Genomic DNA, 144,179 nt, shown 5'->3' on the forward strand with positions numbered 1-144,179 from the left:
ATAGTCAGAAAGTGGCAGTTTACACTAAAAGTTTCAGTATGTGGTAGGATATTTCAAATACTATAAATTCTCATTTTAAACGAAATGCATTGTGTAGATTAGTAAGAAATGCAGTTGTTTTAGTTTACTCAATGTGGTTTTCTTTCAGAACAGTATTTAGTACTGCACCACTCAATTGCCATATTTATTTTTAATGGTTGATTAAGTTAAAATTTATTAAATCTACACTGTATAGTACTCGGGCAATTCGAGTTCCTTTTCATAGATCTTTTATCTCTACTCATTTCATACTATATTAACAAACACACTAAATTTACTAATGAACTAAATTTATTAATGAATAAAATAAGCTTCCTCTGTGATGCTTGTTATCTTCTTGCATTTTTTTTTTAATGAATTTTCTGATCATGTAAAATCTGAGGGACCTAAAAGTCCTTGTAAGGGTGAATTGTTTTAGCACAACTTTAACAAGTTCACCATTAAACTCCCATTTATTGTAGTTGATCATCATTTCAATAGCAAATGCCTTCCCCACTGGTAAAAAGGGGCATTCACCATGATACCTCTACACCAAAAAGCTCTGTCAAATGTTAGAGTTACCAGGTCATCATGTTTTCACATGTGGTGTCCTTCAGCACCAGAGTACAGACAGCTTCTGAAAAATAGTTGCCATGAACCAAGAGCATATCAAAAACTATCATGTGGCTGAGCAGGCCAAAGCATATCTACAGCAAGGACCTTCTCCTGCAGCCTCCATCAAAGCCATGCTAACACTTTCCAGACTGGTGAAGCAAAGCAACTCCCCACATCCAGAAACTACCATCAGCATGTGCATGAAGAATTTAAACATAGGTCAGTGTTGAATTCTGGCCCATGAGAAACACAGTTACCTCTGCTCTAGCCTCTGCCCCTCAGTTATAACCTCACAGATAATTTTCCAGCAGTTTTCAATGGATAGTTGCAAGATGGTAGTGGTCCCTACTGAGCTTCAGTGTTCATCTCCCCCTCCCTGCACTCAGAAGATACAGTGACCCTGAGCAAGACACCTAAATAGCTACAAGGCCCTGGATTAATTAGAAACTAGGTCTTTTAATGTAACTCCTTGCCCCACTCCAGGCCCAGCAGACCTCGTTGGCTCCCTGCCAAATAGTTCAAGCACCTATTAGCCAAGGAAAAGGTAAAGAGCTTGGGAAGTAACGTGTTGGATTTCAGCCCAACAGTTTCAAATCTCCTAACCCACAAGAGCAGCTTATCTATGTTTGGAGGTCAAAGACCTCAGTAAAACCCTTTTAACAGGTGCTCGCTGGCACAAAATCAAACGTCTGGCTCTTCAGATTAGAGTGATTCTCTGGTTTCTTACAAGTGGGGCAAAAAGGGCCATACAAGAGGACAGTGACACATTTCGGCCTGACCTGAGTCTGTTTATGTTATTTTTTTTTGGCAAAACACATCACCACGAGTGCTTCCTTAGCTCACAGGAGGTGGAACTGAATGTTTAAAGTATATAACTTGGCTATCCTATGCTGTCTTCCAAAATTTAAAATCAAGACCCCCAGAAATTTCTTATTTACAGCCCATATCTATCATTAGGAAAAAATTCTGCCCCAGACTCACCACAAAGCAAAGCTCATGAGCTACATCAGATGTTTTTTGGTGACAAGGCTGAAAGAATATGGTTGGCATGGTTGTATCAGATGTGAGGTACAATGGGAGTCCAGGGAGCAATGATCACCGCTTGTGTCCCAACCAGGGGCTAGGTGCAAGGGGAAAGACTGAAACCTTGAACCAAGAAGTTTCCCCTGGTGCCTCTTCAGAGGCAGCCCAAAAATGGACCTGCTGCCTGACAGAGGTTGCCAGCAAAAACATGTGTCTATCTCTCCATTCAATAGGATATTTGAGATTAAAAAGGCAGTGTTTTTAAGTGTCTGGTTTGCAGCATGACCAAACCTGAGCTATTTCTGCTGTTGTTTAAGAAAAGAAGAGACAACAGTGCAAGCTTTTCCATATTCTCTTGCTCCCATGTTAGATCTGGGCTGAGATACATACAAAGCAATGTATTTATGCCCCAGATTCTACTGGCAATACTGCCAACAAAAGCTAAATTACAAGGATTTTCCTGTAGCCAGGTTGCTAGTTGGACAAGTTTTGGAATGAAGGAAATATATTACACATATCCTCCAAGTCCCCTCCTAAGCAGTGTCAGGCTGTAATTTTAGCTTACTCTTGTTACTGATCATGTATAATTGCTGTTGAGCCATCCTTTTGCCATCATGAAAGTTACATTATCTAAGCTGTTGCATTACTTTCACTAACTTACTTAATCCAAAGACTTTAGTGTTTCTTGACTGAAAAGGCAGAACAGCAACAAAAGATCATAAGCACATATACCAACTCATTTATCAAATCCAAACCTTCCCACTTGACAAAATTAAGTTTCACTTGTAACCTAAAACGCATGAATTCCGGAAAAGAAATTGCAGCACAGCTTGATTCTCTGTCATGATTTCAGAAGCAGTTGGCATTGGCTTGAGCAGCATAGTTTCATGTGTACTAATAACATTTAACAAAGGACTTTTTCATCTTAGCTGACTGAAGAAGTAGGACCATCTGTAGCGTATAATTAAGCTGTTGAGTTTCCGTTGTTTTGAATTTGACCTACCTTTTTCCTCTTTACTCAGCTATGGCTGAAGCTAATCTCTCTTCATCAAAATCCTTCTGTTTTGAATCAATGTGCCTCCATCTATGCAAATCTGAGAGAAGTGCTCACAACTCCAGCCCTATCCCTGCTACCTCCAGTGGAACATCTCCACCACCTTCACCTCTGTTATTTGAAGTCAACTTCACGCAAACTTTTCACCCAAAAAAACTTAGATCAGCCTCACTTCTTCCAAATTTAGCAGCAAAACATTACCATCAGCATTTAATGGGCAATAACCTTTCAAAGTGACACCTTAAAAAAAAAAAAAAAAAAAAAAAGAGAGGGAGAGAGAGAGAAACGCTTGATTAAAAGGTTGTCCTGGCATGGGGTTAAAATTTTCCACATCAGCAGCTTCCTGCATTCTTTTCCACTGATTTTCTTCAGATCAGCCTTTCTTTCCTCTTACAAAGAAAAGACATCTTGGTACTTCTTTTAGTTCTGATTCATAACAACTGAAGATTTCAAAAACATACTGTGGCAAATAATATTCTGCTGATCTTATGGAAGGAAAAAGACCAGCTAGACCAAATCTCATTCGTTCATTGCTGCAGGCAAGTCCTTGCTTCTCCCTGATGTTCTCTTCAGGACAGGGGAAGCAGCTTTGCCTCACTGGTGAGATTGCTTAAGAGTTTTGATTGAAAAAAGGCCTCTCCTCAGTGTTTGTGCTGTGACTTTTATGCTGCAAGACACAAAACAACTGCTAAATCCAGCATCTGTTCAATTCAGCTTGTGTGGACAGGGAGACATTTTCCTGTCCTGGAACTGGTATTTGCAATGCCACTTAAAAGCATGGCCAAACCCTCAGCTTTTGTTAGCAAAACACTCCACAAATACAGAGCAAATCCATGGAGGAGACTCCGTGGTCACTCGTATCTTAAGCAAGTTTTCCTAATGAAAATAAGCAGCTTGTTGATTTAAAGGAACAACGTGAAAACTCCTCTGCAGTAACACAGTGCATTTTACCTTCTGGACAACTGCACAAAATTAACAAATCACTTGCTTAATACCAGATTTCTATACCTAGATGTCTGTGAGTTCCCATTTCCCATAAGCATAGGAAAATAGTGAGACAGTCAAATTTCACTGTCCCATCAGCAGAACTCAGCAGTCAACAAGAGGGCAGCACAGAGAGGTGTACTGCAACCAGTAGCATATCTAATCATTTGCATATCTAATCACTTCCTCACATTGACTTTTTTTTTTTTTTTTAATTTTAATGTTCCATTATTTCCACAGAGATTGCAGATCCAAAGAGTTGGAGAGGAATAGACCAAAGCCAAATAACTTCTTACAAGCTTCAGAGGATGCTGCAGTCCCAAAACGGGTTCAGGAAACACAAGAGCTGAGGAAGGTTTCTGCTGCATGGTGCTTGTGCCTGGGATTAGGCACTGAGGTACAACCTTTGGAAAGGACATTGCTCAAACAGCTTAAACCAACACTGTTCCCAGAGGCAGAAAGGATCCACACTGCTCAAGACATACCAAACCAAGCACACAAGATTAAAAAGTAACAGTGCCCTGAATTCATTTTCAATGAGTGCCATCACCAAATTGATTCATACCTTCCCTGGAAATTTGCATTCATCCCTCAACTCCTTCTGTAGAAATAGTAATAATAGTAATAATAAACAAACAAAAACCTTCAAAATGAAACTCAGGAATCAACTCAGCTCTGCACCACAGCTAGGCATGCCCTATAACCTGGGGGGCAGGAGAGAGAAGCAGCGCTGTCTCTTCTGTGTTCAGATAGCAGTACCCCAGAGCATATTAAAAGCAATTATTTCCATCTGCCCCACAGCCTAGAAACCTGAAAATTGTTCTGCTGGAAAAAATCTAATACATCAGTGAGTAAACAGAAGCAGCCTACTGCTTTCTTACATGAATGATCACAATATTCTGGAGATGCCACATGTGCACTTCTGCACATTCGCCTACGCCTGGTAGGGTGGATGTTGGTTACTGGGCTCCAGACTGGCTGTGTGTCAAGAAGAAGGTGGAACGGTACAGGAAGACATAAAATGCTGATCCACTGCAGAAATTACTTTTTCTTTTTGGTCTTCATTCAAAAAGTATTAGACTAGTCATTTTTTCCTCTTCTTTTGAGAACAAACGCCTAGCACCAGTTAAGTACTTGCAGGAAGATAACCACTTAGAGATGGTGAAGTTCTCCATGAAAAGAGCCCCCATATGTAATAAAAATAATTTCAGTATACATGTGAAGGACTTGACCAAGTTGCAAACCTCAATTTTAGTTCTGCAGATGCCACAGTTCAGTCCATAAAACCCCCAGCTATTTAGCTGGTTGTTGACAGACTGATCATTGGTCACTGTGGATGAGAGCAGAGGTGTGAGCTCCGTGAGTGCACCTCTGCCTCCCCCTCCAACACCTCTGACCTTTAAGCCATCCTCCTTTCCACTAAGAGCACAGCACGGGGTGGGAAGAAGGGAAAGGGAAACCAGCTGCCAGAATCATTTCTGTAGCTGTTTAAGCTCTATTTGTTAAAACAAGGACTAGTCCAATTGCTTAGTGATCACTTTATGCAAAACGCTCCAGAAAAAACAAAGCTTTGTTATCTGAAGGCACAACTTAAAATTTGAACCCTGTGACAACATTCTTCTCAACCATGAGTACTGGATGATGTAGACCAGTTTCTCTGTCTTCCATGGCTTGGTGAATAGCAATGACATGGAAGCCCAGTGCCCGTCTCTCTACATGCAGGCATAGACTCTGGGTGCACCCAGAGTGCCAGTCACGCAAGCTAGGTGGTGTGACCAGCTAACCCTCAGCCGGTGAGACAGCCCCATGCACAGAGGATGACCTCAGATCGAGGTATCTAGCAAAGGATGAGTTGCTGGTTTAGCAGGACAAGCAGAATTTTAAATAAAAGATGACATCATGCGCTTATTTTTTAAACAAAAGAATCTCTATGAGTAGCAAATGCATGAAGAGGAGCTCTCATCTTTGCTGGAAAAGAGATCCTAACTGATGAAAAATCTGCAGTTACTGAGCTTGTCACAGTGTTCACCATACATTTCTCAACTAATGAGCAGTGGATTGGCCAGAAGCAGGCAGGCTAGGCAACCACTCTCCCATTGTTAAAATAATTGGGATGTCTCAAGATTTCCAATTAAGATAACAAAGTAACTATTGTGGTCTGATCTTGTTGAAATATTTTGGGTATTATCTGTTTCTGACGGTCCAAGGAATTCTGTTATTTGGTTCAACAAGAGGCAAAAACAGTAGGTCTGCATGATGAATCCTCGCATAGTCACCCTCTCTGAGTGAGATCACGGAGAAGCTCTGTCTCAGACTGCTCATCCTCCCCTTCTGATTTATTTGGAACTGTATTTGCCAGACACAATGTTTTCCAGAAGGGGAAGTACGGTCCAGAATCTAGAAGAGTAGGAATGCCACCTCCCCCTTACTCTGTGTACCCACCTTATCGAAACAGTCAAGAAACTCCGAGGCTGCTGCATTGCATTTGTTCAAATTAAACAAGCCAAGAGATTTTTTTTTAAATTTTATTTATGAGATGTGAAAAACTTGCCTTCAACTCTCCAAACCATAGTGCTAAATACCAAAGACACTGTGAAAGGGGCGCCTCTATTATTCAAGAAATATTTGTGTGCTTTTGGTAGATTAATTGCATTTAGCATTTTGGTTAAACACACAAACAAGCACAGCTTTTTGTTGTTGCTTCAAATGAGGCCAGAAAAAGAACAAAAGGCATTCAACTGAACCAATTTAGGTTTATAAACATATTAATTTTAAGAGCGCTATGTGTACACTTACAATGAATTTAAAGCAGTCAACCTTTGCAGTATGATGCCCAGTTTCCCTGTATCCAAATAATCCATAAATCCAGATGCAAGTTGTCACAGACGCTTCTTTGGAGAGCTCGCGAAGTTAAAAGTCCATGTTTCCTATTAATTAATAATTGTTTTCAGCTGTTTTGGCAAGCGATTAAAACAAAGCGTCTGCCTTTAATGTTACAATATAAAAGTTTTCTTCTTTAGAGGCCTAAGCGCCAAGTGGGAATTACCTCATTTGCAGAAAGGTGTCAAACTTGATTGCTTGGAACATTTGTGAGCAAATAAGATGAACTGATAATGTACCTGCCATTGCAAGGATTTCCGCACAGCGCCCATTAAAATTACCCACTGAGCACTTTCAGAGGAACATCAGCTGAGGTGATTAAAATGATACTTTTAATGCTAATGGTGGACCATGCTATGGAAGTGTTGTCCCATAAATAAACTGCCCAGGCTGTGCATCCTTTAGCAGACTATGCCATCTTGTGAATTTAGTATCGCATGCCCTTTGCGCTACAGGATTTTTTGATTTCTGCATTAAGCCTGATGAAGTGGGCTGAACCTCCCTTGGCTTCCAGCCCGTCTTTAAAGACCAATTTATGAATTTAATTTCACGTGCCCAAGAAAATATTAGTAATAAGAGCGAAATTTCACACATGTACCACTAGATCTGCCAGGCTTCTCTGGGACAATACGGTCTCAAAAGTTGGGCTGGGGACAAAACAGTCTCCTTTTAACCTCACCATCTTTTATCAATCTTCCAGAAGACAAAACAAAACAAAGCACCTTTTGTTATAAGTATCGGTCCATCTTTAGAAGAGGCAGCAAATGCTTCAAGCTTTGAGAAGGACCTTCTGCTGTAAGTAGTGTTTCAGCATCATCTTTTATTCCCAGACTTTTACCAGTTTATTTCCCCAATAAAACTGGTATCACAGTTCTCCTGGAAGCTGAATTTCCACATCCCTGCAGAGGAAGGACAGCAGATTTCACGGCACAAGCTGACAAATTCTGCTTGCAAAACGGAAGGTACTCACATCACAGACCTTACAGCTGCTTATCTTAGTATCCTCCCAAACACTGGGCAACTTGTTGAGAAATCTGCCTCTTCTGCAGCATCAAGAAGGTTGTGAAAGTGACTGAAAGTGCAGGACTTGATCTCTTCTCTTTTTGATACACTATGGGAGTTACAGCTAGCTCCTGCTAGCACAGGTGTTGAGAACTTTTAAGATGTTCTTTTGTTGAGGTAGGATTTATTTATTTATTTTGACTAAATAGCACACAATATATCTTTCCCTGCAAGGTAATTAATTCAGATAAAGCTGCAGGCTGTGCTGAGCAAGCACCAACACAGCCACGCTCAGGAAGCTAAATGGCTGGGAGCGTGTTAGTGACAGGACTTCAGAGGAAGCAGAACCAGGCTTAGGTCAGCTCCTAGTCTGGGGAAGGAGATCTTTCCACTGGTGCAACACCATTTCTACATGACCTGAATAGCAGAGGGATACTTCAGCACTCCTGGCAAACAGTGAACACCAAAACACCGAGCAAAAGGACAAAACCTGTCACACCGTCTTGTTTCTGTGACCATATTCGCCATTGCAAAGTAAACTCAAATCATTCTCATGAAATATCCAGCCACACCATTTACAATGAATTGTGGCTTGCTGAATGTTGAAATTAAATAAAAATCCCAGCCACCGACTTGCTTCACGTAATTAGCACCAGTGCTAGTCAAGGAAAAGATCCCTGTCCTAAGGTTACTTCAAATCACACCGAGAAGCCTGCTTTGTGTAAATAACTCAGAAGAAATCCTGAAGGCAAAGGCAAAGGCTCAAAGTCATTACTGCAGGGCTACAGAGCACCCAGCAAACCCTCCCTGGCTGGTGCCGGGGGAAGCACCCTGCCCTGGCAGAGCCGCGAGCGACCTGTTAGCCCCGGGAGGGCAGGAGGTAAAAGTGACCCATCTGGGGGCAGCTCTGCAGGGCCGACACCCTTGTTTATTATGTGGCAACCGTGGCGCACGCCCATCCGTCCAGGTGTTAAGGATCTACTCCTCTGATGATGGTACCCACATCCATTCCGGCCTCACAACATGATGGGATCAAAGCTGAACACCCGAATCTGTTACAGTGCATTCTAATCAAGTATTATAATAAAGATTAGGAGCTTGTTTTTGTCCTGCACAGACGATACCTTGCAGCAAAGATGTACCTGCTGATGTTGCAAACTCGATGCCTTTGATTATTTCAGCATCTTCCAGTGATGAATAAACACCTTTTAAAAAATGAACGTATTTTTTTCTTGCACTCTCAAGCCTCCTGATACCATCAAATGGTGTTCTGGAATAGCAGCCGCGTGTGGTTTTGAAGCACTGTTAATTGCCTGCAGTGACACAAGCGGGACCGACTTGGGCGCAGGCAGGGGGTGGGGAGCTGAGCAATGCTTTTGTTGGCCTCTTCCATACGCCCCCACATCAGCTCGATGAGGTTTTCTTTTCTGAACGTTTACAGAGGGCTGATTACACAAAGACAGCAAAACAAGAGTGAATGGAGGCAGGCAAAAAACTCTGTGGATACTTCCATTTACTTTAGAGACAGTTTTTAAAGCAAATTGGATTTATACCTTGCATTATCTCACTGGAAGCTCATGTGGTTACCCTGACCAAGCCTCTGTTAGAGGCGCGGCTCAAAAACTTGACAGACCTACATTTCAGAAAACCCTGAAAGATAGCTCAAGAATTAATCTCTATGCCCAGTAGCTACAGTTCACCTGCTTCGTTGCTCAAAGCAACAACAAAAAAGGACTGCATTATGAAAAATGTGGCATCTCATTTGTTGAGGGGGCAAGAATGCAAGTAGTAGGCTTTAGGGAACCAAAATATTTTCCCCCACACCCACTTGCAAAAGATGCTGAACCCAGTGTGATTTATAGAGGCCAGAGGGATGAGTCCTGCTGTGCCTCCCAGGGGAAGCGAGTCACAGCAGAGTCCTTGGGGGCATCCAAGCTTCAGTAAGGGATGAAACGAAGACCGAGCAGTTCCTCTTATTGGCATGTCAAGAAACACAGACACTATATTTCAAGGAAATTTTAAGCTGACCCATTATGTTCTCGCCTGTCTTACCATTGAAATAATTGAATGCATGACCAGAAGTGGGGCATTGCTAATTTCACTAAGAACTGACACTACGATTTCTTAGTGAAGGACAGCAGAGCAATAAATTAAGCTGATTCTTTAATTGCCATTATGGCTCTTCTTCCACAGTGATTTCCTCAACAGCTGTCAAATGTGAATTTATACGCATTAAAACAAGACTGGCCTGTTTCCATAAGGGACCAGATCCCCCAGATTGGCAGAGAAACTGCCTGGGTGGTTCAGCAAAAACACGCCTCAGCAGAAAGGTAAAAGTCCTTGTGTGTTTTCCTGTTTAGAGGTGTCAAAATGTAGAGAACAGAAGTGCTAACGATTAAAAGCAGCGTGTCCTCTTTCTGCTGCTTACATAGCCGGATTATGAATATGACATCTTTCTCTACAACTAATCCCAATATAATGGAACCTCACTGACTGGCAAATTAAACAAAAAATGGCTTGTGACCCGAACCGGTTCTGATAATTTATTACACACATTGAAAATTCGTTCTGCTACTATGTGTGAAATATTCATAAAAGTGTGAAGTGAAGCTTCAGAAGCACGAAAATGGGTGCTTTCGTGGCACCGAGCTCCACCAATGACTCCACCATCCATCCCCTGAACCAAGAAGCACCACCAATGTGCTGGGGAACACTGAGCCAATGTCTTAGGGAGCAATGACCAGAAGCATTCATGTGAACCTAGGTCTACCCTTTGGGCACCATCTCCCCCTGCCTGGCAGCTGAACGCGGCCCAGGTCTAGGGCCTGCAGCAGAGGAAGCAGTTCTGAAGGACTTTTGGTAAACGAAGGCCTTCTTAAGCAACAGGCCAAAAGAAAGAGGTCAAACACCTCCTCAGCTGCATTGCTCAGCCCTGGGAGCAAGGCGTGAAAGACGATGACACTGCAGGTGCCAGACACCGTGCTTCACACATGAGAGCCAGAAGGCCGCGCTCATGGAAAGGAAGGGGCATGGTGGAAGCTGTAAGGTTATGAGTGAGCGAGAACTCTTGGGCGAGACGAAGAATCCAGCCCTGTCATTTCTCTCCCCACCGATGATTTTTCTCTCGAGCCCCACCTTCACTGTTTTTTAATTCTTGTTTCCCTCTCCCCTCCTCCGCAGGTTTCTTTCGCTGTTTTCCTGCGGGGCTACTCAGTTTGTGGTAACCACCAGCAGAAACCAAGTCATGCCTCAGGTGTAGGAGAAGCCGTGAAAGAATGGTCACAGAGTGCTCCAGAGATCGGGGTTTTAGTCACGCTTGCTTTTACAGTTATCGATAACAAACACCGAAGGGAGAAAAGAAAACCTGAGAGCAAGGGGTAAGCTCGAGCTAACCTCTATTCAGCTGAGGTCATGGATTAACTGGAAAAGAAAAAAATAAAAAAAAAAAAAATAAAAAAGAAAGAAAAAAGAAAAAAAGAAAAAAGAGAACCTGCAAATTAAGAAAACAGTGCTTGCAAGCAAGAGACAAAACCCGTATAATAAAATTGTCACAGTGGAAAAGATGAACAACCTGCATATAACTTCCTGGGTCACAGCGGCACTTGAGGGCTCAAAGGGCCACTCCCACCGTCTGATCTCGGCCTCTCATTTGCCTTGTACAGGCACGGATAAGCTGCAAAACGAAGGAACACCAGCTTATTTCGCTAATTTTGAAGTGTGGAAAAAATCCAGTGAGGGTGTGTGCACACATGACTGATGGAAATCAAACCTCTGAAGTGCAGATTATTTTAATTAAAGCTAGAAGAGCATGTAAAATGCAAGTTTCAGCCAGGCAGTTTCCATTCTGATCTTTAATGCTGTAGTGATGAAAATACGTTTGAGTGCCTCTATTTAGCTCCCACACTGAAAGAATTACAAATTGTCCTTTTTTTTTAAAAAAAAAAAAAAAAACACAAAAAAAAACCTACTGACCCTAAGCAACAAAACCCCAATTATACACAAAAAGAACATAATGCAAAATAGTACTTGGCTTCTATATATTGTTTTTCACTTGCAAAACCCTCAAGATATCCCCTAAAGACTTCAAAAAAAAAAAGTGACCAGCAGCTTCATTACTGGGAATCCAGCCCACATCCCTGCTCTCACCCCGGTCTCCTATTCACTGAGCCACACCAGACCCAAAATATCCTACGGCACGCATGCACTAAGCCACCAGCAGCTTTGCATTAGGTACACGAGCACTTTCTCTGCCTGCCTTGTGCTTGCAAGGCACCCACGGAAGGCTTCATTCACATCAAAACGGGTGCAAAAATCCTGCAGCAGGTTTTGCGTTTTCATAACGAATTGCAAAGCAAACAAGAATGCTATTTCTCTCTTAAAATCACCTCATGTGTATGACAAGGGCAACTAAACAGGGTGTATGGGGGTGGACAGAGAGGTTTAGCAAACAATACTATTGATTTTTATTTTTTTTCCCTCAGCACAGCTCCGTTTTCTTTGAAGATCGAACTTCTAGTAGCGGTTACGACGCACATGTGAACTTGCAAAACACAGCCCTACAAGCGATCCTCCAAATTCTGGGAGGTACAAAATACATCACGTAGCAGTTTTACCCTTTCCACCTTACAATACTCAAAATTACTATGAAGACTAAGAATATAACGTGTGTTAGTAACTAGATCACACGTTTGTTCCCACGACGTATTCATTTTATTATATCTGTTGACCTATATTAGTGAAATGATGCAAGGATTAAGGCTTTAAACATCTTTGATGGAAAGTGCTATTTTAAAATCTGACGCATTTTGGCAGTTTCAAGTGCAGTAAAGTAGAGCTCCGCCAACCTCCAGCTTTATCACGACTACCTCTCTTCTACCTCAGCATTTTCATCCAGTATTATTAAAACTATGTGGAAAAACTTCATAGAACTGCTGTCTTATACCCATAAACACCTAAACTACACAAAACTTATCTCCATTTATCTGTCTACATACCTGTATTTGAAAAAAAGTTTTGTATTCTCATGTGTTCTTCAATCTACCATTTAGAGAAGCTGTTGTTTCGTTTCACAGTTAAATTCATTACTCAAATCTTGGAGACATGAACAGTGAGGGAAAGAAAGAAAACATCTCACTTTAAACTCCTCTTCCACAAGCAAATTTGATGGTATGACTTAGAAGTACAGAGATCCGAAATCTGCTTCTGAACACTTGAAACTTCACATCTTTTTTACCTCTCTAAAGAGATATTAGTCAGGGTTAGCATGACATTTTGAAATGTCACCCTCCCTGCCTCAAAACCAGAAATTTTAGCACACAACAGATGCCTACCTGCTTTAACGCAGAAATGCATTCTGTATGTGACACCATGTTCTAAAAGCCTCTGTGCAGGAATCTCTTTCCCATCCAAATAAGCAGGGACTGCTAAAACAGATCTGAATAACGTTATTTTCTCAGTAACCACCTTACAAAGTAATTTTGGTTTTGCTTGAAGACTCTGCACCTGGTCTGTTTGCAACACCAGAACAACAGCGCTCTCAGGAGCCCTCCCAACCACCCTCTCTAGCACCAACTGATTGCATCAATATTAGTATTGGGCTGATGTCGATGTTCAGACTGGTTGCATAATTGCATGGAGTACCCCATGAGTAAATGCATTCTCTAAGCTACTGCTGAATTTGCAGGCAAACAACTAGATAGCTTCAAGAATTTAAAATCATTATCGCATATAACATTCAATCTGGAAAGCACCCACGAAAGGGATTCATCTGTTCTTTTCTTATCAAGCCCCTTGATTTGCCAAACTACCACTGGCAAGCTGTGATATTTGCTTAAAACACTCCCTAAAGTGCAGGGTGGCTTTTTAGCCCTACAAGTCTTCAAGGAGGGTGCTAATACACTCGTGCAGCTGACGTGCGTTTTCTAAAACGTAGAAATCAAAAAAAGAAAATGCTAGCACAAGTTACCATCACTGCCACAGACATGGATTTTCACTCGGATGTCACTCACCATGAAAGGAAATGAAAAAATGCCATAATTGTGCAACATATAAACAATACTGGAAGCGATGATCAAGAGTCTTCATCAGCTGATAGATATCTGGCTGTCACGACACAGAACTGAAAGGATTTTCTCAGTCACCGAGTCTCTTGCCATTTTCGTAATTAACCTCACATTGGCTTGTTCCGCCGCTCCTAAAACCCATGGTGGTGAAGTAACTGGAAGTAGCTCAGTAGTTTTCCTTTCCAGAGGTTTGTTAATGGGTGATTCCTAGTGCACGTTCCTTTGTCTTATCTGTCCTTGAGACTTTTTTCTTCACATTCCTGCAAGATTCCCTAATTACACCACTATGTATTCCCAGCAGTATTTGCATTTCTGCCACTAAAGCAACACTGTCCCTGTTCCAGTCTGAATTTCTCCTTGTTGCACACGGGAGCTCAGAACTGCACACAATATCCCACTAGAGAACTCCTGCAGACAAATAATTTTCCCCCCTTTTCTGATTTTTTTGTGCTTAATGTGAAGCCAGAATTACATGCACAGCATAACACACCATTGCATGATTACCTAGGTCTTTCTACTCCTTTTCCAGCAGAAATCCTTTATTTGTCCCTAAGCACAGTCTGAGTATTCAATTCTGCACCTTTCCTAATTCTTCATTTTTCACAGTTACCCATCCTTCAAACACCAAGTACGATTTCTTCCCAGTAGGGACAAGGTCCTCGGATTTTTCTTTTTTTTTTTCCACCTGTACAAATTTATTTTCTGTGCTTTCCCCCCCCCCCCCCAATGAATTCAAGAAAAATGACTTAAAAGTAAAATAACCAATTTCTAGCTTTTAATAAAAAGGCATGGCTTTGTGTGCTGATTGACAGCGTGCTGAGTGACAGTCGGTGGTATCAAAGATCAAAGAGCACTGGAAAATTCACTCTTTCTTCATCGAATATTCAAAAACCAAAGTAGCCATTGCCAAACATGAAATACAGTGAAAACTCTGCCTTTTGCTCTAAAATTGTGCTTTAACCGGCTCACTGGATGTGCTTAAATTCTCAAGGTAGAAGAATGTATGTGTGTGTGTGTGTGTATGTGTGTACCTGGCACTTTTTATTAGCATTGAAATAAGTTTAGTGAGCAGTATTTTAGTTTCTGAACAATTTAGACCAGATCTATTTTTGTTTTGTTTTTGAAGTTGCAGCATTTCAAAGTGAAGTATTTAATTAAGCCACAATGCCCCTCCTGTTGCTATTGTTATTCACCCACTAAGCAGCAGAAAGTATAGAAATGTGATTAGAATCAGGTAGCAAAGACTCCAGTTCATTTTTGTGATGTAGTCCTTTTGTTTAGACGCATCACCTAACCAGCTCTTTAAGCAGCTTTTGCTTCTTAAGTATTAATTAAATGCTTTGTCACCCCATGACAAGAATCTTTATTTAGCTGGAAATAAGGACAGACTCAAACTTTGTTCTATTTTTTTTTTTAATAAAGTTTAAATAATTTAATAGGAACGAGTATGTTTTAAAGCCAGGCTATTTGTTTGTTTCACGCTAGGCCTTTAAAGTTGGATTTACTAGCAAATAAGGGCCATGAGAAGAGCACTCTCTACTTAAACTGCTGGTGTAACGTGCATTAAAATAGCCAGCGACTTACCTTCAAATGAAGGAAACAACCTTTACACTTTTTAATGTACTGCCTCTTATAACAACGTCAGCCTGATTAATGGAAAAATTAATTCTACAAAAGACTTTTTTTTCCCTCAATATGAAGACTACAAAATATTTGCTTTACCCACTGGCAGGACTTTGAAATTCTCCAGAATATTTAGATGTGTCTGCCTACGAAAGTTTATAAATGCCAATCCAGCACTGTACCAGAACTTCCAAACAGAACTGGAAATCAGAATAATTCAACCAAATCACCCCCCATACGAATATTGTATTACAATTCTGCATAAACACAGATCAGCATGTTTCATTTCTTTTAAAAGATTCTTCATGACCTGCAGAATACAGCTTATGCTTATTTCCCTATTACCTTTTTTTTCCTTCCTTTTCCTTAATGCCATTTCCTCATTTACATTTAAAACACTATCTGATCTGTTCTATTGACATTTTTCTGCCCTTTGGGCTTTTCCAGCCTCGGTTCTATCCTCACTCAGAGAGATCCCTCCCCCATGCCTCTAAAAGAGTTTTTGTTTGTTTGATTGATTTCCATTTTGTTGTTTTTCAGCTGCAGGTAAGCATCCTCCCATAAAGGGAGGACAGAAAGAAAGCAGAATGAGAGTAACAGCGGCAGTTATCGTGACATTTGCAAGCTAAAATTTTAAGTAGGAACTTCAACAGCTACTCTTTTTGATAGAAAAATGTCATGCTTTCTTCATATTTGATAATATTTGACATACTTGATAACATGGCTACTATAAACACAGCCTCGTGCCACAAACAACCAGAAACTGTAGAGAAAGCAACACTGCACAGTTTGATGAATTCAACATAACACAAAAAATGGTAGGGTCCTAGTAGCAGCTGTAATGGTAAGAAACGTTTAGAAAACAAAGCAACCCAGTAACCTAAAAATACATCTGCTAAAATAAGTAAAAATCTGTGCAATGAGATTCTAACCTTTCAAATTTCAGATTGATTGCCCAGGGACCACAGTAGAAAACTAAACTCAGATGCAGGGAAGTATTAGCTTGGAAAAGCCTCAGCTTTCCAAAACTCAAAATTATTAAAAAGCAATACATCTGTTCATCATTCTATGATTTAACTGTTTTCTGCTCTATGGGAATAAACAGCAGGATACAATAGTTTGCAACATCCGTTTACTTTTTTTTTTTTTTTTTAAACTTTTTAAACTAATGTAAGAAAATATTCTCACAGAAAAAAAAATAGATGAAAACAAAGAAATGCCATGACAAATCCTGAGACAAATTATCCCACATCATTGCTAGTCTATGAAAACTGGTTGGAATAATAAACATACTGGAGTATTCAGTGACAGCATACAAATCAAAAGTATTTGTAAATTATTAAGTTGTGCATGTTTTTAAATGACAAAACATGCCATGGGTTTACTTTTAAAATCTCTCACTGCTTGTTATCAAAGTTAAAAGATCATTTGCATACGAATACACATACTGTAAACATGAAATTCTCATTAAGGAAAGATGGGTTTACAGTAATTTGATCTTTTACAAAAAGCTATTGGTAACTAAATCTCTCAGTGTCTAACTTTCTAGAAAATTAAACCAATGTTTCCACTCTCAAAGTTGAAACACTACCGCTTTAGGAAATAGCCCTGTTTATTTGTTAATCAGAAATACAATCGAGTGGCATATTTCCATTTGCTCGTCGGCTGACAGTTTCAGCTTCATTATATTTTACAAGAAAACAGCAGACTTGCAGAGGTCCTGTAAATTCTTTCATATCGCAACTGAAGTTTAATTACAGCGGTGAAGAAAAGCAGCGGTGATGCAAAATAAGATCAGCCCAATTGCCCTTATCTGATGATAGGATCTCTCTTCCTGTTTGGCTTGCAGCAGTGAGGACTTCTTGTTTTGTTTCTTTTTCTTTTCTTTTCTGGTCAGGCTGCCTCTCTCAAGACTGACTGAAGCAAGAAGTTAACGTGTCCTTATAATTCCAGCTCGAGAATGATCCTCATACCAATATAGCCAAGGTTCAATCGGTAGGTCGGGGAATGATACTAATGTGAAGAAAATTATCTGGATAGCTCATATGTTCGCTTAGCCACTGTATTGGTGTTTCCAGCATCGGCTCAATTCCATGAATCATGATTTGGGTCTTCTTCTCTCCATCTAATTCAAAGAAAAAGAGAAACCACTAGTATACCACTCAAAATGCACAGAAATATTAAACATTTACCTATACTTAATTTACAGTAGATTGAGTTGGTGTTACAGAGTTCAACCTTAAACAGGACAAAAAGCAGGAAATATTGGTATGGAGAAAGCTGAGATTTGTATGATCTAAAACAGAAACTTTACATTTAAATAATTCCAAGAAAAAGTTGGGTAAAAATGAAACTTAACGAAAGCACCTCTCTTCTTCACTAGTTGCAAGTTTTTTCCTATGGCGATTGCAGCTGGGTGTCAACACAGTTCAGGCATACCCATCTCTCCCAGACAGAAGCCATACAAATTTTATGCAGACCATACTTGAGATATTAGGCTTCTTAAAACTTACCAGGGAAGTTGTATTTTTAATATTGTACATGCTTTCTGATGAAAAAGCCGGACTACATGTACTATGTCATATACATAACATATGTAATATTGCTGAAGAAATTTTGTTTACTAGGAATAATTTACTAAAGTCTCTAGCAATAGTACAGAGAGTTACTCAGAAGACTGAGTTGGCACCAGCTTTTTCTCACTTAGTTTCATCTCTCGGAAAAGCTATGTTGGTAAATGATTCCCAGTATGACAAGAATATATTCTAAGAATATTTCAATTCTTTTTATTTATATTTGTCCCGGAGGATGCAAGTACTTTGATCCTTTGGTTCAAATGATGGGAACCAGCTAAAGCAGCTGACACAACTGTCACAAAATGTGAACTAAAAAAAAAAATAAATTAAAATTTATTTCAGAGTCATGATATGAGAAGAGCATTTAGAATATGCTCCAAATAATGGCTGGGGGGGGAGAAAAGAAAAGCAGTGACCTTTTTCTGTTTTTATACCATACTCTGGCATTCTCACATGGACCTACCACAGTCAGTGCTCAGAAATATCACTGCCTTCTCTAACTGGCATTTTATCCCCTTGCCATCTACAGGACAGAACAAAGCACTGTGCTGCCCAAGAGTTGCATGGAAAAGCAGAACCTACAAAGTAGAAGTACCATTACTGGCTCTGTCATTCAGCTCCCCCAGTTATAGAGCAATTCCTATTTGGTAACAGAGGTAAAATCTTATTTGTGTTTGGTAGCCAAAATGATTTGACAGCTGCCTGAAAAAGTATTTGTATTTTAGCTGGCTACCGATGCCAGCACAGCCTACATTATTCTAGGAACAACCATCCCTGAATATACTGTTGGCTTTATACCAGTAATAACTTCTACTGCAGAAGCTGACAGTTGTGTGCCTAAAATACAGCATTATACATTAGTTACAGGCTACCTACATATAGTACCATATTCTGTACAAATTCTTGATTAAACATAGAAAGCTTGATTCTCTAGATGGCACAGTTATATATGTTATCATGCTAAATTAAGCATAAACAATTGCTGGCTTCTGGTTTTATTGTGGACGGGACAGAAATCACAGCACATCATGTAAAATAAACATCTGGCATTTCCAACCAAACCAGGTATTTATTGGGCTGAAAAAACTACCAATCAGGAGTTTAAATGCCAAAAGGAAAGATCTCAGTAAGCAAGTTTTTATGCTGAGAAGCTGGCAACATCCAAATAATATCAATATGAAGTAATTGCCAAAAATATATATTTAACACTTTCAAAATAAAATCAAATTTTGGTTTTCTATAAGTTGGCCACAGAGTTGATAACAGGTATTTGCATTTCATAACATCAGTTAATTGCCAGAAAGAACTAATTTGCATACAGAGATGGCAGAAAAAACGGTATTAGTTTCCAGATTTCTTTTACAGCGACTTTGCCATTGTAAAATGGGGGAAAAACCTGCTGAGCTCTGGAGAAAACTTTAACAAGAGTTAAATTATAATCACAGGGCATAGAATTTTGTGTTACATGCCAATATAAGGGATGCATTACTGCAAAATTTGATCATACACCTTATATTAAAACAATTTAAATGTTACTCTGCATATTCTTAAAAACAATTATATTTTCCACTTCCTCCAGATCTGAATCCTGTCCTTAAATACAACTTGTAGTTATTCATACAACTCTTTCATCTGTAAATTTAGTAAGAATGCTCTTATTAATGGGCTGAATGATGGAAACATTAAGAGTATGGTCAAGACAGTCCTCAGTTTTCTTCCTTTTCAACAGTGAATCATTTGCAATCACTCTGCACATAGACATTATCTGGTCAATTTAGTACCTCTAAAGTTTCACCAAAAAATGGCTTCTTTACTACTTTCAAAGATGCACTATGATCTAATGCCAGGCTTTTTACAAATTAAAAGAAGATTAAGAGAAAACAAAAGATTAATTTGAAACTATTCTGCTCATGAAAAATGCATATTGGCTATTACACATCCTTGTTAACTACTCCACGTGTATGAACAGTTTAACCTTAGTCTAGATTGTGTTAGCCACTTATACATACCTGACTGTTTTCAGCAAAAACTTGCACCACAATGGATTAAAAACTTTATAATTTGACTATCGTTTTCTTGCTACTGTACAAAAAGCTTATGAACTCTTTCCTTGACTACTTTTACTATGCAACAGAATATTTTTGGATCCTTGTGCATATGTGCGCTAACTTGATGCCTCTTGCTTTAAAATGAAATGCAGATCATCTGGGTGCCCCCGTACACCTTTCCCTACCTAGCTGTCCCTTTCTCATACAAATCTTTTATTCTGTTCCTCAGCAAACTGAGAAAGTCTGAGGTCAATGAAGAATTTATGGTGTAATTAGAGTCTACATCTCTGCATTAGCGTTGTTTGTGCCTTAGTATTATCTCTGAGAAAGCATCACTTAATTCTTTTTTTCCCCTTGAGGCTTGGCTAAAGAGATCTTATCTACCAATTCTGTATTCATTGTAGCCTTCTTCCACAAAATCTATTGTTTCTACTTCAGCATCTCCCCTCCTCGGACCATAAACTCTCACTTAAGTTGCATTTACCAAGCTTTCTTCAACTTCCACGTTGTGAATAACTTCCCCATTTTGAATCACAACCAGAGAGCTTCTTCCATTGATGGCTCCTCCACCTTACATGTATGTAACAAAAAAAAAATAAATGCTAATGGCAAATACATTTTAAAAATTGCTGAAAAATACTAATTTTCTCAATGGCTGCCTGCCTAATTAGCACTGACCATTACTGGTCTGATCTGGGTTCTGGTAGACTTGTTAGCTTCTCATGAAAGCTTCATCCACCTGGTTTGTATCTGCAACAGATCTGCATCATATTTTTATTTCCATTACTGTTTGTAGGCTTTTAGGAGTTGCAGATCGCTTTGTATGCATCTTGACATACAAAGGATTGTCCTCTGCTTCCCTACCCCATGTACCAGTTGCTAAACACAAAATATATTTAAATGAGTGGCATAAGATTTAAACAACTTAATTACATAGAAGATTAACACCATGCCATCAGACCAGGCCTATAAAAATTAGAGCTAATAGCTTCGCTCATCTGTATTGCATGGGATTCAGACCTGGTAGGATCATAACTGTCAGTACTCATTTCACAATATGCTGTAATGTAATAGAAGAAAAAACAGAATATTCTTAAAAGAAGTGAATTAAAATCTTCTAGTCATCCCACTGACTTTTCTCTTTTTATGTCAAGATAGAACTGGGTTACGTGTTAGGTATCAAATGACCTACAGATGGTTTCTTTTATCTTGTTGCAAATTAAGGAAGAAGATGAAGTGAAAATATCAGAAAAATGAAAGCACAGCAATAAATATTTCATAGAAAATTTTACAGTGTATGTACACAGTAACTATTTACTTTTAGATCAGAATGTTTTTTAGATTACTGAACTGATGTACATGGGATAAATGTTTTAGCATTTATAGAAAAGCTTCAAGACAAATTAAGTCGCATTCTACCAGAGTGACTGTCAAAGGAGTAAGTGATTTTCCTTGGCTTTCCCTGTGAAAATTCATGAATTCAAAAGCCACTACGAGCCCCTGAAAGTCACCAGTGGCCAATGATAAGCAGAGATTGTAAGGCTTGTTGGTAAAACTTCGCCATGTTCCATCTGCAGAAGGCACACAGGCACCTAACTGTGGTTGCCTGTTGTGTACCAACATGTGCTTGGGACATTTCAGATCACTTAATTTAGATGCCCTAACTCAAGTGTTGCAACACAAAGTAGGTACCTGACCAAGGCTAATAAAGCATGCCATGTCAGAAGTTTTCCAACTCTGTACAGAACACAGAGAAATTGGCAGCTGAGATACAATGGAGAGAAATAGATGTCTGCCTAAGCACTCCTGATCAGGAAACCACCCAGATCCAGCCAAAGAAAGCACTGGTACAGGACTCTTGCAGATAGGCATCTGCTGGAAGGAAACAGGAGATGGTGGCTGTTGCATTTCAAAAGAGTCCTTGAGAGAGAGGCTCGAAGCGCTCCTCCATCCTGAGGAAGCTTTAAGTCCCCTCTCCCTTCTTTAAGGAGAAAGCCCTACTGCAATATTTGCTCTCGCTGATCCTGAGCTTCCTCTAAAAACCTTTTGGGTTCAATAACGATGGGGAGAGGGAAGGAGACGAAGAATAGAAAATATGCAATCTTCAGAGAAGGTAGGAAGATGTGTAATGTCACGGTAACAAACAGAGGGTAAGGTTTTCTATTTCCTTTAACCACATAAATTATCACTTGCGAACTAAAACACTCAAAATTAGAACAAGAGAATTAGCTTATTCAGCATCAGTTCAGATTGTCATACGTACCCCTGATGCAATCTAAATACACTTTTTCTACTGAATCGTCTTTCTAGTTAGAAAGGAAGAAATAAAGACGATGGAGGGAAGGAAAAAAGATTGCTTCCAAGATTCAAGTGCCCAGGAACAGAACGGTGAGAAGGAACTATTTCTGCAAAGGTGCGCATTTCAGCCTTTTTTCCACCCATATTAACACCATAACACCTATCAACGCTGCAGCTAGAAACTCCCTTTCACCTACCCCAAATCCCTTAAAATTCCACTTAAAATTCCTTAATGGCATGAAACGCTTCTGTTCGGACTTGTGGCCTCTTAGCAAGCACCTGTCAGGGCAATTTATCTGGCTTAAATTCTTTCACTGATAGACATTACAAAATACTCTGGATTCAGCAAGAATTTCCCTGGAGTGCTTCAGTTAGAACCCTCTGTGTGCAAGGACCTCTGCATAGCATGTCCCAGAACCTGCCTGCAGTCATCAAAATGGACAATGCAGAACCCCCACCTTCTTATTCAGGCCTGCACCATTTTCTAAATTGGCTTTAGAAGCCCAAAAAGAGAAAACAGTACCCTGTACTAAAAACTAGAAATTCAAGTAACGTGCTTCTTGCATGATACTTGGCCACAGGAATACATTGGACAGGACTATACTGAAAAGTATAGGGATTAAGAATAAACAAAGAAAATGTCACGTAGTAGCAGCCCTAGAAATAACGTAACAGAATTAGTTCCCAGCATTTTCTGCTGTGAAATGGGCATAAACATTTGCTTGTTTATCTTCAAAACACATCATAGGTTCTGGATTACATGATACTAAAGGTATTCCCACTGATGGGTTATACCACACAGTAGAAAAACTCATCTTGTGTTTGTGTTACAAGAAGCAGAGTTCTCCTTTTGTGGCTGTGCTATGGCACTTTCCTTTTCACCTCTCCTGCTCCTCAGATCACCAAGCAGCAGCACAGACCTTTAGGTGCAGGTACTTTGGGCAGCCAGAACACTCCTTGACCATGTGTGCTCGAAGCTGGTGCCTCAGACATCTCAGAATCTGAAGAGACAGACTGACATCTTCATGGGGAAAGACTTTAATCTCTTTAGCATCTCTTAGGAAAATATTTACAGACAGAGAACCTTCAGTAGTCTTTTTCACACACAGCGGCAACTACTAAATCCATCACTGACAGATAATATTGACTATTTTTAAAACCTAAAGCCGAAACTGAAGGTAAGTCCCTGGCAGGCAAAGGTGAAAATTTCCTTCTGACCACTAGATGTTTGGTTTAGCACAAAGGACTGCACATTAAACTGTGCACAATGATTTCCAAAAGACCACACTGTTCTGCAAGCAAATAAATCCAAAGCTTCTGTGTTTTAATCTGCAATCCCAGGTGGTAAGAAAGAAAAAGAGGGTGGTTGGAGTCATCCCTCCCCTCTCTATGGGGGGCAGGATGGTTACTTTAGGATATGCAGAGAAGAGGCAGCCCCAGACAAGCCTTGTGGTCTGAAGACCTGAAGTACTCCAGTGGCTTGTGCACCAGAAGTAGAATATAAATAAACAAGCATTTGTTAATTGTGCTTTACTTTGTGTGCTTTAAAGAGGTGCTACCTACTTAAAAAACAAAACAACAACAAAAAAAAAAACACACCCAAAACTGCAATACTGGCAGCAAGGTTTCAATTTGATACAGGGACCTTTCAACTATTAGCACTGAAACTAATGAACAGCATTTAGCTCCTCAACAATAACCTGTTCAAAACTGAAAATAATTCCAACAGCTGAAATTTGAAGTGCCAATGATTAGATACCATTTACAGGAAAGCAATTGCTTTCATTGCACATGCTACAAAAATCACATATGCTCATTAAAATATCTGTAAACTTAAAAAATAACCTGAGTATTTATTAACATTTTCACATTACTTTTAATTACAGTTACTTTAGCCAGATATTGTATCTTTTTTTCCTTTATAGCAGACTATTTCTTTGCTCAGCCAGCAAACCTAGATATGGAATGAAGTCAACCCGTCTATAAATCAACTATTCATGCTTTGCTTTTCCTAAGTACCTTTTAAAAATAAATTAGTAGTTAAAACCTTATTTCAACTTTGTCCAATTATAAACTCAAATCATTTTGGAACACTTCTGCAATCCATTTCTAACAAGTGCATTTGTAAGAGCAACCGAAGTACAGAAATATGGTGAGATGTTCAGACTGCACAGCAGCAATGACCTCAAAATAAACGTCTCAAATACAGAAACTTATGTTTTAAACAAATCTTACCTTCTCAACTAACAGATACTCAATACCTATGCAATTTTATGGGGTGAAGACAAAAAAAAAAAGTTGAGGTTGGTCTCAGGGCCAAACAATCATTGCTCTTTTGAATGAGCTCAGCACAAGTACTTCAGGCAGGGAACACTAAAGGTTTCTTCAGTGATATGAAATATTTAAGCAGCGATAACTTTAAGGTCTAAAGTCACTATACACATTCTGTTGAGCAGGAGTTTTTACTTTTAAAATTGTTTAACTAGGAATACGTTTTTTTTAATCAATAAAATCTTTTCATCAATTTTCAGGAGCTTCACTCTAGTCTATTTCAACCATCACATCAAAGGCTCTTCTTACTTCCCTGTGAATGACTTTAATGCAGAAAGGACCCTGCTATTCACACTAGTAGGTACCATTGCCATAAGCGACTCACTCCCACAGCAATCTTAACATACTTTCTACTTTGCCTTAATCGTGCATAAGCTAACAAAACCCTTATTCCCTTCCCCTCTCCTAATTTTGGGGGGTAATTATCAGTTTAAACAGAAATACAGATGATATGTTGGGTCACAACTGCCAAGATATGCTTTTCAGTATACTCTGACCAAGAATGAGAAAACGCAAAAAAATCTGAGAAGCCACCTCTAAAATAGCCTAGCCACAACAAAAGGTTCCTTCTGACCTCAAAAATGTAGAGGCTGATGTGTGACACGATGGCACAGCACTTGTCATTCCTGCTAACAAATCCTGCCAGCACTGGGGAAAGCCACTGATGCCGATTCAGGTGAAGAACTCACACACAAAACACACGTTCAACACATTGGTCAGAACAAGTCTTCTTCCTCAAAATTACTACGTATCAGGAATAAACGTTTTTCCAAACACAAGAAGCATTTTGAAGAATTTCAGTTCCTGGATGTAATCCAACTGCCCAGTACAAGTATAGATTAACAGCCGGGTAGATCTTGTTAACCGGCAGCAATCTCTCTCTCATTTTAACCATTCATAGTAACATGAGTTCAATTGCTCAAATTGAAGGTCACAGTCTTCCTAAATACATTCACAGCTCTGGATATTTTACACAAATAAACCAGACTTCTTTTAACTACAGCAAGTTCCCGGCCTCGAGGACAATTAATGGTAAATAAAATCCAATACTGTGTATTATATTTAAAAAAAAATAAATCTCTTTTTAAAGGAACATTAAATTTTAATGGACTTGAACAACCCCATGCAGATAATTTCTAACTCATTATTTTTATTTTGTTCTGCTCCAATATAAACAGTTCAATATCGATCTCTCTCCACCAAGGATTGTTTTGTCATTCACATCATCTGGCTCTATATCAACCTTCATGCCTTGATCTTACCAGAGCTCCCCATAAGAGCTACAGCGTCTTAGGTCCAGTTCTATCCTTTTGGACTATGTTAACTTCAAATAAAGCAGTTTTGCTTACTACCTGACTATAAAAGAGTAACCGTGCAAAACATCTTAAGTATTCCTCCATTGTGACACTGCCATGAAGTCCACAATCACTGAGCTAGAGCTTTAAATGTTTTGAACAGTGTTATTGTGTTATTTCTTTACATAGTTTCAACACAGGCCAGTTGGTTTATCTCTACATGATCTTCTTGGGACATAAACATCTCCTGTTGGAGTTTAGACATTTGTAAGTTAAAGGAGAGGAAAGAGTTTCCTTGTCACCGTTATTTAGTATGATCACATTCCCTCGATTATATTCTAGCAGTCCTAGCTTTCTCTATCCTCAAAATGAAATTAATCACATATACAACATTATCATCTACATTAAGTATCATCAAATACTCTGAACAAACCAAATACTGGGCATCACCCCTATTCATCATTTTCTTCATGCAATTTTTCCTCTCAATTTCCTGCCATCTTCTACCTCAAGTCAAACCCCAGGTTAGATAGCCACAGTTCTGAAACATAACAATGTGGATTAAGTTAGTCACCCCACACAAATGTTTATCATGCTTTAGAGCAGTTATGAAACAACTTTAGAAGCAGTTATAAAGCAATTATTTGAAGCATAACACAAGTTATGCTTCAAATATCATAGCAGCCACATAGTATGCAAACATTTTTCTATTCCATTAAAACAGAATTAGAGAATAAATTATCCTCAAATACCAGTAAGTTCAAGTTGCACGTGCAGATTTTTTTTATTATTATTATTTTTAAAGTATTCTCCATGCAGTCCAAAACAGTAACAATAATACCATCTAATTCAGTCAAGGGGATCTTTCATTCTATAGAAGTCCATGCAGTGGAATGGAAAAGCAGTTAGAGTATGGAATTGAAAGCTTAACTTTAATAAAAATAATAATTAAAAAATCTTGTGTATATCATAGAAGCTTTTAATGGGGTTGTTGCAAGTAATTCCAAGCTAATCTATGACAACCCAAAAACGGTTCTCTTGAACCACTAACATGTTAGCATATAAAAGGTTTTAGAAGACCTTACAGTGACTGAGCCTGAGATGCTTCTCAAACACCTAAGCCCCAGGAAGGGGGAGATATTTTATAAGCAAACCACTGGAAAATATTCTTACGTCTTACATTCTTCCTAAGAATGAATCCCACCCTCAGCATCCATGCCTCAGCCTTAATACACTCAAGTTCAAAACTGAAACTTGATTTTTTTTTTTTTTTTTCCTGCAATATGCTTAAGTTTGGCTATGCAGATGTGAACAAAGAAGCAAAGTTCAACATAAATTGTGTTACCGTCCATTTACCGTACAAAACATTTCTATATACAGGGAACAAACAAGGTGTGCATTAAGAGACAAGCATTTGAATGCATGACAAATTGAGCCCAAGTCATCCATAATGTTTCCCACTGCTGAGAGAAAGCCAAACCACTTTTAGGAGTTGTGCAGCTTTTAAAACTGCAGACACATTGACTTATGAGTTAACCCTTACATGTACCATGCCCTTAATTGAGTTTGAGGTTTCCCTTCCCTCTAAACTTTCTACAGCTGACCTTCAGAAATTAAAGCTAGTTCCGTACACAGATGGGGAGCTAAATGTAACCAAGATGGTTCTTGAAAAATGGAAATGGCTGATAAAGATTTTTTTTTCTCTTTAAAGATTGTTACAAATCAATTTGCTGTAAAAAGACTTCTTGTTGCTAATAGTTCATGAGGATTTTTATAATGTCATTGTTTTCAATCATATGGTTTTCCCAAACAATTAACTATTAAATTCTCTATACAATCACATTATATATTCCCTATGCATATGCACATGCATATACTTTTAAAGGTTTTTAATGGCATTCTTGAACTTTCAACCTCTATGTTACTACAAGTTACTATAATTCACATCATGCCTGCAAATATTCTTCAATTGTAGCGATCGTCCATCTTTTATAATGAACTTTTCGGCTACTCAAATGATAAACTATTCCTAGCAAGACAAAGCAAAGGATTGCTGTTGCTGTAAAACAACAGTCAATACGGAAAAGTCCAGCAAGTTCACTTGTTTTCATCAAGCCACGATGATAATTGTTAGTTTGTCTGCCCAGTTTAATAAATCAACCTCAGAAGTGGACGTTCAGACATAATTATAGTTTAAAAACATTTGCCTGAGAAGTGATAGGAGATACACACAGATCAGAGATCTAATGGTTGCTATTTTATGTTTTGCACCTTTCACTATTTAACTGGAGAAAAATAAACTGTTTTTGCCTTTTTAATGCTACTTCCAGCAATATTATTATGACGTTTAACAAAGTAAACTTCACAGGCAAAGTAAACATGAAAATGTAGATGAGCTTTCATCCAATTAACCCAGAAGTATGGACAATTTTGTTCCATGTCTGACAAATTCTTCAACCTCTGCTAAGCTGATCAGTAAAAACCCAGCTAATTGAATCCATCGATGTGAAAAACCACAGGCTCAAGTCTGTACTGCATACATCAAGCTGAAGGATTTCTGCTTCAGCCATGGCGGTAATAGTCAGTGGGGTCAGGTCAAAGAGGGTTAAAGTGAGTCAGGATATAGCCAAAGGAATACATCAAACACTGATTTTAAAAGGGCAATTAATCTTAGACAGAAATGCTTCCTGGGGAATGAGATCTCAATCTTAAGAGCACACTACATGATGTAGCAGTAAAAATGTACATATACAAGCTTACAGAGCTTTCATCCTGTGATCACAAACAGAAGGGGAGTGCTGTTTATCAGAGAAATACAAACCCTTGCTAAAATACTTACATTAGCTTCTTCCGGGCCCTTACTCATTGAAAAATAAATTCTGTAATGAGCAGGCAATATAGTTTGCACACATGAAATATCTTTTTCTGTACACATACCAAAGTTCTTTTGAACAGATAGTAGATTAAAGTATTTAGAGATCGCTACTGCAATACAATTAAAGAATTTAGTCTTGAAAAATTTAGGAAGAGTTGATAAAATAGTAATGGAATACCTGTAGGGCTCTTTACACTGAACAGTAACTTTTTAAATAAAGTCACAAAATAGATACCTGTTCAGAGTTTTGATGAAAATTCATTTGTAATAGTTCATTTTATTTTTTCCATAACTGAATTCCAGAAAAGTTAGCTTCACAGATGATCGACTGTCATATTCTCTTCCTTTCTAGAGAGAGTTTGTCCGGTAACCTAATCTTTTTTTTATAATCAATAAATTAAATAAAACATTATATATAATATTTTTCTTTAGAATCCAGAAAGTTTTTCCATTTTAAAGCAAAAAACTAGTTCCATAAAACACATACATGCAGCATTTGCAAACAGAATTTACTAAGTTAATATCATTAGTAATATTACCAGGAATATTAATACCAGGAATATTTGTCCGCATAGCTATGATTTCAGAGAGCTGGCTCTGCAACTACGCTTCCATCTGAGGATACTGATCCCCAACACCAAGAGTGGCAGAATAGGATCTAATAGGATCTATTTGCTTATCTGGTACACAGGTAGCTTCTTTGCTTTAAATTGCCAGTGAATAACAGTTTGCATTAAGATACTGGACTCAGTGACACTTCCCCAAGTGTAGACACACGCAGCATTTTGCCATAGTAAGTGCGGTGATGATGCCCATCAGGGGAAGAAGGGCAAGGGGCACAAGAGGCATTCACATCTTCAATGATTACAGCGCCTCTACCTACATACCAAGCCACCACACAAAACTTTGGCTCAGATACAAGAACAAGCTTGACCTTTATTCTCTTACAAATATTCTCCAAATCACAAATAAGATGGAAAATACAATTTATCCATTGAATGTAGAGTTCCCAACATCTCTGATTAAAATGAGCTATTCAAGAAAGGGGCAAGCACTATTAATAAGTGCTGCTGAATCCTCATAGAAGACAGTAAGACAGAGTAAATACAATGTTTATTAGTGGATTACTCATTTTACATTATTGGTAAGGCTACTACTGTTCTCATTTTTTGTAGGCCTTTTAGTTTTGCAGGTTCTCTGTTCTCCAGCCCCTTAAGATGTTTATCTCCTGTGAAAATCAGGTCATACGTATACGCACAAAGGCAGAATATATAAAGACCACAAAAGGGAATCAAGGAAGACAGGAATAATTGTACTCAGCCCCTCCTCATAAGGCTACAGTACACAGATCTAACTTAAAGGTATAGATGTAGCTCATGAAATGGACCAGGACACATTCTCTCAACCTTAGGGCAAGTGTTCAGAGAACAGTTCATACCTAATCAGCTAAATTATCTCCCTGTCCACAGAAGGAAGGACGCAAGGAGTATAGCCATAGGAAAAGGGGAAATGGCTTTATGCTAAAAGAGGGAAGATTTAGATTTGAAATTCGGAAGAAATTCTCCCCTCAGAGGGTGAGGAGGCACCAGCACAGGTCACCCAGAGAAGCTGTGGATGCCCTCAGAGTGTTCAAGGCCAGGCTGCATGGGGCTTTGGGCAACCTGGTCTGGCGGGAGGTGTCCCTGCCCATGGCAGGGGGGTTGGAAATAGATGGCCTGTAAGGTCCCTTCCAACCCAACCCATTCCATTATCTATATGGCTTACAAAGAGTAGGTGCCAGGCTGCTAAACCATGAACACTGATAATTATTTATTTTTTTTCTGGGAGAGCGTTAACTGGCCTAGAGCACAATCATGCCAAAGAACTGCTAACAGTCATACAGCACAAACACCACATGTTCTGGCCCTCTTTTGTTTACTAGAATAAATAAAATTTCAACACCCCAATGACAAAATCCTGTTGTCACTGTAGTATCCTGGTTGAGAACTTCATGTTGTAAACCTTCAGAGGCTGACTACTACCTTCTAAAAGCTCTGGTAGACTCACTGAAGTTTTCAGTTACATTTTCACCAGTTGTAACTGGTTGTGCACTAAAGGCAGCATGCATTACACATCAAATCAACCTTACCAGGATTATGCCCCTACTGAAAAAGAGTAATTTTGAACATTCTCACATTTTCTATGAAGTTTACTGTAATAAAAATAATACAAAAACTCATAAGCATATATACATATACTTTGTGTACTTTAGTTGTTGCTAGCATGCTTGTTTCTGAAAGCAAGAAAACATGAGAAGCTATGAGAAAGCTTTATTTTCCTCTGTGAAGTTTTTGATGCCTTAGTCTCTCATACCAAGTGAACTGTGAACTTGCTCTGTGATCTCCTTTGGGCAAGACAGACTGATTTAGATTAGGATTCAAAAAAAATCCAGTTCTTAACTCTGCTACTGACCTCTGTGACCAGGCGCAAGCCACATCCCCTCTCTGTGCCTCTAATTTCTCCTTCCTTTTTGTCTCTTCACTCATCTTTTGTCTAAGTGATAAATTCTGTGGGAACACACTGAAATGTCCATACAGTGCATAAAGAACCTGAGGGCTGCTCCTAAAACACAAAAAATATTCCTTTTAAAACTGGAAATGCACGACAACCAAAACATTTTGTCAAGATACTTGATTCCAGCAGATTTCCTACTAGAACCCAAATGTGTGGCAGATTACAGACAAAAAACTTGCCTCGTTTCTAGTCATTTTCCCAATCCCAACTGCCTAGATTTTGAGATCCATAGCTATTCCACCAGGAATTTGGGGTAGGACCTCCAAGCTTCCAGGAAGCATAGCTCTAACGCAGCCCTCAAAGCAGGCTGCTCTGCAGTGATACCACCACTCTTCTGCAGAGAATTCCAGCAGTGCTGGCTTGTAGCTTCCAAAGAGATTAAACTCAATTTTGAAAAAAATATTATTCTGCTCTGCCGAGGATTTTACTTTCTCCATTTCATACTACTACTGTTAATAATAGACTTATAAAACTTTGTTGTGCCTGAATAAAGTCATTGGCTTTCTGACAAATTTAAAGAGAATAGTCTGGAGTCTGATACTAATAAAACTTATTGGGTGGCCGACAGAATAAATTTAGCTGAAGCTTAACAAATTTCCAGAGGCTGGTCCGAGAAACGGGATTATTTCCCTATTTGCTGTACCTCTTCCTGCATTCTACTCTTTTGAATGTGCATGCAAGTGCATGCCCAGAAACCACTTCTAAGTCACACTGAACAAGCATATTATTCTTGAGATATTAGAAAAGTTGCTAGATGGAAGAAGAAAGACTAGGAAAGGGGCTGAGGACACGCAAGTTACCAAGCAGATAATCCTTGTATGGTTGATTGAGGTACAGTTGGATCCAACCTTAAAACAAAATTATGCTGTTTTTGCAGCAAAGTTTTTGCTGTTCCATGCAAAAGACCACAACCAGCTCCAGGCCCCCCACTTTTTTTTGAGGGCAAGAACATCATGAATACAGAAGCCCTCCCCAAATATAAGAAGCCACATAAAGAGCAGAGCTGCCACAGCGCTAACCCTTAGATTATTTGCACCTTTATACGTAGTCATGACTAATAGCTATTAGCTCTATAACCTCAAGCCAACCTCAGGGCTTCCATCCCCTTTGAATCGAAAAGGCCTACTAAATCAAAAGTATGCAATTTTAACACAGAAGAAAGCCACAAATCTTTCCGCTTGAACTTTAAAAAAACACAACCACCGGGCCTGATAGGTATGGGGAGGTTGTGAGGGAGAGGGGTAAAAAAAATAAATTAAAAATCGAAACAAAAGAGGAAATCAGACAGTTGAAAGGCAGATACAGATGGATAATCTAAACTGATGGCCTGGCTGGGGAAAGAAAACAGGAACAAACAGTGATTCACACCAAGAAGGAGATAGATATGGTGACCTCTAACATGGAGAGCACCATTTTCCACCATTTTCAAGGATGCTTGGAGGTGGATTGGTTTAAATAGTGGTCTGGATTTCAGCTCTGACCTACTGACTCTCACAGCAGAAAAGACAGTGGACTGGAAGCTGATGGCGAGACAAAAATGGATTAGCAGTAATAAGATTGGGAGCTTCTAAACACCTTTCAGTATGTCTGCACACTACAAGGCCTCTATGCCTTCACAACACTGTCATACCCACGTGGGGAAAAAGTGTAGCCATTAAACTGCCTAAGACTGAGCAGGACTAGTTATATTTCTATATTTAGGTGGCCTGGAAAAGTACCTCAACACCGGCACCTCAATAGCACTGCAAAGCAGAAACCAGGCTGCAAAGAGCACAAGCACCCAGCCTTATTAGCAAGACACGTGGAGCAAAAACTTCCTACGTCGGTTCCCAAGAAGCAGCCAGGATCAGGATGCTGCTGTACTGCTCTCCTTGCTTTGCAGCTCCCATGGTCCTGCTAATTCTGACCTCAGACGCTTACTTCACTTCAAATAAAAGGCATTCACACTGCATCTGTTTAACTCCTCTATTACACTGTTTGTCACTTGCTTCAAAATTAAGAGCCCACACGGCAAATCTAATCGGAATTCAATTTTCTGTTTGGCTAATTTACTGGAAGTCGGTGCTTAGAAAACTGGGGGGAGAACAAAAACAATTAATATGTAGTCTCTCATACAAAATGCATTAAAAAAAGCTGAGACTTAATTGGAAACAGTCGATCACTAATTTTACAATATCGTTCAGTACAGCAAGTCTTAAGAGAAAAATCCTGGAAGTCTTTTTGATCCTTGTTTTATTTCTGAAGGAACTAATGACACTGCTGTAGAAAGAGGTCAGTTCACACAGCTTTTCTGAATGAACAACAATGCTGTGAAAACTGGGATTGACTGATAGCCTACTGTTTGCGTCATTATGTCCAAATGTTTACCATTTGGGTCTTCAAGGAAGCATGAGACAAAAATCAAAACAACCCTTACGAAGACTTCAACAACACTGGCAAATTAAAATTGTATCCAGAATTGTTTAGACATGATAGTAATGGAAGAAAACAGTTTCCTTCTGCATTATACAATTTTTTATCTTCACATCATGTACAATGTCTAAAGTTTCTGGTGGGGAAGAGGAAAGAGGCTTTCCCTCCCCCAGATTCATTCTGTTTGCTATCATTTTAACCCTTTGCATACTCAAGGCATTCCATTAAATGCTGTCTCCTCTTGCAGTTGTCCTGTAGTTAAGATCACACCCTGTACATCCCCTTCCCCTAAGAAGATGAGACAACTTTTAACTTAACCCTTGGGAATAGTTTTATAGGAACCTTGTAAACATGCACTTTTTTTTTGATTGCTATGAGTTATTCACATGCTTCTTTTTGTTTTTTTTTTTCCCTCAAATTTGATAAACCCTGTAGTAGAGAACTTCATGTCACTATTTCTGAAAACAAAGGTCCCTTAATCAGCAGCTGGAACACCTATCACCAGGTGAAAAAAAAAAAACAACAAAACAAATAGGTAACAATTATATTTATCCATTATAAATGACATTGACACTGTAAACATGGTAGTCTAATCTACCTAACCTCAGTAAAACAGCGGTAAATTAAGGAAAAAGAAAGACAGTAGGGAAAAATAGCCATGGTTTAATCTCCCTTTAGACACAGAACTAATTTTGTCTTTTTTTTTTTTTTTTTAATACCTATAAGTAAAATGCTCCATCATATCAACTGCATGATCTTATGCCGTATTTGTAGGCAATAACACAGTCTTTAACATCATCTCTTCCTTTCCTGTATACCAACTATAACTAACCAGTCTAAGAGATCCCAGGCAACATAAAGCTTCATCTAAGCCTCCATAATATATCAAATTTTGTTATGAACAGTAGTAACATTAAAAAAAAGAAAAAAGAAAGACTGCCTTTCTAGAACTGAAATTGCTGCTGACAGCTCCAGTTAACTTCACAAGGACTGTCCAATTAATACAACCACTTTTGTCTGTGCAGGTGGCATCCAGAAGTACAGGAAAAGAAATGAGAAAAATTTACAAGCTGTGGCATGACTAATCAAAATAATCTGATTCTAACCCTGGAGTTTTCATGAATACCCATTCCAAGTGAGTATTCATGAAAACCAAGCTGAACTAGAAAAGACATCTGTTATGGGCTTAGATTCAGAAAGACATGGTACACAGTCAAGAGAAGTAAAACTAGAAAGTTTTTGACTGCTGTCTGGAAAGGATCTTCGTGAAATTTTTGGATTATGAAATAGTGGAAGAAAGGGGGACAACTGGAGTATTTTGTTCCGGACTACCCTATGTAGCTAGGATATTTGATTTCTTGGAAGAAGCTGAAAAAAAAAAAAAAAAAAAACAAACAAGAAATCTGAACTGGGAAATAGAAGAATGCAGATAGACAGTCCCTAAGTAAACGTTTCAGGTTTTCATATCCAATAGCACAGAAAATGTTTGGAAAACTCTACGAAACTGAAATATAGATAATCAAACACCACAGGACAAAAGGATGGAAAGCAAGAAGAAAGAAAAAAAGTAGAACTGACAATAACTACTTCACTGAAATATCTTGATCTATTTTCACTACATGAACTACTAGGTAGAAACAAAGGCAAAACCAGAAACAAAGCATCCCCCACCCTAATAAGAGATTATCACGACTGAGAACTAAACAAGAACAGTTTAATATGCTCAAGTTGCAGAAATTGTGAACATTTACCTCAAAAGACTTGACAATGAAGTTAAATCGCTTACTTTCTGGTAAGGTTTCCTAGTAAATTCTAGGGAGTCATGAATCAGTAGTGCAGGAAGAGCAACTTAGCACCTTTAAATATTACCTAGACAACCAAAGACCTCCCCAGGTTTGATCTCAATTGAACTGAGCCTTTAGATGAATTTAAGTAAGCAGTATTTATGAAATTTAGTAACAATGCAATGTAATGATACAGAGCACAGAGTACCCATAGCAAAATTTCAGACTGAAGCGTCTTTCTTTTATGACCTGGCAACATCACTGATAAACTACAGCTTCTAATTACAATAGCTAAAAAACAGAAAATGAAGTGTCTTAGATATATTACAGTAAGCTGCAATGGGGAGGAAGAAGAGATTAGCTAATTAGTTTGGGGGATGGGAACCTTAATGTCAGTATTTCTTAAACATGACAAGTAGGATTTCACTGCTTCCCAAACTTGTTGTCAACACAGGAGGATCAGAATGACAAAGAAAAAAAGAAAAATTTGAACTAACCAGGATGCATCAATATTAACGGCAAGGTGATCAATCAACATTTTTGTATAACCAAGGAGCTAAACAGCTGGCAACAGCAGAAGAGACCTTCCTTAGTCAGTTAGCAGCTGTCAGACAGCCACCAAAGAACATGGACATTAAAAACTCAAACTGAAACTTGGGGATGGCCTCAGGCAAGATGTTTTCGGAAGCAACAGCGCATTAACGCCATTGTACAGATGCATGAGTGAGAAGTGATGAACCATTCTGATAACCCACGTTTAATACAAATGCTGACTAGAACAGAATAGAAGGTGGCTCTAAAAAAATAACTTACTGGAAGAGGGCTAGTGTGTGGTCTGACACTACGTCAATCTCAGTGTAAGAACAGGATGCCAGTCCCAAACTTTCTTCTACCTGATGACTTGGTCTTACTGTTTCTGCTGCCCCACAACTGCAACTGCTGCCTGTGAACCTGCTAAATATGCACCAGGGAAAAAGAAAGACTACTCAACTAATAAGAAAATAACTGATTTAATGTATTTGCTATCTACATACTTAGGTAGAAGAATAGAAAGTGTTGTTAGATCAGTTCTAACCTAGTTTTCCAGGAGAAAGGACTGTCCTCCTACTGCTGTACTGTGAGGTTAAAGAAGCATCTTCTCTGAAGGTCTTCTCCACATTGTATTATTTTTAAAGACATCTACTACCTTGACTGGTAGCAATTCTTTTTCTAGAGGTAAGAGGTATTCTTCAAAGCAGTCTCCTAACATCACCCACCCTGCTTCCTAGCTATTCAGTGTTCTTTTCTCAGCAGCAGAGCTCTGTGGGATGCAGCCTGCTATGAAATAATTGGACAGCTTTCACAAACGAGCATAAGCCATAGAGAAAAATAAGGTTTTTTTTTTTTCTATTTTCAACAGAGTGGAAAATATTCATATTCGTTAAATTGCCAAATTTTAAGTTTTCACACCATACTGTTAGGACACTGTTCATCTTTAGGATACCATATGACTACTTGCTCACGATATAATTTTGTCTTATTCAACTTACCTATACAGCTTCTATGAAAATTAGTCAGCTGACATAAAATGTGTCATCTTTAATGTAATAAATTGCATTATATTTGCCTCAAGATCTGGGTTGAAGGAAGTGACTTGATTATACCTTCAGAAAAAAAATTATGACTGAAAGATAATTAATCTCCTGGAAAATGTAAATATGTTTTGGAGTCTCAAGTTGAAAGTTAAAACAAATCCATCTATACTTGAATCAGGATGTTCAGAGGAGAAAAATAAAAAAAACACACCAGGGTCAAGCTATTTTACCTGTCCTCCACCTGACAGAGATAAAATGAATAGGATTTTTTCATTGACCTCAAAAACGTGCATATCTAACCTCACTACATTCAGAGAAACTGCAGGTAACTACAGTCAACTTAAGGTCATTTCAGAAAGTTTTAAGAAACGCACTGACTTCTTGGTGCTTGTTCTAATTCAAAGTACTGCTTTTCTTCCCACTTTCTCAACATTTCTAGTAATGTGTAAATTGCTTGATAGTGTTTTGACAAATGGGTTGCAAACTGCTGTGCGCTCCATGACAGAGATTAAGCTATTTAGCAACCCAGAGAGGTGTGCACCATACAGCATTAATTAAGTGGGGTAATATACACATAATTGAATAAAGGACCAGCTTGAGGAGAAACAGGGAAGTATGGGTTGCGGATAATAACTGCTCAAGTTTTTTTTTTTTTTTTATTATTTTTTAGACAACTTCAATATACAATAAAAGCCTTGAATAAATAGTTTCATAAGCTAATTTAAATAAAATGCAGTATTTAAACAATTACCCACAGCCTGTAACAGTCCAAAGCAATACTGACACGGTATTTTACAAGGAACGTTTTAACTATGAGTGTTTTAGTGTCACCATGCAACCTGTTCTACTCCTGACAACGTCCTTAACATAATGTTTTCAACAGTTGCTAATCAATGTATATATTAAATCCACATACAAATAAATACGTTATTTTCATTGAAATATTTTTTCTCAGCACAGTTGAAAGGGAGACTTAATTACATCCATGTTTCCTAAAGCAAAGACATATAGACACCATGGGTGGTTCTTGAAACCATTCCCTTCCTCTTCTTGTGGTGGTCCTTAAGTATCTGGCAGCAGGAACAGCTCACATACATGGCTACAAACGCTGAGTCTGAAAATCATATATTCTGTGTTCCCACGGCACAAAGCTCAGTTACGGATGTCACCATAGACAAGCCATCACCACAATTACCATGAAGCTTCCAGTTGAATGAGAAGTCATTGGAAAAGACAAAACCATAGAGGAAAAAGGGAGAAAAAAAAGTACAACAGATGGAGGAAAATGGAAAGAAACAATCTCACAAAGACTGTACTGCAGTGACAAGAAGATGCAGCTAATGTCACTGATGCACTGATTTACTAAAGAAGCGGGGGGGGTGAAAAAAAAAGAATAAAAAATTATCCAAGTTACTTTTTGAAAATAAGAGTGAGAAAGGTTGAAAAATTGCTCTGCCAATACCTACTGTCTTCAAGACTATCTTTGATTAGATATTACTATATTTTCTTTGTTCACAAAAACCAGGTAGATTCTGAACTTTGATAATTCTGAATAAAGTCTGAAGATCCTAATGTGGAAAAAAGTTTGCCATCATTTTTTAACATACACTTAACAGTGTATGTTATTTTATCACATAAATGCCTCAACTGGAATAAATTTAAATTATAAATAAAGACAAAACATGTTTACAAGATCAATAATTAGAAAATATCAAAAAATGTCCAAGAAGGACATTTAAATTGTCAATTTAAACAATCTTGAACAGAGGCTATTTTTCTTTCAGAAACTTTCAGAAAGATTTTCTTGTGGCAAGAGATGGTATTATCTTTTTATAGATGACATATTAGACCAAAAAAGACAGAAGCATACATATTTTTTTTTTGGAGGAAGAGCAGAAAAGTGATGAGAAGCCTGGAACTTGACTGCAGAGATTGCCTGGCATTTGTACAGTCAAAGCCCCAGAGCTCTCACTGATTCCAAGTACAAATGATCAAGCTGTTCAGTAGCACTCAAGTTATTCACTACTTTCCTGGTGCTCCCATCTGTAAAATGGGTGGTTTCATAACTCAGCTTGCCTAGCATCACATAAGAATGAATTCATTAGGGGAGAACTGAATCCAACTCCCAAGGGCAGTATTCAGCTGCCTTAATCATAATGCTTCCTGAAGTACATTAATTCTCCATCCATCATTGCAACAATCAGGAAAATGATTTTTCACTGCACAACCTAGACAGTCAGATGTGCCTAGACAAAATTCTCACAAAAAAATAGGTGAGGTGCTAGAGAATAATTACAAATTGTATAATGATCAGTGGGCACGTATACAGATACTAAGATCGGACAGGCAGTCCACAATATTGACAACTCCCAAATTTCAAGGATTCAACTTCAAATGTAGTTACATTCATTTGAAAGAAAAAACCTGTGCATAGCAACCCTGGTTTCCAAAAATGCTTGCAGAATAAATTCTCATATATCCATGAAGCAGTCAGAAGCCACTCAGCCCTACAATCTCCTCTGCATTTTGAGCTGATGGGGCATGTATTGACAGATGTAGCCTGTTAACCTCTCAGTGTATCAGAGGGGAAATGAGTTGACTGAGTGGAATTCATGGAGACTGCAGCTGAGGTTCAGCAGCCTCAGGAGTCTGTTCCACCTGCTGGAAAAGGGAGAATTTCATCCAAGTTACGGGCACTAACATTTCTTCAGGCAAAATGCAAAAGTGACACTATGCAGTCTGGTGAGTTAGTGGTTTGAGTGTTTTTTTTCTTTCTATGTAATAGCTCGGTGCTGTAGTACAGCATGACCATTTAAGAAGGTACACATCACATAAGAATAGCGAATGAGATGAGTAGATTAAGCCAAAAGAACAATCAAAGCTCTTTCTCATATTCTGAGAATGGAAAGACATTAATGGTGACTGGCATATCAGGAGAGAATCCTTAGAAACTGAGGAGATACTGCATGAAGGCAAGCACTATGAATATTTTTAGCAGAATGAATTTTAAGATGAGCAGACTGAACGGGACATACTAAAAGAACTGTGCCGAGCTAAGTCTAAAGGGTGTAAGAGAACAGCAAGAAGCAAGAGTAAGGCCAAGGCTAAAAAAGCCTTAAAGAAATACGTAAGATTTACATCAGTGAGGATGAATGTCATTCTGGGAGTAGCACTGGGAGAGTCATTGGAGACAGTGTATTACTGGAACACAGTAAAAGTAGAAGAAAGTTGTAGAGATGATTATCAGAAGTCAGATGAGCCAGATCAGACTGAACCAAGGTGCATGTAGGAAAAGGAAGCTGCTGACTAGACAGAAAACATCACTCAGATGAGTCAGCCTTTTCTGTTCTTTCCCTTCTCTTTGAATTCATCATCTACCTTTTCTCAGTGGGCTAAAATAAGCAGATTGCTGATTATCTCTTAGGTCCTCTCCCTCATTTATTGGCCAAGTTGAATCTCCAGTGAGCAGTGTATAATAGACTGGAGCAGTCAATCATAAACCAGTGCTGCTCTTCACACCTCTTTTGTGCACTGACCTTCCCTGTGCATGTTCCTCAGCAGTAAGAATCACATGCATCATCACTAAGTTGTCACAGGCATCCAACTTTTCAGGTAATTTTCCATAACTGATCCTTTCTCTATCATCCCTCAATTTTGCATAGTTCCACTGTTTGATATCTGACTGCCTATGCACCCTTATCTTCTTGTCTGGCCAGCACAGGACACTCTTCTCAGCTTTGAATTCAACTTGCTTCTCCAAACAGTTCTCTGGGCCACGTGAATCATGTCACCAGCAAGGCCTCCAGCCCCATTCTTTCACAAACGCCTTATTCCATCTCAAGTACACGATCCACTTGAAATGTGCTTCTTTTCCTCCCTCATCCTTTTATCATCTCAAATCCCACTTACTCTGTCCAGGTGTTCACAGTTATTATGTCATGTTCTGGCTTTTGCCCCAATCTCTTTCATCCTACCACATTGTTTATAGTTGCCCTCCCCACCACAGTTAATGACTCCCAGATCTCTCATTTTTTCCCAGACTACTTGTTTAGTCAGTCTGCCTCTCCCTCCACAGGCTCCTTGTATCAGTCCACCTCTGTACAGTATTCACGTTACTTTCTGCACTTAGCTCAGACAACTTTCCTTCTGCTACCTCCTAGGCAGGAACACTCGGAGTGTGAGAGGAACAATCAAATGCAACACCACAAGGCTGTGCTGCAGGAGAAGTTCTGCTGAATCCCAGATAGCTCACGCCTGTGTGAAGAATCAAAAGTTACTAAACCCTTCAGTTTGCACATTGCACAGTAGAATCTTAAGGATCAAAGTAAGCCAAAACTAAGCAGATTTATACAGAAACAGGTACATTCCAATACAAATTTCAAGTCCCCCCTCTTAAGTGTAGGAATCATATCTGTTTTAGTTTCTTTTCTACCAAGTAATCATCAGTTTTTGCTCTCGCTGAGTGAACAGTACAGTTTTTATTTTATCCTGTAATGAAAATGAAACACAGCAAATTTCTATCCTGACATTAAAGGTTGGTGCATTTGTCAACTTCTGCAAAAAAGGCCTACTAATGGGAAGCGTCATGTAACTGGTACTCTTATAATGTCACATTACACTTATTCTTTGAATGACGTCAGCAATTAGCACTCAGTGATGCCGTTTCTAAGCTGTAAATTATACATTCCCCACCTGAAGGTTTAGCAAATCCACATAAAAATGACTATTCATTATAACCTGGAATAATTTCCATACACATGCTTATTGAGTTTCTTTCATTTAATTTGTGTTCTTGACTGTCTTCCAAATCAACATGCATTGTCTCTTACCCATATATTTAAATTCACCTTGTGTGTTTTCACTAGTGTTTGTAGGATCCTGAAACTTGAGTTCTTAAAGATGGTTAAACTTGCTTGTGCCAACATTCAAGTATCTACTTGTATCTCGCTTTATCATTTGGACAGTTAGTTGAAAGTATTACCTAAAATAATGCTCTAAAATTGTTGTTTCAGAAAAAAAAGGAACACACATGGCTAGCAACATTCCACATTTTTCTTACCTTTTGTTATTTTTGGAAATTGTTTCCACGTGTTAACAAGTATTAAGCAGGAGTTAAAACATACTTTGATGTTCTAATAGATTTCTGAGGTCACCACATTTCTTAAAGAAATCCATGACAACTATTTGACCTTGAAATATGCTTGCATACAACATTTCATAGATTTTTACAGTGATTTCAAATTTAGTGCTGTACTGTGAAAAGGTGCTGATACTACACCAATAAATTCTGTACCACAATCTTCTCTATAGTACCATACATTTCTCAAAATGAATTGTGATTTACTGACTGAGAATTCACCCATTTATAGAGCCTGGTAAGACACGACAGCAAGAACAAGATGGAAAATGCTTTATATGAAACAATTTAGATGACAGTTTACAGAGTACATTGCTTCCAAATTTATCCTACCTAAAAACATGAATCAGTGTTCCAACAGCTGTAATCTCTGAGGCTAATATAAAACCCTCTTAGCAATGTTTATCTGAATAAGTGCTGATCAACAAATGCTATTCTATGAAATGGTATGATGCTATGATGAAATGATTTGCATCTTGGCACACAATACTTCTCAGTAACCATACATAAATCTCTTTTCTAGTACATTTTTAAAGGTCAGACCTCAATGGGAAAAAAGTTTTCTCAAAATATCTTCAATTTAAACTCATTTTAGAGTTAGCCTTATGAAAAGTTCATGCAACATAAAATTAAACAAAACTTAAAATAAAACTTCTGTTGACTTTGCTTTAAAAATATTTGTTAAAATTGCAGAAGATAAAATATGTATGTTTTTATTAATATTAGCATGATGGCAATGGTACACATGCGTTTTAAAGTAAAATTTCCTCAGATTAAATTTTCATGAGTGCCTAAGCACTCAGTTTTATCCTCACTGCAGGTGATATATAATTGGCAATATAATGGACTAAGGAGGAGTAAAATCTGAAACTCTGGTACTGAAACAGAGTTCTGCTTCCAAAAAAAATATTTTGAAATAATATATAACATTTATTCTTATTTTATATATATTATGTATTTACATATAACATATATAAACAATAAATATATATAGATATTTTATTGGACAAAAGTTGTTTCTACAGTACCTTCAGGGGTGATAGCACTAGGACACACATCTTTTAGCAGATCTCCCAAAGTATGCAATTGTCCTCCTGAAGCAATTGGTCGAAACAGCTTCTGTATAAAAGGTCTCTCTGTTGTTGCCTGTTTTAATAACAAAATTAGCAAAACCAACAATTTAAAGACCATGCAAATATCTAGTATCATTATCTGAGACAGGCATAATGTAGGACAGAACAAGAGGTTGCAGCAGAAGCAACATCTGGCTTTTTTTTTTTTTTTTTTTTTTGCATTCCATTCATATGCAGAGGGAGTTTGTTAACAATTTCAAGGAAGTTGACACTCCAGGAAACTGTGGAAATCATTTATAAACAGTGTCCTGGAGATGTAAAAGTGTTAAATTATTTAGTAAACACTTCTGTTATGGGAACAGAATCTGCTTGAACAAAGCATTTAAGCATTCTTAATTTGAGTAAATGCACAGTGAACACAAACTTCAGAGATCAGCATATGTCAGTGTTTTCCCAAGTCAAATCAATACTGTACCAAACATCCAATACCTTCTCCAACAGTTTATCTTACTTCAGGAATACATTAAGCACTTTGAATGGCAAACATTCAAAGTCCATTCCTTCATTCATACCTTTACAGCTCAAAATAGGTGATTTTTTTCCAGATTTGTTGAAAATTTCAAGTTATTACAAACCCAAGAAACAGAGCATAAATTTTAAAAATTGGTGTTGTGTTTTGACAGATGCAGTTATTTAAGAACTGCGGTTATGTTAGGGTAGTCTCTTCTCTGTGCATCTGTGTACACAACTTCAGGGCCAACAAGGATCTGGTATTGAAAGTACAGGAAAAGTTATTTCCTGATAACCTGATCTCTCCTCCCAAACTTGGCACCTCAGCTAGAAAACAGGATTTTAAAACACCATATTCAAGCAAACCCAGAATTATTGCTGACAAATTTCTACTAGAAAGCAGCTGATGTGGCTGGCATCACAGGTGGCTGGCCTCCCGTAAGCTGTACTTTCGTCACAGACAGTTTTAAAGGGAAAAAAAGCAAGGCAAGTCAGCGCCCATCTCCAAATTTAATTTCTTACCACTCAAAAAGTTGTTCCTGACCAATTACACTGTGGTAATTCAACAATATAAATAAACACACAATTAACATTAAAAGTGTTTTATCTTGTGGTAGAGCTTTGGGGGAAAAAAGTAAATATATTAATAAATTTGAAAATTAAAAAGACTTCAACAGAAGTTTTAATGTGGTCTGTGCCACTTATCTACATGAAAAGTCAGAAATAGCAGACTAACGATAACTTAATTGTCGTTCGCCTCTCTGAAACAGCAAGGAAAGGAGTCTTTTTGTAATAGTGGTAAACTACATCAAAGTAATCGCAGGGCAGTACAACAGAGAGCTGCTGACACACAGCTACTTGCTGCTTCTTGCCAGCAGTCTCCATAAATGGATAAATAATCTTTTTTTTCCAGTTTTCCTTATAAAGACCGATCAGACGGAGCTGCCTAGCTGCTGGAGCCAATTCTCCGTCCTCAGGGTAGCAGAGGACGGACATACACAGCGCTAAGGAACCACCCGAACACTTGAGAAATGATGGCAGGCGCACAGCCGGCAGCATGCACCTCACACACGAGTTTCTATCAAATTAATTTTTCACACAAGTCTAATCACAGCTCCCAAGTGTCTACCATTTGAAGTAACGGAAGTGGAAATAAGCACCAGAAGAAGGCAGCAAGCAGAGGTGGCTATCAGCAGCAGATGCTTAAGGTATGAATTTCCCAGGTGCTTATTCCATTTTTTTTTTAAATAAATTACAATTTTTTCCTAGTTATAATAATTTAATGCTATATTACAGCAAGAGGGAAAAGTCCAAAAGGTATTTTCCAAAGGATCTCCCACATAGCTGCTGACTGCTGCAAAGTAATACTCCTCAGCTGTTATATTGAAGCATTATAGAAAATGAATTCAATTTTAGATTTTAAAGTGTTGAGCAATGCAGATGTGGTAATGTAAATAAAAATCACTGGTCTCCATCAATGTTAAAATGATAAAAGTAACTGCATGTTAATTGTTTATACAAAGATTGTGGTTCACATATAATTCTACAGGAAGAATATTACCCCAGCATGCTTACATTTCTTCCCTCCCATATAGCGGATGCTTCATGCATTCAAAGAGTCAAAAGAAAAGTCCCATCCTACAATCTAGGGTGTTTATAGGAGAACTTCTCAAAGTGCCTTAGTCATTCAGCAGCATAAGTCAACCTCAGAAAAAAATCTTCCTGTCAATCCTTTTGAAGTGTAGTAGCTAGTAATACAAACCCAACCTGACTACAGCTTTCTACTCTAGTATTTACTGCAACAACGCAGCCAACATGAGTAAGCGCTTACATAATGTTATATTCTGTACAATATTTGCTTAATCAATCATGCAAAACAGTCTGTAACCTAACCCACAGACACCACTGCGTTAACTGTCGTAATCTACATCAGGTCTAAAGTGTGTTATTTCTACAGCATCCATTCTTGTTTTTTTTTTTTCCAAGTAGGATTTTTATAGCTTCAACAGAACACAGCGCTTTTTGTATTTTACAGCCCCAACTTATCTGGGAGCTGTTCAAAAGATGCTGGGTGCTTTTGCAGGGTACTACAGGTGAGTAAATCAGTACTTATTAATGATAAATCTGCAAGGTAAATGCCCTCAAGCATGTAAACATTCTAAGATAATCACCTGGCCCAAAATTTGCAATGCATTTTACACTGATCACATCCATAACTTAGTAACAAATCAAATGTTGATGAAAGCAAATATTCAATTCTTAACACACCTCCTAAGAAGCTGGACTTGTGCAACTGAAACCAATCATTCTTCTATACTACCTACACTGCCCCACAAATCTTGTTCTTTACAGAACAAATGACAGCTTTTTTTTTTTTTTTTTTTTTTTTTTTTTTTAAGAAAGATTAAAAAAGATTAAAGTGTAACAGTGATAGAAAAGTGGCAGTGAAAACCAAAATTACACCACAGTGAGAAGAAATACATTAAAACTACTTCTGGGGGAATAGTCGCATTGAGAAGAGTTATAGGTGAAGTAAAGTTTTAAGAGGACCTTTAAGGCAGTGTAAAACCCCACAAGATCAGAGACAAGCTATATAGTTACATATTGTGTTAGCAATTATAACTTTCTTCACTATCTTCCTGCCAAAAAGAGTATTCAGCTTGCCTGGTCCTTTTCAGAATCAACAGAAGATCAAACACTGCATGAAATCCACAATTTAATTAGTCAGACATTTTATACAGGATGCATCTGAAAATGAAAAACATAACTCGTGAACTGCTGGGTTTTAATCTGGAAAACTCACAGAGTTACCGCTATTTCCAACTGCAGGAATAGATGTAGTTTTCCTGACTAAATATTCTGCTGCTACTCTAATTGTATTCAAACAAATAAAAGCTACCATACATATTGAAGCCACACAATAAAAAAATTCCTTATAATTCCCACATGCACATAACTTGGCAGCCTAAAACCATAAAACTTGACTTTCTTACACACTCTGTATTTTCAGAAATTGGCCAAGTTCACAGGCTGTACTGCTTTGTAATGAACCACTTTCCACTAAAAAAGATCTGACAGAGTTTATCATTTTGTTTAAATCAATTTGAAGTCTACCAAGCTTTCAAAGGAGCAGTAAGAGTTTGTACAGGGATTCAAGTTACTTTATGTAAAAGGGAAAGGACAGGCACATTTACTACTCCCTGAAAATAAAATTAATTTTAACAACTTTTATTTTTCAGTCAAAAATCCATTTTAGACGTATAAGAGAATTACATCTTCTACTTTGTAGAAACGTTTCCAATTAAAAATCTTAATACACAGCGCAAAAGCGACTAATTTAAAAGATGACAAATTGTTGTAGCCACAGAGCTATCCCGTACAGTGTCTGTCTGAACGCAAGATGCTGCAAAGGCCCATTTCAAATACTGCTCTTTCACTGGTGCTGAAACTGTTTTTTTCTGCTGGTATTTCTGGGTCTGTTTTTTGGCTCCTTTTTGCTAGAAGTGCTAGTTCAGAATGATTTTTTTTTTTTCTTTCTAGTGTTAGACTAGAATGATTGATCCTTCCACTGTGGAAAAGGCAAGATGAATATTCATTTAAAACAAACAAAAAACCACCCCAACCAAACAGAAAAACCCACACTTACTTTCTGGAAGCTATCCAGGCATGTTATCAGACTGAAAGATTAAATGGAAATGGCATTAAGCTCAGGTAACACAGAGTATGTGTCAGAATCTGAAAGAAGTAGTTGTGTGTGTGTAAAAATGTAAGTCCTGAAGACCTAGCCTAAGGTGGTGCTCCTGAATTTGCTGTGCCTCCTTTCCCAGGTTTTCTGATTTTAGTAATGTCATCTGTAGTTGCTTCATCTGCTACATATTTTGACTTTCATTCAGAAACTAGTCATGGTTTACGAGATGTTACCTAACCTAACTCAAACAATTTCATGTATGCTGATACCTGTGGAATAAGGCCAATAAAAATATTTGACAGGCTTCTGGAAATAAATATAATAAAATAACATGTTAAAGATATATACCGGAGACCTTTCACGTGCATAAACAGACAATGTTTCGTGGCCAAAAGAAGCCAGCAAGTCAGTCTCTGCAACAAACAGCATCGGTGAGGTAGGAAGGAGAAGAACATTTGAACAGCGAGGCAAATGTTGACTGTGATCATCCAGGAAACACAAGCAGGTGACTGACTACTCAATAAACAAATCTCACAGTAGATTTAGCCCAACTCTTGGTTATTACTCTGCATTACTGGGATGCCTGTAGGCCACGCAAGCTGGTGATCATAGCAGAAAGCAATGATGCTTGCTTTATAAGCAAAATTGCTTGTGTGCCTAGACCTCTAACTTACCCTCAACTTTCAGTGCTGCTATTCTATACTTTCTATCTCTAGTCATGCTCCTTCCTAAGTAAAAGCAAACATTCAAAACCAACCATTTGCTTTTGCAATGACCAGTGTAACTCAGATTTAATCACTCTTACAAGTTAGATTACACGCTGCAAAATATTTCTGTATAAATAACATGTCAATAGCCATAGCAGTCTTTTTTTTTCTCCCCAGTTTCCTGTATATTTATTGTTCATTTTATAATTTATGTTTTATTCCCCATTGCATCTTAAACTTACACTAGAGAGTCATAATAATCTAGTGATACTCATTTGTATGGCTCCCACAACAGAGTAAAGGGAAAAATGTCACTAAAAATATCAATATTGCTTAACTGATAATTGTGCTTCTTATTTCATCATTCACTTAATAAAAGCTTACAAGAAGAGCTAAGCAAATGTGCTGAAGCTAAGATTATCTTAGGCACAGACTTGTTATGTTAAACTACAAATTCTTCATTTCAGTTTCATTTGTAATTTCAAACTAAAAACACAGGAGACACCATATTATTTAATGATTTTTTTTTCTCCTGTGGTCTGATGTTACAAACTCATGTTTTTAACCTTAAAATATTTCCAAATTCACAACTGCTGCTATTTCCCAACATACCTTCTAGTTTATGCTTCTAATTAAACAGATTATGAAAAATCTGTGTGTCAGCTGGAGTCTCCATAATTTTGCTTCAAAAATTATTTCCAAAAATGATTATACACCTTCAACTATTTTATAAGCAATCATTTTGTGCTTCAGTGAGCATAAACTTAAAATCCTTTATTTTCAAAATATTCTAAGAAATATACTTCATGAAAACTAGAGACTCAAGCTACAGTATAACGTGAAATTCATTACTTAAATGGCAAAACATCAAGGAACTTCATTTTCACTACTACATCATAGTATAATATAGCTATATACAAATACTATATTCTAGTAAGCAGCTGCAAACTTTTTTTTAATTATGTAAAATAATCCATGCTTGTTACTTACAAATAATATTAAAGCTGTGTCCAATTCCTAAAGAACGTCATTTATTAATTTCAAATGGTAGAAGTATTTTCTTAATAAGCTACCACTCCTCGAGGTGCTGAGAAGCAGCAGAAAAAAAAAAAACAAAAACAAAAACAAAAACAAAACAAAACAAAAAAAAAAAAAAAACAGAATCCTCTTTGATACTAGAGACATCTAAACCAAAAAAAATACCTGTTTGATTCTCACATCCTCATTAGGTTTTTGGAGAAGTTTGTAAAGTTTGTTTCTTACCACTTCACAGCTTCTATGACAGTCAAATGATCAAGAACAAAAAATGATTACTATGCCAGGCAAAACAACAATACTTTTTTAATCACCCAAAACAACTACTTTGTCTTTTGAAAATCTGAGTTACGCTTAGATTTTTACAGATTTTTTTTTATACAGAAAACTAAATTTCCTCAGATACATCTATTAAAGCAACTCAAAGCAAGTTACCTGCCAGAAGCAAAAGGCAAGATCACTTATATGAAAATTCTGATACAAATTGATCTCTGAAACAGTCACATGAAGACTTCTCCAATGGAATCAAATTGTTATTACAAAGATTTCCAAAGGAAGAAAGTTTTAGTCACTGTAAGTGTAATCCGAGTACAAACCATGTTAACTGTTCCTTCCAGGGATTCTGTATAAACTTTTAAACTGCAGGCATGCAAATAAGCAAAGCTGTTCTATCACTTACCTCCAAAGGCTTAAGATGAACCAATTCTAGCATGAAAACCAAAAGACTTTCATCAAGTTTGTAGCTTTCTTTTTGGCTTTGTCTATGAGAAGACCCCAAAGTAACCATTTTCTACTAGCTTACAACATTCAAGACTACACGACGCTCCAGACTAACCCTTTAAGAGTATGCTCGCAAATCACTACTCTGATGGCAACAGATACACAAAAAGGAAGAAATTTAAATGTTTATCCCACGAGAGTGCTGAAACAAGACATTTCTACAAGCCTGTCCCACTTACAAGAAATGGGAAAACATCTTTTCTAAACTCAAGTCTAATTTACAACTTCAGCTTACGGTTGCCTCTGCCATTCCAGAGCACAGAATTTCATGCTACGAGCTATTTTCTGATGACAAAATGTACCTTACCTTCAAAGAAACTCAGTGCTCAACCAGGATCAAAATGCAACATATTAAAGGCCTCTCTCCTAGTTATTCATTAAAAATGACTTTAATGTTATGTTGTTGCTAGAACATATATTTTATCTTTGCCAGTTTCTTTGACAAAATGAATGTATCATTCGCATTGGAAGCATATTAGTACAGTTTGGATTAAAGACATTCTCACAATAAATAGACATCACAAACTGATTACTCAGTTTCAGGAAGATTTAACCTTCCTTTCCTGGACCAGCTGAGAAATTTACACAAACTTAGCTGCAAATGAATAGCTACTCTCCTCCATTTGCCTCAGGTAGCCCTCATTCTCAACTTTTAAGTGGTAGCTTGCAACAGGCATCTACAGAGCCCCTGTAAAATACACTAAATGAGAGGTACAACTCTTTTCCTCCAAAATTAAAGCAAAAAATAATAATAAAAAAATCAAGTCCTACCATAAGCAGTCAATGATTATATGAAAAACAGGCTGAAGTTAAACTCAGGAAGAAATATCCATACACACATGCATATATAAGCACACTGCAAGCAGCCTCGAAGAACTTGCTCTTCCTGAATCATCTATTAAACCCCATCAATGTACTTTCTTTCCTAAAGCAGCAGGCTGACCCTTGCTTTTTAGCTCAACAAACCAAAGTATGCACAGGAAAAAAAAAAAAAAAAAAAAAAGAAAAAGGAAATGACCTATTGTTTTATCTGCTTGAAATTTGTCACGTTTCAAATTTCATCAGCATTTTTTCTGAGCTTGTATTATGACACAAGACAATTACATGATTTATCTTTACACTATAATCATACCTCCCCTGTCCTGCAACCCAGATCTTCCAAGCTATACAGGACATACCCCAGACACCTTGTTGCTTTGTTGTGTACTTTTCCACTTCACTTGCTCTCTAAGTTATTAGGACTGGAACACCACCCACAACAAAACCAAAAGACTATTTCTAGTATTTCTTTAAGTACTCTCTGCAAAAAGCAAACTTCAACTAATACATTTCCTATTTATGGTGCTGGTTTTATTGTTTTTGCTTTGAATCAGGCTCATTCTGCTTTGTTAGATTTCAGAATTTTGTCCTGCTAACCTGCAATGTCACGTCACAGTTTCAAGTGTAACGTACATCACATTACAAAATACAGCTAATCAAGATTCTTTGAATTCAAGAGCTAAGTAATGGTTTTCTATGTCCACAATGCAACTAAAAACCGTAAGATGAAAGGAAGGAGTGTAAACGTGCTCAACATACGTCTATCTAGAATTACCAGAAAAACTGACTCACTGACAGGATGTGATAGGGGTTGCAGGACTAGTTGTAAAGTTGACACACAGAATAAATCAAATTACTCGTCCCGTCCGTAATACATTTTTAACAAATTACATATTTTCAGTGGCTGTAGACATTACAGTATACTCCTGATTACAATCTATAGGAAAAATACATCATTTCTTTTTTTTTTCCCCTTCAAGTTTGTATTAGGATTTCAGCAGTTAAATGGTGAAAAGAAAGCATTGGTTTCCCTCATGACATTTTTATGGTGATGAGCAGGAACTTTATACTCCCTAAAATTTTTAAGACTTATGCAACAAAATCAAAAGATTAAACATTTGGGATACGCTTTGTATACACAATTCACACTAATAGTCATGGTAGTGCAGAAACTCATCACTAGATTGAAGCTAAAGATAATTCTACGAATACCTGTATGTACACTTTGATATAGTTCTGAAAAACATATTTGGATACAACCTTAAAACTTCTTATTCCTCAGTCTATATGTAAAATTATGAAAATAACATAACCTATTAAAAGAATGCATACCATGTAGGACATACAAACTTACTCAGTGGATCAACATTTTTCCCCTATAAAAGCATGTGTCCAAATTAACCTCCAAATTGATTTTCTTACTTTTGCGTAATTTAAATGATCAAGAAAATATAAACTTGCAGTTAAAATTATGACCTGCAATAATCTCAATAAACCTTTTGAAAATTTTATTATCCTTAAGAACACTCAAAGTATTTACAACTTGTGTAATACCTCTAGTTTTTGAATATTAATGATCATGGTTTTAAAAGCAAGAGCAATTATACAGTGAGTTCCTTTGGTGGAAGTTTAAACTTGTTATGGTCTGTTATGTGGCAAATGTTATGACAGGAATTGATACAAGTAATAATTATGTCAAAACTAACTAGTATCTTAGCTGAGACTGTAGTTAAATTAAAGCCACAAGTAGAATCATAAACACATCTGAAATAAAGTCAAAATTTTACGTCGCAGGGCATATTACAGTTATGCCTAGAAAACAATATTGAACAGGTTTTGGTCAAGGAACAGGTTAAGGACTATTCTCCTAATAATATGTGGGCAACAATTCATACCTTCCTTGAAGCCTTTCATTGAGCAAAGCACACGGCATGAAGCAACCGCAGTTCTACCCTAACTTCCTACACAATTAACAATAATTTAGCATTATTACAAACCTACAGAGAAATATGGCAACTATTTAGGTTAATTTTCCCCACACGCATTGTTGAGGTCCTTTACTGGCTCATCATTCCAAAAGATGAAAGAATCATTTAAAATACCTCTCTTTTCCATATTATTTAAATTGGCAGCATGCTTCCTTACAAATCCTTTAGAAAAAGCTTTACGTAAGAGCAACAAAATCAGTTATTACAACCACGAAAACCATTTGAAAGCTCGACTCCTTTCACATGTTCTCCTAATCGGAAAAAGAGATGCCTACTTAGAAGATACCTTTTACCAAACTCAAGTGATACAAAATTTAATGGATTTGCTTAATTCTAACACCTCGGGTTAGAAGGCTTAGTTTCCATTTCTATAACACTTTCTAAAGATGCATCATCTTGTTTATACTGATTGTGTCCATTCCACCACACCTCACTATGCAGAAGAGATGCCCCATTTCCTCAGTCGTCCTAGCAGCCCTTTGTTGGACTCTCTCCAGCAGCAGCAGCTCCATGTTTCTCTTGCACCAAGGAATCCGCTACTCCACGTGTGGCCTCACCAGAGCAGAAGGGAAGGATCACCTCTCCCGACCTGCTGGCAACGCTCCTCCTCATGCAGCCCAGGATGCCACCCAGCCTTCCTTGTTGCAAGGGCCCATTGCTGAGCTTCCTGCATTCTTTGAATTTACAGGTTATCTAGGGGAACCTTTCCGTGCGAAGTAACAGAGAATCTTGCAAGATGTTCAGTGATTATATTATTTTCCAACTCAAGCAGGTGTTCTCTAAAGAGTTTTCATCGTAGGACCTCAGTCCCACAGGATACACTTGAGTCTACCTGGTGTAAGAGTGGTTGCAAACTGTGTAAATTAGGAAAGGCCCTGACAGCATTTTAAAACTGTTCTTTCCGAGCAAGTCTGCAGCTGGTTGGTTCCTGTTCCATTGCTGCTGGAAAATATGGATTATTTAACAGTATTTCTTCCTTGAAATGTGTTCCATGTCCACAGAAAATCTTTCTGCAAACTGCCAAGTCACCTATGGAAGAACAAAATTTACTCTTTCTTTCAGTAATATAGCAATAATTAACAAGCATGAAGAGGCTCCTGTAAGTCTGCAAGATATTCCCTAATAAGTAAAGAACTGAAGGAGACTCAACCCTTATCAATACTCATTTGTATCCTGAACAACTCAGAAAAGATTTGTAACTGACTGTGCTGTTAAAAACCCTGTTTTGAAGTGGCCAGCCCTCTGTTTTTTGTTCTGCTGAACAGATGAAGAACTCTCCCTAAGGACGCTCCCCAATCAATGTCAAAAGATAAAGACCACAATAAAACAAAATATGCAGCAAAGATTTGATCTGGGATGCATTCAGTTACAAACCAGACTCTGACAATGCAGTATGTTGTGTACTGACCTGAGAAAACCCTAAGCATTTAGGATTGTCCGAAACCTGGTCTTATTCTTACAGGCAGCAACATAAAAAGGACTGGCTGTAAGAGCTTGCATAGTCCAAACTTTTTGGTTTAAAGCACTGCTTGGAACTTTAATAATAGCTAATAACTAGTTCTAAAGGGCCTTCCTCACACAGACCCTAAGAACAGATTCATTCATTCCACAGACCTCCAGAGAGGAAACCTCTCTCACCAAAGTGAAAGGACCAAGATCTCTAAGCCACCTAACCGTAGCAAAGTAAATGAAAAACCCTGAAAAATTCATCTGCAGACACAGTAAATATATCCAACCAAATGAACCTTGCCAGAGGGGGTAGAAAACCTCTAGAACTAAAAGGGGCACATGCTGTAGGCCAAAATATTCTTACCTAGAGACAGCAGCTTTGATTCACAATGATCTAAAACCCCAAACTGCTTTGTGTTTTATGGGCACTTTATTGTCATCTGCACTACAATATTTCTGACAGGGAAAGAGCACATCTGTAATGCTATAAAAACTATGCAGCACGTGCTGGAAGAAAAAGGGAACAAAGGTTTGAAAAATGATGTTCATCCAGCTGCTTTACAAGAAGGGTTTAAGAAAAAGAGACACAGTTTGGGATACTGAAATCACAGTGCAGAACGTCCTTAAAATCAGTGTGGTTTTTTTTTTGTTTGTTTGTTTGGTTTTGTTTTTTTAAAGGACAAGCACTATCTAAAGCATATGTCCTGTTACACCTTGTAGGTCATTTTTAATAAGTGTATATGTATTACCATAAGTTCCATTACCAGTCCCATACAATAAGTTACAAGAAGTGCCGCTCACATTCATGTCAGGATGCCGAACAAGCACAGTTAAATACCATTCTGTCTGTAGCTTGGTCCTTCAAACGATCCATAAAATCTGTTTGTGCAGCTCTACATTATCTAAACAAATGAATTTGTAGTATTTAACCTTAAGTAAATTGCACTGTTCCTAGAAGGAGGAGAAAGTCAAGACTCAAGAGGGTGATTTCACATACAACAGCCAGCAGGCGACAGTCGATAAGGTCAGAGAGCAACAGAAAGGAAACAGTAGAAGCAGCTCCAAGATACGGGTTTGTTGAGTGCTGAGCAGACAGAGCTCTACAATGAAGCATGGCCTTGAAGTATTAAATCTCCTGCCCAGAAAAGGGCTCATATTTGCAATTAGTAAAATATCTGCAGCACAAAAGTTGAATGATAGTGCTTTTCACAGCTGCAGTCCTGTGATTTCACATATCCAGAGCTAAGCCTCACATAGAAGTAAGCAACTGAGTATCGACTAGCTGTGAAGCAAACAACTCTGGAAATGGATTCACATGCACAAAAGCCAATGTTAGATTGTTTGCTTAAGAGCACTGAATAGTACAATACTTCACACAATACTGTCAATCTACTTCCAGCATTAAAATCAACAATTCTCCTCAATTTTCCACAATAACTATCAACTAGAAGCAATTCTTCATCAAGCATAGCAAGTTCTCAGACACTTCTACTTTCTGAAGTAGAAAGTGAACACTTTCTGTATTTCCTGATCCTTAATTCTGTGCAAAAGTTAACCTGCCTTTAAAAAAAAAAAAAAAAAAAAAAGTAAATTCTACTTTTTTTTCTTTAAAGGGTAAAAAAAAAGATGGCATACTGACACTGACAAATGCAGAGTTAACTTTTTGCATCATCATTAGGCTCTTAGCTTTATTCCTAAGCAATAGGTACAGCATACACTGCACAGCCACAAAAATACTCCTTGAAGATTATGTTCTTCATCCCTCTGAACCACACATGCTTTTCCCATTTTCCGAATGCAAAGCAGTTCAGATTTTTTTTTCCTGGTATTACTTCATAGTACAAGTGACAATCATAAAGGAGTGTGGCTACAGATCGCAAATTTCAGGAGATAAAGTTTCCTCCTTATAAAATAAGAACGACCACATAAATGATCAGAATTAATGATCATTAAAAAGCAGTAATATACTAAAAAGCATTGCATTTAAATGCCAATCCAACAGTAACTCTAGACAGACCTAATTCAACTGTGTTACTGCTTCACTTATTGTCTTCATAGCAACCTCTCAATATATTCTATTTTCAAGAATAATTACTCAAAGTTAAGGTGAAGCGCAACTTTTTTTTTTTTTTTTTTTTTTTTTTAAACTGCATGCATCGTTTAACTTTCATTACAAATTTAGGATGATACATAAATATACAAGCACTCTATTTTAATAAAACAGTTTAGGGAAATAGAGCCACAACAATTCAAACCTCGTAGTTTAAATTAGCAGCACGATCATTTACATAAACTTCTTTATTTATGAATTCATTATCATAAACCAACTCTGAGAAAAGACGACAAATTAAGTTTTATGCAAAACCAGTTTGTTGAAAAAGTAACCTACCGATTTATGATTAGTAAGTGCATAAGACATTTTGGAAAGATTAAGGCATTTTCAAATCAGAAATAGACATTTTTTCCCCTACCAAAAATGTTAATTATCGCACCACAACTAAAAATGTTATTTTAGTTATGTTCTACTAACAACAGAATCTATATAATTATTTATTTAAACAAAGTGAATTTGTCATTTTTGGGATACTTCTGATCTCCAACACACCTAGATTCCTCTAAAACCTAAGAATATCTGATAAGAGACTTAAATACTGTCCATTTTTCCCCAATAAGAATAACATATTCCTAATTCCTAAATATTGGTTAAACTAGTTATCTAATTCAGGACCTCAAAAAGCTATTTTTCACACAAGCAAAGCTTCTTTAGTCTTCATATACAAACTAAATCTACATTCAGCTCAGAAGTATTACTGTAGCTCCTCCTGACAAGCCTGAGCTAGGTTAAAACTATCCAACTTGGTAACAGTTGAGCCATGGCTCAGGGCAACTGCCCAGGCTGAGATTTTACAGCCTCTTCTCTTCTGCATCTCCCTCCTTATGCTCTACACAACTTCTACAATAGCTCTGAACTAGTCAGGTTGACAGTTTTACAGACAACTCAGGCACATGTACATAAACTTTATGCACATATCTGAAAACAAATGATGTTTCTAATCTCATTTTTTTTTTGTTTTTTTTTTTTTTTTTTTACTCTGATTGACAGCCCCCATGCCACACAGATTCTTAAATACACAAGGTTGATCCATCAAAGCTTTAAAACTTTCTCATTCTTAGAGCTTTAATTTTGGAAGAAGTTTAAAACTGGTGAAAATATGATACTGTTTCTTCAGTGCTGCACCATCAGCTATTAAAATAAGTCACTCCGTGTACTCAGTTGTTGATGAACCAGTGTTTCTTTTCAGCACAGAAATTTTGTCAAGCACAGCCCTGTTACACAAATCAGCCATCGTTTCACATTATTTTCCTATTTACTCAACATTCATCTCTGCAAAAGAAAATTTTTGAAGAAATAGATTGATCTATTTTCATCAGGTTCTTTATAAAAAGAACCTTACTACTTTACATTACTTTTAAGATATAAAGCTCAATAAGGTATTACACAGAAGTCTATTCAAGAGACTTTTGTATTAGCCAACGAGATGCTGAAACCTGCTGTGTTGTGTTGCCCTCTTCAGGTTGACAGCAGTTACATTTTCTACTTCTGTTTGACTAGACATTGCAATTTCACCTCCTGTCATAATTTCTTTTCAGATTTGCAATTTCAAGTAGCAACTAACTTTATCCTACCAACACTTGAAGTGCTTTTGACCTAAAATTCTGCAGAAATAAACTTTACATATGGCCTTTGCTTCTCCCTAACTTCAAAACCAATCTTGAGGATTATCATAATACTAGCTAGTGTTTAAAAAGACTGTAAAACTTCAGCACTGGTAAGCGATCTCTGATGACAGGTTAGAGAGCTCCACTGATTCACCTTATCAAAGGAAACTGAAGCTACTCAAATTGCTCCTAAGTTAGTGAACTCAGAGGTTAGAAAGTCAGAAGGCTTTAAAGTGGTGGAAGGCAAAGCAAAATCTAGAAACTGGTGTTGAAGTCAGAAATTCAACCTTGAAATGCAATGAGGTTTTTCACTCAAAAGGAAAAAAAGTTTAAATAATTAGTATAGAAGGACAGGTTCATTTTTGCTCAACTTGAAAACTTTACAGGTGGATCCAATATTCTTCCAAAATAATGGTTTTGATCAGTTTTTGGGTGCTTGTCATTACAGAAGCCAAACTGTGATATTGATTTGTATAATTACTGGCTTTGAATTGATCATTTGAGCTATGCAATTTATGTGGAAATAGTAATAAAAAGTTTTTCCTTGTTTGGGAAAGGGCCGTGCTTGGGCTTCCAATTCATTTATAGAGCCAGGTATTAATAAAGTCTAAAAGTATTTAATTCCCCCCTCACATCTACCATGTCCTCCTTTAGAGGACGTGGTAGACATTTAAATCTATTTAGACATCTCAGAGATGCAATTTTGCCATAAAGAGCAACATGTTTGATTTAACCAGTGTATTACTAAGTATGGCAAATTTCAGGCACATTACTAAAGTGCTTACATATCATAACAATTCATCACTGCAAAGTTTAATCACACCACCTTATGGGACTTAAGATCGGAAAAATCTGTTCAAAGATTAAGCCTACTGTTCAATTAGGCAATAAAAATGAATAACCTAACCAAAATCCTTAGAAAACAGAGGCAAAGGAAAGGGTCATTTCAATACCATAGCATGTTCCAGTACCCAAATAAAGGAACAATCAGGCAATCCCAGATTTCCTCTTGGGCTGGCGAGCAGCCAGTAACTATCCTGCCTTAAGCCAAGTGACAGTCTAGAAAAGCTCAGAAGAACCTGTCATAGTTATTTCATTTTCTTCCATACTTCTCTGATATTACTCTTGAGAATGAAATGCTATTTCAACTTTGCATCTTATACACTTGAAGGATAGACTCCAGAGAAAGAGATTGACAAGAAGCAAAAGGGAGAGAGCAACCAGGAACAAGTGGGTGAGCATGACTTGGGGAGAGTGCGGGCAGGCTGCCGTGACAGAGAGATCAAAACTCAGGGATGAGTACAAACCAGGCACACAACACCAACACGAGAGACTGAGAGCACTCCCATCTGCAGCATTAGATAGCACACCGTGGTTTACCAGAGTAGTCTCCATCAGCACGTAGAGACTCCTCTCCAGTGTCTGACTAATATGCTCCAGTGCCTGGAGTCAGAGGTCCAACTGCAGGGCAGTGAAAACTTCCTGCTACCTACCGGCACATCGCTTGTCCAATTACACAGTGCAAAACCAACCAGTCTTAAGCACAGGGAAGAAGTCCTCGGGTCAAACTACCTATAATACTGCACAAGAAAAGCAGCACTCAAATGCATAACATACAGAAAACATTAAAAGAGAGAATAAAAGAATAATGTATAATAAAAGAAAATAATAGTAAAGAACAAGTAGAAGAGGCACTTCATTCAATAGCACTATCAGATAAAAGAGCTTTTGTGCAAACTCATTTGAAGACAGCAGCTTATACCTCTGAAGTGATGTGGGGCACTTTTTTTTTTTTCTTAAACACCTTGAAGTAAGAGTGTCACAAAAAATAAAAATAAAAATCACTATTTCTATGCCATCCCTGGTAGAAAAAAATTCCTCCTATGTCAAAGCTTCATCTGGTGCAAGTTCCTTTAGACTACGATAACTGGTAATAAAGTCTTCAAAATCTCACAGCTAAGTTAAAACTGCATTTGAACTGATAGTTAGTGACACAGTCTTTTTCTTCATCTTTTACGGTAGATGCAAGGATTCCAGTCCAATCTTAGCTTCTGCTCTTAAAAAAAAAAAAGAGGTGCTGGACATAGGCTTAAAATTACCTGTGGTTAGTTTAGTTCTGACTTACTCAAGTATTATGTTCGTATTTTTGCCACCTCTTTCTCCCCCACATACCATCAGATTTGGATACCACACGAGGTATGATTCATATTATTCTTTAGAAATGTATTTTAATGCACAAGCTTTACAAATGAAAGAGCCTTTGAGTTTTGAAAATATCAGGCCTTCACTGAAAAGCATGTCAGATCATTTTATTACATGCATTTTCAGCATGTCTTTTTTAACTGCTGCAAAAACTCATTTTTCTTAGATACTGTTATCTAAGCACATTTCTTTGAAGGAAAACAAACTCATCTGCCTCACACAGCCAAGAAACACAATGCAGGCAGTTCCTTTCACAGATTCTTCTTCTAATATTTTTGGGATAATAGAAGGTGTGGAGAATAAGAGGAGGAACTCTCCCCATTGAAGGCAAGGTCTACTAAATTCCTGCCACCCACCCACATAGGTTTACTTATCTACAAAAATGTGATGTAAAAATACATAAGGAATGAAAGCCTAATTATTACAAATCCAGGCTAACCCGATCTTTGGGTATTTATGTAGGAATATGCAAGCAACCAACTAGAATGCAAAGCTGATTTTTGCCACCATTAAAATAACGTAAATGCTGTCAGGGTGGGGGTTAAATGTATCTTAAGAGTATTTTGATTCAGTTATTTCCACACATGCAAGTCTGTCACTAAGTACTGTAAATTTGTTAAAACTATAGAAATTACCTCCTTGTTTGGAGTCAAATTATAATTTAATTGTTCTCAGAGCTTTCTGAAATTTTCTCTGAATTTTTCACTTTTTCACTGATTTTTCACTTTTATGATAAGCAGTAACCAGTGCACAAAGCAACAAAAGATGCTAGAAACACCTGCATCCACCTTTAAAAAAAGGGAACATCACTGAAAATATTTAGAAATGTTAAGAACAGTAACACTGAAAATAATATACAGCAACCTTCTCAAAGGTCGTCTCAGCACCATCTCTATTTATGTTTGAGCTTCTGATCTTAATTAGGCATTTGGAGTTTAAATTATAGCAAGTAAGGGTTTCCGATAGAAAAGGCAACGTGAATAAAGATAAGTACTACTGACTAAAGGCACGGATATTACTGGTTTTTTAATATTTAAGTAAACTTTATTAGTACGAAATCATGTGATATCACAGAAAATTTCCCCCATGGCTTAGAAGTTCCTACCTTATTCAAACAACAAAATTCCACTTTGCATGCCCATATATGTGGCTTTTATAAACAGACTTTACAAAAAAAAAGCTATCGGAGAATAAACAACTTAGTTGTCAAGCAAACAAAATGCTGCGAGTGAACTGCTTTTCCAGATACATCTTTTGATACTTGCACTAACCTTGCCATCTGCTATGATCTCTGACAGAATAACTGACTTCCGTTCTCAATCTAAAGTTTCACTATGACAGTAAATATCTTATATCTAACATTAAAAATTATTTCAGTCCCACAGTAAGACTATATAGCTTTATATATTTTAATGAGTCATTAAACCTGTTATAAAGCAGTATCACACCACTTAATGCTATGAATAGGAGACTTTTTTACAGTGACAGTTGCAAAACTCAAGTGTAAATAGATGATAATGTTTCAAAAGACAGATCAGAGAAGAATTGTTTAATTGATATTCTGTACATGCTTCTAAACACGCCTAGTTCTAAACCTCATCATGACCATAATGCTATAAAAACTAAAAGGACATCAAAACATTTTAAGGTTTCCAAGGAATGTGCCCCTAAAAAGACTATTAAGAAAATAGCACTGGTGTATTAAATTGGAAAAAATATTCAAAGCTAGTTTGGTATTTTAAAGTATACAGTTAAAAGACAAAGGTAAGAATCAGACACAAGACCCATGCAGTATCTTTTGCCTTGTAATGCCAACAAGAAAAGCAACCTACACAGTGGTTAAGGGAAAAACTTGCTCTTCAAATGTTTGAGTTAGGCTTTTCAAAGTGCATTTTGCATTCAAAGTCTCCATATTTAGCAGTTACTTCTAATGACAACTTGCGTTTTTTATAAATCTTCTAACCAGCTTTATCACATTTTCATGTATCACACACTTATGACACAATGAATAGTAATTACCTATTAGAATAAATACAGTCCATCTTGTCCTTACTAATTCATACAAACTTTTACCATATGTTGGAAAAGGGATTGTGTAAGTCTGAAAAGCCAAGACAATGATATTTGACACCTTAGTAAAACAATTCGGTAAAATTGGTTTTATTTCATTGTGTCCTACCTGATAAATTCTAAATGGGATGTATCGAAATCCATTATCTTCTGGAGGATACTCCATGAGTTTTCGATTTATAGCCCAAAATTGCTCAAATTTATCTGTGAAGGTAAAAGCAGACTTTGTTAATACTAATAACATATATAATTCTTCAGCTACAAGAGGTAAGTGAGGCATGATTAAAACAACATGCAAATGCAAACTTCTTACAAGAATTTGGCCTGTATGAATTTTCTTTTCCCCACATTTCTCTACCCTATTTAGTCTCAAGGCAGAAGTAAGCCATCTGCATTCTCCTACGAAAACAGTGATATGGTGACTTACTGAACTGAAAGAGAAAGCAACTTGAAGTCATGGCACATCTCCCCCACTAAAGAATTAACAGGCCATGAATTATGGACTGCATTACCTCAATTAACAGTGCATTCTTCTACCCTCTCCGCTATTACTGGTCCACATCGCCTCACAGCTTGTTAAAAACATCTACAACATCTAACTAGCCATAACTATCGGTGAGCAATAGGTACAAAGAATAGATGAACTAGAAAGCAGTGGAAAAAGTTCTTGGAGAGTTTGTATTTCGATATGTAAACCTTAAAATAATCTGCAGTCATGTATGATCTAATCTGAAAGTATACTGCCACTTTCATGACATAGCCTGAAAATAAAAGTTTGTTTGAAAAACTGTTTTGTATTATCCAAGTAACTAGGTTTGGTAAAACAGCCCAAGGCAGCACACAATTTCATCCTGTTCAGGCAATACAAGAACTAAATGGAATATTGTGCTTTAAATGTATTAAGAACAACCTAGGCCCAAAGGAGTAAATCCTTTTACAGAAGTAAATGAATTATTCAAATCAAGAAAACAATAGAAAAAATGACAAAGGAATACAAAGAGCTACGATAAATAAAACTTCAGGACAAATTGCAGCGGATGGCTCTTCAGAAAGAGCACAGACTCTGACTCTCTTTCCTCAGAGCAACGTTCAGGTGAGTCTCAGAGCGACTGACGGTGTAACTGGTACAGAATTCAGTCACTGTGAAGCAAGGTCAAGTTGAGAAATCTGTTCACTGAATAAAGATAACAATGCAAATGCCAAAAATTAAAAGAATCAGATTTGCTTCACTTGAGCATAGAGCACAGATGCCTGTCAGCGTGCTAAAGGACACGGTTAACACTTAGGGCAGCTCGTAAGACGATGTTTTTCCTGACCAAATATGACACACAGCAGAATTTCACAGGAACTGTAAACAAACTTCTGCCAGGTATTCTGCAGCAGCATTTCCTGACGTTTATCTCAAAGTATTTCCACACCCTTTTTTCCTGATTAGCAGCAAGCTTCTCTGGACAAGTATTTACCTGAACCACAGTGAGCACTGCATGGCACTCGCTGCACATGGGTGCTACCCTCGGGCTCACCAGCTGCAGATCTCAGCCAGGGGCAGTGACAACAACGGCCCTGGAGCTGGCTGTACCCAAACAAACCTGCATTTGGGAACCCTAGCCGACACAGCCAGATGTTTACTTAAAGCGTTTGTCACAAAAAAAACTGCATCCTCCTCATGAGCTCTGTAAGAGGAAGGTAAGATCTAGCACACTTCCCTCAGAGTTGGGGACAGTGTTCAGAGAGTGGCTTACATATGTCAGTACAGATCCTACCTTGATAAAAATAGACGTTAATTTACTTGTTCAACCCTCACATTACAGTAACTAGGAAAGCTGAATTAACAGCTTAACAGCTTATCTTCAAAATTCAACAGGGATGATCAACACATCTTATAGATTAGAAGAAATTCTGAGCAAGCAATGGACTTATGGTAAGAACTCAAACATATTGTCCCTTGGGGCATATATTGCAAACAAGCGCATCTTTAAAGGACAAAAAATTGTCCTTAGGCCATACACAGCCTGCTTCTCTTCTTCATTCCAGCCTCTTTGCCTCAGAGGAAACCACGCAGATGGTGATGCATAAATACAATAAACTACCTGAAGATTGGGGTGTTAGAAGGTCCTAAAAGGCGTCATAGTGCTTCAAGTTCAGTATGTAAATATGGGAGTTCTCGTTTTTTTTTATTTTTAAGAAAATCAGTAAGTATCAGCCATCACTATTTAAATAATCATCCCAGAAATGTTCTCTATCCTTTCTCATTTCAAGCTTGAAAAAAAGTAACAGCACTGCAGCTACAGACAAGGAGAGGCTGAGAGCTCTGCTGGGCCCGTTTAGCTCAGAGAAGAGAAGAAAGAGGGGATCTTATCAACGTGTATAAGTATCTGAAGGAAGGGTGTCAAGAGGATGAGGCCAGACTCTTTTTCAGATCTGCCCAGCAACAGAACAAGATGCAACAAACTGAAACCCAGGAAGTTCCAGCTGAATACAAGAAAACACCTCTTTGCTGTGAGGGTGACAGAGCACTGGCACAGGCTGCCCAGGAACGCTGTGAAGTCTCCTTCTCTGGAGATGTTCAAAACTTGCCTGGATGCCATCCTGCGCAACATGCTTAAGGTGCCCTGCTGGGCAGGGGGGTTGGACCAGGTGATCTCCAGAGGTCCCTTCCAACCATTACAAGTCTGCATGTAATTCAGAAAGTTATGTAACATTTCACCTACTTTCTCTAACATAAAGTTAGAGAAAGTTAAGTGCCAGAATCCACAAACACTTCCTCCTCCCTCTATTCCCCCAGCCAGCTGCTGATCATCTTATTTAAGGCAGTCAATTTATCTATTTACAATTATCATATTCTTCTCTGAACACTTGGACCGTGGTCAAGACAAGCTCATTTTACCAAAATGTTTAAATTTCTAATAGCTTCTATAGTTTCTAAATGTAAGAGCAACAAGTCTATAGCAGTTGAACGATGAACTTCTTGCATTTTATAATGAAGTATGCTTTGCCAATGTACCTGATATCCAGGATGACGAAAAAACCTCTTAGCAAATTAGCTAGATACAATGGAGCCAGACATCTTAAGACACATCTCTCCATGAAGACATCCAAGATAATTTATCCTCATAGCCTTCTACTGCTGTCCTCCAAACAACCTTCTATATATGCAATATTTTTAATGCAGGAAAATGAGTTGGGTGTAAGAAATGATCACAAAGTTTTAAAGAAATCAAGGAAAGGCTATCAAGTTTACATACAGACACACAGGACCTGGCAAAAGCTTTTATTAGCATCAGCTGAATGCCGGAATTCTAAAGATTCAAAATCCAGATTAGATGCTTCAGCAGAAAACTTAGGATTCAAAGCTTAAAAACAAAAAAATCCACAATGTTAAAAAAACCTCCTCCAAAATCCTCTTGAAAGTATGAGTGAAAGGATTCATTCTCCCATTTGTGCGTGTCAGTACCTCCTATTTATAGGAAAGAGACTTAAGGAAGCTATTAACACTACTAAAGCAATAAGAAAGACTTGAAGACAGAAAGTTACTGGCTTACTGGCCGCAAGTTTAACAATCAAAACCAAACTGATTTTTCAAGTCCGTGAACAAGGAAGAGTTCCGTACCTATCAGCAAAAGCACTTTGCACACTCATCTCCCTCCCTTCTGAAAAGGTTGTGCAGTCTGTGTGATATCTACACTCCCATAATAGTCAAGTCTGATTACTTTTGCTTTCCATGATCTGTTTTCAAGAAAGTGCTTGACCAATGTGTTACAGAGTTTCTGTATTAGCAAAAAAAACAGTACTCGCAAAAGGCAGATGTTCGTATCTGAAAAACAATATTTAACTTAAAGGCAATCAGATCCGAATAGAAATATGGCATTAGTGATAGTTGGATAGATGACTCTAATCATATTTCTTAAACAAGAGCTTTATACACCTTTGCCTGAAGTTATATACAAAAACTCCTCATGGAGTTTTTTGTGAAAGATCAGAAAGTTAATAGCCAAATAATGGAAAAGAGATCCAGTTGAAAAATCTCAACTATCACTGGTATTTATAAATATTAATTTATTAGAAAAGCAGTCAGTGCACGTCTAAACACCAGATATTAGTCTTCGGTATTAAAGAGATGTACAGAATCTATAAAAAGCTTTGAAAATATGTATTTACATATATAGAAATAAAAGGTGACAAAACTGAAAGAACAATGTTATCCATAACAACAGTCTCAGTACACAAGCCCACTTAGCAACAAATTAAAGAGAACTCAAAAACTTACAAATAGAGCAAGCTACATATACATTTAGTGTTCAGAAATCTATCACTGAAATTGTTCATGCCTTTAAAAGTTCTCTTTAAAATAGTTTAAGACAGTTACAGGAAAATACTTTGAGACCTGCAGTTTCCTTCATTAAGCAAAATGGGAGATGCTTTAAAAGTCATTGAAATTAATCTAAATATGTAACAGTTGCATTAAAAAGCTGTCTGTAACTCCAGTCATAGCTTAAAATACCTTTGTTGTTGTTAACAGACAGTAGCTGTTAGATCTAATAATACTAAGCAACTTTAAGTAAGGAATAATACAGACTGAAATTTCCAAGGATGAGCTTCTTTCTCAGGCTGAGACGTGGGTGCAATGTTCTTCAGACAATCAGGAAAAAAAGTCTTCATTCATGTTAGTGTCTTACAGTCATTCCTTGAAACTCAACTGCTGCCATGCTTCAAACGACAACTTGAATGTGGGTAATTATCACAGAACAACAAATTATATCTAGAGTAACTTCCAGTAAATCAGTGGTCGTAGTATATGGCCAGTCAAAAGAACAAAAAACCTTTTAAACTTATCAGAAGAAAAAATATTAATAATTAGGAATTAATTTGTGTATGTATTCAATATTGATGCAACTGTTATCAGGATACTGACTCCAGAACTGGATATTTTTCAAAAAGGCAGTGGAGGTTTATTTAAATACCAAAAAGAATTAAATGCAGAAATGAAGGAAAGATCATTCTTTAAATTCAGAAAGGAAATAGTAATTCTGGGCTTTTTTCTTCCAACGTTGTTTTTTAAAAATCAAAAAATTGAACAGGTAGGTACAGTCCTCAGGTTAGCATATATGCATGATTTTTTTCTGTACTATTCAGGGCTGCTTATTAAAGCCATCTAGTTGTACAATTTAAAAAATGCTCAGAATGGAGCTGTAGCTCTAATTCCATGCAAACAATACCAATTTGCAGCTTGCATAAAAGTGTCCAATCCTGGAGTCCAAAAAAAAAACCCAACACTTTTCTATTCTCAGTGGTTCACCACTGTCGAATAACCATATGAACCACAGAAATGATGTGCAGCTAGATGCACTTGGGCAGAATCAACCATAACAGTAACAAAGATTCCAACTGATGCACCAGAATCATAGGAATAATTAGATTGGAAGTGCCTTTGGAGACTGAGCTTTGGAATAGAAGCTCCTGTCTAAAATAAAGCTGCCTAAACAAAGCTGAGTTTGCTCAAGGCCTTATACAGTCAAGTTTTGACTGTCTCCAAGGTCAGATTGCTCTCTGGGCAATGGGTTCACATTTTTACCGCTTTCACTCCCCCCACTTACATCCCATCAGAACTCTTCCTGTGGCAACTCAAAACCATCTCTTCTACTTGCCCAACTCCACTGCCAATGGAGGCACGTCTAAGAGGAGTCAGACTCCATCTTCTCTAAAATTCCTTCCTTTAGGTACTAGAAAGCTGCTATTAGATCCATCTTCAGCCCCCTCTTCAGGCTAAACAACACGGTCTCTTTTAATATAATACGCTCCAGCCCCTAGTCACCTTAGCAGCATCTCTGGACTCTCTTCTGTCTGCCAGCATCTCTTTTCTCCATGGGTTGCACGGTGGACACAGCATTCCCACTGCATTTTTGCTAGTGCTGAGCCAAAGGGAATAATTACTTCACCTTCTGTCTATATTCTGCAGGAGGATGATGGCTAAAGCAGCTCACTGTTTAATCTTCATTTCTGCAACAGCATGCTACAGACTAAGTGTATTTTCTATTGACTTGTGCTCTTACAAACACTATGTTTAACTGCTAAAGCTAGAAAGGAGTCCTTTCTAAATGTAGTATTCATTTAATTTCTGTATGGTTTCCAGAAAGGCCTAGGCTCCACATACATATGTAATTCTGATATCTGATGAGCAATTTTAACCAATTTTATAAAAGGTTTTGTGAAGTATGCCTCAACTATGAAGCAGCTTTGTTGATATTTTAAATGCTCCAAAACCATCTGCACTATCTAAAAACATTACGTACAGCTCGTTACTTTCATTTCTCAGATATTTAAAGACCTCACGCTAAATGACTTTTGGCCATCTAATAAACTCATTGTTTTTACTCATACAATAAAAACAGATAATCGAGACCGTCAAGGACTTCAGGGAGACACAGCTAACACATCAGGCTTCTGTTGACAACCACAGTTCAGTGCCAGCCTTTCGAGAACACAATTTGGAGTAGTGATATAGCATCACTAAAACTTAAGATGTTTTCCTTGTTTTCAGTTTTACACATTGCCACCATCCAGTTAAAAAAAAATACACTCGACTTTAGACTTTCAGGTTACTTGCATATTTTGACAGATCATGACATATAATATAAATCCACCACTGAAGAGGGCAAACAAGCTTGTGTGCCCTTTCAGGCTGTCTTCAGACAAGAGTAACTATCAGATACAGAGAGAGAGGAAGTAGGTGACTGCTCTGCTTAACGTGACAAAAGCTAGCTACAGAAATGTGAAAATATTCTTCACATCAGAGAAGTAACAACACTGAACATGAACTTACACATCTAAAGTAGTCACAATTTTGCTGTACAACTGCACAACAGTCATGACTCGAAAAAGTTTCTCCATAGCATGAGTTGCCCAGAAATCTTACGCATCCTCCGAATTCTCATTCAGTTGGCACTTTACTATATAACTCCACAGGAAAGTAGTAAAGATTGTAAAATTTGAAAGTAAACAGCAGTAATAGTAAAATACAGTGGAGTATGAGATGCAGGGTTGACTACTTGGGTCTGTACATTCAGACTAATTCACCCCACCTTGCCTGCATGCACTACAGCACCAGTGTTTACAAGCACAGAACAATCAGGAGAAACTTCCCCATTTACTGGTAGCTGTAAATTCTAGTTACAAAAACAGCAAATTTATAAGCCACATTATAAACCGAGATATGGATTAAATCCAGGAAAAAAAAGGGGGGGGAATCTCCATCCTAATATTACACAGTTAGGTTGGAGATTTAGATCTGATATCAATGTATTTAATGCATATACTCTTATGCTGTATTTTTGCATGAGTTTTCAAAGCAGTGTTCTAAAGTTAAAGACTCAAAGCACATCACATAAGTTTTGCAGGTTTTTTTATTATTTTTGAAAGCTGTATGACAAAGCAGCATTTCATACTTCAGGTTATCTATCAGACCCCAAAAGGCATTTCCTCCCCCTTTTATTTTCCACAAAGGAACCACACCTTGCCACCATTCTTTTCACTTATTAAACATCCTCCCTAAAAAGAAGTTTCACTTTAAGTGCACTATTTCCTCAACACTACCTCCCCTCATTTCTAGGTCATCAATTTATCTGGAAAAAGTTCAGGGGAAGAAAAACAAGAGGGACTACTTTCTTTCCATTATTCAGATGTGAAAAAGCACGCTTCCTACTTAAATTAAGCCTTCCGTGCAGCCTAAAAGCAGGAGATCTCAGTAGGTATTGTGACTTAAATTAAAAAGAAAGCACTGATCATTATTAAACAAAAAATCTTACCCATTTCTGAAACACATCTCACAGACTGTGCAAAAACAGAGCAGAAGGGCTTATTACAGACTTCCCTGAGTTAGTCAAAGGGAAAATCACTCCTGACAATTTTACGTATCTTCAGCCCTCTGCTCCAAATCCAGACAGCCTGAATACTTTACACAGGATACTCAAGAGCAAAGAAGGTATTATATACAAGAAAATGGAATGCCATAATCTCTGTATAGCTCTCTAAACTGCTTTGTTTCCCCCCACATTATTTTTTTTTTCCCTGAAATACAGCTTTTCTTGTTAGGGAACCTTATATTAAAGTGTTTGTCACAAAAACCCATGAGTTTACCAGCAGAAAGTAACTCCGAATGATTTCACACTGTAAAGCAAAAAAACCCTCAACAACTAAAGACAATTCTTTCCCGAAATGAAGTCTGTTTTTTAGAGATGGTCTACTCAGACATTTAGATATACCTTGTGCATCCTTCAGCATACCTCAGGAAATGGCATCCTTTGAAGGGGGGGTGCTACGAAGAAAGCAGGAGGCATTAAAAAAAAAGTTCTACATTACTGACATCTAAGTAAAACAGCATTTTCATGGGTGTTTTTGGGTATTTTGGGTGTGTTAGAATCAGAGTATGGCACCCTTATCTGGGTACATCGTTGGGTTAGTCATTTCTGCTGAAAGGGTAACAAACCAGTAAACACTACAGAACTAATGCTGAAGACTGTCACAAGCCACTATCAGAACAAGCAAAACACATCACCTCCTCCCAGAAATTCCAGGGAAAGCCTGGGATTCATTCTGCCAGTCCAGCCTGACTGAACCCAGCCAGGTTTATTAGCCCTGCTGAGCACCAAAACAGACTTGGGCAGATTTTTCACAGAGCTCTCTGAACACATTTATCCAGTTCTCACCAGCTTGCATAACATGAACACCTTCACCATTTCAGGTATGTCACGCTCCCTTAACTCCAAAATAAGTAGGTATTGACAATAATTCTAAGAAGAAAAAAAAAGATGCAGACCAAGAAAATGTTAATGACCAGCTCAGGAAGGTAATAACTTTTTCAAAAATCCTCTTAACCAACGCTCACATTTTAAAAGCTCAACAGAATTATTTCATCTTTCTTCAGTTAGACAAATCTCTGCAAACATAATAAGGACAGATATTCCTGTTCTGGTAGAGATAAAGGGAAGAAGAAAAAAAGATGGCTTTGTGATTTAAAAACTGGTGGCTTGTTCATTCATTCTCTTGTTAAATTCCTGAAGATTTTCTAAGTACATATTGTTTAATTTAAGTTTCAAATGACCAGTTAGGATGACAAATTTGTTCTGTTACCAGTGCATGTGTATCTTGTATTGAGGTAAAGAACAGCATCGGTACCACCAGTTCCCTACAAAGAGGACAAACATGCATATCAAACCTGACTGGGTCATGCAGCACCAAAAAAAAATAAAATAAAATAAAATAAAAATATTGATAATGTATGACAGTATCACTCTTTGGGAGCGCAAACATTTCTAAACAGGAATGTGATAACCCAGAAAAACATGATTTCTACACCTAAAAAGTACAGGACTTAAATATGAGATTGAGAAAGAAATGAAAGAAAACACAGGCCTCATCCTGTCACTAAGGTGAGAAAAAGATCGCAAATTAAAAGACTAAATATTGCATATTCTGAATGTTTATAGGATTTTTCTCCTTTAATAAGAACAGTTCAATATGGCCATTTAAATTTTGGTAAGCCTACAGTATGAGTAAGCATTACATTCTTTTTCCATAATATTTGCAGTAAAGTAATGACTTCATTATATTTTATAATACATAAAGAAGCCTTAAAAGTGGTCATGAGTTTTTACTGTTTATTTCCTCCACTCATGTATCTGAAATACCAAATCTAGTCTTCACCAGATATAAAGGACGCCTGTGAAAACTTCAGGGTATAGTTGCTTGTCTCTTCACATCTGATGAAAAGCAGCTGTGCTGAACCTAAAAACCTTCCTTTATCAGAACTATTATATGCTGAAGTTATAGACATTAATTCTTTGAACCATGCAAAAAATACAGCTCTCCCTCTAAAACAAGAGGAAATTTCATGTTTGATCCTGAGTCATCACTAGGCCTAGTCTTAATGTTTCAAAGCAGAGAGCCTTTATTCTTCCACCACAAAAGGCAAGAAGAAAAAACCACCCACTTGAAAATCCTCTTTATCCACGATAGAAACAGCCATAACACTATTATAGCAAGAACAGTAGTAACATTTTCCATCAGTTCATCAGACCAAAGAATTTTAACAATTCTTACAAAGGAGCAGAGGACAGTATAGCTCCATACCCTGCTTTATTGCTTCCCCACCACATTCAGGCATCCACAATGCTGATGAAAATTAGGAGAGCACAGATGTACCCATCCCAAAGAAGTGCTCTGGCTATAAAAAAGGTATTTTATGGACAGAAATCAACTAACAACGCTAGAGCAACCTAGTCTAGTGGGAGGTGTCCCTGCCCATGGCATGGGGGTTGGAACTAGATGGTCTTTAAGGTCCCTTCCAGCCCCAACCATTCTGTGATTCTGTGAACTGTAGTTTGAGGAACAAGCAAAACCACAGCACAACCAACAGGCAGAAAAGTATGTTTATATGCCTGATTTCACAGCAGATCAATACAAAACCAGAAACAGTGAGAGGAGGGATATAAGGGGTTTTATGAATACATATCAGCTGTTACCAGCACAAGATTTTTCCTCAAATTCACTATCACAGCCCTTCCCCTATAAGGCATCTATAGGCAACTGAAAAGCTTTTCACGCTACCTGCTCAAGTACTTCCTTCTCCTCAGAGGTATTTCTATCAAATTATACTTGCAATTAGTAGTTACATTTCTCCAAACAAGCAAAAATGTATTTTTCCCCCAAAACGAGTTTAATACTGAAGTAACACGAAGAATGGTTTGAATTGGAAGGGACTTTAAGGATCAGCCAGTTCCAACCCCATAAGTATTACCATAATTCATTAAACTGAAAAAACACTTCCTTTATTTGAGAACTGAAGAAAATTGTTTGAAGTTTGACAGGAAAAAAAAAAGCCTGCAGATGTATTGTTACTTACAAAGCAGTTATCGCAAATGCTACTTTCTTTTCTTTTTTGTGGTCATTCATTCTTGTTTCACAAAGAGCTTTAAAATTATTACATCTCAAACGAAAGCCTATAAAAACATACTGAAAGATACAACGTGCTTAAAAAGAATTTTCTTGGTTTCACAAGCTTTTCTTGTTTCTCTTTTATGAAGAGCTGAGAAATTAAAATTAGCATTTGAAAGTATTCAAAAGATTGTTTAAACTTCACATTTAGGTGTCAGATTCCACAGGTGCGATTTCTCATTAAATACAGTGAAACCTTCCTGAACTCAGCCATGTCAGGCAGCCTCTGTTGGTAACCAAAAATTCTGTTTGCCTAGAACCGAAGACAAACAATCAGCTAAAAGATAGAGCCTAAGATGAGTACAGAAAGAACACGTTACAGACCTGTTCTCTTACCTAATATATTGAGGGTATGCATTAGAGGTTCTATAACTTCTGCGTAAGAAAAAAAAAACCTTAACTCATACCATTTCTTTGTGTAGTCATCTGGTTTTGCCGCCAACATAATTCACTCACACATTAGAGGTCTTGCAGCTTTAATTGTCAAAAACATTAATAAATAGAGCACATGCAGTGCACTCCTGGAAACAGGAATATCAGGACTAAGGGGCAGGGCTTCGTTTCCCAATAAAGCTAATTATTCGTGATATAGAAAACAAAATGATGCTGACACAGCAATTTGCTTCTCTCAAACTAAACTGCTTACAGGACTAACACTATTACAGAACGGTGTTTTCTTTCAAAATTACTGAAAACACAGTTTCAATTGATTTGTAACAATGTAAGTTTTAGGGAAACATCTCCATTTACAAGGATTCTGGCTCCTGGCAGACCAGAACTCCTTTATTTACTGTTAATTCACAGGAGTGGATATATTGTCAGTTTGCTGACTAATAATCCATACAAAACAATCCCTCAAGCAGTCAAAGTAAGTATTTTGAATTGAAGCAGAAAAAACACAAATTTGTATCCAGTAAATTTTGTACATAATCACTGCATCCCCCCTCCAGATCTTACCAGTCAAATATCAAATAAAGATAAACCCTCAATTTATAATTCTCCCCCAATTACGTCAATTAGAAACCAGAGTTTCTAATAAACACTCAGACTTCAAAATTATTACAGGAGTAATAATTCATTACCATTAAAGGCAGTACTGCTTAACAACAAAAAATAAACAGAAAACCCACATATTCATTAAATAAGCACACTAAACCCAAACTCATGTGACATCTCATGCCTCAAGTCTTCTTGCATTCAGAGCTTCTCCTGTTCTGTTTAATTTTCCTTATAAACACATGGGAAGAGTTTAATTTTAACCGTTTTGTATCTCAACACAGTTAAACATGCGTATAGCTTCCATAAGATAAAACTACCAGTAATAATACAACAACTCAGGAGATCAGGAAACCACATTTTCATATGTTACCACCCCTTCCAGCTAGCAGTTTCTGAAATATTTACATAGCTTTTCAACTTACATGCCGCTAAGAACTATGACAAGTACAAACAGACAGGGAAAACAAAAAAAGGTTATGTTTTGCATTACGGTGCCCTCTGTTCAATGGAAGAACATTTTAACATGCTGTTCTGAATTATATCGCTGATTTTTTCCAATTCAATTCTGATCTATGCAAGATCTTTGCAAAAGCAACAGTAATATCAGGAATAAAAAATTAAATTTGGCGTGGGTGGAGGGAGTAAAGTTATTAATCTACTAGGCAAATTTTGAAAGTGTGGGCATTGCCTACCGGTGACAACCTTTAAACATAGAGGAGACAACCCTTTTTTATTTTAGGGGCTAAGATTGTTCAAAGTGAACACCACTTACACCTCAGGTGTCTACCACATAGAGACTACTAGTTGCATGGAAGTGCAGAAAACACTTTGTTTCGTTGCTTCTTTTGTTTTGTTACAACAGAGTCACGACCTAATTCAAGAAAACTGAATATCTCAAGCTACATTTGGATTATCACATTACTGATTTATTTTTTTTTTAGTTTTCAATAAAAGAGCTCTTTACCATGACATTACTTAAACCGGTATCATGACAAAAATTATTAGCATGCTAGTCCTAAATATAATTACTATTTGATGCAGTGTATTACCATTCTGTAACCCCATCCACAGTTGCTTATGATCCTTTTTTTGCATCTCATTGATGACTTGACTTTTGTGCTTTAAAGCATCTGCTTCTTTTATGCAAGCCATAAAATGGGCTTCAATCACATCCTTAGAATGGCAGTGTAGAAGATCCTTTTCTGGAAAATTCTACAAAGAGAAAGATCAAGAGAAATAAATATATCATGGACCTTAGAAGATGAGGAATAAAAGATTATTTTAATCTGGTTTATATTTATACAACAGAAGCACACTGGGATCTTCTACTTATTAAAGATAACATCCATTCTCTCATGGATGAAAAGAAATGTTTTGCAGTGAAAAATGTTCCAAAAAAAACAAAGTTGAACAATTTTCTGTAAAACCAGAAATCACTCTAAATCACTCAACCTCAATTCGATGAATACGTTTAAATACATCAGTGGGTATATTCAGGCCCTTACCTCTCAAATTCAGGAAATGAAGCGTTTTAACGTGCTTTCAAGTGCACGTTCTACTCTCTAGCAATTCCTATAAACTGTCACTGAAAGTTTAACACATTTTTTATGCAGGTCTTCAAAAAAAGTTTCCTCCGATTATCATCCACATACAAGAATTATAGCATATAGGCCATTTACAAATATTTTTCTTCAAAAATGCTGGAAATCCTTGTCAATTCCAGTTTGACCCAATACATGTCTATTGCTACATCATGTGATGTGACTCCATATCCATTTTATTTAGTTACAATTGGTGCACTACAGTCAACATCGCAGATGTTGAATTAGTGTTCCTAAGGCAGCTTTTTTTTTCCCCTCAGTAAATGTTAACTACCTTTCCTAATTCAATTATTAAGAAACTATAGTACTACATCTTGTTCAGGTCCCTTTGGATATTGACTAATATCTTGGTGTAGATATACAGTAGGGTTGTTCTTTCCCTAATTTTTCTTTTATTGACAGTATCAATTGCCATCCTATAATACAAGCATTCAGTAACACAAATTCATCGTCCTTAGTTCTCAAGTGTCTAAAAACCCGTCTTGTTTCATCCCTTCCTTATTCATCCCCTTTTCATAGCTGCTTATGACTGTGCTGAACAGCTCAACCCCCCAAATCAAATCAGAGTGGCATCATTAGTACTCCCCTTTGTAACATGGGCTTGCCACATACTTTTATACTTTATTTCTCATCTGTTATTGCACAAGAGAACCTTTTCTCCTAACCCAGTACAAATTGGCTATTTTGAAAAGTTTTTTCTGAGGCCTATCAAAACCTTTTTGGAAATACATGTAATGGGGCATTTTTCAAAGGCTTTTACAACACAGTTAACAAGTCGCAATACGAGAGATATATTGCTGGAGAAACCCACACCTTCCCTCCTCCACACAAATCAGGAAAAAAAAACACACAAACTGCTTCAGACTGTGGGAACTCAAAATATCTAAGAACTAGTAACAGCTGGCAATATGAAAGCGTTGGGAATGGCCTTACTTGAAGGGAATTCTGAAGGACAAGAACAATAGTTGCCCCTTCATTAGGTTATTGAATAGAGTTAGGAATTAAAGAATGGCATTTCATAATCACAAGATCATTCACATAATCATAAGATTGGAAGGGATCTCCGGAGGCCATCTGGTCCAACCCCCTCCTCAAGCAGGGACACCCAGAGCTGCTTGCCCAAGACCAGTTCTGTAGCTCTCCACAACCTCTCTGGGCAACCTGCTCCAGTGCTGTCACCCTTCACAACAAAGAATTGTTTCCTGATGTTCAGAGCGAACCCCTTGGGTTCCAGTTTGTGCCCTTTGCTTCTTGCCCTGGCACTGGGCACCACTGACAAGAACACGGCTCCATCCTCTTTGCATTTACAAGCACTGATAAGATTCCCTCCCATCCAAGTCTTCTCTTGGCTAAACATTTCATACAGTGGCTCCTCTCTGTGTTAACCAACCCAGACTCTGGAATCAAAAGGATGAATTATCTTGCAAAAACAGGAATGTAATGGGAAGAGAAGATTGCCAATACCTTCTTCCTTGGAAGTATACACAGGCTGGTGCCTGACTTGCAAAACGAGTGCTGTTGTTACCTAAGACTAATGGACACAGTTGACTAGAAATCTAAGGATGTAGATAAAGCTTGTTTCTTATATGAGGATGACACACAAAGACATTAAAGAGGACAGAAAAGAAAGGAAAGCTCTTTCCAAGCACAGCTCACTCCCCTTCTCTCCTACAAAGCTGAGTATATTGGGTTCCAAGATGAATGGAACACATTACTGGGTCTGTTAGTTGCCAGCTGACATCTGTAAAAGCCTGTAAAATACTTTTAGAAGTTTAACTAACTTGCTCAAATAAAGTAAATTCTGGTAACAAATCCAGAAAAAAAAAAAAAAAAAAAGAATCAGAAATAGTACACTTTAAGATCAAAAAAATTCTTTACGTGGTAAAATTTAAAGCAAGACACTGGCATCCCTCAAAAAAGATAAAACAATGAATGTACCTAAAGCCCAGTAATACAGGAACCTAGAAACTGCCTTTCAGTTTAAAGCTTAAAGTTCAGCTAACTTTGAGAAAACAACAAATACAAGAACTACTTTGTTACATGTGTCTAAGTGTTGAACTGCAGGTTTATTTTTTTAAATATATGAGTTTTTCTATCAACATGCTGACTTTCCTCCAACAAATTTCAAATGACAGAGAATGTCACTCCTTGGGGATGTGTTCCAGAGAACAGACACAGTGTGGTCCGCAGAACAGCAAGGAGATACCTGGAATTTATCACAACTAGCTAAGCTAGAGGAAAGTAGTACAAAGGTATAGGATGATTCCTTTTCCCAGCTTCTAAAGGATAACCCACTAGAAGACTGGAAAGCATTCTTATGATCTCAGTGCTGTCTCTTTCCTGTAGAGGAAAAATACTGGCACATTTCTATTCAGTTTTATGAGTAGAAGCTGAAAAAATTGAGCGTAAAAAACGCAACTCAGAAAACACTGCTACATCTATTTAGGGACATAGCAAACAATTTCACCCATATGAGACTACCAACAAAAAATATGGCACCCCCACTGATATGAAGTAGGACACAGGAAAAAAAAACAAAAACATTTAAATATGTAACACTTTTTTTTTTTTTTTAATTCTACTTGCCTATTTGGGAAATAGAAGTGAAATGTCAACAACTTGACTCAGCTCCCTGAAGAAAGAGACAACTGTAAGCAAGGTGGTAGCCACCTCTGGCTATACAAGGATGAGATCTATGAGATCTGCAAAAAGTTTTAACAGACCCCATAGGCAGCTTTAATTCAAGTATTCTCATTACTGATGTCCTACTCCCTCCATGGTCAATATCTTTAAAAGAAAAGTTACTAAGGGTTGACTGGGATTTTCTTAGAAAGCTGAAGTGGTTTTGCTTCACGTATCAGCAGACATTTACAGCATAAATTTAGTCATAAAGAAGAAAGTATCATCTGTACAGACGGGAGCACTATGTAACTTCTCACGTAAAACTGTTCCAAAAACATAGCAGGTAATTTCAACAGTCTGGTTTCATAACTCCATTCCACCCAAACTTACGTATCAGTTCTAGTTCACAAAACACCTGTTTATACTGTGACAGTAAGCATTAGGGTCACTTTACAGAAAGTTACACCAATAACATGGTATTAAAGACCATAAGAAACATATCCAGCAGCAGGGGAAGCATCCGTGTGTTTGTGTTTAGTTACCCTTCAGTATTCTTTTCTTTAAAAAAAACAAAAAACAATGTATACTCTACAATTTATGTAATGCATGGAAAAGCACTTACTTCCTTTTCACTCCACCTGACCCTACTGTGAACTAAGAAAACCAAGAAAGGAAGACAGCTGATGTACAAAACCAGATGGGAGTTTCTTGTCCTCTGCATCAGGTCACGCATAGAGAAGCGGGGGTCAGCAGGTAAGGGTTTCAGCAGAGGAAAAATGTTAGCCTTTCACCTGGCATATCTGATTTCCCTCCTCCTGTAGCACTAGCATTTCCAGGGCAGTTCATCACCTCCTGCCAATTGCCCAAAATCTGGAGAGCTGGGTAGCCTGCTGAGAACAGGAACAGTGCTAAGCATGCTGCGGGGTTCCATGAGATGAATTTAACAGGAAGGGATAAAGTTTCCCTCTTTCCCATAAAGCCACACCTGGGTAACAAAAGCAACTTCCCAGGCTACGTCTTCTCACGATTCTCATGAACCTTAGCACTCTGATCAAGTTCATTCATCTATGACTATTTAAGGCAACTACATTTCAACTTCATACTAGAGATATAAATGAATGCTGTTTTGTACAAATGAATGTTTGATTGCATACCAGAGTAGGTATGAATAAATTCCTTCCTAAATACAAACAATAATTGCGTTCTTTATTTGGACTGCATATCAAACACAGGAGGAAAGTCATAGATTTGCCAACTTTCAAAACTCTGCTGAACAAAAAAAAGTGTCATCTTTTCTTGTCATAACTTCATTTGTTTAAAGTTAAAGACGATAGGAAAGCAAAAAGTTAAAAAACTCTTTACTAAAGTTTTTGAGCTCTCTGTTCTTGACTGTATACTTTTATAAAAGAAAGGAGAAAGCAATGACAGCAAAAATTAAAGCCTACAAAAAAACTAATACTATTTATTAAAGTTAAATAAAATATGTGGCTCTTCAAAGAGTAACTACACAAATGAAAAGATAATCTAGATAACAATCCCATGCCTAAACTATTTAAACTGTAAGGAATTATAACACATGAAAATGTCTTCAACATTTTGATATACTTTGATACATTTCAGTTATGCTTTCATTTTAAGCATTAAGGTGGGTTAATTTAAATAAACTTTCAAATTACATCAAAAACAGGAAGAGAGATTAAGCAGGTGCTTAGTCCAAGGTGTTACATGTTTTTAAAAACTAAATTACATCAGTTTTTAAAATAACACTTCCTTAGAGGTAAACTATTTCTGTTGATCTTTAACATACACCTTTGAGACAAACTTAAATTAGCTGATGTCTTGGCAAACAGAAATATAGGGACATTTAAGGTCAGTTTACATTACTACATGAAACTGAAAATCACTGTGGTGGTGCAAGTTATTTCTCAAGACAGCTCTGCTTTGGGATGGCAACATCTTCTCCTTGTCGCAGTTAATCTTCCAGAGCTCCCAGAACGTGCAACAATCAAATCACAATCTGTGAAACTAGCCACCCTGCAGTTTCTTCAAAACAGTTTGGAAGTTTCTTCATCTCACCTCTTTGGCATATATCAGAAGTCTAGTAATTATAATGGTTCCAAAAACATCCCCGTCTTCAGATTCATTAACTCACTCACTTTTAAGTTTCAACACATGGAAGTATATATTACAAGAACACATACTTCCAAAAAGAATCAGACTACTCCTGCTTGCAAGATCTTTCCTGAAACACCTTCAATAGAGGAATAGTTTGAACAAGAACATTCAGCGTTAACTGCTTCCCAGTATGCTTTTCATTTCATCTCAAATCACACAGAGTAAAGCTTGTTAACCTAGTGTTTTCTTTTGGATCAGTTTTCCTATTGCTTTTTCTCTATAGTACAACAAAAAGAATAATGTTTCACAGTTAGATACTGTGATTTCTGCTTGTGGTTTTGACTTCAAAACATACCTGACATCACCTTCTCAATGCATGTCAGAGAAAGAATACCGCACCAGATCTAACCCTGCACAAGTACTCTTCTGAGCAAAGATCAGTAGTGCTATTAAGTCATACCTAATGGTTTTACAATGTGTAATCAAAGCAATGTCTCCCCTGTGACTAAACTGTCACACGACCAAAAATTTCACTCAGTTCTCTAAAGGGGACACACATGAAGTACAACTTCAAAGAGCGATAGCACTCACTGACTTCAAGGATTTCTGCAGTATCTCATATCTATGCTAATGTGCCTAAAGGGATGAGCACTTCTCAATCTCCTGAATCTTGAGTCAACTTGAGATGATTGAATTAAAAACATTATGGCAAGTTCTTCCCTTTTATCAACTCAACTGCACCGACAATCTCATAACTTATCTTGAAAAACTATTTTGGATTTTCAGATCATAATAGAATCATTTTCAAAAGAAGGTAATTTGAAAGCACATACAGTCTCAGGGAAAATAGGTGGAGATTTACAAAAAAATTTTAGATGATTCCTAAAGAATGATCACTCTCCTCTTCAAAAAGTCCTACCTTCTACTTCCTTGTAAAATAAGAATAATTATGAAACTTTTTTCTAGCTTTCAATTCTCATGTAATCTTATGCTCAATTAATCTTAATCTAAGGTGTATTTCAATTTTACCTTGAAGTGCACTGTGATGTTCCAAGGAAGGGCTGTATTTGATGCATGGAGATCAAAGAGCAAACCAATCGGGTAATGCCTAGAAAATGAAAAGGTATTAAATTAAATGCACAGCTTTTATATTTATTCTACATATAACAGTTTGCTTGCCTGCATTTATAAAATGTAATTAGCTGTTTTCCTCCTAGACTTAACATGTACCATTATTCAGAAAAATTATACAGCCAGGTATTACTGACTTACAGTTTACAGCAGAATCAAGCCTGGAATTCACAGATTAAGTATCTAAACCCGTGATCTCTAAGCTGTGCCCACAAAATACTGCTAGCTTTGCAACAGCATAACCAGCCTACAACTGCTCTGCAGAATCCTTCAAAACAGTATTTTCGATCATAATGCTCAACAAGAGCGGGACTAGTTGGTCTGACAGAGAAGCTGATATGTTTAGAGATTGTAAAGACAAGAGAAGTTTATACCATACTGACTTTTAACTATTCTTCCCTCTCCCACCTGCCTGATGTCATCACAGAGGATAAGCATTAGAATTTTAAAATGACATATTTGCAGAAGGGCTAAACAGAGGATAGATCAAGATGATCTCTTCTCCTTCACTAACCTATCAAACTAATGGGAGGAAAAACATTAATTACAGTTTGCTCCGTTTTATTTTTTCCTATTTCAGTGGTATTCTGAACTAAAAGAACAAATACAAAGAAGCTGCTCCCTCCAAATGTAAACTCTTATCTTCTAATGAATTTCAAGTGGACAGAGTCTCCAGCAATGTAAGTCACATGTATTACATAGACAAAGCTTCCAAAGGCATTTTAAAAAGTTCTATTATCTTTCAAAAAGTCTCAAACTGAAAAGGGCTTCTTAGCTTTTTGATCCTACAAAGAGATAAGCACACACTTAGCTGTAAACTCAGTAGGTCCACTGAATTAAATAGGACTGAACACAGAACACAAAGCCAAGCAAGAATATAAGAATCAAAAATCCATAAAAACAGTAACAGAGAGGGTATTGCTCTGAAAGCACCTGTGTCGAGCCGATTTCCTGAGCCGCTAAACCCTCACACAAATAGTGCTTTAATACCCTCTACTGGTGAGACCAAGAACTACGACAAAGACACTTAACAGCAAAATAAAAAAAAAATAACGACATGATTCTTGCACTTATTCATTCAGAACTTTTTAAGAGAATAGGAGAGTATATCAGAAAAGGATCTAGCACTGTCTTCCCCTTACAATGGGCAAAAGAATCCAGACAATGCATATCCATGTTTATCCAGACTCAGTGCTAGTGCTCAAGGACATTTTACTACTGTCAATCCTGTCTTAAGTTCTTCCGCAGGGTTTCACCTGGAGTGGTTTTCCAGTTGAACTACTTAACAAAAGTCAGATTTTCTTTGACAGTTAGATTTACATGAAAATGACTTTTTGTTCAATTTATCAATGACTGTTTGTTCAATTTATCCAACAAAATAGGTACAAAAGGACACCAAAACATTCTTGGCCTACATCTGTACCTTCCACCCAGCAGATTACAAAATAAAGTTAATGTACTTAAGCTTTCCTCAGTAAAATGCTTGTGTTTTGCACAGCTGATAGTTTTTTTTTTTTTTTATTTTGAAAGAGGCCAGTGCTAAATTCTCTTTGCACCACAGCTGAACACATGAGATTCATGATGACAGTAGGCCAGGAGAGAAATCACTTTCTATTCAGAAGTGTGGCCTCCCATTAGGTGTAAGGTTCAAAGCAGGAGCAAAGCAGTCCTTACAGGTAAGACTTCCCCATACAGAACTCCAGTTCACACTGGCATTTAATCTGAAGCCAAGAGAAGCCTTAAATAATGCCTTACTATATGCAATGCTATATTTCTCTTACTTTTGATGTATAGTTACAAGCATTTTTTAAGAGTCCGGAAACAATAGCACTCCATATAATACCAAAGCTATTTTTTTTTTTTATATATATCCTTCATAATAAAATCTGTTTTCTTAACTGGAATAGAGGATTAAGAGAAGCACAAAAAGGGAAACTAGGAATAGAAGAGACTTTTCTATTTGTAGATGCGATGAAAAAGAGCAACATTTCCTCACCCCATTCTTAAGAGCCTATCTACCTTGTGCCAAGGGCCAGTATTCCCTCATTAAAAGTCTTGCTTCCAGTGGCACTACTTCAATGCTGTTTCTGAACTTTTATTTGAAAAATATTCACTGCAATTCAAGAAACATGCAAACGCTTTCTAGAAACTACAATAACCAAGACAATTTAAAAATAATAATCCACAAACCCAGGCCTTTAAAGACTTGCCTCTGCCAAAGAAAACAGAAAATAAACACGACACCAGCTAAAGGAAACATCCAGCCCACAAAGGTAATATTATAAAAACAAACAACCCAACCAACTAAACTATTGAAATCAAACTGGTTACTATCTGTAACTTTCTCAAAGGGGGTGTCTAAAGAGACCACAGGTCTTTGACAAAGGTCAAAGAGAGTGTCTAGGAGACCACAAGTCTTGTTTAAAGAAAAAAATTGATGGAATAATGATCGGTTCTGCAAAGTATTCAATCTATAAATGCATAACAGCACTGACTCCCAGCCACTGTCAATTTATTACTGCTTTTGTTATTACACAGAAGGTGGTTTCAAGGTGTGAGAGGTGCCCTGGAAAACACAGCTTCAAGAATACAAGAACTTTTTGAAAGTGACAGAGGGGTAGTAAGGACAATGAATGACTACTTCTCTAAAAACTTCTTTCTGGACCCAGGACAATATTACAGGAATACAGAGCATGACACCATCAGTTGGCAGGTGGTTGTCATATCAGAATAATTTTTAGAGGTAATTCAGGAAGATTTGCATCACACAAACCGATAAAATCCAGGACAAAACCAAAAAACAGACATCCTGTGCTCCAGAAGTGGGGTATTATAAGTATCAAGAGCCCTGCATCTTGTGTTTTGGTATTTCTGTGAACTAACTTGTATGTCATTGAGGGAAACAATGGCTGCATAGAAAAATAAATATTCTCACCTTGTTCTTTAGTATTCAGTAAGAAACACACACTTCTTCTAAGCAAACTCTACCATTTTCAAACAATATGCCAGCTATTCCTAATCAAATGGTGCTTTGGCCTCCTGTCTTCTGGCAATTCCTGACCAGGTAGAGTTAAGCACCCATTCAGTTGGTACTAGAGAGACACGCCTGCAACTGCCAAGCCTAGAGCACAATTCACACACAGAAAGGATGACGGTCATTCTGCTGAAGTCACGTGCAAGTGCTCAAGGATAGTAATAAAGTACAGGATGCCCTCCCCCAGCACCCACTCTCAGAGGTAATCATCAAAGGCCTGTGACCTCTTGCAAAAAAAATCCAGATTCCTTTTCCACCTGCTGTTGCAGACATGGGGCTAGAAGCTCCAAAGGATGGATCAGTGACCTGAACAGCACATCCACACCAAAAGGAAGCAGTGCTAGTATTTAGAGACTCCCTCCTACAGTGTATGGAGCCCCGCCTCCATCCGCCAACCTCACTTGCTGCTTGTCTGAGGAGGTTTATCTGAAACTTTTTGGCAAGCAGCGCCTAGCCCTTTCCCATCTTGGTTTAATCTCTTGTAACCGCATCATGTCTGAGAAGATTTGGTCCATTTTGGTTTTGTAATCTCTGCTGCTATGCTGCAGTCTGCTGACCACTTCTTGCAACTCATTAAGCTGGTGACACAGACCCTGCATCAGCGCACACATGTTGCAGGCAAGGAACCCATCTTCCCTTACCCCTAACAACCTCGGTGCAAGGTCCCAGGCACCCCCTGTGACTCTGGGCCTGGAGAGCTACACCCTCTTCCAGAAGACTGTTCTGAGTGCTACAGAGAATGAAGTTGAAACTGTTTCAGGGTTATTCCAGACTCCCTGCAAAACAGAAGAGCTGCAGCTAGAAAGACATGCACTATATCCCAGCCAGGTATGAAACAGCACAGATTGCAAGAAACATAACCATATGGTGTAAACTAAGTAATTAGAATAAAACCATTACAAGTTCTGTTTGATTCTATTTGCAGAAGTTAAAGAAATCAAGCATTAATGTTCTGCTATTCTTTCTCTACAAACTACTAACTCTATCTTATTCTCTGTTCCGCTATCTCCGTCTTCCACGGAATAAACTTCAGCTACTCATGGGATTACCATATTCTAAAAGAACAGTTTGCAGATAAAATTTTCCTTAGGAAAGCAACTCCACAGAAATCAGTGGAGCTATTCCTGGCAGCATATGTTTACTTTTAAACGATCACAGCGTAGGAGATAATTACATTATTTTCACTTCAACATTCCTTCAGTTTACTATCAAATTCTAAAATTATCAATTATATTCTTATTCTATAATTATGTTCTGTAACTGCAATTATTATTTGTTTTTGAATTAAATTATCCTGGTATCTGAAAACACAGAGCTAATTTTGGCCGAAATAAAAAGCCTTTCTTTCCTGTTGCAGACAGCTTCAGTGGAAATTTTTAAGGTTACCTGTCACTACCTACCTAAGATTATGAATGCATTGGGACCAACTTGGTACCTTGCTGTTAGGCAGTAACCATCACAACTCAAGATTGCTACAGAACCCGAATAAACCAATTATTGTTAAATTCCAGACATTTTACATAGATGTCTAAAGCTGGTTTTACCAGCCAGATATGAAAAAGTGAAAAAAGCTAGTTTTTACGTTTTTCTGAGAACAAAACACATTTTCAAGGTTTACTGTAGTTCAGTTTCAAAGAAACAAAAGATTAGAAAGAAATTCCCGCACCACCAAGTTAAACGTACTCAATGATGTAATAACGCTTGCTAATCACCAGTCACACTAAATTCACGTAAAAATTAAAAAAAAAAAAAAATCAGTGTTAATCTTTTCTACCCAACTCCAAGAAGCTGGAACAGTCACTGTTAGTTCTCTTTCCTGTTATGATACAGGAAATGAGAAGAGATTCAAAATATTAAGTACTTGCTGGAGAACTGACACTTTGTATACAGAGCCTAGCCAACATTGCAGCTCTCAGAATGTTTTCTTTAGAACTTGTAGCAGAAATAGGAAAAAAAATCAACACACAGTACTTATAAAAACTAATTACATTAAACAGTGGCAGTCTGGTTTTCCAGTCCTTCAGAAAGAGACATATTTCTTGTAGACCACACAACAGAGCAAAAATAGGATTAACAGCAATTATTTCAATAAAGCTAAACAGAATGTGACAAGAGCTTGTGCGTCAGCATTATTTTATCTGTTTTAAAGGACAAGCACTTATCACACCAGTGAAAAGTGAAGCTCACACATTTTATCTGTAAGCAGAAAATCCTATTTGTATTCAGACTCCAGAAATAATATTTTTGTGTTAGCATGTATCTTAAGAATGCAGATTAAGCTAAACAAAGATTTATTTGTGATTCTATAGGAAGAAACAGTAAAGCCAAAAAAGCAGCTATTTCATGTTACAGTAACAACCAGAACAAAATCTAAAATCAATGGGTTCAGCAACCCACTCTGTCTTTTACATATACAGTTAAGTACAAGCAGAATAATTAAAAGTATGTTTACAGAAAAAAAATGAAGAATGTTTAATGTTGAATGTTTTTCTTACCCCTCTCCTCTTTTGCCTTCTTTGAAACTCATTGAAGTGGTTAGCTCAGGAAAAGTACTGACAGTGTGCTAAACTTGGTATCTCTTTACAAAATAAATTGAGTAAAGGTACAAAGTTAAACTCACCACTTCAGCGGTGTACCTTCATATTCAAACCATATTTCATTGATTTCTTCTTGTCTCATAACTTTCTGAAAGTGTTTCTTCACTTTGTCTGTTACCAGTGTCAAGTAGCTTATTCTTGGCAAAAGCAACTAAAAGAAAAAAAACACAGGTGCTTTAAGTATACATAAAATTTACTAAATTAATAAATCTGTAACAAGTACTTATTTCCATAACCAAAATTCAGTCAGCATTTTCCATTTTCAAGAAGTTTGCTGTACATATTACCATCATTATATCGCTTTTACTTTCTTTCAAAATAATCTAATGCAGCAAATTAATAGAACACAGCATTCAGGTTTAAAATTTTTAATTTTATAAACCTTTATAAATACAGTGAAGTCGTTTACACACACATAAGAATTGTTCAGTGCCTCAAGGACCTGAATGACAATAGTCTTATACTTTATTAAGTTAATTCTATAGATCTACAGCGATAGTTCCTGACGCAACATAATCCAGGCAACTGTGATCACAACCAAGTATTTTTGCTAATAAATCCGTATTTCTGGGATATATTTGCAGTTAAAGTAATACTGATATATTCTGATGAGACCCATTTGGACTGCTACAAAACCAGGTTTTCAGCATGCTGCAGGTGGCACAGCCATACGGGAAAGGGTAAATCCATTATTAAAACATCAGTGAGTGCAATAGTATTTGACATAAGCCTTCAAACCGCATAGCCAACTTCCTTTGTAAAATATTTAAATCCTGTTTGAAGCGTGGAAGAACAACTTAGTTTCTATTTCAACAGAATCAGAGATCACAAACAGTAATTAAACAGCATTTCATTGAATCTAACAGAACGCTGCCAACATTCCCAATGTGCCTACTTGAAGCACAAAACCCAAGTTAATTGGATTAAAAGGGACCACTTGTTTTTCAGAGATGCTGAGCATTTGTTGCCAAGCTGTGGATGCCCCGTCCCTGGAGGTGTTCAAGGCCAGGCTGAAGGAGGCCTTGGCCAACCTGATCTAGTGGGTGGCATCCCTGCCCACAGCAGGGGGTTTGGAGTTAGATGTATCTTTTAGGTCCCCTCCAACCTAAGACATTCTGTAATTCTATGATTTGCAGCATCTTCTGAACTCTCGGTGCCCCTGCTAAAGGGGTATACTCTTAATATTTAAATCAGTACTTAAATACTCTCAACATTATCTAAACAGTGCATTTTTGTCCATCTTTTTAAATCACATGCCTAATTTATATCAACTGGAAGTAATATAGCTAGCAATTTTTAGTGCCAATCATCATGAGATTTCATAGTCTTCTCAAATGACAAATATCCCTTTGCAGCTTAAGTCTTCAGAATGGTATTCTTTGGGGGGCCTTTTTGGTCTTCCCACCTCTTCTACTTTAGTCTTCCCCTTCCATAGAAGACGACAGAACTGGATTCTTTCACATTTTTCTAGCTTTAATTATCCTAGAGATTTAAAAGCATATTAAATCAGTTAAAAAAAAAAAAAAAAAAAAAAAAAAAAAAAAAAACTTTAAAACCATAAATTAAAGACATCTTCATTTTGTTACCCCTTTTAGTATCCCTTTGCCACCAGTTGTGGCAGTTTCTACCAGTATGGACTTGGTAAGACATCAGTGGACACGAAACATTTTTCTTCAAAATCCTGTAATCTTTAAAGGCAATTACTGAGTATTTCCAGAGGAAAGATACTAAAAATATTTAGGAAAAAAACTTGATATATGTAACGACAGGCTGGACTTTAGTCAACCTCTCCAACAGCCAGATCACGTTAAATCCTTTACGGAGGCCTCTATATAGAAACTGGAATTCTACATAACAGTTTACTTCCTATATTATTAAAGCATTTCCAACACTTCAGCCACATGACAGGAGCCTTCCTTTCAGGCAAAGTCACGTTCACCAGAATGACATCTCTTCCACAAGTTCTCTTGCTGCTCCCCCATGGACTCCTAAACCAGTCCATGCAGGTCAATGAGCCTATACCCCTTCACCCTTTGATTACACCACAGCAATATTTCTGGATGCTGGGAATGAATGGCCATGGGTCAGTGATAAGGTAAATCTCAGCTTAGGGCTGTAAAACCTAATGCATTAAAAACAACATGTGATCTCATGACAAATTCTAATTCAAATTAAGCTTGCTCCCCTAGGTCGGATTTGTTTAATTGCTTTTTTAGCATTTGTGTGACAAACAACCTTGCATGAGCGGACTTGCTGCTAAAGGCTAGAATAATGCTGTGAAAACCAAACACAACCAACTCACATCACATCGCAAGAAACGTAACAACTGCAACTTGAACTTAAGACTGATACATCACTACATAATACACTCAAAGACAGGATGCTCAGAGTAAATTAAGTGACCTATAGTACTGCATAGACAAATATGCAGACAAGGGAGCATCACAATAAAGTTTCTAATGAAAAGACTGTTTGCAGGTTTAGCATAGAGATTCAGTAGTCAGCAACTTAAATAGAAAACATCTAATAGGATAATGCTTGATAACACACAGGGAATTAAACAGAAGAAAATCCTTGTTCTGATTCAAGTCGTCTAGCAATTGACCCTACCTTGCTGCCTGCTGATCAGTAGCAGACTGGTATAATGCTTGCCACTCACTGTGCTGCGGAACGCACATAAATGGAAAACCCTGCTTCCAGTTGAGCTTTGTGGCTCAGAGGGTCAAAAATGTCTTGTCCTGTAGAAGGGATCGACTTTTAAGAAGCCTGAAGAGAAGTCTAAAGTAGTGGGTAAATTCCTTAAGCGTGAGTTAAGGATTCCCAAAATGTCAGGTGAGGCTGGGTGCCTTACCCTCCTTGCAAGTTTTCTCCTACTTGGTATAAAAACAAAAAGCTGGTGTAAACTTCTCTGAATAGATGTTCATGACCTGTCGGGATCAGACTGAGCATTGCAACAGTAATGAAGACTGAATAAAAAGATCACTCCATGTCAACAACTAAAAAGTTAGCATTTGAGAACATGAAAAAACAAATTCATACTCACACCTTAATTCAAAAGTCAGTGGTCCTCACCAATAGAATTATTTAGTGCCTTTTAAAGTAGACAATAAATTACTAGATCTTGATTACAACCAAGACACAACAATAAGCAGTTGCTTTTGATTATGTTTTCTAACCTTATTTCTGAAAGGAGTTGTGAAAAACATGCATGTAATTTATATACACCCAGCTTAAATCCAAGTAATAAGCAAAACTGTTGAGGGAAAAAAAAAAGCAAACTGAAATAATAAGATGAGAACTCATCATCTTAAGAGAAAAATCTTCAAAAACCTGACAAGACAGAATGAAACCCACTAGTTTACTACGTGCTCTCTCAAATTTTACAAACTGCAACACCTTCCTTTTGCACACTAGGTATTGCTACAGCATTTAATCATAATTGCAGGAATATTGTCTACAGAGGTTAAATAAAATGCAAGGAATTCTAATGCCTAAGTAAATGCCTGGAAAATGTTCTTCATGTAAAAATAGTACCACCCTAACTATCTTCTTGGGTTTTGCTGCAGAAGGGAACACTTGTTTTGCATGCAAAACACTAAAAATCACAATTCCAGTATAACAAGAACTGGACTGGTTTGATCAACAATGCATGCAGGATAAAAGAAATAAAGCACGCTAGCCCAGAATGGCTTCATATTGCTCTGTTACAGACTTCTTAATAAAACAATTCTTTTACCACTGGGAAAGAGTAAAGAGTGACCCAGCAGAGGCTGTCCCTGAGTCCCGGAGTACCATTACTGCCTTCTGTGGTAATTTCATTTGTTACACCTGATCAATCGCAGCCAATTTCTTTATTTCTTGTACAAGCAAAGAACTCCCTGCAGATACCTACCTGGCAGAAACAGCAGTGTTTGATTTGAGCTGCTTAGTCTTGATGTCATTACTTTCCATAACGGCTAAGATCATTTTAAATGAGCTCTGCTATCCCTATGCAGTTCCCTATTGTGTTGTAAGCACGTTTCATTCCTGTGCTGTGCTAATGTATCTAGCAGCCAAGGGTCTCCTACCACACAACTCAAATTGAAGTTGATCACACAGATTCTAGCTTATTTTTCTAACCTCTCTCCCTCTGTCTTCCTTTGCCTTCACAAAGCAAGCTTCTCAGAACAGAAGTTTTCTTCCTCTTAACTTCATGATGCCAACATTTCCTCCCTGTTCATGGAAGGCAACCCGGAACACGGTGGTTTTATCTACTTCAATAATTACTGATAAGAAGAGATGTATAAAGTAGAACAACTGGTGTCAAGGGCTGGGAACATTCACTACATACGCTTTTTGTTTGTTTTTCATTTCAGTTCAGCTCCAATTTGATTCCATACACTGACCACCCATTAGCAGCTGGAACACATTGATCTCAGGCCCAAAGTACATCATCTACTTCAGCCGCACAGGAAAAAGACTCAGCTCCAAGACAGATGTGTGATACAAACCTTGGCAGAGTAAGTGGAAATAACAAAGGCTTGCTTCAAAAACACACTCCAGATCCAAACTAGAACATTAACGCAGATGCACGCTGAACCTACGAGAACTCAATCCAGATATAAAACCTTGATTGCTATTCAACCTTTTACTATTATTCATCTTTGGTCCCTTCAAGCAGCAAAACTTCAACTATCAGCTCCAACATGACCTGCAAGAGGGAAAAATCTAACATTCAAGGATTCCGACCTATTAATAACCAGGTTTTGCAAAAAGAGAGAATTAAGCCTTGATATTTTCTGTGCAGACTGTAAGAGGAGCAAGTAAAAGAAACACTACCATCTTAAAGCTATCTTCTAGGCTTCAAAAGTTGGCCTCACTGTGCAGATAACGTGGCTTCAGGGTTTTCATGACGATGTTAAACAGATTAAGATTGCATATCTCTGAACTCAGGCTTGTGCCTTTTATGTAACTCTTACATGCTATGCACATATGTATTTTGAAATATATATATTTTATAGAAGTTTGATCAGAGACTTCTAGACAGTTCAGAAGCATCAGGCAATAGGCCAAGCGCAACAATGTAGAAGTACTTCTGTTTCACCAGTGGTGAAATTAAGGCAGAGAAAGCTGAACACTATCACCACTGAGCAAAAAGCATTAATGCTTTATTAGGTTACTAAAAACCACACAAGGCACACAGGGAAAACAGAACCCGATGACAAAGATGCTATTAATTGAACACTACTCTATCCAGTAATAGCTTCCAAAAAGCACAAAATGAAGTATGACAAAATTTAAGGATTTCAGAATCACTTCAATTCATAGTATAAGATTATTCTGCTCACATACTTGGTACTTCTAAATTTGAATTTCTCTGAAACAGCCAATATTGTCTATTAACCAAGCATCTGTAAGGTGCACAAAGGATGAAAACTGCAGAGCATGCTATAAACCAACATCCACATGATTACAGAAAGCACTTCAATTTACATCTCAAATCCATCCATCACCCTTGTCTGTATCATCAGCTTACCAAGCACTGTACTGCTACAACATCAGAGCTGCCTTTCCTACTACATCTCTCACAGCTGCTAGCATTTAAAGAAAAGAAAACGAGTAGAAGTCATCCACGAGCAGAGGAAATTGATAAAGAATACTGGCTGTAGTATTTATGCTACATGCCTCACCTATTTTAGTGTAAACAGGCAACATACAGGCTCTATCCCTTCTTCTGGAGAATCTCTAAGATGCAAACTCACCACGAGTGTACACACAGCCTCTGCTTTTGGTTTATTTGTTGACTTTTTCGTAAGGGTTTTTAAACCTTAATTATCTGTTGTAACCTAAACGCACTGGTGATACCAAGTTAAATTTTTGAACCTGCTCTGAAGCGAGGTGACTCACAGTGTGGCCATAAGGTACATCCAAAAGGTATCAGGAATAGGAAAATAGAAACCCACGCACCTAGCAGCATGCATGATGAGATTAAACAAAACAAACGCACGTATGGGATTAGAGTATCCACGCTGCCGCTGTTACACTCACATAGTAAGGCTCGGCTTCCCTTTCGGTTATCTCATCCTGATACAGCGTGAAGCAGGTCGGTATTCGTCCAAACCACACATCTCGAAGCACGTCTTTGTCATCTGTCATTCTTCCAGGGAGCAGCGAAGCACATGTAGATCCACTCCGTTTCCTCAGCTGGAACTGTAACCCCGCGGAGAGGAACAGGTCAAACACCCCTCGTTACAGGCTCTCCCGTAAGCACGAGCTCCCGCCTCACCCCTTACACGCGTGTTTGCATGGAAAATGACCGCACACCCCCGGCTGGAAGGGATCACGCAGCCCAACCGCCGTTTTCCCACAGAACCACCCCAAAACCGATCACCCACCTCCCGCACCTGCCCTGACGGGAGGCCCTCTCCCTCCCCGTCCCCTCAGCGAGCACCCCCGCGGCCGGCGGGGCCCGGAGCCGCCTCAGGGCGGCCCTCGCCCCCCTCCCCGGGAGACCCCGCGCAGCCCCGCGGCCGTTAGGAGCGGCGCGGCCGTTACCTGCGGGCCGCCCCGCGCCGGAGCTGCGGCGCCAGGCAGGAACCCAGGCGCGGCCCCGCCCGCCCGCGCATGCGCCGCCCGCCCGCGCGGCGCCGGCACGGCGCCGCTTCCGCCCGGTTGTGGGCGGCCCCCACGGCTCGGCCGGAACCCGGCGCGGGCGCTGAAGCAGAGGGGGGAGGAGGGCGGCGGAGGGTAGGGGTGTGCTGCGCTGCTGCGTGGCCGGCAGGTGTCAGGCAGCGGCTGCCTCTGGTGGAGGCGTCCCGCAGAAATAAAGTGCTTTGGTTCCCTCTGTGTGTGTGTGTGTGTTTTTTTTTTTTTTTTTTTCGTAAGGACTGGCGTTTTTATGAGCGTGTTTGATTCTGATTCATATTCTTTGTTGATAAAAAATGATACCCTGAACGTGAGCCTGTGGTGGTTTTACTCAGGTGGGCAGCCGAGCTCCGCCTCAGCCACTCTCTCACTCACCCTCACAGGGAAAGGGGGAGAAAAGAGGATGGAAAGGGCTTGAATGTTGAGATAAGGGCAGGGAGATCGCTCAACAGTTACCATCATGGGCAAAACAGAGTAGGGAGATAATAAAATTTGTTGCCTATAACTAAGAGACTAGAGAAGTGAGAAACAAAAGAAACCAAAAACACCTTCCCCCCATTCAGCCTCTTCCACCTTCGCACCCTGAGCAGTGCAGGGGAACAGGGAATGGGGGCTGCGGTCAGTCCCTAACGCTTTGTCACCGCCACTCCTTCACAGTCACTCTCTGACCCCGATCCCCGTGGGGTCCCTCTCACAGGATGCCGTCCTTCCCAAACTGAGCCTGAGCAGATCCCTGCTCCTGCGTGGGCTCCTCTCCAGGGGCTGCAGCTCCGGCCCAGGGCCTGCTCCTGCGGGGGCTCTCCATGGGCTACAGCCTCCTCCAGGCCACATCCACCTGCTCCACCGGGGGCTCCTCCACGGGCTGCAGCATGGAGATCTGCTCCATGTGGGACCCATAGGCTGCAGGGGGACAGCCTGCTCCACCAGGGGCCTCTCCACAGGAGAACTGCAGGGGAACTGCTGCTGCCTGCCTGAGTTCTGTTACAAATTATCAGAGGAGAATATAACATCACCTTTGTCAACAGCCGCTAAGCAAAATGTTTAGCCATGGTACTTCTGTGGTTTGGGAGGTACCCAGTGAAACTTTCTGTACCTGTTCTATGAGGGTTCTTATGAGACCCAGACCCAGGACACATTAATTCAAAAAACGGGTAAACCCAAGGTGTAAAACTGAAGTAAACATTGTGTTTGGCATGGTCTACCCCAAAGCATAAGGGAAAGGTGGCACATAGTTTGTGCTGTGTTGTGAGGGCTCTCAAGTGACAAGTCACACACACTCCTGGCAGCAGGAGCAAGGACAGTGATAGAGACTCCCCTACACTCCGAAATACAGATAAGTTTCACTTGCCCTGGGTATGGGCTATGGACAGCGCCTCTGAAGGGCATTGCTCATGCTGAGGGGACGGAAGGGCAGGAGTTTCTCTGGGAGCATTCCTCGTGCATTCAGAACAGTTCAGCTGGCATCAGTGGTGTGGAAGCAGCTGTCTTGCAGAGTTGGAATGGTGGAAGTTTCTGGATGCAGGAGGCTCCTTCCACGAAGATCTGTGCAGAACTGATCACACAGACACAAAAGCATCCCCCAAGCCTTGGCCATTGCTATGGGCTTCTCTAGATTTCTGCAATGTCCCCCATTCTGTTGGTACTGGTCCACTGAAACCAGTCTCTTGAGGGTGCATTGACTGACTGCAGGAGCTGCTGTGAGATCCTAACAAAAGAAAGAAAGCTTGCCCTGGTTATGAGTAATAAAAATATTTTACACATACGGATTTTCCTACAGGAAATCAAGGAGAACCACATTTAGTCTCTGCCCTTTGCTCCTCAGAGTTCATTGATATGAAAGGATTTTTTTGGTAGGGCCAGAGGGTTTGACTATTACCGTGGCATCATCATTAAAGCTAATACCGGCCGATACTGAAAAGAAAATGGCCCCAAAACATCCACTGACACAACCACTCCCACTCATTTTTTCTCACGAGCAGGAAGTCTGCCCGTACTGCTATTAGCAGTAATACTGATGGCAAGCATATCCTGAGCATGTGGCCTGTGCAGCCCGTTCCTTGCACTTATCTCCTGACACCATACTTAACTTCTGCTGCTACCTGCTCTTGAAGCATACCATTGGCCAGCTGGACTCCGTAATCAGCATCCTGTTGATTACTAATGACAATTACCAAATAGATTAAACATTTACTTTTGCATTATTCCCTCATGTTGAATATTAGGAACGTAGGCACCTGACTCAGGCATATGGATTCCACTCTATAGGCTGAACAGTGAACACCATCAAAGTGCCCAAGTCTTTTGCTGGATCTAAGTAAAAGATAAGAAGAATGAAACACAGTAAGTCCTAAAGTGTGATAATTTGCTATTTAAAGTATCTTGCTATTTAACCTTCTTAGCAAACTGTTGATGTAGTTACCAGACACAGATGCAGCAGGAGACACTGTAAAATCCGTATGAGATTATAAAGACAACAGTTCCATAGGCAAATGCCACTTTGCTATGGGGAAGATGAACCTGATTGTAGACAAATGCATGAGATACAGTGTAACTATTGAAAAAAAAATAAAGTAAACCTTCAATGAATGCCAACTTTAAAATAATAATATGACTATAAATAATGCACATTAAAATAATAGCTAAGACGGAATGTCAAAAGAGATACAATAAAAAAGGAATCACCTCCTTTGTCATATTGTTTCCCAGGTTATTATCTAACGCTTCACATTGCATCATCACTCAGCAGAATGGACTGGCCTGAATTGGAGGGGGAAGAGATTCCCAGAGCTCAACATATTTCCAATTCCAGAGATCCTCAAGCAGTATTCCCCTATTTTAAACTTCATCATCAGACAACACATGGTGAGTCACTGCCTAATGGCAGCTGAACCAAAACACCTGTCAGCGAGTACGTATGGAATGTGAAGATGCTCGTAAAGGGCAAGATGATAATTAAAGATGCATTAATTCTAACAAAAATAAGAGAAATGGAACAGATGCTATACATACCTGTGGGTAGTTGTGTTTTTGTGTAATGGTAGTGGAGATGAATATCTGTAAACAGAATCACCATGTAATTTAGGTTGGAAAGGATGTGTGGAGTCCTCTCCTGACCTCTAGACCAACACCCTTTCTTGAAGCAGGGCTAGCTGCAAAGTTAGATCATGCTGGGGAAGACAAGTCACACCAACATTTGGTTAATGAAAAGTTACCTGAAATAAAAGGTGAAAAAGTATTACCATGTATATTTTGTTGTAACTGGAATAACTGACATTCATTGCTTTGACCAAATGGAACAAATTTAATGTTGATTTTATAGAATTGGTATTTTATGGCACCTACATAAACACAAAGTAAGGATCGAGCTGGAGTCAATGATCCTTGTGGGTACTTTCCAACTCAGGATATTCTATGATCATTCATACCTCGATCATTCTATTTCTAGAATGAAGAAATCTGGCAGACTGACCAAAATTTCCTTTTATTCAGGCCTATGTCCTCTTTGTGTAACATACTGACTCTATTAATGTCAACACTCCCAAAGATAGGTGAATTTTTATTTATTGCAGTGTTGCTGTATTAGGAACTGGTCAGCGATTGCTGTTTTTTTTTTTTTTTTCTTCTTCTTTTTTTCTTAATTTCTCTAACAGTTTTCAATAGCAAGCAAAACATATTTTGTTTTCATCTTCTGGCTATTGTCTTCTGAGTATGTGAATGAAAACAGATTGTGAGAATAATTATGTGCGCCTTTTAACATGCAACAGTGAGTAAGCATCAAATGAAACTCATAATGCTGCTATTTATATCTAGCTAAATAGTTCATTGTTGCTTAGTCACAGTGAAGAATTAATTTGATTAATTACATGAGAAGCTGATTCACTCATCCAAGACCTGTCTGAAAATATTACAAGACAGAAATACCATGTCTAATGGCACATAATATTTTCTAGATGATTTCAATTGATATGCTTGTGGAAGTAAAAAGTCACTCTTACCTGTATATATTTCTCCTTTCATGCCCTCTTCACCTACTAATGTTTGCCTTCTATAACATGAATATTTTTGGAAATATTCTAGACTGTTTTAAAACTCCTTCTCTAAATCACTGAACCGTGCTGACAGCTCTCTTAGCTTTACCTCACAGTAGTTAATTCTGTTTTAATTCAATTATTTCCTGTTTTAATTCTATCTTGAAATTTGTAAGTTTTATTTCAGACTATCAAGGTAATCTGTTATTGCTAAAATAAGTGACTGGATATTAGAGACTCCTAGTTCTATGTTTGCTGGTTATTATTCATCTTGAACAAAATTTCTCGTGTTTGCTGCTTTGTAGTAGCCCCATTAAGGCATCTTGGTCTTAGTGAGGAGCAGGGAAATAAAATTTTAAAAGTTTGTACAGTGTGTATGTATGGATATTCCTTATTAGCATAGATCAGGTAAGAAACATGTGATTCATTATTAGCATAAATCAGAAGGAAGCTTTCTTTTTTATCTATAAATAGTGCCAGCAGACATTTGTTCACTTAGATTTTTACCCTCCTGGTTAACTAAGTAGTATCTATTCTGTCAAGAATTGTCACTTATCAGGAGGAGTTTCTTGTATTCAAAAGGTAATACAATGATGGTTTCTGGTGATTCCCATCTGTTTTCTACTGGGAAGACTGAAACAAATAAAGGTTAGTGGCTTTGTCGGTACTGTCTCAATATGTGACAGGATTGTTTCCATCTATGTTTGATACATAAATACAGCCATTTATGACCCAGGATCACCACTATCTTAGTGCTGAACCATAGCATGGCCAGGAAGTAAAACAAAAATTCTGGTGGATAATATAATAATGTAATAATCCTGTGCTGTCTGGCTATTTGAACAGTCTTTAGGTTGTTGTTTATTGTTAGTTTTTTGTTCGCTTATTTGTTTGTTTGTTTTTGGAGGGGGTGGCAAGCAGTTATGTCACCCTTCATTTGAATGGAAACCTGTTAATTTTGTTGCAAAGTCAGCTTCCCAGATAAAGGTGATCTGTTCATAAGTATAACAAAGACACTAGGCACCCACAAGTCATTTAGGACTCAAGAATTCCCAGGACTGATGCTAGCATTAACTGCTGCTTATCAATAGATAATTTTATATACTTTGGTAAAACTACCTACTGTATAGCTTTATATTGAAGTCCTTCAAATAAGAATTTCTTTTTCTTTGCTGCATTGCTTATTTTAAAGCATCTGAGTTAGATGCTTTTATTCACAGATATTCATTATAATCTAGTCTATTGGCTAATTCTATTCCCACTGGACCTAATGATGTGTGCTTATTACATCTGACTATAACTGCTTAGAACAGTACTTTTTTTCTTAGTTTTCTGAGAGGAAATACTGCTCATTCATACAGGATTTATCCATTCCAAACTTTTTTTTTTTTTTTTTTTTTTTTTTTTTTTTTTTTTTTATGGTATGACTGGGTGATCATCAGTGGTTTTACCCAGGGAAAAAACTTCCTCAGTGATTCCAAATTCATTTTATTTCATAGTAATAAAGTTTCAAAAACTCTAGTTCTGAAGCTCTCATACATCTTTGTTTCTCCATTAATGAAGTAAATAAGATTGTTTATATTCACAAAGACTTTTAGTGAATCGAAAATCAATATTGGGTGTGAATTCTTCTCTTTTTCTCTTTGTTGTATTGACAAACCATTTGTTTTATGAGCTGGTTGTTAAATTACTCTGATTTCTCAGGAAAAATGTAAGCAAACAGTAGATATAAAATAGGAGGATGGTGTTAGTGTTGATGTGGGAAAAATAAATAACCTGAAGTCTGTCAGATTCCTTAGCAAGTGTAATTACCAGTGGCCTCACCAGTGCTGAAGGTTGTTGTGGAGGGGAACAACCACTGCCCTTGACCTTGGCTGTGCCGTGCCTAATGCAGCCCAGTAAGTGTGTGGCCTTCACGGCTGCCAGGGTGCACCTGTAACCCACAAGCAGCTTATTGTCACCCAGACCCCTGTATGGATGAGTGGGGTTACTCTGTCCTAGGTGTAGGAGTTCACATTTGCCTCTGTTAAACTCCGTGGGTTTTCTGCTGGCTCATTCCTCTCATTTGCTGGGATCCTTGTGAACAGCTGCCCAGCCCTCCAGCGTATCAGCCCCCTCCACCCTGCCACCCTGCTCAGTTCATATCTTCTGCAAATGCAACAAATTTACATTCTGGTCCATTGTCCAGGATGACAGTGAAAATGTTAAATGGCACTGGCCCTAGTATCGATGCTGGAGGAATATCACTGGTAACCAGCTTCCAGTTAAAATTTGAACCATTAACAACTACCCTCTGAGCTCAGCAGTCCAGCCCCTTTTTCATTCATGTGGCACTAAACTCATCCAGTTCACATCTCTTCAGTTTGGCTATTAGTATACTATGAAAAGCTGAATTGAAAGTCTTCCTTCAGATAAACTACATCTGTAATTCTCCTTTCATCCACAGAGATAAGCTATTTCATCACAGAAGGCAATCAGGTCAATCAAGGTGATTTAACCTTGGTGAGTCTATGTTGGCTGATTCCAGTCATCCTTCTGTCTTTCATGTGCCTGAAATGTGGGGAAACTCATTCCATAATTCTCCCAGGAGCTGACCAGGTTTCAGTAATCCAGGTCTTCCTTCTTGGCTTTTTAAAATAATGATGTAATGATTTGCCTTTTACTGGGAACTGGGAACTTCCCCTAGCTTTGAAAGATGATTAAGAGGAGCCTTGCAAAGACATCAGCCTTCTCCGCTTCTGTGAATGTATCTCATCTGGTCACCTGTCCAAAATTACTTAAATTCTCCCTAACTCAATCCTCCTATACAGTGGGTAGCAGCTCATTGCCGTCTCTGCTACTAGGCACAGAGACCTGGCCTTGCTAATAAAATGCAAGGCATAGGAGGCATTGAATACTTCAACTTTTTTCCAGGGGTTTGTGACTAGGTCCTTCTTCTCTAGCTTGCCTGCACTACTTAGCAGCAACCTTACATTTTCTTTCATCTTTCTTTTGAGTCTGCTTAACTGTAGAAGCCCTTCTTGATGCCTTTCACACTCTCTGTTTTTAATCCCAGCCCTGTGTAGCTTTCTTAATTTGACTTTTGCATGCCTAGGTGATGCTGCTAGATTTCCGGGTACCCTGTCCCTGCTTCTACTTTCTATCTACTTCCTTCCTGTGTCTGAGCTCTGCTAAAAGTTCCCTCTTCAGCCAGCCTGTCCTCCTGCTATATCTTTCCATCTTATTGTGCAATCACAATGGACAGTTCTCAGGCTTCAAAGAGGTTTTATTTGCAGATCAGCTCTAGTGGGCTCTTTATTCTTTCAAGGCAGGCTCCCCAGAGATTCCTACCTGGCTGTTTCCTGACCAATCTGAAGTCCACTCTTCTGAAGTCCAGGTCTTTAATCTGCTGCGTAACTTCCTCACTCCCCTTAGCATCTTAAATTCAACCTGTTTCTCCACTTCTTTTTAGGCTTTGATCCCATATCCTGATGAACTTACTTAAAAGCTTTTCTCAGTAGATTAGCAAGCCTTTTAGGAAAGATGCTCTTCTCTTTCTCACACAGGTGTCATCACTCTCCAGGAGTCCTCGTTCCCCAAGTCAGTCCATGGTCATAGAAGCCAAAGGTGCTGCCTGTGACACCAGCCACATGCCCAGGCTTTGATCTGCAGGATACATCCTCTCCTCCTGAGGCCAGCTCCTTGACTGGTTGGACCAAAAAGACCACCACCATTGTCCCGCAGCTTTACCACAGCTCCTCAAGCACAGCAGTCAGCGCTGATCTGCTCAAGGTCTCTTGTGGCAGCAATGCTTGTGCCCAGCTGGGTGAAGAGAAACTGATATTAATCCAAAGACCTCATCAATCCTTCTCCAGTGTCCCACATCTGAGCCCAAGCTCACCGTGGGTCTGACCTACAGATGGGTGCTTTGGCCTCTGGAGAAGGGAGCTGCAGCCACTCTGTCCATTACTCTATCCTTATGGGACAGTTACATTCAGTTTGCAATTTGTGTTGAATACCCCTAGAATTCCCCATGAACTTTATTGTTACTTCTCCCCCATAACTTTCTATCCCATGTAAAGTTCACTGTGCTTCTACTTATCATAGCTCATCAATAAATATTTTAAATAAGACCAATCTTACTGGAGATGTTTGAGGAACTCCATTGTTTGTTTGAGTTCTTATTGATTACTGAATGATTATTCTTACTTTCTATTGGTTTATGACAGTTCTTTTTTTTTTTTTTTTTTTGTCTCAACCTGTAACTATATAGTTTCATTGATAGCCTACTGGGAAGGGCATGGTTATAAAGTCTGAATAAATTTCAGCTTACTCATTCTCCTTCATCTACTTTTTTGTAGACCAGCTAGTAGATAACTCCCTAATTATTGTTTATTAATGGCAGAACTTCCCCGACCTGCATTCTCACAGTCACTCTCAGCACTTGTTTTAAATATTACATCCATATTCTCTGGGATCACAATTGATTATCATGGGAAAAGCAAACGCTGACGAGCAGCTCTGCCACTTCATCCTTCTATTCCCCGGGACTCCTGGTAGCTGGTGTGCTTCATCAGGCTGTTTCAACACATGCTCTTTTTGATAACTTTAATGGGACAGTGCAAGATTTAGACTGATCTGAGAAGAGTATAGAGCTGACGGATGATGATTTCACAAGGTCTCCATACAAATGAAAGGGTTTTTTAACATACAAGGACTGGGAGGAAGAAGTGATTGTGGCAAAATAACTATGACCAGAGAGTTCCAATTTCCTAGTAATTCTCCTGTATTATCTGTGGATATATAGGAACAGTTATGCTTTTAATTACAATTGGTCAGCTTAATATTTAATTGCAGATTCTTTAGCACCTAACTAGGTTACAGAAGACTGGATAGTTCTTGGATTTGTCACACAACACTCATTTCCCTTAACAATGTAATCAGCTACGCTTACGCTTCAATCTTCAGCATTTTGGTTTTAGACTGTAAATTACTGAAGACAGGGACCTACCTTCCTCCATGCTTGCACATTTCCCAGCTCATCTGTTGGTCACTATAAATAATAATAAAAACCTGATAATTATGTATTTAATTTCCAGGGATGCTAAGAAAGTAATGTACATGGAATCTATATAAAATATTTAATTTTAAATTTCATGGTAGCTTCTGCCTCACTTAAAAGACAAAATAGAAAGGTCATATCCCAACTTAAGTCATGCTGGCTAGCAGATTTCTGTGAAAAAATGAAGAAGATATGATAGAATAGCATTGCTGATTTAGTCAAATTTAAATAAAAATATTCTCTGGGGTGACAGGTTTCCAAATTATTTTGAACTTAGAGAATAGTTAAAATATGTATATGAGGATGCAAAATGAGCACACGAGACCTAGCCTTGCTTTTCAGCAACCAACATAGCAGTACTCTAATTAGGGAAAAACTAGAAAGAAAAAGAAACAGAACTACAAAACATTAACCTGGAAATACATACATTTCAGCAAAGTTATGTCTACTCAGGAAAACATCTTGATTTTACCCAGTAAATCAACAATTTGCTGGTATTATATTCCTAATTCCTCACTAATATGTTAATTTTGGTATTTTGTAATTGAATTGATTTACAGTCTTAGTAGCATAGCATTAAATTACAGGACTACAGGAAAGCAGAGTGATAGAATGATGATGATGATGATTTATTTATTTTTAATCAAACCCTAGGGGAACCCAGGGCCCCAATGCACTGAGCAGCACGATACTGCCAATCAATGGCACCCTGCCCTCTTGCAAAGCAGCATCTCCCACCTCCCATTCAGTTTCTAAGATGAGAAAGAAAGATATAGTTTGACACAATACAGGATGTTCTTTCTTCTGAAAAACATCCACAGCATTTGTTTCAGTCTAGTTGCAGAGTTTGTTTTCTCATAGCTGTTTTATCTTGGCCTGTCACAGTTTCAGGAAGGAATGACTACTTATTGAAAAACCTCAGATACCAAACAAACGCCATAGTGAATCAATGTTGACATTAAAGAAGATGGTATGAAAAACATAGCATACATACAGTGTTTTACATGTTTCACTGCTCAGCCTGAGAAAAGGCACAGAATCTCTATGTAAATTCTTTATGCAAACTGGCAAGTCCAGATATTGAAAGCTTTGAATAAAATGTGAGATGAAAAACATACAGGAGAAAAATCAGTCTCTTACGGGGAGCAGAAGCACACAATAATTGGATACTTAGAGCAAGACTGGAGTGAGATATATGCATTGTCTTGGCTTTATACTTGACACAGCACTTCAGTGAAATGTAGTTATCATTAAGAGAAAACAGCACTGGATTACCATTAACAGAGTGAGTAAAGCACTTAGAAAGTAACAGAAGAAAACCACTCAAAGAAATATTTTCTGTGGAACGTATTTTTCAGTGAACTGATTGGAGAAGGAATGAAAACTACTGCCACGTTTGTGTTAGCAAGAATTAATGTCCTACACCGGTAATTCCTGAACATTTCATCACTGAAATCTATTTGGCTATCTGCCTGGACTCATGGGCTGTACCTAGTTGGTATTAAAATCAAACAGAGTACTCTCACTGTTAGGATCATTATGTGTGGAGGTAGTAACTCATGCATTAGTAGTTAACTTCTGAAGTTAAAAAAATAAAATAAAATAAAATAAAATAAAATAAAATAAAATAAAATAAAATAAAATAAAATAAAATAAAATAAAATAAAATAAAATAAAATAAAATAAAATAAAATAAAATAAAATAAAATAAAATAAAAAATTCCACCACGACCAAAAACCAGGATGGCTGTGGATAGCACTGTAAAACCCCATGTTGTAGTTAAAGTTAAAGATGACAGGCTACACCCTGGCCGTGTTATAGGACAGTTCCAATGGGTAAACACTGAAGTTATCCAACCCCATGAACTACATATTGATTAATTTTGTCTCCTTCCCTTGGGTTGTAGGATTTTAATGCAAAATCCTCTTTAAAGGCCCAAGGTTGGGTTGAGTGACTCTTGTCTGAGTAGCTGAGAGGAGGTGTGTGATAGCAGGGAGGGCTATGTGACAGCTTCCATCTTAGTGAAAATACATGCAACTCAAAGGCTCAGATAAATGCTTGCATTTTACAGCACTGATAAGAACAGGAAAACATTAATGTCAAATTGAATAGTTGATTATGCTAATTTTTCATTGGAAATTCTACATGCTTTTATTTGTTGTAGACCAGATTGTTTAAGGAATACATATCTTACTTTATTAGTGGGTACCAGTGGGTTTGGCAGAGCTATCCTTGAATACCTGTATTACAAATTAAGTCCAGGATACAAGAAGAATAAATATAATGGGTGAAATCTTGAACCTGTCTAAGGACTGCAGGAGTTCGGGGCTTGATCTAATTAGTAACTAACAGCTAAGAAAAGGGCACTGCATGTTTCCAACAAAGGCACCGGCTCACAGATGGAGTTGAATGCCAAACATCCCAGCTTGGGCCATGAGGGGACCTAGACACCTTGAAAAGGGATTGAAACCACCCAACATAAAAAGTTAGAGGACTGTCTGAAGTCATCATGCAAGTAAGAAGAAATTCAAAGCACGAGGTTGTGTAATTTCATCCCTGCTCCAAAACTTCACTCAGAGCTTGAGGTGTCTCCACCTGCTTCAGCTCCAGAGCCTGTGTGCTCGCCCGTGCACCCCCATGGCAATTCAGCCAGATGGCCACCGGGCAGAGCAGGGTAAACCATGGCAGCTGGCACAGCAACAACATTTACTGCCAGAATATTGCCCTTTGAGCCTGACAGATGTTTTGCCCCACCTACCAGGCACATAATGCAATGCCTAAAACTTTTCTTAGCTCCTAAACTTACTTCTTGCTTGAAGCTGAAATTACTTTGTCTTGCTTCCAGGTTCCCCAGTCCCTTGGTCTCTGCCTACTATTTTTCAGAGTCCTCCCCCATGAGATGGACTTTCTGACCTTTATGGGTTTTGTCCTTCTGTTTGTTTTAAGGGTCTCTCGGCTTCTCTGACTTCCTACCTACTTCTGTGGCTGCGGTTCTGGCTGGGCTGCCCCTGAGCTAATTGAGTTCCTAGCCTTGGCTTTCCCTGGTCATAATATTTAGTTGCATTTTCCATTTCTGGTTGCAGGCAGTCTTTAGCCACCAGGAATGATCACTCACATCCCACCATGCCTTATAATTTACCGAGGATATGTAACTATGCCTTTTCTTTCAAGCTATGAAGTGGGACTCACTCCTTCTCTTTTCAAGTGTAGCCAGGGAACCTCTAGTCATGTTGGGCCAGAAAGAAATCGTCAGTGCTAATGTGACTGTGAGGTAGAACCGTGGTATGACTGTGAGGCATCCACCTTGTAGGCAGGATATTCCTGAATTAGGGCCCCTGTTTCTGCATCATACCTTGGATAGCCAGTGAACTCTTAAAAAAAAAAAAAAAAAAAAAAAAAAAAAAAAAAGGAAGCTTGCATGACATTTTGTACAAAGCCTGGTGTTACTATGTGCACAAGACCTAAATTTGCAAACCACAGGAGTTCCTGTGGAGCTTTAGTCCAAGCAATACCTGGTTTTTAGCTCCTTGTCAGACTTAGGCAAGAGGCAGCCACCAAACTCTCAGTCTTGTGAAGGCTGAGGCAGTTCTGGGCACAGGAAGAGGTGAGTCCCTAAGTACCTGGGGCGCTTTCAAGACAAACAGGGAGGCACTTTTGGAATTTAGGTGCCCTTAGGGTGAGGTGTCAAATGAATGTGGGATTTCAGGACCATAGTTTGGGGCTTGCGTGTTTTATGTGGGACCCTGGGTGCTTTATTGCTCTTTTATCTGCAGCTCCAAAGTGTGGGAAGTCAAACACACTCTTCACATATTCTGTCAGTGAGTTATCTGAATCTCAAATCTTAGCTTGCAGGTACTGTTTCTGGAGGAATTTTCAAAACTCTATTGTACTGGAAGAGAAGATAAAATATTTGGTGACAAAGTCCTTTCCTCTTAGTATCTACATATACAATATCTTAAATGTAAACTTTGCGCACAAAATGGTGTTTTTCTATAATTTGCTTATGGGATTTAGATTGGTTTTGCTGTTTTGTTGTTGTTTTTTAAATATACCGTGTCATACGTTGGAACAGCTTTATATTAGAAAAATGTTTCTGCTCTGAAATAATAAAACGAGAGGAACAATGATTTGAATAAATAGCGCTATCTTAATTTGGGTGCTGTTTAGATTTTGTAACAGCTTTGCAGATTTTGAGTCTGTATTTGTCTGATTCTCATTCCAAAATTATCATCCTTGTGGTTCTTCTTGTTGTTTTTTGTAAATCTCACATACTGTGTGCTGTAAAGCTAGATGGATATTGAATACGTTAAGTCTAATCTAGATATCCGATCATCTTCTTTTTCACCGTGTTGGAATGAAACCAAACAGGAGAAGGCTTGGTTGCTTAATATCTTTCTATGATACGAATTACTATGAACTGTTGCAAAACTGAGTTGGTTCAGATAAAAACTAGACTGACTTGTTCTGTTACACATGTCAAGACTGCTGACATAAACATGATCATCATTTAAAGTTTCCTAAATGGCCGGCTAATTCTAATGAATTTCTATCTTAACTAATGGTATTTAAAATGTCTTTCCTAAAAGAAGAGGTCCATATCTTCTACATGAGTCTAGGAACAAGTAGTACAAGTACTGGCCCTCCACAAATCTCTTTGCATTGAGATCAGGTGTTCTGATACTGCCACATCTAACACTCAGACTTAATTTTGGCCAGACTGAGTAAGTGTCAACCAAATCTCCTTTATCTACTTTTGTTTATTAGGATATTGTAGTTTATGTTAGCACTGGAGCACAAATGATGCAGACCTCAAAGTTGATGTTGCAGGCTTATCTCTTCCATTTGTCACTCCAGAGGGACGCTGAACTCTGTAGGGTGGGAACAACATACTCTGTGGTGCTGATGTTGACCCTAAACCCGCTGAGACAATCTGAAAGGATTTTAAAAGATGTGTGCTTTGCACTCTTCTTTTTTTCTGCTCTGTGACTTAAACTGTATGTTTTCAGGTCATACACATCTTTTTGTTGAGGAATGGAGCAGCACAAGTCTGCTGAACCCTCTGAGGGTCATCAGCTGCTGCCCACCATCGTAGGGTGGATGCTGTGTGCACTGTGTCCACCCTGGTGGATTATAATGTGCCCATCTGCAGGCTGGCTGCCTGAGCAGATCCTGCTGACTGCCTTCTCCCAGCGGGTGCAGTGGCAGAGAGAGGAGAAACCACTGCTGAATGGCACCAGATTTTTTCTCCCCAGTGCTGTTTAGCTGAAATGGCCCACCAGCACTGATGTTCACCTTTGCTCAGCAGACAAGAGCTCGTGCTTTGTTCCTAGGCATCCACCAAGGACAGCACGTTATCAGCCACCAGCTCTCCTGTCTCCATCCTTGGAGATGCTTAATAAGCAGCCAGATGTGGTCCTGAGCAACTGGTCTACCCTTGCTGGAGCAGGGGGGGCTGGGCAGCATCCCTTCCCACCCCACCCATTCTGTGGTTTTGTGATGTCCCTGTGTACATAAATTGCTTTGCTAAAATGGGCAATTTTTCTCAATCCCTTATGTATTTCCCGAGGGCACAACAGTCCACCTTTCTGGTTCTGCCAATTTTGTTATGACACATAGTATATAGTATTCATCAACTTACTTCAATTTGGGGAAAAAACACTTTCTTCATATATTAGTCTGTTCAGTTAACCACCAGCCAAGTCAATTATGTGCAATTCAGGAAAATAACTGATTTTACCCCCAAAACAAGTCTATTTGCCTAAACCCGTAGAATAAGCGGGCTGCTCAGCCAAACTTTTCCTGTATTTTCTTTTCCAAGCCTTGTTCAAAGCTTGTCCAAGCCTTCCACTCCTGCTGTGAAGATCTCAGCATTAGGTGACGGCCACCAGAGTGTACCTACTGTGGGTCAGTTATCACCCGATTATGGCCATTTCTTCACGGTGACCATACAGCTTTCCCAGCACACGGACCCTTAACATCTCCAGCAGCTCGGGGCAGCCAGCTGTGACCTGAGCGTCCCAGCAGCTGGAAGCGAAACGGGAACGAAGGCAGGCAAAGGCGGGCTTGTCTTTTAGGGTGTAGGGAAGACTAGTGGGGTGTAGGGCAGACTGTTGGGGTGTCGGGCGCGCAGAGGGGAGCCCACAAATGAAGCTGGAGGTGCTCGGCAGCGGGGCAATGCCCCCCTCGGCACCCCCGGGCACGGCCGGCAGGCGGGCAGGGCCGCCCCCTTCCTGCGGGCTCGGCGGCGGCGGGGAGGGACCGGGCGGCGATCGCCTTATTACCCGCATAGCCCGAGCCGGGCGGCAGCCACCGTCCGTCCATGCCCGCGGAGAGCCCGCCGCTTCCTCCTCCTCCTCCCCCTCCTCCTCCTCCTCCTCTTCTTCCTCCTCCTCCCCCCCAACCCGCCCCGCTCTGCCCTCGGTGCCGGCGGCCGGGCCCCCCCCGGGACGCCCAGCCCGGCATGGCACGGCGCGGCCGCTTGCAGCGCCTCTTCGGCCGGGGCCAGCAGGACGAGCCCGAACCCCAACCTCAACCCCAAGCCCAGCCCCAAACCGAGGGGGCCGTGGCCGAGCGGCGCCCCGCGTTCCCCCCGTGGCGCCCGAGGAGGAGGAGGAGGAAGGAGCCGTCGCCGGAGCCGCCGCGGTAAGGGGGAGACCCTCAGCCTGGGGGGGAGCAGGGATGGAGCAGGCACCCTGCGCCCCAAACACGGCGGGGAGGGAAAGAGGCAAGGAGGTTTCCCAGCCCCGCAGAGCCCAGTGCCCTCCTGGCTTCCCGCAGAGGTGGACCTGCGCTGCCCTCGCTTTATTTTTCGGGAAGGGGGGAGGAAAGGGAAAAGGGCTCGCCGCCGCTTTTCGGCGGTAGCAGCGCCCGCACCGGTGTCCCCCGGGCGATGCCCGTGAGGATGGATGCAGGAGCTCCCCCGGGTGCCTGCAGCCTGCGGCGCCGCGCTGGGGCCGGGGGGGACCCGGCAGCACTGCCTGGCTTTTGGGGAAGGCACGGGCAGCTCGGGGTTTTGCCTCAAGGAAGGGCTTGGCTGCTGCCCCTCGGGTTTGAGCGGCGAGACCCAGGCGATGAGAAGGTGTCAGTGCCACCGGGACTTGGGAAAAGCACGCTGTTAAGTTATTGGCCTCTCTGGTGTTCGGTTCAGACCGGGAAGCCTCTAAGTTGCAGAAGTTCTGTGTGGGTTTTTGTTATTGTTTATGTTTATATAGTAGTTTTACAGAAAATTACAGTATTTGCCTACAATGGACTTCACATAGATGGGCAGACTAAGCTAAAGTACAGTCTAATGATGCTTACATTTGGTATAGAAATGTACTCTTGAGAACTGTAAACACCAACATCTTTTATGATAAAAAAAAAAAAAAAAAAGTGAGTTTATGTTCACTTATGTTATGCTTTTCTGTGTAGAAAAATAATGTGAAGTCTGCTTTTCAGCCAGGAAAAGATGTATCTCACAATGCCATTGAGTGGCCAAGCGCAGGGTGCTGCTGCAGGTGGCCTCAGCCAGGAACAGACCCCTCTTCTGCCTTCCAAAAGCTGGATAAGACAGAAAGCAGACTGCTCTGTTGTCATCAGAGGATCGCGGTGTAACTCAGGCTGGAAGGGAACCCTGAGCAGGGTTGGCTCTGAGTTCAGACCCAGTTTGCTCAGGACCATGTCCAGGGGGGTTCTCAAATCTTCCAGGAACAGAGGGAGGGTGGGCAGCTGCTCTGGACAAGCTGTGTCGCTGCCTACATGTGAGAAGGTTTCTCCTGGTACAAGGCTGGAATGTCTCTCCTCACAGTTTATGGCCTCTCCTGCTGCTGTGCACCACTGCAGAGCCTCATGGTTCTTTTTGGTGACCCCTCATAGTACTGGCAGGCAGCTGTTGGGTCTCCTCCAAGGTTGCCTCTCCTGAAGCTGAACCAGCCCCGCTCCCCCAGCCTCTCCTCTCACCATAAGTGCTCCATCTTGGGCCCAATGCTGAATTCATCCCAGTTTATCAACATCTGTTTTGTGCCATGGGGACCCAAAGCTGAACAGACTATCTAGGCATGGTCAGATAAATGGTGAGAAAAAGGGAAAAAGTCCTTCATCTAGTTGCCAGTTCCTTGTCCTTCCAGATGTCTTGCTAGCTCTGTAGTGCTAAACCAAACCAGAAATGCTGTACAGGCTTTGGGATTCAGTTATTACACCTGAAAAAAACTGGAAGGTGTTTTTGCTGCATAGTATTATTATCAAGTTCTGTGCTTAAAACATGAGTGAAATCTATTAACTGCAAGGCTTCTGAAATGATGGGTTTGTAACTCCCATTACGAAATAACTGTTTTCCTGCTTTTTGGACAGGGAACCAATCCTTCCATTATTGGTAACAGGTTGGGCTTGCACTTCAGCACATGAAATACATGTTTATCTTAAGATCACTACCTGCAGTTGGTCATCTTCAGGGAGTACAAACTTCCCTTGTTTGTGTAGCTTTTTAGCATCATCTTTTTTTTTTTTTTTTTTTTTTACAAGTTGAATAAACAAAGCCAAAACAGCCAAAAATACACAGTCAAAAATGCTTAATGAATTTTTTTTTTTTTTACTTCATGATAAAGATTATGGTGACATTTTTGAAATGGCTTTATTTGAAGTATTTTATTTTTTATTATGTGAATGGTAGGGTGTAATGCATGGCTATGCAAATGCTATATAGACCAAATAAAAGTAGACTTTTAACAGTGAAGATTTTGAAAAATTGATGTGCTAAATGGCCACCTTCTGGTAGGAAGGAGACATAGATTGTCAAATAACTAGCATGAAAGCCAGCTGTTTGAAGACACCTATCTAAATGGTACTCCAGTTCAAGAACTATCCAATGAGCTCTTAAGATTTTTTTTTAGGTAGCCAATATTTTTCTTTGCTGTTAGGTTACCTATCTTGAAGAACAGTAACCAATATGGCATAAAAATGTCTTACCATAAAGCAATAAGCAAGCAGCTCAACTCCTTTCAAGTTGAGGCTACAAGTATGCATTCTTATGCCTCAGTGAAGCTTGTGGTATACTTTTCATGGATGTCTGCAGATGAAATCCCCAGGTCACTTTTTGCAGCAGAAGCTGGTAGAGTCTCCTTCCCAGAGATAATAGTTATGAACTGGAGCCTCTAAACAAAAGAAGCTGTGGTGAAAGAGAAGAATGGGAAAGAATGACAGTTGTTACCATGCCTTGGAAAACTGCAGCATACAAAGAAACCTGATTTTGCTTGCTCCCTTGGAAGTCACAAAGTTTGTGATTTCCAAACATCAGCTTACAAAGCTGTCATGTCATGGACATTGAATGATCTTCACTAAAGAGCAGCTATGAAAATGAAGACAAAGACTTAGATTTGAACTTTGAAGGAGGAAGTTGGATACAGGAGGACAAAGAAAATTGTCTATCTTTGGGGTGTGATTGTTTAGCAGCCTTTCTCACAATGCATGCTACACTAAGAACCTGGAGCTTTTGGTATTTGATGGTCGAGACCAGACATGTTACTTCAGTCCAGTGTTGGGTTGGCTAACACAGAAGTCACATAAAGCTAGATTCTTGCCAAAAATAAGTCAATGTCAAAACATTTTCGTGACTTATTACTTCCTCAGTTTGAAGAATCACTGGTAATTGTCAGCCTTGGTATTGAGAATGCTAGGACTAAGTATGTCTAATGCTGATATGTGAAGGCAAAAAAACCTCTATGACCGTTATTCTACAATGATTTGGCAGGGAGACAATAGTGAATTAGGGTTCGCTAATAGTGTAAAAAAAGCAAAGGAAAACTTGGTATTAGGCTACATCCAAGGATAGTTAGACTGTGGAATAATTAGATGTTATCTCAGAGAGGAACACACACATTCAGGAGAAGGGCAAAGAAATGTTGTGTTGCAGAAGAAAGTGGTGGTGGAACCATATCCTTCTTTGACTTCTGTGTTAGAAGTGAGGAAATCATACTTCATAGCCCATATGTAACATGATGTTTTGCAGAAAGACTGAGAACAAATGTTTCACTCTATTCAAAACAGAGCTTGCAATGCCACAGAACATTAGTAGCTTGATTGATAGACAAAAACAAAATGTGGAAAACTGTCATACAGTCAGCTGTGATAAACAGAAAATGTACTTGATTCGAAAATGTACTTGATTCAATGTACTTTGGCTATCTGTGTAACTTTACTTTTATGAGTTGCCTGGTTGAAAGAAAAATGCAATCGTTCACCTCTGTTCTTTGCAAGATTGAATGTGGATGTCTAGAAGGGTTGCTGGTTGCACTTTGTGGGAGGTGGAAATGAAAAAGGGTAATTATGTTTGCAGTATAATTCTTGGTAATCTGTACTGTAAGCATAATGCCTTAGGTATAAAGATTTATTAGTCTTGTTTTATACAGGAAAGAAGTTCTGCTAAACTATCATGATCAAATAATAACATGCAGAATATTTTTGCTCAAAATTTTATCTGTAGTGTGACCTAATGAAGATATCATTGCTTATTAAACAAATATGTTTCCAGAAAGGTACTAAGATAAGAGGGGTGGCGTGCTGAAATGTTCACTTTTGTTTGCATTCTCAAGAAGTGAAAAATAGTGTTCTGTGAAACCCTACCAAACGACATCTGTGCCAAGGAAGTAATAATCTGACTTTCCTGCATGAGGTAACATGGGCTGCTGTTTCTGTGCCATGGATTTTGCAGTTTTGGCAGCTGTGAAAACACCACCGTGAAGAAGAATGCTCTCCTTTTCATTTTGTCACTTTAAAAACCAAACGCCAGTCTAAAAAAAATCTGAACCAGTGAGAATGCTAGTGCCTCTCTGGTCAGCCTGCTTGGGGGTCAGTGAAAGGTTGCGTCCTGGTAGAAAAGAGTGGGATCTCATTCCTGAATTCTGTTGCAGAAGAATTGCTCACTTTTTTTATTCATGTGAAATGAGTCAATGGGCTCATGCCATTCACAAATCAAAGAATATTCCTTTTTTTTTGAGCTCTTCTATGTTAGCTGCATGTATATTCTGTAGGGACAGTGTACCCTTCTGTATTCAGGTGAACCTGATCTACAGTAGTGCTGAGTACCACTGAGGCAATGTGAGCTCTGTCCTGAAGAATTAAATGTTTATTAAAACAAGGACTGTTCTGAAAAATCAGATTCTAGCTTTCTCAAACCAGGTGCCAGTTGTGATACCTTTGGTTTCAGTGTGTCAGATGCACACTTTGAAATGGAGACAAATAAAAATAAAAAGGTGTTTTGAGAAATTGATGGTAAATTAAACACGTTTATGAAATGTTTATGAAAATGTCATATATTTGTGAAAAGTCCCCAGGAAGATCCACTAAAAAAAGTTCATAATGAATGCATCTGGTTGGCACATAATAATTCGTGGAATGATAAAACCACTATTAAATATCGATTGCATTCCTATTCACTGAGTATCATTTGTCTAAATGTGGAAAAAGACCATCACCAACAGTTTTCATGCTCTAGTCTTTCCTAATATTGCTGAATTATCCCCTTTTCTTCTTGTCGTGTTCCCTTGTTCCTACAACTGTCCATCCCATCTATCCCTCCCTTTCTGACCTCTTGAGATTTGCATCAAGCAATTCAGCCTTCTTTGTCTAGTGACTTCCAGCTTGCATTGAGCATTTGGAAGAGTGATAGTTTATTGTATTTGAGATGGCCTCAGGACATTTGCTGGACAACATTTGTAGATAGAAGTATTATCTGTAGATCAGCTGGTATAATCAGAAAAATTAGACAAGCTTTCTGGCACAGAAGAGCAGACCTGAAGAAATGGATTATTTTATTCTCTTAACATGCTCTTTTTGCTGAATTTATGGAAATAACACATTAGAAAGAAAAAAAAAATCAGGATGTTGTAGGTAATTTCAAATGCTGCTAAATTATGCCTTTGGACGACAACAACAAAAAGAAAGGAATTAATCTATTCAGAACATAAGAAAATCTGTTTGAAAGAGCTGTGATTGTCTTTAGATGACATTTTCCATCATTTTTGGTGATCCTAAATACCATGGGTAAGTAAAATTAATATCTGTTATTGAAACGGTGAATATAATTAGTTTGACTTATTTCATATACAAATACAAGATGACATCCATATCCTCTAATTTCAGATATCTACATCTGAACTGGTAACTCCCTTTATAATCAGGGAGGACAAATAGGCATGTCTGGTGTGCAATTCATCTTACCCTAGGGTGAGCGTCTAAAACAGGCTAAATGAATTGCAGATTAGAAATGCCAGGTTTTCCTCATTGGCTTTAAAAGGCACCTGAAGGTCACGGCTCCAACATTTGAATTTGGACAGCTGAATGCCATCTGTGTTACTTGGTAAGGAGGAGTCCACAAACTGATAGCTCCGTGCAGGATGTTACAGTGTGGAGTCAGCCAAGAGCTTCCAAAGCTATGTTCTCATCTTTCCCATGCAACCTTAAGGGACCTTCTTTCCTTGTGAGCAATTTCCTGATGAAGATGCTTTTTCCACATAATTTCTGTGTTTTCGGTTGATTCTGGCTAGGAGTTTTCGAGTGTCTTTAAGGAACTGCAGGTTGATCCCTACTTCTGCTTTGTTTCCTAGGTAAAGCTGGGCAAGTCGTGGGAAAGTTGTGGAAACAAACCTTTCACAGATGACTGTGGAAAGAGAACAGGGGAAGCAGAGAGAGGGAAGAGGAAGCTCCTTGACCCAGGGTCTAATTTGTAGAATTTTAGCCAAAATGGCAATGTTTAGGAAATGTTAAGGCTGCTGGAAATGGAACATAATGGGGAGAATGGGGAACTGTTAACAGTACTTAGCTCTTCCTCTAGCAGCTTGCGTTTTAAAATAAAATAAAAACATGAGGAGATGTTCTATGATCAGAACTTCCCATGCAAATGAAAAATCCCCTCTCTTTAGCTATCAAAGCAAACATAAAAAATGTAATGGTTTGTCTACATATCACGTAGCAGATAGCAATGTATCTTTGTACATACTACTCTTATTTTAGTCACTTCTTACACCTTGCTGACCTTCTACTGTACAGTTTTCCTTCTCATGCATGTTTGTTCATGCAGCCACATACTGTGAGCTAACTCTATCTATCATCAAATATTTCATCATTCAATGCTCCCTCAAGACAAGAAGGGAAGGACAGGAAGATTGATCAATATAAGGGAATATTCTTTTCCTGTGGTGCCATCTGAAAAAAATCATTGTATTTAATTAATTTAAAGAAAAGAATCTATCATCTTGTACATATCTTTCATTCCCAAGTGTGTAAAATTTCTGTCGTTTTTCATTAGCCTCACTTCGGAAATTCTGAAATGAAAATGAAATGATATTAGCTCAGTAAGATAGAACTTTTGGGTAAGTGAATCCTTTAGTCATCTAGGATTTACAGTTGTAAAGTTGACCAAACTAAATTTTTAAAGAATGTCCTGAACTATGCAAATCTGTAAAACAGATGTGTTTGATGAGTTCCTCAATCTCGTGTTTCAGGTAGAGCCTAATACCAAAAGCACAACTGCTATTTTGACGAGAGTCTGTTTTTCCTCAATAGTGATTCTTTATGTTAATTACAGAGTTCCTTCTACCGTTAGAGTAACTCCATAAGTACTTTGAGAATTGTAGGAAGGCTGAGGGGCCATATAACTGACCTTTTTTAGTTGCCATTTCATGTTTGTAAGTTACTATTATATTTTCTTGAGTGGACTGCTGTTGTTGCCACAACTGTAGTGAGACAAGCTGTTGAGACAAGGCTGTGCATCAGGAATGCTGCCCAGCTCCTTGGAAATCCGTGCCCCAGCTCACAGAGCTTGATCAGGCCAAGCAGAATTAGCCAAGCAGAAAAGTTTTAAGTTGCGTGACCTGGTGGAAACCATCATTTTCAATTGGTTCCTTCTTCTGTGGCCAGGAGCAGGTGCCGCAACACATGCTCTCAGGCCTCATGCAAAGTCAAAGGTGACTTCTAATTAATGCTAAGAGAGGTGGAGAGAACCTCCAGTGGAAGCTTTTGTGTTACTTGTGAGGAGAGGCTGCTAGTAAGGAGGTGAGGGAGTTTGATGGTTTTTCCGGCAAGAAACTAGCAGAACACTCTCCTCATTATATGATAAATACAAAATAGATTGATTTCAGTTGAAAGAAACCTCTGGAGTTTGTCTTGTCCAACTTTGCTTGAAAGCAGAGCCAGCTTCAAAGTTAGCTTGTGATTTGAAGTTAGAGAGGGTTGCTCAGGGCTTTTTCTAGTCAAGTGTTGACTAGGAACAGAGACTCAATAACTTCCCTGTGAAGACTGTGAAATTTTTTCCTCAGTTCTAAACAAAATTTCTCATGGTGTACCTTATATCCATCTCCTCTTGGTCTGTCCCTGTGCACCTCCAAGGAGAAATTGCCTTCCGTTACATAGCCAGTCTCAACTTTTGCCCATGCACCTAAACATCTTGGTGGTTCTTCCCTATATTCACTCTATTTTGTCAACACTTTTCTTGTACTGGACATATGCAGGTAGGCTGCATTGTCACAAGGGCCCACTGCTGATAATGTCTGGTAGTAGAGTAATGTGAAAACTATGGAAATGCAGATACTTGGTGCTGAGAAGTACAAGAATTCCAAGTGTCATTGTAAACCTGAGGATTTTGAAGGGGGAGCGTCTAGTATCTTATTCTTTAACTCCCAGAAGAGTTTACAGATCTGCTTGTTTGGTTGGTTGGTTTCCATCATTGTAATTCCTTGAAACCATCAGTTGGAATTTCACAGTGGACATTCCACAGCAGCCAAGGAGGCACTCTGTGATGAGCAATGCTGAAATGTTTTCCTACCCTTGGCTGAGAATCTTGCCATTCACAAAGCATTTAAAAAGTAACCTGTAATTCTTTTGACAGGATGTATATTTAGAATTTCAGAAGAGTAAGGCATGTTTGGCATAAAACCAAACCATGTGAATAGTAATAAAGAAAAATCTATACCATTATAGGGCCATATTTGTCTCTAAGGAGGGTATTTTAATGATTCACTCATTATTACCAAGTGCAGATAAAGTACAGATAATTCATACTGCATGGTGTAGGGGAGACACCTGTAGCTACTTGCTGAAACTTACCTGTTGTCCTCTGCTGAAGCATCTCTGTGACTTTCTTTAGCTATCTGCAAAAGCTGAAGCAAATGGGGAAGAAAATAGAATTGGAAATGAAAGGAAACCTACCTACCAATGGTATACTTTTTCTGTTTGAAGAGTGTTCCTGTACTTGGCAAAGAGAAATTGTTGACTTTGTGTTTTACAGCTATGTTTGACCGTAGCAGCATAGATTCTTCAGTGGAACTGCTGAAATGGCAGCCCTTGTGCTACTTCTGTTGTAGGCTCAGTATTCTTACCTGCACAAACTAGGTTGCAGGAGGAAGTGTGGATTTATGCATATGCAGTCTTTCTGGGTTAGAAGTGGCCTAGGAGTGCCCTCTGTGTGGAAGCAACACGGGTTCAACATGCATGAGGAGCGGCTGAGGTGCCTTGGTGTGTTCAGCCCAGAGTGGAGCAGGCTGAGGGGAGGCCTCATGGTGGCCTGCAGCTCCCTCACGAGGGGAGGGGAGCGGAGGGGCAGGCGCTGAGCTCTGCTCTCTGGGGACAGTGACAGGACCCGAGGGGACGGCATGGAGCTGGGACAGGGGAGGGTCAGGCTGGGGGTTAGGGAAAGGTTCTGCAGCCAGAGGGTGGTTGGGCACTGGGACAGGCTGCCCAAGCAGTTTGGACAGCGCTTTCAGACACATGGGCTGGTTTTTGGGTGGTTCTGTGTAGAGCCAGGGGTTGGACCCGATGATTCTTGTGGGTTCCTTCCAACTCAGGATATTCTGTGATTGTGTGATATAGGTCAGTGCTTATGTTATTACATCCTGTAAAGAGGCAGGTTGTTTATTGATCGGTTGGCTGCTTGGTTGTTTTTTTTTTTTGTTTTTTTTTTTGAGCACTTTTTTCCAGCCCATGTATTCAGACTCCAAGAACAAGTGTGCAGGCATGGCACCACCCTTAACGAACATAGTGACATGTCTTGCAAACCAGACCTGCTTTTCACCCAGCTGTCTTAAACCTGGATGTATTGAAGACATGTCTGTCTGACCCCACCTCGTAGATGGTTTCTGATTTAACCTCATGGGATTCATGTGATTTGAGGCTGGACTCCTTAAGTTATTCAATGGGAGGCAGCCTTGTCTGTCTTCAGTTTAGGTACTAAGAAATCTTTTTCTCACACCTTTTGTCTGTGTCGTTGGTTTACCGTCTGATCTCTCCCAGGCTTGGGTTGTGTGTTTATCAAGTGTCTGGAATAATGGGGTCAGATTTTGACTATGGCCTCTATATGCAAATAGTGAGTAACAGCAGAAAAGACCAAAAAACAGTTGGCACCTTTCAAAAGCTCTGAATGAATATATATCATTTGAAATTTCAGAATGGAATGCATCAGGCTTTATAGTCCTTGTGTAATTTAAAGGGTGTGTTTGAGGAGAAGAGATAAAAAAGAGGCTGAGAGGCCCATAAAAGTTCCACAGGGGTGTATCTGAAACACGGTATAGGTGACAGTTCTGCAGATGGTAAGTCTGTTCTTGTGAGGTTGTCTGCCTAGTTCTCAGTGAATAGCTTGATCCCCATTCCTGTCACATTTGGCAGAAATTGAGAATAGTCAGGACTTCAGGGAGGCTCTTCCCACCTGTATTTGAGATCAAACCTGCTGATGTTGTCAGGAAAATGCTTGTCTCTAGAAAGTACTACCAAATCTGCATCATGGAGGTTGCTTTCCTGTGTTGCTCTTTTGGTACAGCAAAAATCCAAAGGCAGTCACAGCAGTGCATGGCAGTCTGCCTCGCTGTTTGCACTATCTTACGCCATGTATCTGTGGCTTGGAGCAACTGGTAATTGAACTAACCAGTTCCTTAATAAGATCTAGATCATATCTTTCTTATTTGGGACAAACAAAAATTTTTATAAAACCTTTGAGGTGAGGTAGAGGTAATAGTTTTAATACTGATTTTTTAGTATTTTATGAGATATAGTAATTTTATGAGTAAGCCAAATTTTGTGGGAGACATTTCATATTTTCACTATAACGTGCTAAGGAATGAAAAAAAAAAAACGGTTAGAGATAAGACAGTACTCTCTACTGGCTTGTTGAAGTTAACATAATGAAAAAAAATCTGAAGCCAAAATGCATTTTTTTTTCTGCCAAGATACTGGACTTCTCATCTCAACTTTCAAGAAGTATTTGTTAGTGCAAACATACTATGTTTGGATCAAAGCATACTTTAGAAAATGTCTAACTTTTATAAACTTCAGTTCAAAACAAGTAAGAGTCATCCAAAAGAACTTTTACATGTGTGCCAGTGTGATAAGACTGTCTTGTAAATCATAAAAAAGTAGAAAATCAGCACACAGTTCATAAAGTAACTTCTTGGTAGAAATAAATCTAGTCAGATGTCTGTCTTTTCTGTTATTCCAAAAGTCCTATTTTTTTTCCCTGTAAATACTCAATACATTGTGATAGTAAGACTTGTAATTTGAAAACATGAACAGAGTGACCTCAATTGTAAAAATGTATTAGCTTCTGAAATTGTGTAATAATTTCACCCTGAGCATTTTTAGAAGCCCTCTGCATCCTAAATTAATCTTCTTTAAATTGAACATCTTTTTTCTTCCCACTTTGTCACACTGTGCTCGGAAGCCGTGCATGAGACTGAAGCAGGCAGGGTGCTCGCACTGAGGAATGTCCCATTGGCTGCTAAACCAGTGGGGCAGCATTAGAGGGATTAATAATAGCTCCATGCAGGTATTCAAGCACTGATTGCACGTTGCACGGATGCTTGGTGTGACTGCTGGGAAGGAACTGAACAGGAAGTTTCAAAAAAAAAATTTGGCAGCTTTACATTCTCAAATTCTGTATCTAAATGAGTTCTAGCAATTTCAAATATTGAGCATAACAGTATTTTTCTGATGACAATGTAGTGTCACCTGATTAAAGCTTTGTTTTTTTGGTTTTGTTTTGTGATGGGTATACATGTTTGAGCATTATGCAAATTTCTTTTAAAGGTATGAAATACAGTTAGTCCATGAGAGGTTCTCTCTTTGATGTTGGAAAGATATTTAGATCACCTCGCACTGCCAGCTGCTGTTTGTCTGCTTTATTTTCCTAGGTTTCTTCAACAATTGTTTATTTGCAATAGTTTTCATTATTTTTATGAAATATGATCAGGGCGATTCCTTAATATCACTACAGTTGTAAGTGACTAACTTGCTGTACTCTACAGTGGGGTTTTATTGGTTTTGTTTTTTAAAGAAGAAGAAGAAGAAGAAACCTCTGTATACCTGTTTGGACATGTCTAATCTTTTTTTCTGTTAGATGAGAGTTACTTGCCAACTTCTGGCATATTTCCATGCTGTAATGGTGTTAAATAACGTCTCCCCCCCCACCATGTTGTTGCTGTTGTCTGCAGAAGTAGTTCCTTCCTTGCATCCATCTTAAAGCAAGTCCTTTACAATCTGAAGAATCCACATTTTGGTTATCCTTTGGTTTGTGGTTTACAAGATTTATCAAAGTCCAGAAATTGTCTACTCCCACTGTTCCTTATTACACTTCATGGAATTGCTTTTCTTCCAGTAATGGATTGAATGTGCTTTTCCAGTTGGATTTGAGTCCCCTAGTCATTACCCTGGGACCGCTGCCAAAACAACAAAATATTATCATGTATTCATTTCTTCCCACACTCAGAAGTATCAGCTCTGGCTTTGCTCCATAAAAATTACAGAGTTGTTTGAGTTTAACATTTTTTTTTTCCAATTGTGCACCTCTGTAACTAAGACAGACAGATTTCTCTTTCATCGGTAAGGCTACTTACTTTTTACCAACATACAACTCCTTCAGTTCTTCTTCTGGACTGTTTCCCAGGCTGTCCACCATCTGATCTATTTTTCATAACTTTGAAGTATATTTTTGTCTACTTCCAGAAGACTTACCAATTTATAGTCTACATGTATATTGTAGCACAGGTGTACAGTAGATTTACTGAATATAAATCTATACGTGGAAATGAATTTTATATGCAGCACTATAGGCAAAAGTGTAATACTCGTGTTCATTCTAATGCATGCATTTTGGTTCAATGACTGTATTTTCTTACTAGCAAGATGTCCCTTACACTTGAAGATGATTATAAATAATTTTTGCTGCTGATTACAAATGAGATGTCCATGTCATCTAGTGAAGCAGGTGTCACCATCCATGTGTTGGTAACAGCAGGCCATGGTGTACATGGAAGTCATATGCTTATTTTTTTACTTTGAAAAGCAATCAGGCTGTGATTCTCCAAGGGTAGATTGCGGTGTTTGGTGCTTCTACAGGGTAGGGGAATACTGCATCTAGTGCTTGAGTAATTCCTACCTTGAGTTTTGAACCCTCATCCAAGTGGCATCTTACCCAGTTTATAGGAAGAACACCTATTCCTATAAAGAAGATATATAATAAAATATGAAAAAAAAAGTACATCTTGAATCATGTTTTCCATATTTCTGAGGCAGTACAACATTCAGCTCTCCTTTGACCTCTCTGTGGGCATATTCATCTCTCACATTAAATTGTAGTATTCTTGGTAGTATTAGTATATTCCTTTGCTTTAAAAATCCATTCACTTTCTATGATGGCCTGGATGCCTATTAAAAATAAAAATAAAAATCCCACACTGAGTTATTTCTTAACACTAAACTTTATTTTATAATGGAAGGAGAATGAGGGAAAATGCTGTGAGAATGCTGTGAAAGAAAGCATCTTGACTGTCATGAACTTTAATACTAAATGGATACTGAAAGGTAGACAAGCTTATTTGATTCAGCGGTTCTTATATCTTCCCTGGGTTGTCCTTCCTTTCAGTTCACTTCTCAGCCTTGGTGCTAGCCTCTTGTTGTCAGGGATTTTTTAACTTCAGTTTTCAATGATATTTATCAGCCTGGGTCCTTTGGTTTAGGTCCCTTGTGACAGATTTCACACAGTTGAAGAAGGACGCATGAATAATTTAGGTAGTGATCAGGGGCATCTGGAGGAGTAGCAGCCACCTCCCAAAACTATAACTGTGAATATTTTCCAGTGGTGCTCAGGAAGCTCCTGATGTCAGTGACCTGCTTCCAAAGAACCTGGGTGAGGAAGAGGTGCTGTGGCACTGCCAGCGCCTTCTGCTTCTCTCCCAGAGCTGGATCACAGTTGAATGACAATAATGAAACAGCCTGGACACTGACCCTCACTGTGGCATCTTGTTATCAGACCCTTGTTACCAGTACCAGTGCGGGCACAACCCAAGGTGCCAGTGTATATTTGACGGAGAATGCAAGATACTTCAGGGCATCTGAGCATCTGGGAGCACTGACTCATGATCCAGGAACTTGAAACCGCTTTGCTGCTTCATTCAGGGCATTCAGTTCGCGTGATGTTCCAGCTAACTTTGGCATTAAGGCTATCACTGTGAAGGAAGGGTGTTCCCTTTTTCTATGACTCCTCACCATTTGTAGGAATCTAGGAGGACGTGATGCTTCTCATCCTGTTTCCCCAAGCTTTTATAATTAGCCATCGTACCTTGTCTCTGACGCAGTGCAGGTAGACCTTGTAAAATCGAATCAGACCGTTCCTGTCAGTAATGGAGAGCAGGCTCAGAAGAGCCATGGGGATGGCAATCTACCTTCTGTGATTTCCTGCAGGAGGGCTGTAGGGCTGGAACTACTCTCCTGTGAAGAAAGGCTGAGAAAGTCCAGTTTATGTAGCCTAGAGAAAAGAAGGTTTTTACATGACTTTATAGCAGCCTTCCGGTACCTAAAGGGGGCCTACAGGAAAGATGTGGAGGGACTCTTTGTCAGGGAGTGCAGTGATAAGACAAGGGGGAATGGCCTTAAACAAAATAAAAGGGTAGGTTTAGATTAGATATAAGGAAGGAGTTCTTTGCTAGAAAGGTGGTAAGGCCCACCCAGAGAAGCTGTGGATGCCCCATCCTGGAGGTGCTCAAGGCCAGGCTGGATGGGGCTCTGGGCAGCCTGGTCTGGTGGGAGGTGTCCCTGCCCATGGCAGGGGGTTGGGGCTGGGTGGGCTTTAAGGCCCCTTCCAACCCTAACCAGTCTGCAATTCTGTGATTCCATGAAGGTTTAGAGCTTCATCTTTTGGCAAATGTTGAAATCTGCTTTATGACTTCTCATTTCCAAGTCAGACTGTAAATATTCTCTGTCCTTGCCAAAATGAGTGGGTGCTGGAAGGAAAATATGGTTTCTGAGACAGCGTAGGGATGCAGGGCATTTGTGGTGGACAGGGTGGCGCAGTGAGGGAACCTTCAGCCTCACATGCACCCAGGAGCAGTCCCCGAGGTAAGAAGATGTTTGTAAGACAGTGACTGAGTTCACAGGTCTTAGAAATCCTGTTCCCACCTCATCCTCTCAAGATTAAGTGGTTGTCAGTAGATGACTGCCCTGCAAATGACAAGATTTTAGAGAGCTAATGTCTAAGACATGATGGAGTAGCAACATATCACCACATCAAAGAGCCAGCCAGTATTGCTGGAAGTTCAGCAAACAGCCTTGGGAATGGTGTCTGCCAGTGAACAAATGACCTCTGGATAATGGATTTGTCAAACTGACCAAGGCTGCCAGAGCTCCGGAAGTAGTGCCTCCAGCATGGTTAAAAACTGTATTTATCTTATTTAAGAGTTCCAAAGGACAGTTTTATAGTTTCACAGTCATAAAACACTACATGGTTTCTCAGGGCATCCAAAATTGGTGGTATATTCAGCAAAACAGTCCTGTAAGTCTCCCTTCTACTTTCCACCTCTGAGTTGACTGTTTATTCCTTTGTAATTATTCATTTGTGTGCTGGTGGACAATCACAAATAAAGGAAATGAATTCTTTTAGCATCTGTTATGTAGCTCTCCTAAGATAAGTTGTCTATATGCACTTTCTGCAACCATTTTTTCTACAGATAAGGCAACTTGGGCTTGCATGCTCATGAGGAAAGTGAAATTTTGGGCATGCACTGACCTTTATGACATTGGTGCAGAGAACATTCAGCTACATATGGAGAACATCAAGTGCATAGGAACTGCTACAACAAGCTCATCAAGTCTCAGCATTTATGGTGCATGCACTTGAATTGGAGTAGGCGTATGGCCATTACTGGTTTAGCTCAGGTAGCTTCTTTTTTGCTGTGTATAAGAGTCACACAGGATGGAATTAAAACAACATTTTTGCTTTTAAGTGAAAGAAATGGTACAACACATTAGGACAGTAAATTATAAATGGATCAATGTAAGTTTATGCATGATGACCAAAAAATACTATACATTTCACAAATAGGCCTCTGAACACATGGACTCTCCTGGGAACAGATTGCTGTGAAGGAATCGTAATCGTAGCCCCACAGAAATTATTTCGCTCTGTGGTGGGTTGACCCTATCCAGCAGTTAAGCACCCACCAGCTGCTTTCTCACTACCCCGACAGCAGGATGGGGGAGAAAATTGGAAGAGCAATGGTGAGAAAAAGCCTTATGGGTCAAGATAAAGATAGTTTAATAAGCAAAGGAAAAGGAAAAAAAGCACAACAGCAAGTAATGCAGACTCCACAACACCCACAAGCATACAGATGCCCAGCCAGTCTTTGAGTAAGGACTACTTTGGGAAGACACCCCCATCACCACAAACACAGAGTTTTTATTGCTGAGCATGGCATTACATGGCATAGATTATTCCTTTGGTGAGTTGGGGTCAGCCATCCAACCTGTGTCCCCTCCCAACCTCTTGCCCAGCCCATCCTACTTGCTATAGGGGCAGAGTTAGAAGTAGAGAAAGCCTGGGTGCTGTGCAAGCTCTTTTCAGCAACAGCTAGAACATCAGGGTGTTATCAACACCGCTTTAGTAAGAAATCCAAAACACAACACCATATGGTGCTGCAAAGAAAATTAACTCCATCTCAGTCACATCCAGGATGCACTCTTAGGTGCTTATCCATAGTTAGTGATTTTTTGTCCTCTTACAAAATAAAAATAAAAAATCTTCTTCCCTATTTATTATATCAGTTTGTGGATTGTCTTACTAAAGTCGTGGCTGGACTGAAAGGTTGGTGGAAGCACCAGTGATTAAATGCATGATGAAATTTATGCAAATATGTAGCTCATTAGACTGAGAAAAATAGAATGTAACCTGAAGATCAGAAAGGTCTCTATGAAATAACACAAGTTACCAAAAAAAGGAGGAAAACATTAATACCTTCTTTATAAATATGATAAACAATATTGTTTTATATACCTTTAAAACCCTTACAGGATCTTTAATGAAAAAGTCACCAAATTATTCAAGGAATGTTATTTTATTTTATTTTATTTTATTTTATTTTATTTTATTTTATTTTATTTTATTTTATTTTATTTTATTTTATTTTATTTTATTTTATTTTATTTTATTTTTTAGGGGAAGAATATATGACATTGTCTTTTGAGAGTTCTGGAAATGAACTGCTTGGGGTGCACGAGGTCAAATGCAGCAGCTTAGTTTTACAAAAGTCCTAGATAACTTCTACAAATTAGAACACTTGTAGTTAGTAAGTTTACAATAAGAAAAAATAAGCCTGAGACTTCAGGCTTAATAAGATAGCCTAGTAAAGACAGGAAATACTATTTTTGCCCAGTATTTACCCTGTTGAGTAATTATTTAGAGAAGATTTTTCCCTACCTCATTTACAAAATAAATTAAATATGGTCTTTATATCGCTTTATTGAAATGCAGTTTTGCTCACCTAATATTATTTCACTCTCTTTAACTTTTTCTTGTGGAATTTTCCTTTGTTCCTTGCAGAGTGCAGACTTTACTTTTTGAAGATTTTATGGTGTCTTTATATGTTTGTGGTTACTGATGCATGTAAACATGAATTTGATCACAAATCCATGTCTGAACAAAGAACTGGATGTGTCTTACCATTACGTGACATTGCCTGCTGTCCTGCATCATTACTTAGCTGGTAACAGAGCGCTATCATTGATACATCTGTTACTGTGGAGGTTACTGGAAATGCCATCAGGTTGGGTGCCTGTCACTATTGTCTTTGATCTTCATCCAAAAGACCATAGAGGTACATATGTTATGTTATGTCTTGGATGACTCCCAGGAGCTTGCTCACTTCCTATCAGTTGGCTTTGATGTTTGCACCTGCAGTTACCTGGTATTGATGCCACAGGTCTTCCCTGTCAGATGTTGGGTCTTGGTGGTTATAAATCTGATAACGCAGCTGCTGTTCTGAAAGTTAATGTAATTGCAGACGTTTCAGCATAATTGTGTCACCTCCCTTCCCACTTATTGGATATACCTGCTTTTTAGGACAGGACCTACCACTGTGAGACTCTGAAGATTCTCAGCATAGCTGCAGTGCAAATGATGATAGATCTTACCTTCTACACCCTTTTTTTGGTCTTTAATACAGGATTACATTGTATTGACTAATATTTGGGTCAAAGTTTTTACATGGAGTCTGCACAGCACATATGCAACAGAATAACAAATCTCAAAAGCAGTACGAGGAAATTTGTAATGTTTATACAAATTCGTTTTTCCTGAAACTACTTTCCACTTCCTCCAAGAGTAAGAAATACATGGTTAAAACATGGCTTGAGGAGACCTTCTATTCATTGTTGAAAAAGTCCTCACCCTCTTGTATTTTTCCTTTCTTAAAGTATGTTTCTCATCTCGTATACCTTCTGAAGTGTTTTACTTCTTCCGCTCTGATTTCTGTATGTCTCATATGCCTGGAACAGTCTTGTTATTTTCATCTGCTAATAATCTTCTCGTCTCCCTAAGTCTCTTTACAAATGTGCTTATTTTGGTTAGCTTTCCACCTCTTCTTTTATGCCGCTCCACTGTCCTTTAATCTAGACCAAATTACAATTTAATAATGCAGGTGAGGGTTGGGGAGGAGAGGTTTCAAAAGTTAGCTGTAAAGCAAAACCCTTCAGTCATCTTGCATCTTCTGTTATTGTGGTCTATGGTTCAGTCTGTTCAGGCTTCGCAGGGCGCTTGTTTGTGTCCTTGTGCTTGTGTACAGAGTGAGGCGCAGAAATACCGCTGTGTCCAGCTTGTGAAAACAGAGCTGGACTGAAGCTGCTCCTTAATGAGACCTCTGTGGCTTTCTGTGAGGGACGAGCAGAGCCTTTTAGCCAAAGCAGTTTTATAAGTGCCTGCCAAGGTGTCTGTAGCAAAACTACTTCTTGAGCCAGCTCTTGAATATTTGCATAGCAAAGTGTTAAAAAGGAATGACCGAGGACATAGAATTAAGCTAAAACAACACAAGAGTAACATAATCAGGTTGTCCTGCCCTTCCTCTTCCCACATTTATCTGTTAGTTGAGGGCTTCAATCTTTTCTTCTGTCTTCATGACACTAACTGCTTTTATTGATTTGTGTTCTGCCAATTAACATATACAGGTGTTTGGCTATACCTTGGCTATACATTGGCTATACCTTTTATTTTAGGTGTCTGACATTGCATTTTAACATCTTATGTGACTACCGATGAAATGTCAGTACTGGGAGGATAAAAGATATTTGGGGTAATACTTAAATTATTCGGGCCTGTGTGGTAAGTAAATAAACTTTTCATGAAAGAGCTGGTGCAATAGTGAGATGGGTATGTAAAATGAAAGTTGTTAGTTCTAGATTTTTCTGCTGAACTTCATAACATTTGATTAGTGTTTATTGCCTCCATTTTCATTAGCTCTTGTGACACATCTTTAAGGGAGGAGGGTATTAGGCATGCTTGTGTAGGTTATTTTGTACAGCTGGACATTACCCAGAGACCATTCCCTGGGAATGATAGGGTCGTATTTACAGGTCCAGCCACTGCTGTTCTGAAGTTCCTAAAAATGTCATTGCACATGTTAATTAGTGAGACTGAGTTACTAAAATGATGTTGAACTAGCTTTAATTAGTGAAACCAACACCCCAGTGTCCTCTTGTTTCTGTAGCTACTGTTTTTTTCCCATTAATTAATGGAAGCATTAATAGCAAATGATGGTTCATTAACTTTTTTTTTTATGAGAAAGAAAGATTTGTAATTAACAGATTTACAGACCAGGATGCAATGCTGCCTTTTTATGAAAACAGGGTACAGATCAAGTCTTTTAGTAATGTCATTTCTTGATGATACTTCAGCAAAATCGTGTAATTTTTTATTTCTATTTATAATTTAATGACTTACAACATGTAAACTAATAAAATGATCTCTTTATCTGGAAAATAATTTTCAAATATTCAGTAATTGCTTCTCATCCTGAGTTGCCTCCTCCTCCTGATCCTTGGCTTCTTTGAAGTATTATCTTATATGAAGACAGAAATAAATGCAGTTCAGCATAATGGATAATGAATATCTCTTGACAGAGATTTCACAGCCTGTATCTTTGCAGGGAGAAGCTTTGCAGCCCCAAAGGTTTGCTGCCAGGTTAACTGTGTTTTCAAATGTGTGTTTACTGTACACAGCAGCCTGGGGCAGGCTTTCAGAATGCTTGAAGGACTCAGTTTGGAGACTTGAGCCCAAAGACTGTGAAATTGTCTTTTGTTTCATTGCATGTGTAATATGATAAAAACGTGACCACTTGCTTCTTTTTTTTTTTTTTCCCTTTCCCCCTTGCGTAACCTATTGTAGTAATCACGTTGATTACTTTAGTTGTTTCCTGTTGCTCTCTTTTGGAAGATGGATTACCCAGGGTTTTAAAATAAATCTATGGCTCCTTCAGTTGTGAGAAGGATATTTACAAAAGGAAGTGTTTATCTTACACTTTGAAAAATCATCAGGACCCTATAAAGGACTGTCCATCAGGACTGTCCCTGCAGTCTAAAACCCAGTACCAAAAATGTTTCCCTCCCAAATCCAGAGGATTTATGTGTGGGAGATGGTAATTTCTTTATCCCTTATGAAGATGTTGCCCCAACTGGGTCACAAATGACAAGATAAATGCCTTGTTAAACTGGTTCTAGACCTTAGAGGGTTGAAAGTAGGCAAATACAGAAATTAAAATAGAAGGTTTTAGCAGGTAACTACAGAGTTGCTGGCAGATGACTCTGTAGTAAGCTATTGTAAATAGGACATCCTAGATGATTTAAGTCAGTCTTTGAACTGGCTCCAGGATGACTTGTATTTCATGTATAAAGTCCAAGACTCATAATACATTTGTACCAAGTGATGCTTTAGGATAAAGTTTAATGTGTGAACTGTTTTAAAATTAAAATGTGATTGAAATTGTCATAGAATTATTTGGTGTGATTTCAGATGTTTAGTTAATTACTCTTTGTACTCAACTGTCAATTAGACATCTTTTGGAGCATAAGACCTAGATCCAAACTGAGGTCCCTAAGCCTACTGAGACCGTAGGGTGGCATTAAGCCCTTATCTTCCAAAGGAACACCATAAACATTGTTGTGTGGTGCTTTTGTTTGTTTGTTTTTAAATGACTACGTGATCTTTTCAAGACTACAAGCATCAGGAGCTCACACACTGAAAGCACATAAAGCCTCAGAATCACTGAGATAGTATGCAGGCTCACTTGAACAATACAGTTTGTCACCTAGCACCCTGCCAAAATAATTTATTTCGTGATGACAGAGAACTGAAGCATGACACTTACTGAGACACGAAAATTACTTCCTTCAGCAAACTCCATGGAGGTTACTGCTGCTAGGTGCAGACCAGGTCAGGTAGACACATTAAGAATACGTGATGGTATAAGCCGCAGGCTAGTGAGAGAGCAAGTTCACTCCCTTACGTTTTTCTTCTTAATTCAGCTTCAAGCACAATTTTAGTAATGTTATAATTTTATGGATGACATCTTTAGTCAAAGATAAGCAGGACTACTTCTAAATTTGCTTGTCACGTGGAGAGGGAGCTTTCATTAGTAGTAGACTTGACTGAATTAGAAGAGTAGGTGTGGCTGAGAGAGTTAATGCTTACGGTGGACAAATCAGACTTGTTTTCACTCAGAAATGCAAAGGTGTTGAGATAGCCACCTCTGCTCTGACTAAGAGACAAGATATGGGCATTTCTTTTATGGTGCTGTAGCCACAGATCAGTGCAGGAGATAGAAAATAATAATAATAAAAAAAATCAGCTTTGCTTCCTCAAAGTTAAAAAACAAGAGTTTTCATAGGATTTTTCTTTTGATATAGTGATCTCATTATAAGAAGACATTGTTGTCATTCAGCACAAGGAGCCTCTGCTTGCTTTCCTGTGGTCAGGACCGCTTGGCAGACTCCATCCCAGACATTTAATATAATTAACTTGAAGGTGTTTCCTGCTCAGGAGGTATTTAAGCACCCTAGGATGAACAAGCAATGAGGCTGGAGGATGAGCTGTCCGTAACCAATAGTTGAAGGTGTCATCATTTAGTTAGCTAGGAGAGAGCTGTTAATGAAGCAGTATTAAGAGTACTGAATTGTAACAAAGTGCTCATAATTTTAAATAACAAAGATTTGCACAATATTAACTGGGCTGTCAATGTCCCGATTAAGAAAATATTCTCTCTAGATTGCCTGTACTTCCTTTCCCAGGATGTGCTTGTTCTCATTTGTCCCTCTCTTCTGTTTTTTACATCCCTTCTTTTACCTTCCCTCATTGCCTGCAAAATGACTTTTGCTAACTTTTGCGGAAAAGCAAAGGAAGGGAAAGACAGGAGTGATAAATAGGTTTGAGAAGAGGCAAAAATGCTGTCAGGAGAGAACTAGACATTCCTCAAAAGATGAAGCAAAACAAAGTCTGAAACCAAAGTCTGTGATCTTCTGACTGTAGTGTTAGGATGCAGAGATGCAGGCAGGCTGCCTTGCAGCAAGCTTGTATCCTGAAGTCTGCTGCTTCTTGCTGTATAAGTTAGTCCTTTCTAAAAAGCCAATAAAACTTCAAAGAAGCACTTGGTAATGTAAATCTGTATGATTTACAGATTTTCTGAGCTGGCAGAAAGCCTCTTCCATGTGGAGGTATGAAGAGAGCCCATCCACATCTATGTATTTATTTTGATGTTCAACTTTTGAGAATTTAAACATATGCACTCACTTATTGCTCTTAAAAATAAAAGAATAAAGAGTTGTGATGATGATCTGTCAGGCTACACTGTACTGCAAAATGGATAGCATCTCATTTTGGTGCTGTGCTCAAGTTTGTGGCAAAAACACTTTTTATGCTGCATCTATGACCACGATTGATATGTCTTGCTTGTTCTGCATTGTTCTCCTATCTAAAGGCTTAGTAATTTCTGAGATTTCCCTAAACTACTTTGAGTAAAAGTAACTTTTTAAGTAAACTTAAAAGGGTATAGGAAATATGAAAATAGATTTTAAAAAGTTGTATCTTAAAATATGTCTGTGTTAAAGTATTTTTAAATTTTTTCCATAAATACAACTACAAGCACACATGTAACTTTCTAGACTGTGTTTTCGAAGACATGAGAGTCATAGATGTGGCCTGTTGAACCCATTCATGAATTGTGATCACAGAATCACAGAATTTCTAGGTTGGAAGAGACCTCAAGATCATCGAGTCCAACCTCTGACCTAACGCTAGCAGTCGAGTACTATCATCCGATTACCTTAAATTGCAATTCCAACTTCACTCAGTTGTCAACACAGAAATATGCAGAGAATTTGAGTGGGACCAATCAGTGGTTTCTTAAACCAAAATTTTTAAGTGTTCAGATTTATATTAAAATCTCTGCAGGTGCTTGATTTTAGGCAGATGAGAAAATTCAGATTAGTATCTTTTGCAATTAAGTTATCATTATTGAAACCTGAAATTATACGGTTCATTATTAAGTCTGGAAACAGCAAAACATCTCACATCACATGAGATGACTTACCCAAGTATGACTTTATATATGTATATTAGGTCTTTTCAAATATATCGTTTTAGTTCGACATTCCACTCCTGGCATCAATGAACAGTTGGTCAACCATTTTTCTTCCTTTCTATTTAAAGCTCAGTAAAATTTTAATGACCAAATTTCAAAGCTAAATCCCCAAGTCTAGATTCTTAACTGGCATTTCTGCTTATAGTGACACTTTAAATATATATATATATATATATATATATATATTTTTTTTCTGTAATATGTTAGGAACTGTTTTCTAGGTTTCCTACATGTTTAGATTGCTGATATTCAGAAATGACAGAAGAAACTCTTATATCAAGGCTACTTGTAATGACAAATCCCCGTTGAATGTAAGCCCCTGTGTGTTTATCTGAGCAAAATGTGGCTCATCTCCTTGCTGCCAAAAGCCTGAGTTTCAATTAGACTTAGCATAATTGATGAGAACATAAAAGGGCTGGTCCCACACTGGTTGGTTGCCTTTGTTCTAGACAGTGGGCTAATTTCAGGTCATGAAATCAGCTTAGGAGAGTTTTAGGAGAGTTCCTTTGCTGTAATTGCAGGGTGCGGTTGATGAAGAATTTGATGAATAGATAAATTGATGAGTTTATGCAGCACTAGCCAATCCTCACTTGTCCTGCATGCATCTCGTTGGCTTTGTCCTGCTCATTGCTCTCCCGCGTGGGACAGCTGGGGGCCTGAGGGGACAGGAGAGGTTGGAGTAGGGCTGAGGCAAAGAACTGGGCTGCTCTATGGTGGGGTAATCCTCCGGGATCTCATGCAGGAATCCTTCTGGAAGGTGCAGCCCTCAGCCCAGTGCTGTGGTCGCTTCTGTGTGGCAGGATGCTGCTGTACTGAAGGATGGTGTGTTAAGGTGTCAACTTTCAAGAGCAAAGAGCAAAGACTTTGCTATTTTTTTTTCCAACTATCACTTTGAACCAAATGCTAATACTCGCATAAAAAAAGCAGTGGAAAAAATGTTGCAAGTCTATGTTCAGAGTCTATGTTCAGAAGTATTTTCACATCCCAGAAATTGTAAATACTGCTCTGTATCTCTCAGTGTAGTTAGAGGAAAGCAGAAAAATTACGTGGTAACATGATATTTTGGTTCATCAAGTCATGGTGAGTCAATGTGAACAAAGAAAAGCATCATGTGTTTAAAGAAATGAGTGATGCTGGCTTTCCATCTCCTCAAACAGCTTCATCTGGTTCTTTGAGCTTCTTACTATATGAAATGAGATACAACCTTTGTTTGGCAAGCGAATGTGATGATTATTGTTTATACAATGCTTTAAAGCTAGGCTAGAATATGAATATCAAGATTATCTCTGCAGTCAGTGAGACACTCTAGTGCAGCATGGTTACAAATAGTGTCTGGGGCTGAGGATGTCAGTACTGTGTATTTGTTCATTGCCACCCAACTTTGACTTTGCTGAAGGGGTTCTCTGAATGCCCCCACAATGCTTTTGACATGATTTATGTTATATTAATGCACAGCAAAAAAAAGATCATTTTGTACTTTCTCTATCAAATCTGTCAGTTAAATGTCAAACATTCAAAAGTTCCCAGTGCTTACACATATTCAAGGAATCAAGATTTCACCATGAGGTTACTTTATACAGTTTCATATTCCCAAAAATGGTAAGTAAAAAAAATCACAATGAAAAACTTCAGAAATATTTTGCAAAGTCAGTTTTTAATAATAAACTTTAGCAGTCTTGCAAACATGGTTACGTATATGGAGCTGGTGTAATGTCAAGAGTTGGCTGTGGAATGAGAGGAGTGGTTATCACAGGCAACATGGATTTGTTGGGGCAAATCTGGCATATATGTAGAGGTGCCACCCAGTGGCCAGATGGCAATAATGAATTTTTCTAACTAATGAAGAAAAAAAAAAAAAAAAGTTGGTGAAGGACAGCATCTTACGATAATATTTTAAATAATTTTTTTGGACTTTTTTTTTTTTTTTTTTTTTTACACTTAATGGTTGGCACATGAACAACAGGGGTTTCAGTTTCTTGAAAAGGAGTAACTGACAAAGTTTGCTAAATAGTCGTCAAGTTACAGAATAAAAAAGAGCTTTGGTTAATTCAAATAGTTTCCAAGTAATCAAATGACAAAATATGTTATGTCTTTGAAACCTCAATTTAGAAATTGTGTTAGTACATTCAAGTACTTTCGTACCAAGCCAAGGTGCTATTTGTGTTGTTTTGGTTAGATTTTTTTTTTTCCTATGCAAACAAGAGCTAGAAGTACAACTAAAGAAAGGTGAATGTCAGTGGTAGGTGTAAACTGAAATTTATGATGCATTTCCTTGTAGTGACGTTCATATAGAATGATAGACTGGAGAGTGGATGTAAAAAGGGAAAAAAGTAGAGTTGCTGTAAGGTATTTATGATACCAGCAAGATATAAAATGAAAGCTATTACAATGATGAAATTCCTTAGTTGAAATTGTGAGAACACAAAAGAGTGAAACAGTGATGAGCATGTGGTACTGAGCTGATGTGGATTCATGAAGATTTTAACCAGCTATATAATGGCTGGGTTTCTGGTGTGGCTAAAAGCATTCTTCACTAAGTTTTCAGATTATCTGAAAGATAACTTTGTTATTGAGATGGAGCTATTCCCAGTCTCAAGTGTCTGTATTGGGTTTATTTCCAGTCAATAGAGGTGGAAAAGAAGATAGATACCTTTAAGCATAATAAATAACTGCAATAATTTCTGGGACAGCTGGGCTTTTTGATCTTGTAAAACAGAAAAGGGTCACCTGGAATAAGAAACTAGAAGCTGCTTGGATTTAGTGTACTAAAGATTTCGCTATAAAGCAACACTGTGTATCTATATTAGGACTCAGAAAAACATGTTTTGAAGGACTAATGAATGTAGTATTCCCAATTGCATGTTGTTTGAAGCACAAGAAAGCCAGAAGCGTGAAACCATTTCATCTCATGTGGAGTTGCTCAGAGCTTCAACAAACTGCCAAATGCAAACAAATATACTTAATAACCTGAAATTAATATATTGTACTGGGAAAACAGTAGGGCTGAAAAAACAAATACACATAGGTCTGGCAGTGGACAACAAGTATGACAAGTTTGTGGTGTTGCAGTGGCTCAGAAAAGTCTCTGTGCAGTCTTTGTGTGTGCAAATGTATCGTGGAACAAACCAAAGAGACAGCAGACCTGCTGTTTGGGATTTTTGGTATGGCTGGAACTGGGATGTTGTGTACAGCTTTGGACACATCTTCGCCAGAGAGGTGTTGTCAGAAGGAAACAGAGAGGAGAACACAGGAATTCCTTTACAAAAGGGAAGATTATGCTAAATAATGACTGAGTGAGAGATATAGCTGAAGACTGCAAATATTTAAATGGTGTGAATTTGCCAAACAAAGAGATGAATTATTTAGGCTGTCATAATAAGGCAGAATGGAGTAACTATAACAAAGGGTACTTTTAGGTGAGGTATTAACCCTGTTATTAAGGTGTATGACAAGACACTTCTAAGTAACCCAGTGGGAATACATCTGCCGTGACAAGATGTGACCTAAGGTGGTTGAAACAGACCTTGTATCTCTACCATCAAGAAAGGTGGAGGCAGAAACGTAGAGCTTGGTTCAGCTGTGAATCTGAGATCCGGCCATTAGATGGCAGGGTTCGGGTATGAGAGGACGGGTGCCTGTCCATCTCCTGTAGGTGTCACACCTCAGGGCCACTGATCAGTCCCAGCGGCTGGAATTTGGAGGTGCTCAGTTTTTCTTTGAAAATCACACCCACACAGCTCATCGCTTATAGGACCACTGAGTCCCACGTTCCACGCATGTGTCCTGTCATGATACGTGTGTGTGAGCTCTGTTTTTTTACTGCATGCAGCCTTGTGTGAGTAGGGAGGTGCAAGAAGTGCTACATTACCCGAGTGTGACAAAACTGCTTCATACGGGAGCTGAAGTCAGCTGGAGCTCGAACAATGCTGTAGTGGAGGGTAGAGAAAAAGCTAAAACCAGGGATACAATAATGGGAATGCTGAGGCAGTGGGAAGAGATGATGTAAATACAGGAGCTTGCTACAGATTGTGGAGGAAGTCCACGTACAGGTTTTGTGGAAAAGATGACAGAAGGAACAACAAGCTTTGTATGGAAAACTTCAGCCCAGAGCAGGCTGTTTGAAATGCTCAAAATATATTAAAAGGGTAACTACAGCAACTCAAATAACGCACAATAAATAAATAAAAAATAAAAAAAAAAAAAAAACTTGTTTAAAATAGTCTGCACTGCTAAAGGATCTGCCGCAGGGAGCGATCCTTATATATGCATCCACACCTCTCCAGATTACACGCCTCTAGAGTGAACTGGCTGTGTTTGTGCTGTATAACACTTGACCTGGGCCTGATGCCCCTGTGGCTCTACGACCATAATTATATTTTTGTGGCTTCAGTTCAAAGTGTCTGAGGTAATGTGAGGGCTGCATTGCTGCCTGCAAGACTGGTGTTTTTATAACATTATGCCGAAGGTATGCTGCATGGTGTGGGGTGTGGTGTGGTGTGGGGCACACTGGGGGTGTCTGAGGGCAGGAGGCTAGCTGGGGTGGTGTAGGGCAGGAGGAGCCAAAGCTGCCATAGCCCCATCCCTGCTCTGCCATCCCTCGGGCAGTCCATCCTCAGAGCTGCGCTTGGGCTCCTCCTCGGAGGGCAGCACTTGGTTTCCTCCAGAGAGCCCAGGCACAAAGTGGTGCATGTGCAGTATGGCTGACAAGGGGACCAGGACCAGGGAGTGAACCAGGGAGGTAAATCACTTGGCAGTGTAGGTAGACCCATCATAGTCAAGAGCACGTAGATTGGTGGGTGAGCGGGGGGAAAGCCTCCTACTGCTCTTAATGCTGTTCTGTGTTGTGCAGTAAATCTTTAGCACAGAGGTTTTGTTGATCAGATTGATATTTGCTGGTCCCAAAGAAAAAATTAAGTGCTGATATGGCATGGGAGGTGGGAGACTGGGCAGAGGATCTGAATAAACAAACAGAATATCTTTCTGTTTTAATCAAGTTGTTCTTGCTCATACATGCATTCTCTTTTTTAAAGCATGATCTCATCCTGTGTAAAAGTGTTGATTGAAAATGAGAACTAATATTCAAGAATCACGTACAGGGTACAGACTGAAGACTGCTCTAAAAAACAGCAGACTGTAGATGGATATCAGGGCTGAATATGATGGATGATGAGGGAAGCCAGGGCTGTAAAATTATAAGGCTGTCAGTTTAGTAAGCATTATTAATTTAAGACATGTGGCAATCTCCTCTTTTCTACTTTTTGCTTGTGAGTTTTGTTTATTGTTTCTAACATGGTTTATTTGTGCATTTTTGTCTTCAGGTTAATTCCCTTCAAAATGCTTTCTACTTGTCTTAATATTTTAAGATTAATTTTTAAGACAATTAATAGAATATCATTGTGTCACTATGAAGGTCTTAGGCATGGACAAGAAAGAGCAATATGTCTATGGTGTGTGGTCTGTATCATAAAAAGTTCACTTTCTAGTTTAATTTCTGTTTAATAGTCTATGATTACTCTTCCAGTCAGTAGTTCTGATGCGAGCAAGCATCTGTATACTGGTGAAAAGAAGGCTTTTCTACCTACAAAGCTTTTCCTTCCTCACTCTCTATTCAAAAGCTTGGTAATTTCTAAGGCCTTCTCTCTGCTCTTCCTTTTGGTTCACTATAGAATTATTTTTTTCATTAGCTACATGAAAACATGCCAGACAGTCATTGCTGTGGAAACATATTCTGAGTGTTTTTGACATAATTAGTTGCACCATTTAGTAGCCAAACATATAACAAACAATAAACTACTCAGCCTATCATAAATATTCAACCCACCATTTCTCCTGATGTAAAAATTCTTACCTCCACAGACAACCTCCTCTCCAAGTGCCTCAGACGATTGATGGGCCTTGCAAAATGTCTGGGAGGGTTTCATAACATTCCTAGCGTGTTGCAAACACTCTTTCCCCCCCGGGCCTGCCGGGCTTTGAACGAGTGGGTATGGTTACACAAACAAGTTAAGAGTGAGGAAAGCAAGGGTGTGGATTTGCAGTGCGTCAGCTGCCCCACGGTAACTGTCCACCAGCCTGCCCTCAGCCCACGGTGAGTGTCTCAGTAGATTGGGGTGAGCTCCTTTGCATTTAGGCTGGAACACAAGAATTTACACGGGCAGTTACCGCAGACTTCACAGCCGGCTTGCCCCGTGGCAGCTTGCTTGTGTGCCCATGCCTTGAGGCAGGAAGCGTACTGCAGCACTGTCCTGGAAAATTGCCTCCTGCTCTAAATTAAAGCTTTTGGGAGGCCCTTGTGAGCTCAGCTATCAGTAGATTGTTGCGAGGATAGACCTGAAATTGCGTAGAAATTTAAAGATCTGATATCCTGTTTGGAAACCTGAAGTGCCACCATTGGGTCTTTGCCAGCGCGTTGTCCTCGGGTTGAAACTTCTGGTGCTGCTTTTGTCAGCTCCATTTTTCAGCCTGAAATTGCATCCTTTAAAAGAAAGGTATCTGAAAGAAATGGTATTGCTCCACCATGCTCTGAAAGCAGCGGCTTGCTGGCTACCGCACTTGGTGGTACCCTGAGGTCAAATGGTGTCTCAGGACCTGATGGCCCATCCTCTGGCCCTTGGGCTCCAGGAACAGGTGGCCAGGAGCAGGCCAGTGGGGGTGAGGTTTCAGGGTGGCCTCTGGGGTGGCCCAGCCTCCATCGCTGGAAGTGAGCCAGCAGGAGCCTCCCAAACTTCTGGCACAGCCACTTTCCACAGCAGACATGGGGGATTCCAGAAGACCTCATTAGTTCCTACCCAGGAAGTGTTTTCTCCCACAGCTTGTCTTCCTCTTGGCATTTTGATGCGCAAGATGGAGATGCGTTGTTTCTGACATGTGCATTAAGTAGTTCTTGGGGCGCAGAAGCTTGGTGCTGGCTGAGCAGCACCATTGCAAATGGCAGCCTCTTGCAGGGTGTTCATGTCACCTCAGCGCTTAGCTGTGCTTTCACCTGCTTCCCATGGTGTCCTGCATTTTCCTCCTTCTTAGCCAGCCTTCCCAGCTTCCTGCCCATGCTTTGTCACTTGTTCCACTGCTCTGATAAAATCATTAAAATCATAGAATCATTAAGGTTGGAAAAGACCTTCAAGATCATCTGGTCCAGCCATCCCCCTACTACCAATGTCACCCAGTAAGCCATGTCCCTAAGCACCAGGTCCAGCCTTTCCTTGAACACCCCCAGGGACAGTGACACTACCACCACCCTGGGCAACCCATTCCAATGCCTGACTGCTCTGAGAACAAATGTCTCCCAATTTCCAACATAAACCTTCCCTGGTGCAACTTGAGGCCATTCCCTCTAGTCCTATCACTAGTTACCTGTGAGAAGAGGCTGACCCCCAGCTCCCCACACCTTGCTTTCAGGTGTAGAGAGCGATAAGGTCTCATCTGAGCCTCCTCTTCTCCAGACTAAACAACCCCAGTTCCCTCAGCTGTTCCTCACAGGACTTGTGCTCCAGGCACTTCACCAGCTTTGTAGCCTTCTCTAGACACATTCCAGGGCCTCTATGTCCTTCTTGTAATGAGGGGCCCAAAGCTGAACACAGTACTCAAGGTGTGGCCTCACCAGAGCTGAGTACAGGCGAACAATCACTTCCCTGGTCCTGCTGGCCATGAAATTTGTTGATGAAATATATATAAGCCAAAATAATAAGGGAACAGCACTTAACGCTTTCATAGTTTCTCATTTAACCTGTACTGTTTCTTATGTAAAGTTTTATTCCAGAGAGGCAGAAATGGCTATGCTATTTCTATGGCTATGCTATGTTTTCTAGTGTTGATGTAGTTCATGTAGTGTTACACATGTGCTTGGCAGCAGTATTGTTGCATGGAAGCAAGCTAGGGAAAATCACTTGATCACCAAGCTGATAGTCCTCAGTGTGCTGTTGTTCCCTTGAGCACTCCTACAGAAGCTTCCGGTATATATATTTGATGAGGAAGGATGTAACCGAATCTTTCAGTATAAGACGAGCAGCTGGTTAACGTGACAATTGAATTCTCTCATCTACAATTTATGTGGAACCACCCCAAAGCAGCCTCCATTGGCAGAGGCTGTATAGACGACAGGCAGAAAATGAAAAACCAGATGGACAGCTTAAAGTCAGCTGTGGCTTGGAGGAGGTAACCAGCCACTGAGAGCTGTGCAGTTTCTTCCTTAAAAATAGGTAAATAAACAAAATAATTGCACATGTTTATTGGGGTATGTGTTAAAATGTCAAAACATTTTCACCACAATTATGCAATAAACTGAACACCTCTCTAAATAAGCCTGAGGCTTCTCTGCTCCCTTATTTACTCTTTGAAAACAGTATGACAATCAGGTATAAAACTAAATTTGCAGCTAGAGCTGTACAAACAGAGCTGGATTTAGGACTTTGATGAGTCTGGAGGAAAAGCCTACGGGAAAGGGTGTTTTGACCTAACTGAAATGAAAAACACATGTATTTGAAGGACAAAACAAACAAAAACATTTTGGTACATTATTTTTGCTGAAGGCAATTTGCAGAGGTTATTTTATACCTAAAAATCTGTCAGTGTTTCAAACTGGGGTGAATTCAGTGGAAGGCCACTGATACAGTCAGGGTTTGCCTGTAAGGTTGCACTTGCCATGTGTGGAGAGGATGGAGGATCGAGGCTCATTCAGCCTGGGAGAGGAGGCAGCTTTGGGGGGTGAGGAGGGACCTGGAGGCCCCGTGACACCTGGGAGGCCACCAAGAAGATGGAGACAGACTCTCCACACTGGTGCATGGTGGGAGGATAAGAGACAACAGGCAAAAATTGAGAAAAGAGAGATTCAGACTGGACATAAGGGAAAACATTTTCACTGTTGCCCAATGAGACTCTGATGTCTCTGTGCTTGTAAGCTTTCAAGACTGGTTAAAGTCCTGAGAAACCTGTCCCGATCCCGTAGCTGACCCTGCTTCAGGCAGCAGATTGAACCAGAAAGAAACCTCCTGGGGTCCCTTCCAACCTGAATTATCACATGATCCATGCAAAAAGGCAGTCCGGTTTTGAAATAAAAATATCAAAATACATCCATTAAAAAAAGCTGAATTTTAACTAATTGTTGACTCATCTAAAGGACTAAATATATAAAATGCCATTTTTAATCAAACTTTTTAATGAAACCGTATCTTCAGAGAATTCTTTATTCTTGCTACTTTGTTTTTTTTCAGACAGTGAAATACAAGACATGATATAAGTTGTCAGTGGTTGGTTTTTACTTGTTTATTTCTCACCCATGAGGAGACCAAATGAACTTTTCTACATTCTTTGCATTCCAAATTTCAAAATTGACACTGAAAATAAATAAGGAAAAAAAAAGATACTGTCACTGTGGCAGTATCTTTCCAATAAATGTCCTTCAGTTTTGTCAATTCAACTGACTCTTTATTGAGACTGCTTCAAGAGGGAAGGTCAGCAGAATGTGTGATGTAACATGGAACTATAAACCCCAAATGTTGTAATCTGCTGTGTCTGTAGAGGTGGAGTGTCATAAGATAATAGGACTAATTTTTCTGCCTTGTGGCTCTGATGTGGTTACCTTGCTGAATATTGTAATCAGTTTCATTTGGTTTTGTATCAGGAAAAAGCTGACAAGTTAGAGTCTCAGATAGCTGAAGCAGCTGGGATGAATTAATATCTAAATAAAAGCAGTGAGTAGTATGGCCAAATTAAAAATAAATAAATAAATAAATAAAATTAAACTTCAGAAGTACTGGAGGCCCAAAAGTAGTACAACAGGAGAAAACAGCTTAGTGTGTTTTGTCAAGAAATACAATGGATACTAGCTCAGACTTTATTTCACTAGCATGTATTAATTGGACAATGTTTACTCTCCTTTCAGGTACTATGATATATCAGGCAGACGCTATACTGTGCAAGAAAACCAACTACCATCAGTAATCTGTCCACACGCTTACGTTATTCCAGCAATATCAATGTCTACTGCCTCATTACCAGCAGCACTTAGAAAGGTAAGAGACTACTAAGTATCTGTTTACATAAAGCATGTGTGTACATATAACATGTATATATATATATATATATATATAATAAAAAGGACAACTAATCTGAAAACAGAATTTAACACTAGGTATAATTGTAATCCTCCTTTGAAAGACCTATGTTTGAAGTACTGGAAATTTTTCAAATGAATATCATATACGGAAATAAGGAAGGTACATAATGACTATAGCTGGCAAGAACAGCCAACAAAGGAAATGGCTCGAGGAGATCTTCCACAAGCTCTCACAAACCATATGCCTTTTTTCTTTTGTTCATAAAATATATATAAGCCAAATAATAAAGGAACAGCACTTGCGCTTTCATAGTTTCTCACTTAACCTGTACTGTTTCCTATGTAAAGTTTTATTCCAGAGAAGGAGAAATAGCTATGCATTAGTTTTCTAGTGTTCATGTAGTTCATGTCGTGTTACTCATGTGCTTGGCAGCAGTATTGTTGCATGGACGCAAGCTAGGGAAAATGCTAATTACTTCTGTTCTAATGTGAGAACTTCATTGCAGATTGCAGACAAGGTTGTGCAATGCCGTTCTTGTCTTTATTTTAATCTTTCCATGTAGAGAGAGATACTTTTTTTTCCACTTTAACAAAAGTGCAGTAATTGTAAAAGCTGTTTTTTTTTTCTTGGTTGTGGAACTAATTTTCATCTGAGTATATATGACAAGAACCTAAAATATTTTGTCTTTAAAACAAATAAATGTCTTGTCTAGTCTGGTCAAGCCTGAAAATCTCATCTAATAATTTGTGTATGAAGCCTTTGCAAAAGACTCATTGGTCTTTAATTGAATAGACAAGTAATGTAAACCCCAAACATCCCTTGTGGTCTCATTCAGCATCTTGTTTCCACTGATACTGTAGAAACACGCCCATAAACAGAGCACAGTTATGAAACTGCAAAATGCTGCTGTACTGGAAATGGGATGAAATTTCTATTACAGTCGAAGCCAGCTGAGGACTTAGCTTCCCAATGGAACAAATTGCTGTTCACAGTGTCACTGTCTTTGATGGACATGTGTATTAACTCCTTGCAGAGAATTCTCACAAAGGACTGGTTGTCAGATAAATACAAAAAATCAAGGAAATTAATTTTCTTTTAATTAATTAATTTCCTTTTTCATAGGAATCAGGGTGGAGAGAGAGAAAGAGAGAAAATTCAGCAGTTCTTTTGTATTGGGATAATCTGGTATTGTGCATAATAATATAGAGTCACTGATGATGACAGATGAATTATGGGGATTGGGCTTTAATGAAA

The 144,179-nt window shown here is 38.7% G+C and overlaps 1 protein-coding gene across 2 annotated transcripts; it reads right to left on the bottom strand.

Moving 5' to 3' along the window:
- Nucleotides 1–16,855: 16,855 nt before the first annotated feature.
- Nucleotides 16,856–93,861, bottom strand: ATG5 (autophagy related 5). 2 transcript variants are annotated; one of them, XM_032184661.1, is made up of 8 exons: nucleotides 93,808–93,861; nucleotides 93,301–93,462; nucleotides 87,297–87,424; nucleotides 81,541–81,619; nucleotides 75,223–75,385; nucleotides 62,295–62,389; nucleotides 43,173–43,290; nucleotides 16,856–17,386 (listed from the first exon to the last, which is right to left on the bottom strand). In XM_032184661.1, the coding sequence occupies exons 2-8, from the start codon at nucleotides 93,406–93,408 to the stop codon at nucleotides 17,250–17,252; spliced, it is 828 nt and encodes a 275-aa protein (XP_032040552.1). In that variant the 5' UTR covers nucleotides 93,409–93,462; nucleotides 93,808–93,861; the 3' UTR covers nucleotides 16,856–17,249. The 2 variants fall into 2 exon arrangements, with proteins under 2 accessions (XP_032040552.1, XP_032040553.1); XM_032184662.1 differs by lacking the exon at nucleotides 93,808–93,861 and adding an exon at nucleotides 93,657–93,671.
- Between the last annotated feature and the right edge of the window lie 50,318 nt (nucleotides 93,862–144,179).

The sequence above is a fragment of the Aythya fuligula genome, chromosome 3, assembly GCF_009819795.1.
Source record: "Aythya fuligula isolate bAytFul2 chromosome 3, bAytFul2.pri, whole genome shotgun sequence".
Taxonomy (NCBI): Eukaryota; Metazoa; Chordata; class Aves; order Anseriformes; family Anatidae; genus Aythya; species Aythya fuligula.

Bases quoted from the DNA above. Each gene is read 5' to 3' on its own strand.
- ATG5 (XM_032184661.1), bottom strand. From the start codon at position 93,408: ATGACAGATGACAAAGACGTGCTTCGAGATGTGTGGTTTGGACGAATA. The intron at 87,425-93,300 runs GTGAGTGTAACA...TTTTTCTTTTAG, and splicing joins GGGAAGCCGAGCCTTACTAT to TTGCTTTTGCCAAGAATAAG. The intron at 43,291-62,294 runs GTAGGACACAAT...TTATTAAAACAG, and splicing joins TCCCATTTAGAATTTATCAG to GCAACAACAGAGAGACCTTT.